This window comes from Melospiza georgiana, chromosome 2 (genome assembly GCF_028018845.1).
Source record: "Melospiza georgiana isolate bMelGeo1 chromosome 2, bMelGeo1.pri, whole genome shotgun sequence".
Classification (NCBI taxonomy): Eukaryota; Metazoa; Chordata; class Aves; order Passeriformes; family Passerellidae; genus Melospiza; species Melospiza georgiana.
The window spans coordinates 73,605,518-73,725,866 of NC_080431.1; the positions used below are offsets into that span (position 1 = coordinate 73,605,518).

At 43.8% G+C, this 120,349-nt stretch overlaps 3 protein-coding genes across 6 annotated transcripts; 1 reads left to right on the plus strand and 2 right to left on the minus strand.

Moving 5' to 3' along the window:
- Positions 1-3,165: 3,165 nt before the first annotated feature.
- PRCP (prolylcarboxypeptidase) lies at positions 3,166-30,459 on the minus strand. 2 transcript variants are annotated; one of them, XM_058018565.1, is made up of 9 exons: positions 30,231-30,459; positions 14,552-14,692; positions 13,343-13,444; positions 12,828-13,009; positions 12,031-12,188; positions 11,617-11,789; positions 10,047-10,211; positions 8,719-8,906; positions 3,166-4,404 (listed from the first exon to the last, which is right to left on the minus strand). In XM_058018565.1, the coding sequence occupies exons 1-9, from the start codon at positions 30,357-30,359 to the stop codon at positions 4,200-4,202; spliced, it is 1,443 nt and encodes a 480-aa protein (XP_057874548.1). In that variant the 5' UTR covers positions 30,360-30,459; the 3' UTR covers positions 3,166-4,199. The 2 variants fall into 2 exon arrangements, with proteins under 2 accessions (XP_057874548.1, XP_057874549.1); XM_058018566.1 differs by lacking the exon at positions 30,231-30,459 and adding an exon at positions 23,602-23,755.
- On the plus strand, positions 30,168-39,838 carry DDIAS (DNA damage induced apoptosis suppressor). 3 transcript variants are annotated; one of them, XM_058018564.1, is made up of 7 exons: positions 30,846-30,883; positions 30,990-31,088; positions 33,075-33,203; positions 33,965-34,126; positions 35,212-35,329; positions 37,105-37,773; positions 38,355-38,499. In XM_058018564.1, exons 3-7 carry the CDS (start codon positions 33,091-33,093, stop codon positions 38,418-38,420), a joined length of 1,128 nt encoding a protein of 375 aa, XP_057874547.1. In that variant the 5' UTR covers positions 30,846-30,883; positions 30,990-31,088; positions 33,075-33,090; the 3' UTR covers positions 38,421-38,499. The 3 variants fall into 3 exon arrangements, with proteins under 3 accessions (XP_057874546.1, XP_057874547.1, XP_057874545.1); XM_058018563.1 differs by lacking the exon at positions 30,846-30,883 and adding an exon at positions 30,168-30,242 and having other exon boundaries at positions 37,105-39,838; XM_058018562.1 differs by having other exon boundaries at positions 30,857-30,883; positions 37,105-39,838.
- Positions 39,839-44,028: 4,190 nt separating this feature from the next.
- On the minus strand, positions 44,029-92,629 carry RAB30 (RAB30, member RAS oncogene family). Its single transcript, XM_058045067.1, has 5 exons — positions 92,215-92,629; positions 61,144-61,244; positions 59,719-59,802; positions 54,816-54,999; positions 44,029-52,553 (listed from the first exon to the last, which is right to left on the minus strand). The coding sequence occupies exons 2-5, from the start codon at positions 61,234-61,236 to the stop codon at positions 52,303-52,305; spliced, it is 612 nt and encodes a 203-aa protein (XP_057901050.1). The 5' UTR covers positions 61,237-61,244; positions 92,215-92,629; the 3' UTR covers positions 44,029-52,302.
- Positions 92,630-120,349: the final 27,720 nt, after the last annotated feature.

The window sequence follows — 120,349 nt, forward strand, 5'->3', positions numbered from 1 at the left end:
TGTTCATTTACTGCAGATATCTTCAGTTCGTATTGTTTGCCACTGCTTCACTGCACATTTTCTGCTAACCTGCACTGCCAAAACAAACTATTTTAGGATTTTTGACAGGGACAGTCTTAAAAAAAGACAGATTTGTAGTCATCTTCATAAGACCAAGGCTTTGGTTTAAAAACACACAGAGAGGTTAGATTATTTAAAAAAAACCCCCAAAACCTAGAGGATACAGTATAAACATCCAGTCAGATGCCAGTTACAGCGTAACAATGATGCTCTGAATCAACAGGGAGAGCTAAAAATGGAGGCTTGGAGTATACAATCCCATGAATTCTTTCATCCCGTGTTTAGTGGCTTCATAGTGTCCTCCTGACTGCCAGAAAGGCACAATGATTCCACCATTAGTCCTGCAAGGAGCTGAAATATCCAAGAGTCTCTGTGCTGTCTTTAACCTACATAAAGCTCTTTAGGTCACTCATTATTCCTTAGAGATTCAATTCACAACAGCTAAATACCCCTTTTAAGAGCAGAGGTAGAAAAAGAAATCCCTTCCTTTAAAGCATAATGACTTTTTTTGCAACATCCTTGGTGGGCAGACAACACGGCGACAAAACTTCTCACTTTTCCTGTGATTTAGAATCCATGCTCCAGGAGGGAGTTTCCTTTCTATACACTCTTTGGATGATGAAATATTTGATCATCTTCAAAATTAAAATTATTGTACAAAAAAAATGAGTTGCAGAACTTACTTAGCTCCTTCCCAAGAGTCTGCAGCGTTAGCTCTGCCCTGTTAACTATTTGGTTAAAATGTTCCCTTGCCAGGTCAGGGGAGGTTACAGATCTGTCCTCACAACCTTCCTCAGTATGGACATGTGGGAAGTGTGTGTTTGCCTGGGAAAACTTTCAAAAGGAAAATGGACTTTTCCCATTATAGGTAGCTTGGCTGCATTCAGTGTGGTCACCTACAGAGAACAGCCAGCTCATACACCTGCTCCTCAGCACAGCCAAAGCTCTGAAGTGAGAAACTCCCAAAGGAGTGCAGACTCACCATCTGCCATCCTGACTGCCATGTGTGTGACTCCAGGATTCCTGTGACCAGCTCTCCCCCCACTCCTCAACAGACAAGTACAAAACAGACAATGTCACTTTCAGAACTTGGAATCTGCCAAAGGATACAAAATTTACGTCCCTGTAAACAAAATCCAGTTTCAGAAACTCATCATTATCTTAATGCATTTTTACTGATACAAACTGCAGACTCACCAGTAAGATTCATGCTTTGGGGAAAACATTAACTCTTTTTCCATCTGCATTTTTCCCAGTGAATGGGAAATTTAAAATTTTAAGTCTTAAATCCCAGTAATTTCTGACACAAGCCAAGAACTTACATAAGCCTGAGATGAAGTATGGCCCATCATCATATGCCTGGAAAGATGCATCAACCATTTGTTATGGCCCAACTTGTTCTCACCTGTATGAAACACACAGGAGAGCTAACATTTAGAAAAGGTAGCCAAACCACAAGGCAGTCCCTTGGTAGCATTCAGAGATGTGTACATGGGTTTTAAGATGAGGTCTGAAGGTTTGAGATAAGTAAGACCTCTTTGAGATGTTTGAGATAAGTAAGACCTACTCAGCTTGATGGGAAAAAAATCAAATCAATTAAAAATACATAAAAACAAGTCACATAATTCATAAACTGGTCCAACCAATAAGAACCTGATCCAAAGTGCACTTGAATCAGTCTCAGAGACAGAAATCATATGGAACATTAAAGACTATTAACATCCTCCCCCAAACAAACAAAAAACACAAAACCCCTCTGAAAAAAAATTTTCTAAGTGTAATTTCACAAAACTTAAAACTGAAAAATTGCATGTTGTCCTAAATGTTGTTGAAGGTAACATTTCGCTTATGAAAGGAGTGAAAAGCAAATGAAAAGCAATGAAATTTTAAATTACTTATGCTGCTTGACACTAAAAAGTGTTTTCCATACAACAAAGCAGCAGCTGTTTCCTGAGACAGTAAGTTCACGAGCAGGAGAGAGAGGAGACACAAGCTGACTAACAATATACAGTAGCTGTTAATTTGGGCTGTTCACATCTTTATCCACACAACATGGAAATGCTTATCCCAACATTTTCACTTGGAGTAGCACCCTGAGCAATCAGTGGATTAGTGGGAGCCTAATTAATTAGAGCCTCCCTAATTAGTGGGGAGTGATTGGACCAAGGATCTTGTTTGCTCAAGTAAATAATTTCTGATCCCCAAATTTATACTAAGTCTTACAGGTTTCATTTCTTACCCCACAGTGAACCAGGGCATTACCACACACCAATTAATGTGTAAGAAGATACTACAGTATTTCTAAAAACTTTACTGTAACATAATTGATTAAAAAGCAATACATTTTGTTTCAAAAAAATCAAGGATATGTTGTTCTAAAGTCCACGAGTAAGAGTCTGGAGTATATTTACAGCAAAACTGGAACTACTGGAAAAGGGGAACACCAACAGCTTTCAGGCAACAGGTTTCAGGCAAATCCTCCACAGCTCATCCTTCAGCCCTGGCCTTGTTCTCTGGAGTCTCTAAATTACCTTGCTCAAAAGCACAGGAATGTTCAGACTGCAGAGTCTGAACATAAATGCCATGTTTAACACTAGATGAGGTGAAAGATAATCTATTATCTTAGATAACCTGCTATCTAGGGAGTATTTGAAAAGATAAAAATTCAGTGTTGGGTTCTCTTTGTTCCCAGAGGACAGGAGGAGACTGGAAACAGAAAAGGCCACCTGGCATCTTAGGAATATACTCCACTGTCAGGCATACCACCAAAGCTGAGAAAACTTTTCAACAGAGATGGAATTTTAAAAGTCTGGGGACATGAAGACTTGCCTGAGTCATTCTAAAACGGAGTTGTCCTTTAAACTGCAAAGAATCCTTTCTGAAGAAGGGCTGCAGTGTGAATGAAGCCAAAGCTGGAAAACAAGGGGACTGCCCCAGCCATTTATTAATGTCAAATATGCTGTCTCATGAATCAGGGCAGTTTGTCTGGTTTGGAAGCCTTACAGAAAGCCAGTGCACCTGGCTTGGTGAGCTCAGCATCAGGCTTTGGGCTGATCCAAGGGAATAGCTGCATTCTGTGTTTTCAATAGTTTGTCCAGCAAACAATTTTTTTAAAAGGCTTTTATTGAAGAGCCATCAGCAAACAGATCATGCAGAATTTGAACAATACACAGAATGGAGGGGAGGGAAGAATCCACACAAGGCACAGCCCCAATTATTTGTCACTTCATAAGATGTAGCCAGCACAAGTGTCCCATTTGCTCTTCAAGAGAATAGCTTCAAAAGCTTCCTGATTTTAAAAAGCTAAGTATTTGTGAGGGATATACACACATACATACACAAAATACACTCATTTTTCTTTGGTAACCATCAGCACAGATAGTGACGTATCTCAGAATTAGGACTCATAGCAAAAGAAGTAGTAAAATCGTGATGCAGATTCTGCATGCTCAGCCAGTTATCAGCAGACTGAGTCTGGGCCCAGCCCTGACCATTCAGTACAGCACAGAATACAAAAATCCACTGATTAATAAGCTGCCGGAAAACTAGGTAGGAAAAAAGTCGTATATTTATTTCTTTTCCAACACTGATTCCAAAGGGTAAGAGCTGGGTAAGGGTTTAATTTCCTTACAAACAGCACAGCCACTTTCCCCAGGCCTTCCCTACATCTCCACCAAACATCACAGTAAGATGTGATTTCTGTTCCCTCATTATCTCCACCAGCAGAGGATGTCTGAAATTCAATCACACTGGAGGCAGCAAGAGTTTCACTCCAACAGCACTCCCATGTAATCCACTGCTGGATACACCAGCAGTTGGAACAATCACTCAGTGCAGTGAGAAGAGCAACAAGCCTAGAACAGAAACCCACTACTGTGCAGTAAAGCACAGCATTTGAGAAGAGCAGAAGAGGAAAGCAAACCAGAGCAGGCAGCTCAATCCATGCACTTTGACTGGAGTTTATCATCTGAGCATGCTCTCCATCCATCTGCTGCCTGCCTCTCTCATGGACACAAGCCACGGTGACCACTGTGCTGCAGGTGAGGAGGGAGATGCTCCAATATCCGTATCACAAGGCCTTGCCCTACTCCCAGCAAAGCCAAGAGAGGGGCAATGGCCACAGATGTTGCAGTAGCTCTTCAGTGGCAGTGCCTGGCCTTTTCAATCCACTCCTTCATGAGGCGGATCTCCATGGCTCGAGCTTGCTGCACAGACTTGGGGTCCAAAGGGTGGCGGCCGCGCAGGTCCAGGTGATGGGCTCCATCCGGGATCACAACTGCCACGAGGGAATCGGTGATGTTCTGGGTCACCCCACCTGCAGACCACGGATCCAGGCCACCATTGCTGGAAGGAAAGACCATTTCATTAGGGGACATGTGCACAGCAGTCAGCAGCAAGGCTGCAGCTCACATCAACATTTCTATTAGTTTTGCACGTGCAGCGACAGAAACAGAGCTCAGCCCTGTCTGAATGTCTTGTGCCCACCCCTCTGCTAAGAAACAACTTTTTGACAGAGGTATGGAGCTATCAGCAGATTAAGCAAGGCTATACTTCTCATTAATTATCTGCTAATTCAGATAATAACGTATAAAAGTTTAAAAACCTGTGAAGAGAAATATGCTGCTACCTGTAATTGTCATTAAAGTCTCAGGTTGCCCTCTACCAAAACATGCCCAAACTCCCAAACCAAAGCACTTTACTTTCCTTCTTCACAGTCTGCCATAAACAAATTACCCACTGGACCCTTTAGAGCTCAATTTTTAGGAAGTTCTACCTTTTGCTGTTTCAGCTGAGGGCCAACCTGCTTTTGCAAAGAAATGCTTGGATGGTTTGTTAGTGCATTGACTTTAATAACAACCCTATGAAAATGAAGATTATATCCCTAAAAAACTGTCTAAACTGACTCTTCCTCTGTAACAGGACAATTTAATAGCATTTACTTCCCCTCCTCCCTCATCCTTGATCAATTTTAACAATTCCTTACACTATACAACTGGCTCCAAAGAATAGTCCATTGAACAGGCCAGTGGCTCAGCTGGGAGAGAGCTTTCCATCTCATTCCTAGCTTTGGACTTGACCCAATAACCCCAACTACATCTCATTTTCCTTTATTGCAATGACCTTCCCACACATGGCCCATCTTTCTGCACAAAGAAAGCAACATCCATATACTTGTGGAACTACACAAACCTAGATCTGTTTCTCACTTTAAACACTGGGCCTGCCCACAAGGAAATGTCAGAGATGGGCTGAGGTATGAGAGGGTAAATTTCTAGAAGAAGCTAAGACATTAAAACATCCTTGACACAGAGATATGCAGTTAGAAAAATACCACAATGGTAGCACCAGAAAATAACAGTAAAATAATGAATGTTTTTAAAAGCCTTTTTAGAAAAAACTAGAAGTAAAAACCTGGAGTCTAAACTAATATTTTACTTGTTTCACCACTGCAAAAAAACCAAAACAACCAAGTATCTTGAGTCTCTGTAGTTCTTTACTTTCAGTGATTCTAAATATGACTTAGGACAAGAGAAACATTTTGTATCTGCAAAACAAAAAGCATTGAGAGCTGCCCAATAAGCCAAAAGCATTGGATTTAAAAGGTCACCTGAATCAGCAGAGCACCTTGGCAACAGGGGAATGAGTTGCTGAGAGACCCATGATGCACATGAACTTGGATCTTTTGGTCCCAGTCATGTGGAAGCTAAGCATGCCACAGGCTTTTCTGTGAGCTTCTGGCTGCATCCTCTGCAGCTCCTTCCAAAGGATGGCACCAGAGGCACTGACGCAGTTTGGGAAGTGAAACTTGAAGGGAGGGGGGGATGGAGGGATCACCACAAAATCATAAATCTCTACAGTTTTTGCAGATTAAGATAATTCCAACTGGAATCAATCATTTATGTGTTAAAACTAAGCAAGCATGTAAGTACTCAGTTGCCCATCTCACAGGGCAGGAATTTCCCAGTATAAACCAAAGAAGAAAAAGAATAAGTCAGACATTTCTTTCTAGCAGTGGCCAGGCAAGCAGGACTTAGAAAAAAATCAGTGCAAAAATCAGCATGCTAGTCCTGTTTTCAATTCATATACTTCCTTGACAGCATCCACAGGGTTCTGCCTATCCCACAGCACACAGTTCCCTTTCCTATTTTCTCTTCAGTCTCCTCAGCCCTCCTGTCCTGCCCAGAAGTTTTACACAATTGTAGCAGCACTGTCTGTGCATCCTTTTTTAACATGACCACCCTCCACAACTGTCATTGTTTCCTGTTAACTTTTTTCTCTAACCTTTTCTCTTCAGCAACACATTGTTCTGTCTTCTCTTCTCTGCCTCCATTCCCTTCTTTAGTGCTAACAATTCTCCCTTCTGCACAGAGCACCAGAATCTCTTAACACAGAGCCTTCTCCTTCTGCCTCTGCCGTACCAGTGCAGGACTGGATATGTGGGTGCCCTGACTCAGAAGCCTACAACTTAGGTGTGATTCACTGAGATTGAAAACACCCATTTTTAGACTGTGCAGACCAAATTTCATACTGTCTGATATAACCTGGGCTGATTCTGACTACACAGTATACCGATGACACTACAACTGCTACAAGCTCTCTGCCACCATGTGTATGAACAATGTTAAAATGTCACTTCCCACCACTGTGCAACACTTCCTCAAGAAGTACACAGCATGTTCCCATAAGAAGAGGGGAAATTGCTGGAAGAGAAAGGGGAAACAGTGTTCTGAAACCACCAATTTCCTCAGGCTAGCTTTAATAAAGGTGTACTGCCTAGAACAGGCAACTACCACCTGCCCACAGCCTACATAACCACTTGCACACTACATTACTCCAGGAAGGTACCAGAATGGCAATGGAATTCCCTGCACTAATCCCACGCAGTACAAACAACAGTGTGACTGTGCAGAGTGATGTACTGCTCACAGAGGGAGAAGCAGCAGCACCAGTTTGAATATCCTGGCCAAATCCCACTGTGTCTGGATAAATCCACCCTACAGTGGTTCTCTTTAGATGGAGTACTTTTCCCTTCCTGCTCTACACTGTTGTGCAAGTTGCCTGTCACTTGAAACACAGTCCTTTTCAGCCCACAGGGAGCCACATCCCCTGGTAAACACTGGGATGTTTTTTGTAAAGCACTCAGCAGTGTTTGAGGATAAAAGGCTCTTATATAAAATGTACAGTGTTGACAATGTATTTGTTTGAAGAGAAACATCCCAGCTTGAGATCCAAAAGCTTTGTGTGTACAGCACTACTTTAACATTCATTTGGTTGCTTTCAGGCTTTTCTCATTTCCAGCTCCTTCAGCTGGCATAAATTCTTAAACACTTATTTAGATTTGTTTGTTTGTCTATCGCTTACAAAGCAGATTTCTACTGTACAGAGCTGTGCAGCCTTGGAAATAAGCAACACTCTGCAGAAACCAACAAATTTTTTTTATTAAAAAGTTTTCCAAAAAAGGGTGGGATTTCTCCCTCCAGAGTAGATATCCTGCTGGGACAGAAACAGCAAGAGGCAAACAAGAGGAAAGCAAAAGGCCTTTGCAGCCAAACAGACCGACACTAACAGCTGTGATCCAGAAAATAATCCCCAATTCAAGTGAGAACTTTCCACTTTTAAAATGCATACCTATCTACCACATCCAAAAGACTAATTCTAACCTTGGTTTGTAAAAGTGGCAAGGTGTTCTATGAAAAGGCCTTGCAAAATTTTAACCAGAGCACAGAGGACTACATATCCAGGAGCTTCCCACAGTGGGCAATGGGTACAGCAACTCATGACTCCTTAGGTCTCAAATGGGTTTGTGGAACACCTCCCACCCACATAAAATGGATAGACAATACTCACCTGGATCACCTCACAGCATAAGTAAAACCACATGAACCTCCCTTCAAAGACAGCAGAGTTTAATCTTAAAAGTCAGGGAAGTGAAGGCTGAATAGAGAGCAAGCCGCATGGACTAGTTTTTTGTGCTAGACTGAAACACTTCTTTCACTTTTTGTCCACATACAAATGTGTTTCAGACAAACTTTTGTTGTATTACCAGTATTCCTTACAAAAATAGAAACATCTCTGTAGCTAGATCTTACACAAGTTTGTTGAAATTTGACTAAATGCCACCAAAAGAAAAAGCTGTTGGCAGTAACAGAAAAACTCCCAATGTTACTTCCCTCTCCTTTCTGTATGAAAGGGAAAAAGGAATGCAATGCCAGCCCCTTCACAAGGCTATCACTCAGAGCAGTAATTGTGGTGACCAAGGTTCTGTGTTACAGTCAGAACTCATTTAGACTTTCCTTTCGTGTGTAAAGCAACAGAGCTTTGGGTTCATAAACGTAGGAATTCACCAGCATGGGAAACCTGGAATTTGGCCACAAGGTAAGAAGGAATCCACATGGAAAGAAGATGTTTGGCAGAATCCCAGCTCAGATGCTTGTTTTAGAGTCACACAGGCAGTAACAGAACAGTTGGCTTCTCTGGCCACTGCAGACTGACCATTTTACTCTCAACAGCAACACAAAGCATGCCCATCATTTATTCAGCTGCAGTGCTGGAGACAGATCCCTTTGCTATCATGCCTTTGCTATTTAGAGCAGATTCTCTACACTGGAAACACAAACAGGTGGAAGACACTACACCATCAGTCGAAACAAGGCTTACCTGAAGATGATGTTGCTGTGTGAACTGATGTTTTTTCCTCCATACATAGAAAGAATCCAAGAGAGGCGAGGCATCACTCCCCACATCCTGTAACACTCTTCTGAAAGTGCATCAAAGTCCCACTTCTGAGGCTCAAACATGTCATGGACACCATCTGTGCACAAGGGCATCACCATCTCAGTGCAAGTCTGAAAGAAAGGGCAGGTCAATAGAGTATATTCTGAGGACAACATCCAATAGCTGTTACTGCAGTATTTAAAAAGGCAGGCTCAAACAGCATTTGATCAGTAATTACTACCTAACTACTACAGAATCATTTAGGTTGGAAAAGACCTTGTAAGACTGAGCTCAACCATAAATCAAAATGTGCCAAGTCCACCTCTAAACCATGTACCTAAGCGCATAGTATCTTTTAAAAAACTCCAGGATGGTGACTCCACCATTTCCCTATGTAGCCTGTTTCAGTGCTTGACATTTTTCCTAATATTCAATCTACATCTCCCCTGGTACAGCTTGAGTCCATTTCTTCTCTTTCTATTGCTTGTTACTTAAGAGACAGAAACCCACCTCCCTACACTCTCCTCTCACAAAGTTGTAGAGAACATTAAGGTCTTTCTTCAGCATCCTCCTTTTCTCCAGGCTAAACACCCCAGTTCCCTCAGAATTGTGCTCCAGACCCTTCCCCAGCTCCATTTCCCTTCTCTGGACACTGTCCAGCCCCTCAATGTCCTTCTTGCAGTGAGGGGCCCAGAACTGGACACAGGATTGGAGGTGAGGCCTCACCAGTGCTGAGTACAGGGGACAGTCCCTGCCCTGCTCCTGCTGGCCACACCAGTGCTGATCCAGACCAGGATGCCATTGCCCTTCTTGGCACCTGGGCACACCCTGGCTCACATTCAGCTGCTGTCAGCCAGCACCCCCAGGCCCTTTTACCCTGGGCAGCTTTCCAGACACTCTGCCCTCAGCCCCTAGCCCTGCCTGGGGTTGCTGTGACCCAAGTGCAGGACCCACCACCTGGCCTTGTTAGACCTCATACAATGACTGCCCTACACAACTTACAACTGTCTGCTGTACATCATTTTCCAGTCAGTGAACAGCTGAAACTCGGCAAGTAGCTAGATAATGAAGATACAATCTAAACCTCCTGGGAAAGCTGCTTCTCTGCCTTGCCTTCCCCACTATAATCACACTTGGTTTGTGACTATGTTTGTCATCAGTACACATCAATACTTCTGGCACAATATATTGACAGCTAAATGACAATTCTCATCAGGTCTAGATTAAAAAACCACCACTGACTTACAATTTATAAAGATTAGTGAGCATACCTGGTAGTACCAACCCATTTCACCCAGACTCTTCGTTGCAGTCTGTGACACATCTAAGCATGAGGTCTCTCCTGTATAATTGTAATATAAATTTACTGCCTGGAAAACATTCTGCAGCAACAATTTGTCAGAGAGACTGGGATCCTTCAAGAACTTGCAGACTTCCTGCAATGAAGAGATAAGAAGTCAACTCAATCTATAGTAATTAAATATTAATACATGACACCTGGTAGGATATTCGTTTATTTTCCACAATCAGACCACTTCCAGAACGTGTCTATGAAGTCATATACCCTGATTATCACAAAATGCAGTATCATATATGTGTAGTGCATGCTACTATGAGGAACCTGAAACTTTGCATTTCCTGACTAAAACTTTTTTTAAAAAACCCAACAGTTCCACCTTAATGTTTCATTCACCAAATTTTCAATCCATTTTCCATACTTTAAAATTGATTATATTTAACAAATAGTATTTAGTACCTCTGTAATTAAAGACAGCACATACAGATATCTAACATAGAAGCTCCAGGTATCAACTGGGGTTCCCTGCAGTTTGATGTAGGCAGATCACAAGAGAGAACAGATTAAACAACATACATACATACATATATATATATACATATATGCATACATATATATGTATAAAAATACAAATCCAGCCACTCATTAACATTGGAAAAGACCTCCAAGATCATCAAGTCCACATTTCCCTCTCCCTTTCTTGCCCTCAGAGTCCTAACAGAGCTACTGTTTCAGAAAATAAAGTATCTTAACAACTTATATAAACCAAATTTCATACATTAGTATTGTCCAATGGGTAGTGGCCTTTTCTGGGTTAGGTTTATAAGCAGAAATAATTTGCAAGGTGTTTATTCTGCTCTTTGAGACAGCCACAGAGGACAGATTCATTTCCCTCCCTCCTCCATCAGGCAGCTCTACACAAGGGAAAGATTTTATTTTATAATTAACTACTGCCTAAAATACTTACATCTTACCTACCTCACACAGTAACCCAAGTCCTGCAGGGAAATTCAGCCAGAGTCTTAAAAGAATAAGAACACTCCAAAGATAAAGAGAACTGCACAAGCAAAGGCTTGCAAGTGTAAAAAGAGGTTCTGCTTTGAGAAGGGACCCTGCAAGGAGTGTGTTTGTGGAGATCCACATTTTCTCTCACTGGTTTTCCCACATCAAAAAGGACATAGGTTCAAAACTTGTTTGTTGCAAGCTCTGTCAGCTGATTCTGACATAAGAAACTCTAATAGTGTGTGCTTTTAGTGCAGCATTTCTGCTACTCAAGAACAGCTCTGCAGGACAGCTGAGGTTTCTCAGTCATCCCTGGCACTTTTTTTCTCCTGGGCTGTTGATATATATGTTGCCCTGTTACACCTACAAGGGGCAGTTAGGCAACAAACCAAGACATGCACAAGATATTATCTTGGGTGTCTTTTCTCAGCACATTGCTTCTATGGAGCCAAGAAAACAAAGGAAAAGGTGCAAGCTAGGAGAGGAGGAGAGAATTAATTGAACCAAATAGTCAATTCCACAAAATACTGATTCTAAATTACCTGTATAGGCCAAGCTGGCAGAGGCTGCAAGAAGTCAGCTTTATAGGGATAATCCACCATAGCCAAGTTTACCCATGTCTCACTCAGCCAATTTTTCAAGACAGCAGCATCCTGAGGAGTTTTTAAGGGGCTGCACAAATGAAATGTGTTGGAAAGCCACTGCAAACCTGCATCTTTAATAAAAATAAATGAATAAAACAATATTTAGTGTATTGTACTGTTAACACATACATCAGTTGTGCTGCTACTAAAAAAACATTTTCACTTAGCCTAACAAATTTAGTGAAACTATTCCACACACATACAAGCACAGCAGATCAAATTTTAGTCAAAAACCCAATACATACAAAGGTGAAAGTCATAACACACTCCTGATCTTTACTATTCTTTGAAAAAGCACTGGTGAGGTCTTACCTGTTGAGGAAAGGTGGTTAATAGCATTCCAGGAGTTCCGGATGCTCTCTGAGCAGCCCTTGCCACTCTTTTTGAAATCATTGGTCACTATGCTGAAAAATGTGCCACATGGAACCAGATCACCAAACTGCCAGACTGGGGCAGAGGCTGCCAGAGCTCTGCAAAAGGACATAAAAAGATCCTGAGTCCCTGCAAAATGGACTTCCATACCCTCCCAATAGCAACTATCTAGACACCATTTATAATTCAGCTGGGACACTGGGCTCTAGATGAACCAACCATAATGCTGCAAAATTACTCCACAGGTCTGTATGCAAAAGGCTGCTGGAGGATATAAGTCTTGGACACTGGTACAACAATATCAGCAAACAAAAGGTAGGAATTCAGACTTGATTACTTTATTGCTTTTTATTCTCACCTATCAATTAGGTCTTTCTCACTAGGCATTGTGTGAACTCAAATGAAAATATACACTCCAGCTTGTTTCCAAGAGGGTAACTAGGGTATTGAAGAGATTAAAGGCCTGCCTAAAGTCTGGAGACCCTAAAAAGTTAGGTACCAAGTCAGTGTTCACGTGTTGTTTTCACAAATCTGACAAAATACACCATCCAGTACCTGCTGACCAACAGTTGCCTTTGTCAGGCAAACAGTGCCTCTTCCCAAAGTAACTTGAATCCTTCTCCCAGTGCTGAAAAATTCACGCCAGCTTGAATTATGGTACTTCTCCCAGAGCAGTAACATTTATAGCACAGCAGTAACAAATGCCTGCTGTGTTTAAGCAGGAGGAGCACACTCACCCAACCACCACATGGGGATACTTCATCCTAAACCAGGCTGCAAGCATTCCTCCATAAGACCCTCCAATAGCTATGACTGGACTGTGCTTGGCTCCTGCAATGGTTGTCTTTAAGTACTCAACAAGTACTGCAAAGTCTGCCAGAGCCTGTTCTGATGTCAGGTAATTGAGGTGCTTGGAATCCTGAGAGAAAGAAGACAGGTTATGGACAGCACAAGTGATTTCCAGCAACAGCCTTTCTATTCCCCACAGCAGCTACAGCTAAAATCAGGTGTACAGCTGAAATCACAAGTCTAAATCTGTGCCTGAGAACAAATGAAATATTCTTTGCAGGTGTCCCTTGAAGCACTAAAAAGAACCTTCTAGTTTGGTTTTATTTTTTTACCCTAGAATTGATAGCTACAAAAGAGTTATATATCACTCAAGTTAACACTCAATGCCCTGGCAAGAATTAAAATATGCAGAATTATATTTGTAGGAAATACATTTATTAGGAAGACAAAAGATGACACTTACACTGAAAGATTCATTCCCAAAGGGCAAAGATTCTCCATAATATCTATGTTCAGCAAATACCAACATGGCATTAAGTTCTTCAGCCACATCCCACATAAAACCCTGGGCGGAGGAAAACAGACACTAAAAATAATTGACTCAACTTGTTTAAAAGTCTCTAGTTTCAATCTAGTGTATTCCAATTCTTTGATTAGAAAGCTATCACTATCAAAATGCCACTAGAAAGACAGAGTGCAATTTGGTTTTAAGGTATCATTTAAGTAAGGAAACACACAAAACAGGTATCAACCCAGGGCAGCTGATATATACAAAGACAGTATGTATAGTTCAATGCTGCAAAATATTAAATATCCTTGTTTTGTGACTACACATAGGAAATTTAACAGAACTCCTATGACACAAGCTTAACACACAGGAAATAAAACAGGCTACAGGAGAAAGCCATGCATTTGACCTAGGACTACATTACAGAAAACACAAAATTTGTTTGGCAATAACCAGTAATCTGGAGCACTGCAATACACTTATTTTCAACTAATAAAAAAGTACAACTTGTCATTACTTGTTGATAAGAGTTTGTTACCACCAGCTATGAGAAGAAGCAGACAGAGATCATCAGCTGGCAGCACAAAGCCTGCAAGCAGTCCTTGGTGGCTTTGAGCTCAGCACATGCCACCTCCTATCATGTTACTTGACTTTGTATGAAATGTCTGAAAAATACCCACACACTCCATTCTGCATTTGTATCAGTCAGGAAAGTAAAAACTTCCACAGGTACTGTAGAGAACAAGAATTATCTGGCTCTGATTTCTAGTTTCTTCACATTTTTCTTAATACAGAAACAAAAATCCAAACACGAAAACCTTCCATTTTACTTGGGGACTCTAAAGTACTAGGATCAGTTTCATTTGGTCCAAAATTCTGAATTAGCTCAGGGCAACTATGGTGTTTCCTCTGGAAATTTTCTTCACTGCCCCAGGAATTTAACAGAAGTGTATCCCCTTATTTGTTTGGGCTTCAAACAGACCCTGAACCCCCTTAAACTTTTTCTATGCTTTTGTTCAGCTCCTCTTCCTCCTATAACAACCACAGCAATCATGACAAACTTATCCTTCAATGACCTCCTGTGACTGTCTTCTTGCTCCCCCTCCCTTTTTCAGGATGCCATGGCTGGCAGGCAGGACTGCAATCCCACTGTTTCCCACCTACCGTGTTGTTGCAGAACCACTCGATGTCTCCTTCATTGCCTGTATAAAACAGAATTGGTCCATTGTCCTTCTTCCAGTGCTGATCTGCTACCAGGTACCTCTGCTGGAATGTGCCATTTTCATCAAATCCAAAGTGATCAATCTGTAGGAACAAGCATCAGCAACATGGTCAGAAAGCTAGAACTGATCCTGGAGCCCACTGGGAGTGCTGACAGTTACTTAACAGGTTAAAAAAAATGTCATTAAATTAATTTATATTCCTAATTCATCAAATTATTTCTGCTTTGTGAAAAAAAAATAGTCAAATTACAGGTGCTTATACTGAAGGAAAAATGCTATCTTCAGGCATTAAGAAAAAAAATCCATGCCCCTTTTATAGCATCCTACTTAACAGATATTCTAAATATATTTAGGAATTTGGACAAATCTGCTGAGAGGTCACAAAGTACCTCATGCAATAAAACTGTATCAACAAGTAAAAAGAGTCATCACAGGATGTTTTGAGTCTCAGGAAAACCTTACTAGCATAGTTACTAAGAAAAACCCAGCAAACTAAACAAAAAAGAACTGAAACTAAAACCAACAAAAATCCCACCTCTTCTTTCTCTCCTCTTTCTGGCATAAGAATTAAATTTAAACAGATTCTTGTTAGAAAGCGAGTTTTTATTGTTTACCACTGCTCTACAAATATTACCAGCCTATATTCATCATAGCCCTTAACCCAAACCCCACAGTGTTAGATTTATTCTCTCATTAGAAATTCAATTCCTAAAATCATTTTTTTCCAGCTTTTACTCACACTGCTTTGTATTTACTATCCACCTCGACTCTTTCCCTAGAATTCATCCACACTGGAAAGTGGTGCTTTTACAAGTAAATTGCTTTTGCAAGTCACTCCCTGCATAGGCATAATCTTATTCTGGAATACCCATACACGCTTTTACTATGAAATTTAAAAAAAATAAATCAAACCAAACCACAGAGTTACTACAGAAGACCTATCTTACTTAACTACCATGTATTCACAGTTCTTCACTATTTTTATTCATCAGCTGAAGATGACCTGTAGCTTCCCAATTTTGACTTCTATCAGTGCATCAATCCACCTTTTCCTGTCATAGTTCCTGCTGGTGGTAACAGCCTGACATCTGCTGGCTTGAGGATCTCTGCTCACCCATCCATCTCCTTCACACCCAAACTGTGCCACACCTCCCAGCTGCTACAGGAAACAAACTTTCACATTCCCTCTTTTGGGGACATCTGCAGGTTAAAGCTGAAGAGCAGCAGACTGCACCCAAACCCAAGCACTTGCTGATATCACAGTGACATACCTGCTAGGTGGATTCCTTTGGGCAGCTCAAAAAAGCCTAATGCTTGAGCTGCAGGATCCAGCTACTCCACACTAGGTACTTATCTTTGCTTTGGGTCAAAGAGAGCACAGGAGCTTATTTCAGATGCACAGTCTGCTGCAAAATGTCTTTTCTGAACTCCCTCAGGGGTTACTCACTCTTGGACTCAGGTGGGAGGGTGTGTGTGCTGCAGCTCACTGCTGCAACAGCAGGAGCACACAGAGGTCTGGGCATGGTGTGGACAGACAAGAGACAAAGCCTTTGCCTTCAGCAAGTAACTCCAGTGACTGCTTCCAGGCCCAAATAAAGCTATTTTATGTACTCTCACAGTTTCCCTCTAGGAGGCCCTTTGCTCCTTACTCTTAAGCACATGGTAATACTATGTCATGTCATGTTTCAGTGCTCTTTCACTGAGCTTCAGTACTGCCAGCACACACTGGGCTTGTTTCACACTGACAACTCACCTGCACAGCTATTAATTTTAGTTTCATCTATTAAGAGTGATTAAATTCAAAAAGGCAGAACAAGGTCAGCAACTGAAAAAGTCTCTGGTCATAAGACCTTGGGACAATTAAAGAGAACAATCTGTTAAGGCACATCTAAAAAGTCACCGTATAGTTTGATAAACTCCAACACCGTTAGAAAGTACAACTAACACATCTTTTGTCCATGTTTGTTTGCAAATGGGAGAAATTCTTTTTCTATTTCAAATTTCTTGTTAGGCTGCTTGCCAGAGATAGGAAAAACAGCCCCATGTGTCCTGCTTGCCTTTTATGGAATCATCTAAATGAAATAAAATTAAATATTTAGATTTAGAACTTGATTCTGCATCCTTCCTGCCTGAAGCCAGAGTGCCAGCTAGAGGACTACACTCCAAAAAGTATTCAACTTTCCTAACTGCAAAAATATATAGCAGTGCAAGCAACCTAATACGCAACAGACAAAAAAGAGTGCAAAGGGAAAACCAAAGCAAACACCAAAAAAACCCCAAGCAAACAAACAAAAAAAACAAAAAAAAAAAACAAAAAAAAACAAAAAAAAAAACACAGAGAGAAAATTTTTGATACCAGGCTGAGCTTATCCAATAGGGTATTGTGCAGAACAGATTCTAAAGCCCATCTTACTCTTCCTATTTCACAGGAGCTAGAAAATTAAGAGAGTGATACTCCAATATGCACATCTTTTCCCAAATTATGGCTAGTTTTCTTTAGAGATGTGATTTACTGGAGTTTTCCTCTGATGTGATCTGCAAATCTACTTCCCCAAAACAAACCACAAAATCACAATGCTCTAGTGAGTCTGTCTTCCAAAACCAAGAGGGAGAAAAACACAGGAGTTTGAGTTCTCTTTTGGTGGTTTTAGTAACCATGTTGATCAAAGAGTCACGATCCTCTGTCTTGACTCTGACACGCTGTACACTCCCTCACTGCCATCAGCCATGCTATTCTTTGCTATTCCTCCCTCAATCTGCAGAAATCTGATACTCCCAAAACAGCTAGACTGCCTCTGCTCCTCACACTCACAGCACATCCAACTGTGGACACATGTAAGATCCCAGGCAGAACACACACAAATCCAGAATTCTCTAGAAGAAAAAAAAAAAATCACAAGTAGCCATTACTTGGCTGAAGAGCAGAAACTCTTTCAATTCTAGATGATGGGGCTTCATCATACCTTGTACTAGCTTGTCATTGCAAGGGTAAGACATACAACATAAGTTTAAAGAAAAGTCCAAACCATAACAAAACCTAATGTTTGTAAGGCAGTCAGAAACGAAAGTGTCACAAATGCTGGTTATTGCCCAGAAATTTAAAGAAATTCTAAATCCAGAACATCAAAACACGGTGTGGAGGTATTCCAAGGAGCATCTTCTCAAAAGAGTAAAAATTGTGTTAAAACTTTTCCAGCCAGAGGGAAGAAGCGCAAGAATCAATACAAGATTGTGAGGTGAGGGGTTTGGACACACAGGAACGCTGCAGGTGAGGAGCAGCAGATGGAGCTGTTGTGCAGCCCAAGGGCGCAGCAGGCGCGGGCAGGGCTGGGCACAGGGGCTGCTGGGTGCCAAACTATTGCTGCATCTCACCATTCTTTATGGAACGGGCATGCAAACGGGTAATAAACCCCAGCGACTGTAGTGATGCCTGCTGTAGTACTCAAATTAACCAGGTATTTTTACAGCTTTTTTTTTTCCTTAAGCAGATGTCATTAAAAAGTTGAACCAGAAAGGTTTTTTCTGCACTCTAACACAAATGAAGTAAGATAAAAGCAATTACTTTCACAACCAGACCACAACAGCAAAAAAGAAAAAAATACCTGTTCAGAACACACTTAAAATACCTTAACTGCTGGTTAAAACAATGGTTATGGTATTCCAGCAGATGTGCTTTTTCCAATTAAAATTTTCATAATTACAACCATGTCCAGGATGTCAGCAGTAAGTACAAGGTCCTGAGCAATCCTAAACAATTTTTAAATTGGCCCTGCTTTGTGCGGGAGGTTTGAAGAGATGATGGCTCAGTTCTAAAGTAAATTGTTTACTTCTAAAAGTAAACAATTCTAGAATTAATGCAAACCAGTTACTCAGCCTAAAATTCTAAGCTTCTGTAAACAGGACTATGTGGCAAGTTTGATAAAAAATAATACCACAATCATCATCAGTGATGCAACAGGAATGTTTTACAGATGAAACTATCATCTACTGACACAAGAACAGTCATTCTGATACTAATAAGAGGAAGGATAAAATTAGAAAAAGCAGCACTGAAACTCATAAGTTATGAATAAGTTTTTAAGAGGAATTCTTGTCAGCTGAGGCAGGCAGGATGGGAGAGTGACCACTTAAATTTTAGTTCCACATACAGAAACCTTTGTGAACACTGCTCAATTAAGAAAGCCTTGTATTTTCCTGCACACCTTTGAGTGCAAAGACTCACAAAGCATTTGGGGAAAATAAAAGCAAACCTACAGCAGGTGGCTTGTGAGGCAAGGCAGCTCTGATGGAAGACTGTGGGTGCTACCCAAGGCAGGGCTGCTGGGAACTGCACTCCCTGAGCTGAGGACAAATGTCAGTGGGCAGCACAAGGCACTGAGCCCATGAGGATGAGGAGAGCACCTGACTGAAGGCTCAAGTCAGCAGCTTTAATCCTTGAGCTCAGAAAAACTTTCTACAGAGAAGTGCAGCTGACCAGCTCAAGGTGAGGCACCTTCCCCAGACTGGTTTACTGAACAAACTCACACTGGGAGGACTGGCCAAACTCCACCTCGGTGCCCTCTGCTTGAACTACACAGCACCTTTCTGTATCTTTATCTTGTAAGTGCACATGTACCATGTGCTTTTGTTAACCTCTCAAAGATTACTTATCTCAAGGTGGTTTTTGCAATGTGCTTTTTTGCTATTTTAAAAGTCCATTTAAAATAAAACAAGCTACTCTGCCACACATCTCCCCTGGGGAGGAGACAAAAAAGGCTCACCAGATGTTAGTTATTGTACAGATGTTAGTCTGCTTAATGTACTTCTGGAAGTACTCAGGAACTCAGGCAATGAGTAGAGTACAAAGACAAAACAGGACATGTGGGCTAAAACCCACTTCCTTCCCAGCAGCACCTTAAGGTCATCAGTGACTACACAGACAGGGCAGCAAAGCCAAGCCTTTACCAGAAAAGACTATAATTCACAGGGCAGTTTTTAACCAAAGGCACCTAATACCATTTGAGGTGGTAAATCAGCACCTGATGGCTTTATGCTTTTGGGTTTCTGGCAAGATTGTGAGCATTTGAAAGCCTTTCTGTGATGCCTTGAATTTCAATCCTCTATGCGATAGCTTTGTTTCCCCAAACTGGATATTCCATGTGAAATCAAGCCAGTTATTTTACTGGTGAGAAGCCAGGGGATTTTAAGTTGTGCCTTACTCTCCACATGTACATGGAGCTGTTTCGAGGGCTCATCCTGTCTGAATTATTTCCTGAGGACAGGAAGATACAGGATAGCCTGAGGATATCCTCCTGTGTGAACAGCAGTGTAGACCTTAGCCTCCATGGGATTTCACTGATGTGTTTCTATTCCTGCTTTTACTCCTGATGGGCTGTGGGGGACTCCAGTTCAGTCAGCTGGCCCTATTAGTTTTGTTTGCTCTTACAACCTTTGTTTCCTCTACTCAAATTTGAAGTTCCTGAGGGCAGGGACTTTCTTGTCATGTCTGTATAAAAAGGAGGAAGGGGTGGGGGGCAGATTTTATTGAGCCTGCCAATAAAATCTGAAGTTTCATCCCACCGGTACCTGCTAAGATTCTCTATTTGTCCCTGCTCTGAGCAGGAAAGGGAGGGGGGAAAAAAGACAAGAAAATCAAGCTTAGCTTTGTTTCATATTTTTCATTTTAAATGCAAGGAATGGGGTGATTCCTAGCTTTCAAGGCTGATAGTTGTGCAAGGAACAGCAGAGATTGAAGATTTGCACCCCTCTGTTGAAATGCATAATCATTTGGTGTTCAGTGGAAGAGCAGGGAGATATAAACTGCACCTTTTTGCATCAGGCTGTGTAACTCGCTAACTGGAAAGTCTTCAATGTAAGTAATACCAGAAATTTAAGAGATAGGATCATAGGTTAGAATAACAGAACTGCTTAGGCTGGAACAACACCTTAAGACTGAGTCCAACCGTTAAACCAGCACTGAGAAGCCCAGCCTAAAACCACATCCGCAAGAACCACATCCACACATCTTTTGAACAGGTCTAGAGATAGCAATTCCACCACTTCCCTGGACATCCTGCTGCAGTGCCTGACAAGCCTTTCAGTGAAGATTTCTACTATCCAATCTAAACCTCCCCTGTTGTAACTCGAGGCCATTTCCTCTCATTCTATTGCGTGTTACTTAAGAGACAGAAACCCACCTCCCTACACTCTCCTCTCACAAGTTGTATAGAGCATTAAGGTCTCTCCTCAGCCTCCCTCTCGCCAGGCTAAACACCCCCAGCTCCCTCAGCTGTGCCTCACCAGTTTTGTGCTCCAGACCCTTCCCCAGCTCCATTTCCCTTCTCTGGACATGCTCCAGCCCCTCAATGCCCTTCTTGCAGTGAGGGGCCCAGAACTGGACACAGGATTGGAGCTGTGGCCTCACCAGTTCCCAGTGCAGGGGACAGTCACTGCCCTGCTCCTGCTGGCCACACCAGTGCTGATCCAGGCCCGGGTGCCATCGGCCTTCTTGGCACCTGGGCACTGCTGGCTCACGTTCAGCTGCTGTCAGCCAGCACCGCCAGATCCTTTTACCCTGGGCAGCTTTCCAGCCATTCTTCCCCCAGCCGGCAGCACTGCCTGGGGTTGTTGTGACCCAAGGGCAGGACTGAGTACTTGGCCTTGCTGAGCCTCATACAACTGGCTTTGGACAATGGATTCAGCCTGTCCAGATCCCTCTGCTGGGCCTTCCTGCCCTCCAGAAGACCAGCAGCTGGATTTAACCCAACTCACCACCACTCTCTGGGCTTAGCTGTCCAGCCAGTTTTCCACCCAGCAAAGAGTATGCTCATCCAAGCCAGGACTGCCTCTGTCATTGTTATTTTCCACAAGATCCATAATTCAGAGGTTTTGCTCACCAGATTTAATTTTAATTGTTAAGCCATCACATTTACCAAACCATATGGATAACAATAGACATGCTTTTTGACTATTTATAGTTTTCGATTTCTATTCAACTATTGAAATAGCCTAGGGCAACTGTTACCAAGATTTCCTTGACTATAATGAGCTTCCAGCCAGCCATGCCCCCAGAGCAAATGCAGGGTTAGGATCAAATCCTTGTAATAGAAAGAATCTATCACTGCAACTGTGTCCATGAGAATGAACTGGCCTTTGATAATTCACACGGGTTAGTGATAAACCTGGCAGTGCTACATTACAGATGGACTTGATGATCTTAAAGGTCTCTTCCAGCCTAAATGTGTTTATAATTCTACACTTCATGTATCTTTCAGAAGCTTCTCTTATGATGCAGAAATCACAGCACCTGCTCTTGATGTTTAAGGAAGTCTGATTTTTAGCACTGATTTATCTCTTCAGTGATTAAAAGACACGAACAAGGAAAACTTCAGACAGGAACTCTACCCCTGCCCTGAGTCACACAGTTTGGACAGGCACTGGAAAAGACCAAAGAAAATTTAAACAGCGACAGGATATGCTGTAGGAAAGCACCAGGGTACTCAGGTCAGCCCTTGTTAGAAACAAACAGTACATGATGAAAGGTTATTTTTATGTCGGAAGCCCAACCAGCTAATGAGAACACAAACAAATTGATTTCAACTTCCCCAAACCATTAATAGGTTTGTGCTGCAACTGAACCTCCAGATTCTGCTTACCATGTAAAAATGAAGTCCATAAACACATTTAGGCTTTAAAATCCTCCAGCAGACAGTGAAGATGCTATTCTCTGTTAAAGCTCCTCCATTTGGAAGGAGAAGTACCACAGGCACTCTCACCATTTCCTGCCCCAGACCTGAGAGCCACAAAGCTCCAGCACAAGGGGGAGAATGGGGTGACCAAGGCAGGAATCTCTTCCTTCAGCTGTCACTCCTTAACCAGTCTCCATCCCCCTGCCACCTGGTTCTTTTCAGAGCAACAAAGAGGCTTCTGCTGCTCAGACTCCACCAGCTACATAACTCTGCAACGAACCACTATGGCAGTAAACACCCCAAATGCGATGCTTCCATTCAAGGGATTATTTTCCTGGGGAAATTCTTCCACAGGACAAGGGATGGGGCAAGGCATGGGGAACAACCAGCTCAGAGCCCTACTTCACAAGGTGTGATTTCTCAAGGCTGAAAAAAGCACAAAGTTGCAATACACCAGCAAGAACAAAGTGACCCTTGTGCAAGGCCTCTCAAACCCCTAACAGGCAAAGGCCACTAATATTTTCCATGTGCCTTCCAGACTGAATTACAAATCCATCACATTCAGAGGATTAACTTCAGAGGAGAGGAAAAAATTGGATGTGAAATGTCAATATGTCACAGATTAAGCAGCATAAAAGCATTCCAGGTTTTTTAAAGAGTGACCTAAAGCTCTGTGTAGGACTAATTGTTTAAGCAAAATAATTTGCAAAGTTTCATCATTTCTGATGAACATGGTTTTCATTTGAAAGACTTCCTCAATAGTTCTTTTTTTGTGTGTGTAAAGACACAGGGGAAAAAGCATTTCAGATCCAAGATAATATTTTTATTTAGTCAAATATTTAAACCAGATCTACCTCTACCACAAAAAGGTCTAGAACTGTCTAATTTGCTAATCATTTTTACAAGGTTTCATCCAGGTTACAACTGTTTTATTTCCCAGGTTTTCACAACTATAAACAAATTTGTTTTATCATTCTCCCAGACGTAGTTCAACCGCTATTATTTGTATTTTCTATTGCTAATCGTAGAAACGAGGATCCATGGAAGTAGAGATGAACAATGACAACAAACAGGAAAACTGTGTTGTCATCTATCCAGATAATCTTCTAATTAGGCAGGGCAGAGACTAAATGACAAGAGCTCAATGCAGGGATGGCAATTTATCAGCACTAAAAGGCTAAGTGTTTTACACGTGCCACTGTGGATCATGCACTCAGTAGCCACCAATTCTGATCAGCACTGAGGTGGGGGGAGAGAAAATTTCACAAAACAAAGCAGGAAAGCAGCAATTACTTCTGCAGCCCTGATGCAATAGCAAAAATACCATGTAGCAACTGCTGCTTGTCAAGCTTGCAACACCAAGGAACAACTGCTTGAAGAGCTGCAAGATGTTGGTAGACAGCATGATGGGGAAACCATTCAGGGAAATATCATCTGTGGCTCCCTGCACCGCCGAGCGTGTCCATACTGGTAATCAGAGGGAAAGGACATCACACAGTATCATGGCTCCACGGTATCCCATGCAGGCAGGCTTTTCAGTGAGCCATCTCCTCTGCAGGAGAGAGACACATCTCAAATTTCCCTCCACAAGCACCTTTTCCAGCTCATCTTCACATATCCACTTTGGCTTCAAGCCTGACACAAGGGTCAACTTGTACATAAGCTCTGTATCTTGGCGGCAGATGTGAAAAATGGAAAAAGCTGTTACATCAATTTAAAGTTAGAAACAACAGCCCACAAGGATCAGAAGTTTTGTTCTTTGCTCACTGTGTGTGTTTAGAGAACAACAACCACGCACAGCACACCTGACAGCAGCACTATAACAGCACCAAATATCAGAATATACTACATGCATGCTAGAGCTGAACAAAAGGACAAGACAAACTAGAAATTTAAAATAAAAAAAATTATCCCATTACACCACAGGCAAAGGGTATCTACTGACTGTGCTTTAAAGAAATGCAATCCCCATTCTTCTTTGTATGTTTAATTCTCTGAATTGACATACCTGGAAAACAAAGAAATTAACCATTTTGTGAATATTAGTAAGATGATCCAGTACAGCCTGGTTTACCCCCACTAAATTTCTTATAAACCTCACAGCTTTAGATATAAAATCCAAATATGACAGGATACATGAAATAAATTAAGCTATTTGTTTTTTGAAAGCTTAAAATTAAATAATCAAGTTTGGCTTGTGGTCTCTCTCTTGGCAAAATGCTACAAATTATCTGCGTGATCTACAACAACTTCTTATGCTGGTCTTGATCTCAAAGTCAGATGAAGAAATAGATACAGAACTCATTAGCATAAAATTTCATTTTGAACTTTTAAGACTCTGCTTCAACTTGTAGAATTTCATGGTACAAGCCAAATTTAATGGAGGCAACAGGAGTTCTCATGCACATCTGGCTTGGGAACGGCTTGCTACTTCAGCCACAAGGCAGTTCTGCTTACTGTTTTGTTCTTTAGACTTTCTTTAATCTAGTCTATCAGAAATATTTTAGTGGCCTATTACAGCTTTGAACGATTAAAGCTAGTGAGATATGCTCATTTTCAGTGAGGCAGTAGTGATCATTGATGTTTTTTGAGTCACTAGTATTAACTGCTCACTTGAAGGAAGAGGCTGCAAGTTGTAAGGAAATTGTTTCCTGATTAATTTGAGAAGCTGATGTCTGCATTGTGACCCCACAGATAAGTAGTGCATAAAAATAAAATTTCACTGACAAGCTTTAACAAGTACTTCCCCGTTTTCCTGTTCACTGAGTAAGAGCTATTGTTCCTGGTTTATAGCTTACAGTTCCCATTTTAAATCATGCTATGAAATCACAGAGAAAGAGCTGCCAAGAACCCCTGTACTACTTGATGAGTAAAACACATATTCCAAGTAATTCACCTCAGAGACAAACATCAACATCACTTCTTCTCTAAACACCGGCATAACTTATAATTGGTACCAAGGGGCTCTGTAAAAAGCACTTTGTTTTTTCCTTCACCAGAAGCCAAAAGTGCTATTGTATTATGGTGCCAGGCATGAAAAACAAACCCATCTTAACTATTCCCGACATCTGTTACTATTCTGAGTCACAATAATATGCTAAATAAGATGCTAACCACAATTAAAAATTATAACCTCAACCCATCTCAGTGTCTTCCTAAGCAAGTTTCAGACCTGTGATAGAAAACTACTTCATTAGGTTTAAAAACCATTTAGATCCATTCTAATGTTCACATTTTCAATCAGGGCTTTTATTTTCTATACCTCAGAATTTCAGTCTGTAATAAAAAATAGGGTGTTAAAAACCCCTAATAAAGCCAGAAAGGATCCAATTGCATTACTTTTTAAACTTCATCACTTTGAAGCTCCAACATATCTTCCTTTTATGTACACACAATATGAAGTGTGCATGCATTTCAGAGCACAAAGACTTCATGTGAATTTATTACAAGATACTGACATAGGTCTGAAACCTAGGAAGTTATGAAATGTAATCGGAATCCTTCTTTTGGAAGGGGTGACACAACTGACATGTATTAGTTCAAAAGACAATCTGATTGAAGGACCAGGCTCAGGAAGTTGCTGAACAAAAATTAATTTGTACTTGTTACATTGGTTCTTAGACAAATTCACGGCAATTCACAAACCGTGATTGAGGTGAGGGTTCCTCAGCACAGAGCCTCACACAGCCATCAATTATCAAACTGAGTGAAGAGACACCAGGTCCACTCTCCTCTCTAAGATGAGTTTATCACTGAGAAGCCTTCAAATATCAGCAATTTTAAGGCATCATGCTCTCAGCAGTGCTGCATATAAAGCACTACAACTCCTCAGGCTGTGGGTTTTGTAACACTGGTATGTCAGTCAAAGACAGACACAAATGTACAAGATAAGGCTCCCCAAAAGCCAGAACTGACTGACTCCAGACCCTCCTCAGTATGCTGTAATGTTATTTCTGCTTGGGTAAAGAGAACTAGATGGATCTTGGATGCCTCACCAAGTCATTCCAATGAATTTGAACTGTGGTCACAGACCCAGCTGCTTACAAAGAAGCCATCCCAGCAGTGGTGATCCTGATACAGCTCTATACATTTTACACATCATTCTCTCTGTAAAGTTCCATTTTGGATGGATTAATTTAACACACAAATCACAACCAACTGCGTAGCAGGCAAACAAATTACCACAGACTTGCCTACAAAGTCACATTATTACTTCAGAAAAGCTATAAAGGAGATAATCATCCCCTAAACACATAAAATTTGTTAAAGATGTGGCTGAATGGCAGTTTCCCCTTCAAGGACCATCGCCTCTTCTAGGTCTGCATGAGGTACCTTTTTACTGGAGTTAAAACTTTGTATTTCACTCATACATAGGAGGAGCAGAGGGCTGAAAGACATCAGTTACTTCTGAAGGGAGAGGGAAAGAAAAAAAAATCACACTTCCAAGACAGAATAATAAAAGTTATTAAATGCATACACAAGTTAGCAAACAAGCTAAGATGCTAGTCACAGTGACACAGGCACTGCTTGATTGATTTCTCAATATTCTAGACTTTAGCCCCATCATCACAGATGTCTGACACTTAAAGTGGTAAACAGGAGGAAGTTTAATGCAATGAGCATTAAGCTTAGCTCTGACCCTGTTATTTCCCCATTTTTATGAAAACAGACTTTATTGTCACTGATTCACAGTAAAAGTTCACATTAGACACTCAAACAATGTTACATGTCTATAGACTGTCATGCCCAGAGGTTCCATAAATTATTCACAGTTACCAAGAACTAACTTTTTAGGCAACAAATCATGTAAGGAATCTATTTACACTTTCAAAGTTTTCTTCTGTAGAAGTATTAAGTATTTGAAGACTCTATTTAAAGGTATGTTTAATATTAATAGGTATAAAAACATTTCCTATGTGACAGCATAGTATTTTGCCATATTATGAAGTATTTTTTTTTATATTGAATGCTTTTAGATAAATTATTTCAACTTGTGATGAAAATCACCAAAGAGAGAAACAAGAATCAAATCAGGAACCTTAGCTAAGAAGAAAGACTTGGCAGGAAGGAACACAAGCAGATAATTCATGTCATAAGAAATATAATGTAAGTAATTAAACTTCAGCAATCCTGAGAGGTGGCAAAGTATCACCCCACCTTATTTACCATGTTAATCACAAACATAATTTTATGTTGCACTACAGAACAATAATGCAATTACAAATTGCCAGACAACAGCACTGAGTGCATGCTTTATCAGGGCTGAATGCCATCAGTTCTACACACTGTGCTACTGACAGTGTGTCCTATGCTCTCTGTGTGATTGGACCTCTCATGCTACCCCTGTATCTTTAAGTGCCATGCAGCAGAATTCAAATCTTTGATGAACAAACCTCTCACACTCTGTTCAACAATATTAGCAAGTCTTTGGACAAGGAAAGCAAGGATTTCCAGGCTGGTGAATGGGCTCCCTCCTTCCTGCAGCAGCCGCTCTCAGCCCACATGGCTGTGCTTGAGGCATGAGAGGAAGAGACAGAAGGGTGAACAAGATGTGGCATCAATATTTACAATAGGTTGTTACTGTGACTCTTCCCTCCCATCTGTCAATACCTATCTATGTCCCAAAATCCACAGGTCTCAACCACATCACAGCTCTGCTGCTTTGCTGGCAGCTGGATGGCAGCTGGGCTGTCAGAGCCAGAGCTGAGGAAACAGCCAGGTGACAGCACGGCCCCGGGAGGAGGTGAGGACACAAGTGTGACAAAGGGTGGCTGAGCTCACAGCACAGAATTAGTATCAGTGATACTATGACAGCAATGTGCAACAGCCAGCGTGCCACAGCAATGAGGGTTAATTACAGCACTGCTGCAGGAGTGGTGTCCTGGCCAGCGCTGGCCACACACTGCCCAAGTATCTGCACTATGCTCACAATACAAGCCCAGGGCTCTTAGAGAAGTTAATGCAGGACACAAACCTCAAATAATTACCTGAGTGGGCATGGCAGAGATGTTGGCAAGACACAGGAATTCTGTGATTTATGCAGAGAGATCCCTGGAACAGGAGCATTCCCAAACCATTAACACTATCTGCAGAAGACTAATCTCAGTGGATGTATTTCTCACTAAAATTATTCCAAATCTATCTTCCACCTCAAATGACAGGGACCTTGACCCTAAAATTATTCCATAGGTATTTAGCATAATCTTACAAAGATTATCTGTTTTCTTTACATGTGTTCTCTCTGTGAGTGTAATCTTCCCATTTTGCTCACTCCACCATAACTTCACCTTGTAGAAAGCTGAGACAGGAGATATCCAATCCACATATCATCCAAGATGCCCAGCCATAAGTTGCACCAAGAGACATTTAGATAAGATACTAAAAAAAAAAAATTTACTGACATGGTTATCAAGCATTGGAACAGGCTTCCCAGAGAAGAGGTTGAATCAATAACCCTGGAGATTTTTAAGAGGTGTAGACATGGCACTTGCTTAGTGGTGCATTTGGCAGTACTGGGTTAATAATGGATTAAGGTCTTCTCCAACCTAAATAATTCTATTCTATAATTCTATTCAACCTAAATTATTCTATCTTTATTATTCTATCCTAAATTAAACATCTCCTTTACACCGCTCTCTGTGCAGACCAGGGCATGAAATTCAGACACATGCTCCAAGCCTGATTCTGAACAGAGTCCTAGGAAAACATCCACCTCCTCCCTTACTGTGCCTCCCAGCAAAACCAACCACTGCTCCCCCCAGGAAACCCAGGTACAGAACAGGGGACGCTGCAGACACTGCTCCACACACCCAAGGACCTGCTGACTGTTTTTATGAAAATCTATGAACAAGATGGATTTAAAGTCTGATTCAATAAAACCACACCAACACTTAAAGACACTGCAGAGCCCTCTCTTCTATCCACATGCCATAGATTTCACCAAGGAATTGCTGGAGGAGACAGGATGACAAAGTCCAAGTTAGCAATAGAAATCTGTTTCATGTTCTGTTTTTGCCTTTTTTTTTCTAATGAAACTCGAGATAATTTTACTAAGGAGGTAACATAAAAGTGGATCTTTATTGAAGGCTTTCAGAGGCAGTTATGAAAACATGTCCACAGAAGCCCAGCCCCACAGGGCTGAGTATATTTTTAGAGGTTTTGAGAAATCAGAATAATTAATAAAAAGCAGCAACTAGGAGGACAAGTGGTGATGCAATTTCCCCCCAGGTCAAGCCCCTTCTCTGGAGTCCCCCCTTTGGCACCAGCTGTACTTTGTCCATGAAATGTATCTCCAAGAGCTGTTCTCAACCTTGGCTCCCTGAAAGAGCCAAGACAGGAGAGGGGCCTTGTGACCCCTGGGGCTGGAGCTCTGGAATTTGTTTTGTCTAGGGAAAGGCCATAGAAAATAACTGGAAAAACCAGCCACTAGTGCAACGGGCTACAGAGCTACAGATACATGCGTGAAGAACACAGAGAACGTATAAAAGGAAAAAAAAAAAAAGGTAAAAACGAAATGGATATCATCATCTAGGGAAAAGCTATTTTCCTATTGTGTTCATCCAGGGAAAAGCTATTTCTCCCTGTCCATGGCTGGGGGGGAAGGTGGAATCAGACGGACCTTTACGGTGCCTCCCAACCCAAACCATTCTGTGATTAAACAAACAAACAAAAACTCCCCACGCTGCGCTGTCCGCAGGTACGAAGTGTGTGCAGCCCCTCGCCATGTGCGGCAATACGGGCACAGAAGAGCGCAGACCGCCGACACTTTAAATACCTGCGCTTAACCGGAACACTCACGGCTTGGAACATTTTACCGAAGAGAAGCGGCACTCAGCACTATTTTAAAAGCCTGCAGCGAACACTCGTGTCCCGCCCGCGGCTCGAGTGAGGCTGATGACAGAGGAAAGCGCCCCCGCTCCCGAAGGAATCTCCCTCCCCGCAGCCGGCTCCCACCTGCTGCCTCAGGTAGCGCGTCTGGTAGGGCCCGGCGGGCAGCGAGGCGCTCCGGCGGCGGCGGAGCAGCGGGGCGGGCAGGGCGCCGGCCGCGCCGAGGAGCGGCAGGAGCAGGAGGAGCCGCAGCATCGCCGCGGGCGGCAGGAGCGGCAGCAGGAGGAGCGGGAAGGGGAGAAGCGGGAGCGGGCTCGGCGCCGCCGCTTTATCCGCGCCCGGCTCCCCCGCCCGGGGCTGCCCCGCTGGGAGCGCCGGGGCCCTGGGGGCGGGGCCAGCCTACACGTGCAGGGGCGGGCCCGGACCAGCGGCGCCTTCCCATTGGCTGTCGGTCGGCCGTTGGCCGGGGAGGCTTCCATAGGTGTTTCGGCCGCGCGGCTTGCCGCAGGGAGGCAGCGATTGGTTGCCCTGAAGCACGTGACCCACCCGTCTCGTCGCTCCGCGCCTTGCTGGGGCGCGTCCGACATTCTCGCTCTGTGATTGGGCGACACGAGCTACTGTCCCCTAGGAGTGCATTGCGATTGGCTGAGCGCCGCCTTGTCCCGCCCCCTCAGCTGCAGCACTTCCGCCCTTCCGCTCTGCCCTCAGCTCCCGGCCCCGCCCGCCGGCCCAGACCCCGCTGCTGGCCCAGACCCCGCTGCCGGCCCGAACCGGCCCGGGTGAGTCGGAGCGGAGCGGCCGCTCGCTCGCTGTCGGCTTTGGGAAGGCCCAGGGGTGCAAACGGGAGCGGGATGTGTTAGCCACCCCTGCTTTGGTTTTCCTTAGGGAGAGAGCGAGGCAGCGGGATCGCCAGAGGGCAGCAGGGACCGCGCTGAACGGCAGCGAGGGCAGCAGCGCGCTGAGATCCCTCGGCCGGGCACCGAGGTTTGCGTTGTTTGGTTTGTTACAAAAAGTTCAAATAAAACAGATCTGTTCGTGCCGGCCTCCGTCAGTCTGCGTCCAGGTAGTGAGTGCTGTATTTGTGCCGAAGGGAAATAGGGCTGGAGACCTCGAGTCCGTTTGTTATTGGCAGGACTTGTGTGAGCACTTCCACGCTGTGCTTTGTCTCCCCTATTTCAGTTTAGCATTTACACGCTGTGCTTTGTCTCCCCTATTCCAGTTTAATACTTGCAGTGTTCTCTGTTTGTTCTCTGTTTTCTGGGGTGTGCGTTTGTGGTTTTGTTGTGTTTTTTTTTTAATGTCTCGAAAAAGTGTACTAACAAAAACTATGTAATAAACTTCGTTTCTGGAGTTCTGAGTTGAACACAGGTGGGGATGAAGCACCTGCTAGTTTCTCCAAGCCCACCTTTTTGGGCAATAAAAAAATCAGACTCAACTTTATTTCTCCTCTTCTATATATTGATGTATTTTCCATGTACTTTTTACTGTTGTCTTGTACTAAAACAAAGTCTTTGTTACTAAAACAAAATAGTTGCCTTTTGGTAAGAGTTGAAGGCATTTACCATTCAATATACTGAGTCAAATTAGTTTCTGTTAATATGTATGTTCTGAAGAGATGGATTTTTTTCTTATTTTGTTTGGCTCCCTATTACAGCTTTTCCCTTTTCCTACCTCAATTTTCCAGATGTAGGAAATAAGGGAATACTGGGATTTTTTTTTTTTTTCTGAACTACTCAGGGGCAATGAGTTTAGTCACTCACATTTTTCTAGTACTCGGTGTTACAGAACTTGTTTTGACCAGGATGCTGAGAAAGGTGTTCCAAGCAAAGGAATAGCCCATAAGTTTAACTTTCTGGTGGCAAAACATGACCAAACATCACTGTTGATTATAGAATGTGGGATTTTTTTTTTACCTGTAAAAACCATAGTTGAGTCTCTTCCGTCTCTTTGGTCCTTTGCCTCTCAAGAGAGTTTTGGAATGAAGATGTGGAATTCCCTTCCTATTCTGCAGTTTATATCAAAGAGAGATTTATCTTTAGCTGTGACTGTGATAAAAGACCTTTTGCACATACAGACTTTTAAGGAGGTGTTTGATTCAGCTGTAGAGAACGTTTTGGCCATTTCAGTGGGAACTCTGTGGTTTGAGGTGTTGGATGAGGCTCCAAGTGGCTTGGTCTAGTGGAAGGTGTCCCTGCCCATGGCCTTGGGGCTGGAATAGGTGATGTTTAAGGTCCCTTCCAACCCAAACCATTCCAGGATCCTGTGATTGTTGCCTACATTTTCCTGACATTTACTGAGAAAAAAAGTTCTCTGTCTAAAATACTGGAAGTTTCCTAAAACTTGACGTTTTTGGGCAGAGTACTGTAATAAAGCCCAAATAAATCTACAGGAAAGTAATACTGAATAAAAATAAATTCACTCCTATTTATTTCTTTAGTTTATCATTTATTTGTCAAATCTGTGCAGCCTCTGTTGACCAGGAGCTGCCCTTTTAGCACAAAGAGCATGATATAGGAGCAAATATAGTTTCTGTTGTGAGCCTTTTTCAGGATTTTCTGAGTAACCTCTCCAAGTCATTGGTCTTGAAACATTTGTAGCATTACAAGTGCAGAATCATTTCAGTTTTTAACCCCATGTTGTGACTTCAATCTAAATTAAGACAAAGAATTAAAAAGCTGTTTCCTGCAGTGCTGTGCCCAAGGATAATTCTGATAAAGATCCCTAAATTCAAGTGTGTGCAATGGTGTGTAAATGGTGTACAAATGCCATGAACAGTTCCTTCATGTTGCATAACTTTATCCTTTTTTAAATTTTATTTTTAAGAGGTAATTAATAGAATTTCTGTTTTCAAAGAGAGATCATAATTTCCTGAAGGCTGCTGTTGAAAAATGTTCAAATAACCCAACTGAAAGCAGTTAATGTTGACATCTCATGAGAACTCTTCAAACCATTTCAACTTTCTCGTTTCAGGTGATGCTGTGAGCACATGAATAGTGTGCAGGGACTCTTGGCTGCCTCAGTGATTTCCATCCAGAATTCCTGCTTCATCTATCCTGCCTGTCAAAACTGCTTTTCTAGGCTGATACTGCATGCCAGGAGGTATGCCCTGTTTTGGGGATCACGTGCTGATTTCCATTAACTTACTGATTTCCATTAACTCTGTTAAACAAGGTGATGAAAATCCAGCCCCTCCAGATCAAATCCTGATTTTATTTTTTCATCTCCTTCTACAAGTGCAGTGCACCTGGTAGTCCTGTATGACTCTTCACTGATGCATGTCCAGAAAGGGATGAGCTTTCTTTTTTAAGTGCAGCAGTGGGTGAAATGTCTGACATACAGAAGAAGAGTAAATCAATGAATGCCAGCACTAAATAGAAGGAGCTGACTTTGTAAAACAAGGGTATCTGTTGTTTCAAATGCTGAAGTACAAAATAACAGTGCTGTTTCCTGGTTATTTTTTAAACCTAGGTATTTATACTCAAGCTGCAGGAGGAAAAATCCCAAACCAAAATGAAATGTGAGAAAAGTGAGCACAGGAAATTCAAAAATTCAACATTGCACCCCAACAGTCTCTGAAAACCCACTGTCCCTTCAATTTCACAACAGGCTAGCATTTAATAAATCAGTGATAGAAACCAGAGACATTCTGTCATAATACACACATCTTGCTCTGAGCCTTTGGTAAGATTAATGCTTCACCTCAAGGAGTAAAGAATAAGCAAAAAATCTTACAGTTTTTGATGAATATTCGATACATTACAGTAGTAATATTTACAGCTGCAGATAAATTCTTACCTCAGCAGTGATTAACAGAACTTCATCTATTCAATCTTTTTTATCCTTTTACTGTCTTTTGTCAGGTTCAGCTGTCTAAAATGTGGCTGCACAGGTGAAGCTAAAGATGCAAGCTACAGATATAGATTGTCCCTAAAGGTTGCTGACACCAATGATTTGTTTGACATCACTGTTTTTGGAAGTTGCTTAGATCCATTCTTTGGGGTCACCGCAGAGAATCTGCAGAGGTAAGGAATAGATTGTCTGACCATGTAGCTGCTGCTGTTTGTTCAGCCTAAAATAACTGCAACGAGCCTAGATGGTGGGAACATGAGTGGGAAGTAACTGCTAAAGTGCTCCCTTCCAGCATTTCCTCGGTACCCATCACCTTGAGAAAGTGGGGAAGTTTGTTTCTTCCTGAAATCTTGATGTTTTGAGATGGATTACTTCTAGGTAGTAAAAGAAATCCTCCCCTTGTCTATTGAAGGCTGCTTCTCCCTGTTAAGTGAGCCTCACTGCTTGGTTGGTCTGGCTTCTTCCTTGTGTCCTTTCTCCTTTTTTTGAGATGATTAAATTTCCTTTGTTTAAGTAAGTTGGCTCTTCCAGATAGAGCCTCTGGCTTTTATCTGGTTTTAAAGGTTTGAATGCACCTTGTGACTAACTGGCAGTATAACCAAATTTTCCTGAAGAAAGAAGGGATTTCTAAGAAAGTCTATTAGTCCTCAGACCCTGACCACCCACATTATAGGCTTCAGATTTTCTGAAATGTGAAACTGCCAGGATGGGATATTCAGATAGATTCCCCGCTTCTTTCTCTAGTCTGTTATTTTCCCAGTGCCTTGGGTCATAGATGAGTTATTTGTAATGGCATATTAGCAGCATTAATGACATGCCCATGACAGGCATTCTGCCCTACACTGCTGTACTGCTGTCAGCTGTGGAAAGCAGTTATTTCCATGTCTTGCATGGATACTGTCATGCTGTAAAGGCTGGGCAGGAGGGATGTGTAAGGAACAGCAGCATCTGACCAGCACTGTACAGTCACTGTGGTGGCAGGAAAATCACAACCACATGGGGAACACCTGAAAATTGTGTGTGTATTGGCCTCGTTCAGAGTGGTTGTTTTGTTTACTGTATCTCACTAACAAGTTAGGTGAACTAAAGAATTGAATTTATAGCTTCATGGTTTTCCTGTTTTCATTCTGAGTTTAGTTGAAGCTAGCACAAAATCTTTTCCTTAACATGTGTCCTCATTAACACTATAGTACAGCTAAAATGCTGTGTAAGTCTTCTTCCTCTGTTGGTCCAATACCTCTGTGTGTTTTTATTCTAGGTACATTCAAGACTTCAATCAGCTGTCAGGAGAAACAAGCACAGAGTCAACTGCAAGAGCATTAGTTCAAGCAGTGGAAACCTGTTTCATTGGAAAAAGGTTTATATTTGGAGTGAAGGTAACTTTTAATCCACATTATGGCCTTTTAGTGAGTTTCTGTAGCCAGTTAGGGGTATAGACTGACTTATCAAAGCTTCATGTATAATTTCTTTTTGAGAAAATGTAAGGCTAGGACATGAGAAGGACTCTGCTTCTTTTGCCCAAAACTCCTGTGGTTTGGTTTTTTGTTTTTTTTTTTGAATGAGTCACATCCAAAAATCATCTTGAATGGCAGTAGTCAGCTTAACAGCTTGTCAGGGTGCTTTTTGGAGAGCCTGAGCAATGCCAGCTCCTGTGCATATCAGTAACAGCTTGCAGCCTGTAAAAAAACCATGTACGGTTGGAGCAAGAAACAGACTCTCCTTCCAAGCACTGCCCTACCTTTCCCATGCTGTTTATTCTCCTTTCCAGTCTGAAATGTAAGGAGAAGCACATCCCCTTGTTTTTTAAATATTTTAATATTTCTGGATTCAAGAGCATTTTCAAAATGTTGTTAAAGTACAGCTGTTCAGCATCTGCATTGGTGGCTCTTTTGTGTGTTTAACACCCTTTGAAATATTAGTTCTTAGCAATATTTCTATAGAAACAGTGTTCAAGGTTCTCTTTGAGTGGTGCTTATGTGAGTCATTCATATTATGAAATCTCTGAACTAAATCCTACCTGGCAGGTGTTTTGCCTCTCCCACAGCTTGTATCTGAACTGAGATTTTTCCTGGTGGACAGCATCTTAAGTAATGGAAGTTGGAGGACTTAATGGATTAACTTTACTTACCTGGAACCCTTGACCTGGTCTCTGGGCCTGATGCCTTGACAAATATAACTAATCCTAGATATCAGCACCTTTGTGGCTGCTCCTGCACACACAAGAGCTGAACACACATTCAAAGACTTTGTTCAGCCCTTGGCTGTAGACATTTCTGTGCAGTTGTGTTCAGCTGTGTGTATGTCCCAGGTAGTTCTCAGAATCAGCATAACATACTTTTTAAAGACTTACCTAGGAGGGTGTTGTCCTTGGCTGACAGCCTTCAGCCTCAAACTGTGCACAGACTCAGGAAGGAGGAGGGTTGTTGGAGATAACTGTATCTGCTTTTTGGCCTCTCTGGCTTTGCCAGACCTGGAGGGGTAGATGAGAAAGGGTTTATCCACTTCTCGAAATATGAGCTGATTGCCTCTCCGTTTAATGTCATTTTTCACCTGTAATTTCAGTGTAGAGAGAAGCAGGTTTTATACAGGATTGCAGTTGAAGCTCCTTTGAAACGCTGCTCTCTAAAAAACTCTGAGCAGATGAAGGTCGCAGCTTATTTCCCCTTCACGGATGCAGTGCACAGAAAGTACCACGCTGGCTTTGGCAGCTGAGCTGCCAAGTCAAGTGCCTGCTCACCAGAGTGCTTTGTTTCAAGTGCTGCCCAGTGCCTCCTGCATGAAAGCGAAGCACTGGCCTTAGGCTGCCAGCCATTCACTCTGAACTGCACTAGAGGAGGCCCGGAAGCATTCAGTGCCCTAAAGGGAGGAAGAAATTTTCTGTGAAGTCCTTTCTCAGAGTTCTTGGTTGTTTTTCCAGCTCCAAAACTCTGTAATTGCAACAAGCAAAGAACTTCTCACTGTGATGCCCTTTACAGCCCTTGCCAGGGTTTATTTCCCAGGGAGGGCCTTGTGTGACAGACTGTTTTGTATTCTCTCCCCTGCAGATCCTGACAAAAAGGGAGATCTAAATTTATGCCTGACTTAGAAGAACATGTGTTAATATTTTTTTCTCTAAGTTGATTGTTTTTTTGTTTTCTTTCCCCTCGCCCAGGTTTGTGCAAGGGAAGATGGAGGGCATTCTGCTGCCAGCAGCATCTTGCAGAAGTGTTCCAGAATTAATAGAAGTACAAAAAGCCTTGTGGCGTGCCAGATCTTCCCGCCGAGCGCTGCTGTTACTGGCTTCACTGTTATCAGCTGCTTAGATCATCTCCTGCAGTCGGCACAGTTCAGGAGCTGCAGGAACAGCTCAGATTTACCTGATGCGTCATCAGCTCCCAAAGATGAACCTCTCAGTGAGCTCAGCAGCTTGTCTAGCCTGAGCAGGAGCTCCTGTTCTGTTCAGTCTAGTGGCAGGGAAAGTTTTTTAGGGTGCTGGCAGCAATCCTTAAGTCTGACTTCATCTGTTGCTTGGGTAACAGCGGAAGACTTTCCCACTCTGGAAGTGGGAAAGCTGGTGAGTGAACAGCATGAACAAGAGGAGAAGCCTGTCTCTGCAGAATTGGGCAGTGTAAGCCTCAACAATCAAACTCTCTGGGACTCACAGTTTCTGATCTCTTCTGTGAAGGAAGGGGATAAAGAGAAGGATAATGAATCAAGTTCACAGCTTAGTCGGACTGATGGTATCTCTGCAACGGATAAATTGGAGAGAGTTTCCTCTTCAAACACCAAATATTCTCATGGAAACAGTTCCAAGTTGTTACAACATCCCTTGGAATATGACGTAAAAAACAATTACCCAAAAACTAATAGTAGAAATTATTCTTATGCAGAAAAATCCCACAACTCCCTTGTTTGCAAGAGAGATGCCTCAGCTCCTAATCACGTAAATGTAGCTGGAGTGTCTCAAATGGACTCCACGCTTTGGGAAGAGCTTCCATTCTCAGAAAGCCTAAATGAATTGTTGGCCAGAATAGAGGATGGCAGGAGTGTTGTAACATCACCCAGCCTTGATGCAGGCAAACTTGTCCATCTTGAGAGCAGCAAGTTGGGTGTAAATGTTAACAAATCGTATTCCAGGCAAGCTGTAGGTGATTTGCCTGCAGCCAGTGTCTCAGGGAGGCTCTTGCCAGCAGTAGGGAATGATAGTTGGGAGACCACAGTGTTTGCTTGTCTTCAGTCAAATGCAAACCCTCCAAGTGATGTCTCACAATATGAGTGTTCCCCTAGTGATTTATCTTCAACCCTCAAGGAAGGTGGAGCGTCCTCACCAGTTACACCAGAGCCTTCTGTTTCTCAGAGCAGATCTGTGCGCTCCAAAGAAGCAAATAATGACCCTACTAATTCATGTTGGTCTTTTATTAGGCTGCATGGAGAAACCTCCTGTTCAAAAAGGAGCAAGACAGCCACCTGTGTGCATTCTGCATGTGAAAGCTGTTTAGCTTCTTGTGAAAATAAGGAAAACTATTCTACACAGAGCCAAAAAACAGATCTTACACTTACAGAGGCCCAGGTCTCTGATCCACCAGCTCCCAACAATGCAAAAAGTATATATAAAAGAGAATTAAAACCATTGACAGAACTGTCAGATAATACCTTCAAAAGTGTTAGTAGGAAAGAGCTGCAGTGGAACAGCATCTTCCCTGAAGGCAGCTACAATGCTTCTGCTGATCTCTTTGATGCAAGTGTAAGAGATGTAGCAAAACCTGTGGAATTCTTAAATAAATCATGTAGTTCTTCAATACAGGAAGATACTTTGACAGAGAAGGTCACAGCTGAATCAGTGCTTTCTCCTGGAGGTGTTCCTTGTAACAATTCAAAACTGAGCTCATCCCTGCCCAGGTCCCCTCATGCTTTCAGCAAGCACAGCACACCTGTAACTTACTCCTTCTGGGATTCAGAATGCAGTTCAGTTTGTGCTCAGGACTTCGTTCCTCATTCACAGTCAACTCCTATGACAAAACCTCAGCAGAGACTATGGCCTGTTGGGGAAAGAAGCTCTTTCACCACCCTCTTCACCCCTAAAGATCCCACTAAAATCCATTCCAAAGGCAAGCGATCCAGGCCTTCCTTTCAGAACACTCTGCTGCAGCAGCTTACCGGCAAGTTAGTGAAACGTGAGAGACCAAGGAGCAGGAAGGACAAAGAAAGTGGTAGCTCTGCTTCCCAGAAGTTCCTGAACAGCCAACTGCCTGCCAGCTTGGAGGAGTGGATCCCTCCATCTTCAGCCAAAGGGCTGAAACCAACTGCATCTTTAAATTTAAAAGCAGATAGCTGGGCTGCTGATTTGCAATCCACCTGTGGGCACACTGGCAGGAACCCTCTTTCTGAAAGCAGAAAGAGCAGTGAAAATGATGAAAATCTCATCCAAAATGAGAGAATAAGCCCTGGGGAAAGAGCAAGGATTCTAACAACTCCTTTATCTACAAGTGTCACCAAGACCTTGTTTTTAAATGATCCTGTCCTGAAAACTTGTTCCCCTTCAGAAGGTGAGAATCACCTCTCAGGTGGAAATTATTCAGGGGTTGTGCTGGAAAGGCCGACTGTCTGGTCCCCTGAGCTGTTCCTCCAAGCATGGACCCCTTTGTCCAAGAAGTCAAAATACTAGGAGAGATACATTTCTATGTTGTGTTCTTTTTAATTTTTTTTAACTTTAGGGAATTATCTGGTGGAAGAAAAGAGCTATTTAAAAGTTAAATTGTTTATACACCTGTCAGCATGTATCTTGCAAAGAGGAATTTGCTTTATTTTCAGACCTTTGTACTACAGAGATGAGGGAAATGAGAATTTGTAGTAACTATATTCTCCTGAAAATTAATGAGGATGTGCAATAAACTCACTTTTGTAAATGTGTGAGTATTGAATAGACCTCACTTCATAAAGTACCAGTAGGTAAAGTGTTTTAATGTTCACTGGTGTCTTTTCATCACGAGAGCAGCACTGGAATCCATGTCCACTCCACATTTTTGCCTGATGACTCTCAGGAGAAGGGCCAAATTTTCATTGAAGATTTGATGGTGCCTTGTATCTCAGCCCATTGAGATCCTGTGACAGCCCTGAGCTGGGTGGAGGGGGCCATCCTGAGAGCTTGGCAGCAGCTCCGTTTTCCTACAGGCTTTTTCAAGGTAAAGACTGCTAGTGGCAGATTCCTGACAGTGTATTCCCTCCCCTTGCTTTAAGGTCTTCTGTATCCCAAATCCAAACCAGCTGCATTTGGGATCATTGAACAGAGAAATCTTGGATCTGCTGCTTGTAAGCTTGTAGGTCAGGTTCTGCAGAAGGATGTGGGATCTGAGCAGCTGACGCTTTGTTGTGAGTGTTTTAAGGTCCTACTGTGGCCCAAGGGGGTGAAGGGGATGCACCACACTTGTAGAACCAGAAACAGATCTAAAAGGACTTGCTGTGACTTTTTCTTTTGAGGTATAAAATGAATATGAACCATTTACATTGTGACTGGTGACAGGGAGGGGTTACTTGGTTCCTTCTCAGCTGCAAGGCAGATGTTTTTATCTTCCTATATTTGAGGCCTCATAATTTCTACAGCATCTACTTAAGCCTCCCTCTTTGTTCATAAAAGTTTTTCAGGAATAAGGGCAGTTACTCTCACTACCTTGTTCCTTATCCATGATTTTTTGCATAGATCACCATCACAGGTAAACATTTTCAGTTTCTCAATCTCTAGCCTAACTTCTGCACCTTCTAATCAAATGCTTTTCCCTTTGAGAGGTGGGAGGGAGGAGGGTATTTGGAATCAAACAAGCTTCTCCTGTGGCTGAGCAGGGTATAAATGAGGCACAGCCTCTCCTGCCAGGGGTGCAGATGTGCTGAGGCTGCAGGCATTCCTTTGGCTGACCCAAGAAAAAGTCACACATGGTTATGCAGCAGGTCTGCACAGGTAAACTCCTTCTACAAAGAAGCTTTTTCAAGCCAGCATTGGTTGGTTTGGGTTTTTTTTCCTCCTTATTTATAGTTGAAATTTAGGCATAGGCTCAAAGACTTGCCTGGCATTGAAAGGACAGGGGAGCACAGCTCTGGAAATCACTGAAAGACCTTATCTCTTCTTGCTGTCCCCAGCAAGAATCTCAAGCACACCCCACAAAAGTTCTGGTATTTAAGGATCCTGCAACAGCAGATGGCAGTGGAAAGAGGCGCAAGATTTCTTCTGACAGGTCCAAGCCTAGAGCTCTACAGTCCCTGAACCCTAGACATAAACAGAAGAAAAAGGAACATCTTGCTATAGCAAAGAGAGAAACAGAAAAAGAGCAGAATTAGGCATCACAATTTTTAACAATGTTTAATTGATAAACTAATGATGTTTTCTAACAGAGGGGAAATTTAGGTTAAATACACAGAAGAAATTTTTCACCATGAGGGTGGTGAGCACTGGCACATGTTGCCCAGAGAAGCTGTGGATGCCCCATCCCTGAAAGCATTCAAGGCCAGGTTGGATGCAGCTCTGAGCAACCCGGTGTAGTGGAAGGTATCCCTGCCCATGGCAGGGGGATTGGAACAAGATCTTTGAAGTCCCTTCCAACACAAAACCATTCTGTGGTTCTGTGACCAAGGTAACCTGTGGGTGTAGTTGCTTGCAAAGTGTGGTGCCAGTGACAGCAGAACATGTTGCAGAACATGGCAGGGCTCTGCTGTAAAGGACACAGAGCTCCCCGCACAAGGCCTCCTGGCACAGACAGGAGAAGAAGGTACAAGGGCTTTGCAAGCCACTGCTGAGATGTCCAGCTGAGCTTTAGCCCAGCAAATCAGCACACCAAAACCACACCAGGGCTGCTTCAGTCAGGGTAGGGCAGGGCTCCAGGATGAGGCCAAGTGAAAAGGCCTGGACTCATGCCTGCATTTACCAAGTGCTGTGCCTAGTGGAAAGATTTTATATATTGCAAATAAAATCCAACTTGATGAACCCTTGGGGCAAGTGGAAAAGGAGTAAGAAATGTTGCCTGCCTGGAGATTATAAATGTGCGTGTATAGCTTATGTAGAAGAAATGAAGTGAAAGGCAACATTACTCATACTCAAATCACTGAGCACAGGGAAGGCAATACAAAAAAGGTTTTAAGACATCATAACACTTGAAACCAGTTGTTTCTACTACAGCACATAATAGGGTTCTGCAGTTATCTTTGGCTCTTTAAGCACTCCCTTGTGATGAACTGGACTGATACCCACTCTATCACCAGGAGTTAGAGCTGATCCAAGTGAGACACCAGAGACTTGACACAGCTGGCTATGAAACCCTGCTAGAGCTTCTACACCATATACCTGACAGCATCTTGACATGAAATGTTGGGTCCAGCATAAATGATTTTTTTTCAGCAGACAATTCATTCACATACCAGGGTAAGTGATAGCTTTGGTGCAGGCTGATGTGATTATAATTATAAGCTTGCATGAAAAGACTAAAGCTCAGCATGTTTAATTCTGAGGGTAATAAAACTCCTGAAAATGCACACTGGGTTTGTGATTGATTCCCTATGCATAGAAATCCATAAATCAAGATTAGATTTTAAATTAGGCAGGACTGTCTGTGCCATACCATTGAAATTAAAGCAGAGCACTCAGATCTCCTGTGCTTTGTGCAAGAGGACTGCACACAGAGTGAGAGCAAAAAGTATTGTTGTGTGACAGGCCCCTGTCAGCAAGATGGCATCTTCTGGGCAGAGCTCCCCTCATGCTCGGTAGGGACACTTTGACCATGAGAGGATGGAAGAGAGGCACAAGAAGCTCTCTTGCTTTTGCTCCTGTAGTCAGTCAGCCTTGCATGTGCTCCCCTGGGCAGCTTGTTCCCTTTTTGCAGGGAGCCTTTGTGTGCTCCCATTCCTTTCACCCCAGCAAAGCCTGGCACAGGCTGTTCCCTTGCTGCTACACCTGCTGAACAAGAAGAGGTTGCACATCACACTGGTTACGTGCTCCTTGTAAGGAAGAGCTGCCACTCTTCACATGCCCCTTACCTTTCCCCAGGAAGAGTTTGGTCTGTTTTCTCCAGCAAAACACATAACACAATTCCCAAAAGCAACACACTCCAGCCCTCCTCTCTTCCAGTAAGTATTCACTTCCCAAGAGGTCTGAGCATCTGAAGGATGTTTCCTTCCCTCCCTTTGCCTTGTACCTACCTGGAAGCATACAGGGACTTTTCCCTATCCAAATACCTTTCTGTTCTCTCACAGACTCAAATTGCCAGCTTCCTGGGGAAGGAAGAGCAGATGGTCCAGCCCTCATGTCAGACATTTACCAAGGAAGGAGCTTCAAGGTCAGCGGAAGAGGCAATAAAAGACACATGGTGTCTTCAAGCTTCACAGCTCGTTTCCCAGTGTTAAGTGTTAGCAGGAATCATCTTTGATGTGGGGCAGAGCACAGGGAAGGAAACCTGAGCCCCAGAAGTCAGAGCATAAACTGAAATGTATTTACCAAAAGACAAAAGGCTTAAAATGGGAGATCTTGTCCAAAAGGATTTTAGGCCTTGAGGAAGGCAGGTCACTGGGGAACTCCAGGGGAGTTCAGTGAGGATGAAAACAGCAAGTTGAAGGCTGAAGGAATGGCATTAAAAAACAAAAAAAATGACTAGGTCAAAGAATAAAAGACAACCAAAGCATCCAAGCATCATCTGGCAGTTATCCTACACAAATCCAGCATCTTGCATGAACAAGAGTTTAACCTGCCATAGGTTTGCAAGGTCAGTGGGTGGACGGTGCCCCTGTCAAAGGCCACCCTCTAGTGCCTGATGCTGGCATTTCTTTGGCATTTCAAATCTCTACAATTTCTCCTACTTTGAGTTTGTTGTTTTGTTTTTTTTCTCTTCTACTGCAAAGGGACCTTGCTCCCATGGGCAGCAGCTCTACATCTGCTCTTCTTGTGAGGTCTCAGTGCTGCAAGAGCCTCGGTATGCTCAGCCCAAGCAGAAAATCCTCAGTAGCTGTTCATTTGCTGGTCTCATGTCAAATCATGTCAATTGAATGCTTTGTATTTAAGGCAACTTTGCTCTGCAGTCCAAATCAAAAACCAAATGAATCCAACACTTTAGACACCAAGTGGAAAGGATTAAACATTTATTTACATACAGATACACATGTAAGCAATTTCTAAGTATAAAAAGGACATTACAAATAAATGTGAAGCATCATACATTCATCATCCTGGTCATCCAAAACACATTCCCTTCTCAAGCCCACTGTACCACATGTGACCACAAGAACATAAAGAAGAGACAAGCCAAATGCTTCTGACAGTGAATGATTCACAGTTTGGTGATTTGCTAACACCTATACCCTCCCCAAAGACAACACTACCCCACCAAGGAGATCAATTGTCTGACCAGCTGTAGTGCATTTTCTCCACTGAAATGGTTGTGCTTGATCAACAAAAACCAAATCCTTTCCTCATCCTTCCGGCCAAATGTTTAGGAATGAGGGTTCTTGCTAAAATTCTGTACACTGTGCTAAATTCACAATTGTTGGGGAAAAGACAGCAGATCTTTGTGGGAAAAACTCCAACACAGAAAATTCCTTTAATGCTGTGATTTTCCTGGCATGGAAATCACAAACAAAATGCTGCTGTTAGTGCTTAAGCAGATTTTTTTAAACTACAATTCAAACTATAGTTGATGGTGTAAAATATACTTTGTTCATGCTGTAAAAGAAATTACGTGTTTCAATGTTGATTTGATAGTAATCAAAGCTGAGGGTAATTCAGGTTTTCTCCTGAGGAAATGAAGATGCCTTTGTAGCATCTCTGAAAATTATCATAGCTTTCAGGAAAGAGGAAATGTTTTAGATTCAGAAGTCTAAAGGTAATGCAGAGCATGACAAACTTGTCAGTTAGATAACATTACAAAGGGAAACAAGCCAGTAAACATAAAATTAAAATGCCTACTCAAAGTATTAATGAATTCAAATGAGAACGGGGTGAGTCTTTCTGTATAGATCAAAAGCAGTTTGAAAAAAATCTCATGATCTGCAAATTCACAGAACAGCCAAATATGAGCAGCAGAACAGAGTGAAGTGGAAATAAAAGAGCAGAAAGAGCCTTGTCCCATATTGACAGCTGAGTGACTACAGCTGCTCCAATCTCAGGGTTTTGGGGATTTTTTTCCTTTTGTAAACAGCTGTGGAAAATAAAATGGATGTGACATATCTGCAGTGCATCTTATTATGCTAAAAACTATGGCATATTTTAAACTACTTCCCTAATATCCAGAGATATACTTGTCACTCCCAATCAGCATAGTAACAAGCACTGGGCTTGCTCCACTCTCATTAGAGGGCCTTTTCTTTACTAAAATGTTGGCTTCAGAAGTTAGTTTTTCCCCCTTCAGTGCTGGCTCTGTGTAGGGGTGAGTGTTAACCCTTTCTTCCCCAAAGGTCTGTAAGAGCTGAGGCAATGGCAATGCCTGAAATCATAGCAGCTCTCCCCACCATAGGCCAAATATTTAATCCTCCCTCTATTAAAATGTGAAACTGGCATTTCCTCTCCTCTGCTTGCCCTTCTGTAAAGACTCAGCAGCTGGGACACTGTGAGACACTGCATTTACTAAAGCTCAGTGGCAATGATGCAATCCCATCCCTCAGAGACATTCCCAGCACTCCCCCTCCCCAGGGACAGCTCCTCCTCCACACCACCCCAGGTCTCACTGGATGGAGAGCAGCACCCACCTACTCACCAGAGAGCAACTCATTTGCACCAAACTCCCATAAATTCTGAATGTCTGAATCTCCTTTATTGGTCCTGTAAGAAGGGAAGTATTCCTTACAGGGTGTCCTGGCTGGAAGGGGCTCATTGAGTTATTAACTTTATGTCCATAGTAAGAAGCTCGAGGTGGCACAGAAAATGAGTCTCTGCTGCTCTTCTTTCTAAGTAAAGCAGGAGTCAGATCTAGTGTTTCATGCCATCAGATCATCCCTCCACAGTGCTTGAGGCATGAGCAGTAATTAGAGAAGAGCAGATTCATTGATGAGGGGTGCTAGAGGAATCAAGATTTGGGAAGTGCCGAGGTTTGCATTCATGTGACACCAGACACTCCAGAGCCCTTGACTGCTGCCCATGAAAGCATAAGAATATTTTAACATCCCCTCTGCCCCAGGGAACTGTGCACAGCTAAAACCATGACTGGCACAGGTTTTGGCCATGTCATTTTTTGCCTGAGGATCAGGGATTCAGGAAATGCTCACCAGGGACACCACCACTGTGTACTCACGAGTGTGCATCTCCTTGAGAATGTTATCCTAAGACAAGTGGAAAAAGCAAAGTTGCAAATGTAAAACTGGCATCTGTTTTTGAGTAATATTGTAGCACTAACCAGAAGTAAAATTATTTTCTGAGCTTACTGGAAAAAGATAACTTGTTCAAAAACTGTGGTCACATCCACCAAGTCCTAATTGCAAGTTACCAGCGTGAAAACAGAGACAATCTCTGGGTCTTGTAAACCCAGCTCCTGTTCATCCAGACAGAGAAGATGAGCTGTTGATCCTGGCTGTGCTCTTAATACCAGTCTAATTTTTCACTGACAACATTTACAGCCTGAATTACACTCATTGCCACCTCATTTTCTGCTCTGAGTTACCTTTCCCCAGTTATCCCATTAACTGTATTTGAAGGAGCAAGCTTTGGAAATGAGGCTTTTTTCTGACTATGTGGCTCCCACTGAGAAAGAAACACACACCTGTAACTCACATGGCACAGCTTTTACTTGTGGTTTAAGTTACAGCTCGTTCACATGAGGGGAAAGGTTGTGATGGCGTCTGTGAGTGACAACAGCTGGTGATCCATCCCAGCTGGGTATGGTGCAGTACAGCAAAGGCAACTTTGGGTCAGGTGAGTGAGGTGGTGATTAGAAGGGTAAGTCAGAGCAAGGCAGCTGCTGTTTGGGAGCCCTGCATCATGGTCAGCATGACTACCCTGCTGTCTCCTTTCCCAGCCACGACAAATCCTCAGCTGAGGCAGATGTGAGGGCAGTAACATTTATGGTACATTTAGCTACTGCTCAAGTGGATGATTGCATTTCAAAGACATCACCAGTTCCAGTTGAGGCTGCTCTGCTTAGGATGCACTGCATGCTTATAAGAAATCAAGCTATTGTTTCCCCACCATTCATCATCATAAGACAAGACTGTCCTTCCAAATGATGATCCTTGAACAACAGCTACAACAATTATTACCCACAACAACAAGAGGATAGAACTGATGCAAGGAAAAAGGGTGAGGTCAAACCCAAAATTGGTTAAGATGACAAAATTTATAAAAAGAGGAAGAAAAGATGTTGATTTAACAGGATTTTCACTACTAGAATGGATTAGAACATTTCCTTTGGCTCCAGAGGGTATTCTGGTGAGCCCTTATGTACAGAGATATTTAAAAAAGGATGGAAAGTTTCCATACTTGCTCACTGGGAATTCCCAAAATATCCTCTAGAAACACCTTTTTCTAACTGAATTAATTCAAAAAAAGACTTTGTTGGTAGAGTTGGTAGGAGCCAATCACATAAGGATATTTGGTGCTTTGACACCAGAAGTAGAGCAATGCAGAATTTCAGACTAAGTTTCAAAGGAAACCTTTATGAAAGCCCAGAGCTTTCATTGAATCCATAGATATAATTTTAAAAGAGGATGAGATGGAGAAATGAGCACATGGAGCCATCTCTTTTACTTGCATTTTCTACTCCAGAGAGTCATCTTTCCATTGCAGAAATGGCTGTAGCATTCATTTCTGCTCCACAGCCAGGAGAGGGTTTCTGTGACACCACATCTGACCCCGATGGCACCCCAGGCTCCCAAAGAGCAGCATATCCTACACGTTTGCTCAGCCTCTTCCAATAGCTGGAGAACTTTACCTATTTTCCAATTGAATTCAGTCTCTGACTGCAGGAATCACGCCAGCTCAACATTTCAGACTGATTTACAGACAGTCCTTCATACTGGAGAGAGAAGACAAGTGGAAAAGCAGCTGAACAAACAGCAGCAGTCCTTAGGGATAACAAACAAGGCAGAACCCAGTGGATTTGGCTCTAACTAATTGCATCCCTTGTCAGCAAAAGCTCTGGAAAGCCTCTTGTCCCTCATGTGTGCACCCACCGTGCTTCTGCATCACTAACTTCGACTTTCCCTCTTTTCAAATCACCGTCTCCCGTGTCAGCCCCAGTCTGCTGCTGGCATTACTGATGCTGCAGGAATTCGATAGCCATTAACTGCTCAGCCTAGACTAGCAGGAGCCAACTGTTACCAACACAGCCATCTTCAAAAAAACACAAACAGCACCAGCAGGCTGACAGATTTTAGGGGCTGTTCCATGTGTTCTACAGCAAAGAACAAAGTATCTGGCCTGATAATTGGTCATGTGTGGTTTTCATTAAATAATGATCATAGAGCCATCGAGCATTCAGCACAAACACGGTCTCTGACTGCACACTCTTACCTGCAGGTCAAATCAAGACTTCAGGGTTCGAGGTAGGAAGAGGCACCCAACATCCCCTTTCTTTACAGAGCTCATAATTTCACTTTTCCCATATTATTTCTTTGACCCGAAGGTGGTTTTTTTTTATTTGGGTTTTTTGTCCCCTAGTGTTTTCATGGGGGAATGCAAATATGGACAGAAGGGAGTCATGGCTTGTCTCAGCAAACTCTGTGTCAACACCCAATGCAAAACTTCACAGCAAGTACTCCACACCCAGCGATCTGAAGCACTGAAAGTTTGGTGGTTTACTCAAGATCAGCCTGACTGAATCAGTGGCTCCCACTGGAAATCAGAGTTTAGGCCATCCGGTTTTTCAGAGATGCTTCTGTTAATCTCTGCTAACAGGCCTGCTAGATTAAGCAAACAGCTGTTGATCATCCAGTCTTGGCTCCTGCTTGGACGTAATCATTGTGCTAAAAATGTCACGACAGGGTCTCATTACAGGACTACTACAAAAATTAACATTCAGCCAGAAATAAGGAAGTCCATGGCTGTGAATATATCACCCTCAAAACACATTCAAATCCAGGAACCACACTAAAAGTTTGGCTCCTCCTAGTAGAGAACATTCCCAATCAAATTTGGCCCCATTATATCACTTCTGCGTGGGTTTTGGATACTTTATCCAGCAAGCATCACAAGGCTTTTACTGACAGTTCTCTCAAAAATCTAGCAAGGTGCTTAGTTGGAGAGCTGATTATCACGTAATTGGGATTTTTTTATTTTTTAAGATTCTGCAGTTGATAAAGTTCCTCTTCCAGTTGGGAAGCCTTTAGCAGTGGATCAGACTGCAGAAGAGAAGACAAGCCCTCAGTGCTACAAGGAAGGTTTGGCTGTTTGCACTACAGAGATATTCAGAGGTGTACAGCAGTAACTCCAGGAAAGGAGTTACTACAATAAAACACCACTTCTTCAACAAGAGGCGTTTCTGCAAACAGCAGAGAGAGGGGTGAGTCTCAAACTACAGCTTTGGTTTATGACCGTGTAAAAAGCGTTGCACATACCATCATTGCTTCCTTTCAACTTTTTAAGTCTACACAGAATAAACACTGAAAGGAATCAGTTCAAATTTGACTGGAGAAGTCAGGTCATTCACTTGAACATCAGCCCAACCACAGCATTCCACCCCAGCACAAAAGCACATCGCTGTCTGGAGCTGGGGTCCTTACACAAAGATTCACTAGCAATAAAAAGAACCAGTGCTTTGAAGTTGCTAGTAGGCAGCTAGTATCCAAAATAGTCACCTACTGATTAGGAAAGCACTGGGAGAAGATTTAGGCATCTAGAAATCACAAAGTAAATATCCAAGAAAATAAAGTTAGCAGTTTCTGCTATTTGACCAGCTCAGTTTGTTCAGTCATGTTCCAGCTCCAGAAGTGATGCAAGGAGCACTTTAAAATGCATTTATAGTGCTATTCAGCAGGGATGAAGAGTACCTGCCCAGCTTTTATCTTTTTGGAAACCAGGCTGAGTTACCCGTGGGTGTTTTATTGGGCAGTCTCCTTCCTCCTTGATTAAGCTGATCAAAGAGCCCTGCCCTATTTGTTATCAATTATATGCTGACAGGTCCAGCTTCAGGGACTAAGACCTACTACAAATTAAATGCACATGGTATTGATTTTTAACTTGAGTTTTACCAGCCATAGAACACCATGAGTCCAGCTCTAAAGAACTACCTAAGAGCTGGGCAGAATCAGCTCTCTTGGAGTTGGGTGCTCTTCAGAAGCTCAAATGAAGCTGCATTTAGTGATTTGGGGATGCTCAAGCAAAAAGATACTGCTCTTCAGCACAGATCACATGGTCCAGTACAGCAGAAGCCACCAAGTCCCACACATTTCCAAATCCTCCGGATTACAACATGAGCAGAGGCTGAAATGGACCAGAGCAGAGCAGCAGATGACGTGTCCCCCAGCATCTCACACTTACAGAAGCTCTTTGCTAAATGTTACCTAAATGACAAACAAGCTTCATACCCCAACTTCTACATCTTCCTTTTACCACTAGTCATAAAAATGACCTAAAAATAACAAGAAAATATTAAAAATGGCCCTATGACAAACCAATCCCCCTCTCTCTGACACAGAGTCAGCTTCCTGTTACATATCAAAGGCACAACATGATACAGGCCAAAAAAAATCTTCCCAGGAAACAAAAAAAGCATTTCGAAATGCCTCCTTTTTTTTTAATTGCTATTTTTTCAATAAGTACTTACTGGCAGCTTTTTACATCAATACAAAAGCTCTGTTATAGTCTTCAGTAAAAGCCAAATAATATTAAATTGATTAACTCTAAATTGCAGCATATCACAGCCATGTAATCATCAGGAGAGATTTATCCAGATTAGCTAAACTGAACTCAAACTCCTAAATATAACTGTTTATGTGCGCATTCACTATCTCCTGGCCTTGTTTCCATGCCAAGGTGTCAAACTGCAATGCACTGTATGGCACTAGAGGTGGAGTAACATCACAAACTCCAGGCTGCTTCCCCTTCAGAGCTTCTGCAGGAAGAAGCTGCCCAAACAGTTACACATACCAGAGTTTGGGATTAAGGGTGCAAAGCATCAGGTAAATAAAATGACTCCACAGCCCTGCCCTAAAAGCCACCCCAGCAGAGAGCCCGGATACCAAGCAGAGACCTCCAAGAGCACCTTGGAGAGCACTGCCACAAGGTGAGAGCTGGATGGAGCAGCATGGAAGGAGCACTTGCAACCCACTGCTACTTCCACTGACCATCAAACCAACCCTCTGCAAATCTGCACACCTGCCTTCCAATGAGAGCTGTATCGCCAGGCTTTGTTTTCCAGCTGCACCATTGCAGAGTGCCAGCTCAGACTGTGCTTCCTTGGAACCCCTGTACGCCATCCATGCACCCACAAGACTCTGGCCATGTCTGGTGCACTTCTGCCAAGTCCACCAAACACCTTTCCCAAGGCTAACTTTTTACATCAGGACATGACTAATTAGAGGAGGAATGGTTAATTTATTTATTTATTTTTATTTCTGGAAAGTCTTTTCATCCTTTGTTGGATATCAAAGAAGCACACAGTCCTTTCCCACTATGTTCAGGCCTAGAAAAAGAGGTAATGAGATTTTTTTTTTAATTTTTATGAACAGTGCTTATTAGTGTTTTTTCCTAACCAGTCTAAGTTACACATTCAGAAGACAGTAATGTGGTAAGACTACATTTGGCCTATGGAATATTTGCTGAACTGCTAGCACCAAAGGGAGCAACTGAGCCGTATCCATGTCTTCTTCAGTCTTGAAAATGCTGCTATATGTAACTTTTTTGTTTATTCCACGTTCACGAAAGTGCCTGTAGATGAGAGACATAACACTATTTCAAACACCAGAGTCCTCCACGGAGACGCAGGGGCAGACGTTATGTACACATCCTACGGGCTCGCTCGCTGACAGCCCAGGAGATTGCCAGGGTAGTCCAAAGTCAGTGCTCATTGTTGCGTTTCTTCTTATTTTGTTTCACTTTAAAAAGGGTCAAACACGTTGTTCTGTGAGAGAGATTTTGATCTCTTCAGTATCTTCAAGAAAGGCTGGTCTACTCTCGCACACAAGGAAACAAAACAGCTCATGCTCTGCGTTACACAAAGCACTTGTGCAACTCTTCCTTTTCTGATCTGCTCCACAGACTGCAAGAAAAATGAAATTTAAACCCTGTTGTATTCTGCTACATTGCCATGCAGCTGAAACCATCAGCCTGCCATGCTTCCAGGACTGTAACCTGACTCTGAGCAAGCCAGATGGGTCTGATTGGCAGGAACTCCTTCAAGTAGATAAATCCCAGCACAGGAAAAAAAAAAATCCACTTGGCCCATGGCAGAAGGGGCAATCACATGCCAGCTCTTTAATTAAAATTACAGCAAGTCAAGTAGCTGATGCTTTTCCCCTCTCCTGGTAAGGGGGATGAGACATTGTTCACAAGGGTGTTCTGTCGTGCCTCGCTGATCAGCCGGCAGGCCAAGTCCAGGAAGAGTTTCTCCACATTATCTGATTCTTTTGCTGACGTTTCCAGATAGTACATGTCCTGTGCTTCAGAAAACTCTGCAGCTCTCTGCTGGGAGACTTCCCTCTTATCAGCTAAATCAATCTTATTACCTGCATTGATAAAATATTTTAGAAAAGGAGTTAATTTCAAAACCAAGAGAAACTGAGGACTATGAAGGATAAATAAGAGTTTGGTTTGATGTACGTATGGACAGTAGCTTGGACATGTAACTCCTAGTGCTTGCTCTTCCCTCCAAGTAATGGGTTCCCTGAAACACTCAAGTCCATTTAATATCAGCTCATGTAATGAAATATGCCCTGTAAACATCCAAGCCAGTATGCTTTAATTTAGCACCAGTGCATCTGTTTGCTGCTATCAACCAACATTAAAGGATTTCCATGCTAACATCTATTGAAAATTCTCCTGTGCTAGCTCTGAGGAGCACTTAAAATGTCAATTATAGCATAGGGGACACTAAATGTGATATTCATCATGTTGTTAGAAGCTTTTAAAAAGCCTGGCATGGAAGGAAGGTTCCCCATTTCAGTATTCCAGTATAGGACTCGGCTGTGGAGGCTGGAAGAGGGATGGGCTGTGGGGCACTTGCAGAGTGAGGTGGGGTGAGAAACCAACCCTTCGGTTCAGAGGGATCTGTCTGGCAGAGAGTTGATTAAAGCCTCAAGCAGCATCTGATATGATTATACACTATTTCTGGCCACTTAACTTCAAACATGACGTTTCTGCCGTAAACCAATCTTACAACAATGGTAACAGACCAGGACCTTCGATAGCAGACTGCTCCGTCCACAGACTCACCAGGCTCAGGAGGAAACCTCTCCTGGCCCCACTCCTACCAGCAATTTTGTGAGAGATCAAAGGAGGAAGAGGTGGTGTTTCCACCAGCAAGCCTTCTCTCATTGCCTTCCCCTCCGAGATCTCCTTTCCCAATACATCAGTGTCTTGGACCCACTACGTGCACTGAAGTTACCCTTCTGAACAGATTATTACTCAACACAAGTGATTTATGGGTGTCACCATCTTCAAAGGGTGTGTTATGACTACAATATGATTTATATGCTGTGCTGTAGATGCTATCAATTAACTTAATGTTCACTGAAAAAAAATTAATGTACATTTGTTAGTAATTTATTAATTATTTCTGCACCATTTGTACCCAGGCCATGCTCATGGAGTATGAGTTTCTTGTATGGAAGCTCTATAAACCCCATAGCTCACTTGAAGTAGCACTGGGGCATGTTAAACTCAAAGATTTTTTCCTCCTTTAAAATACATTTTTAGACACCTCTTACAATGACCTAGATTTTTTCATTTAAATAGCAAACTATTAAAGGTGACACTGTAGCATGAAACTTCTTAGCCTTCCCCAAGTTATTTTTCCACTGTTCTTTATATATTCTTGGACCTTTAAAAGCCAAATCCCAGCTATCAGATGCTGCAAGCAGAGCATGGAAAAGCACTGGTAGGCAAAATAACCTTCCCCTTGCCTGTAGCAGACAGATGGCCTGAGGTCTGTTTTGCCTTGAGTTGAAGATCTACAGATTAATATAACATTCCATTGTTTATTTTTAGTCTCCCTAAAATCCACACAAGAACATCCAGTTTTGCAGCAGCACTGCCCCACCTATGAATGCTGTCACCCACACAACCACCATGTCCTGTTTATTTGATAGCAGATCCTGACCACTTGAGACAGGACTGGTTGTCTCACACCAATGGAGTATAGCATCACTGTTGCATTGCACTAAATAGTTTATTTAGTTGTTGTTTTGCACTGGGCCATTTGAAATTTGCACTGAGTATGTTATGTCACGTAGATTGTTATTTCCCTTCTCCCATCACATGGTCTCTCCCTCATCCACCCCTGTGCCTTATACCCCCTGGTGGTCTGGCCCCTGGTTACCCCTCCTCAATGGTATTGTACCATTAAGGTATCCTGTATTCAATAGGATACCACTGAGGTCCTCTTCCCCTGCCCCCAACAGGACACCTGCAGTCCTCTTCTCCCGCCCCCATTCCCGTGGGTATACAAGTCCCCTGCAAGCAGGGAACACCCTCTTTTCTATGGGATCTTACACATCACCAGCTCGAGCAGGCCCTCACTTCTTTGTGGAGATCTGGGCTTGGAGTCACAAGGGGGACTGCCCCATCCTTAGCTCAGCGGTAGCTGCACCCACCACCTGCATTTCAGTCCCCATGGTGGGAAGCATCCCTCTCCGCACACAACAGCCTTAGACCCAAACCAGGACCACCCTTGGCGGGGTGGCACCCTGAACACCCCTCGGAGCACCCCATTTGCAGCGGGAATGGTGGAGCACAGGCCGCAGAGGCAGCCTGGGGCAGCAGGGGCTTACCCACGAGCACGGTGATGACCTTGTTGCTGGCGTACTGCTCGATCTCGCGCAGCCACTCGGGCAGGCAGCGGAAGGACTCCTCGCAGGTGATGTCGTAGGTCAGGATCAGCGCGTTGGCGCTGCGGTAGTAGCTCTGCGTGATGGACCGGAACCGCTCCTGGCCCGCCGTGTCCCAGATCTGCAGCTTTGGCCACAGCAAGGAAGGGTGGGGAAAAGGAGAAAAAGAAAAAAAAAAAGTTATTTAATTTTTTTTTATTTGATAGCAGCACCATTTTGACCTGAAAAATCCCCTTCAGGGCAAAACCAATGCTGGAAAAGCACTTTGCTCCTCTCCCTTCAGCTTCCCCTCCCCCAGCATTGTTTGTTTGTGTTCCTGCACTCGTGGATTGAAATGCAAGGCACAAAGTCAGCTGGCACTGCGGCCAGCAGCCCTGGAAGCTGTGGGTCTGTCAGCTTCCATGCAACTTCCAGCAACTCCCTCTGCAGTGGGCAGAGCTGCTGGCCTGGGGGGCCAGAGGGAGACAGTAACTTCTCCCACCCCTGAAGTTTAACAACAGCAGCTTCCATTCCCAAGAAGGAATAAGAACGCCTCTCCTCTAGCTCATGGAGGTGGTTGCAGTTATACAGGGACAATGCAGTGGTGGGTGAAAAGCCCAGGATTGAACAAGAAGCTCAGCTGAAAGTTTATCCAAAGTTTGGAACACATTTCCTCTATACAGCTTCAGCCATCTCATCCAGCTGCTCATTGTTTGCCTTCCCAACATGCAGAACTGGCTACATCACAGAATCCCAAAACGGTTTGAGTTGGAAGGGACCACCCAGCTCCAACCCCCCTGCCATGGGCAGGGACACCTTCCATCAGACCAGGTTGCTCAAAGCCCTGTTCAGCCTGGCCTTGAACACTTCCATGGTTGGGGCATCCACAGCTTCTCTGGACAGCCTGTTCCTGTGTCTCACCACCAAACAACTCATGAATGTTTGCCAAACCCTCTGAATCCACAAAGTCTACATTTCCCAATAGAAACTACACTTACACTGATTTTATATTTTGACCATCTGATAGTTTTTAGTGGGTCATCAAAACCTCAATTCTTCAAAAAGGAAGTCTAAGAAAAACATCCATGATTAATATAATTTCAAGATAAAAGAATATTTCTCTGCTTCAGCTTTTATTTTCTTAAAGATCTCTCCCTGGAATTAAATATGTGGAGGGATGATTTCCAGCCAAAATCCTGTGTATTTTGGGAAGAAAAAGGTAAAGTATTTGAGATTTTTTTCCATATATTCAGCAGCCTGTACAGAGAAAACCTTATTCTTACCCAGTTCCAAAGCTGAGCTATGCCAGCCACTCATCATAAATATGTTAGCTTGAAATGAGAGCTCCCAGTAACAGCTTTTAGACGTGGGGTATAATTTTGGAAAAAAAAAACCCCAAACCAACACTTTTTTGCAGAGAAAGTAATGGTGGCTGGCTGACAGCTCCTGGGCACCTTTGTGCTTTTATCTCTAGGCACAGTCGTACTTAAATGGCTGAACCTGGTATCTGTAAAGTAACACACAAAACCAGAAGTGAAATTACTTGCACATGAAAATCAGATAATGAATGAGTCCTTGTTAAAACAAACCAGCCTCCAAACTCTGGCAGATGGAAAGATACAGGTAATTCTGTTGTTATTCAGCTGTTTCCCAGGAAAAACATTTAATCACTGTCTGCTGGCTAACTCCAGCTTATATATATTCTGCCTTTATTGAGAAGATCTCTAAATTGATAAAAATTTGATGTGAATATGTTCTTCCACTGCTTTAATCTAATGAACACTGAAAGCAGAAGAGATTGTGGGATCTGGGGAGAGCAGACACCAGTCTACCTATGAGCTGGGTGCAGAAGGCAGGGAAGAATCCCCAGTCTTACAGCCACTGATAAACTCTTCTTGCACCCAAAATGCACGTCTCACACTTTCCCTCATTGGTCATTTCTGTCAAATAAAATATTTCACAGCAACTATTTTATTTGTACAATTTTTCCCCCCAGAATAACCAAAGGACAATGTCTGACTCTGCCTGCAGAAAACATATATGTTTATTTTCTTGGTGTCAGCTGATGCTTCCTGCACTCCCAACATTAGCACACACATTTAGCTTTCCACCAAGCCCAGACAGCACAGCCCTCTGCTCACAGCACTGAGGATGTTTAGCTTTGACCAGCATGCTAAGTGCTTCAATTTGTGGGCCCTCTTGCTACAAGTGCTGCATGTATTTTTGGAGTCTGTTGGAAGAAGCCAGGCAGATCAAATCCCCCCCACAACTGCACAGTGCTCTCCCAGCTCACTGGGCAGAGAGCTTTGGTAGCTGCTCACATCTGGAAAAGCTTGCACACAGCTTTCATACTAGTGAGTCCCTCTCTACTGACTTTATAACGCTATTTTGAAAGTTGGAAAGTATTTTTCCCCAGAAATCCATAATTTATTTTCAAGTCTCAAAACTGTTTTGGTAAACAGCTCTGCTCCCTCATTCCGGATCCCAGCAGACGTGCAGGGGAGGCTGCCCAGCACAGAGGCAAGAGAGTCATGGCTTGGGCACTGCTAAATGGCTAACAGCCAGAGCAGCTCTGTTCTCTGACTCATTCCTGCTTTCCCCTCTCATTAAATGTTCATTCTCACAAGCACTGCTTACTCAAGAAGTTTCAGATACAACACCACTGAAGGAAATCTGCCTTCCAGACGCCAGAGGGCTCATTCCAATGCCCAAATGTGTCATACTGAGCTCCCACCAAGGCTTGGTCACAGAAACAGCTCCAACAACTCCAACTGCACTGGTGGGGGCAGGACAGAGACCTCAGAACCCAGTATTGGCCATGTGAAATACAGCAGATACCCCAGCTAGCACTGGCTAAGGCCCTGTGACACACAGTCCTGCCCAAGGTGATGCAGTAAGGACACCTGTGCATTCATCAGGCATTTACAGGGCAGCAGAGACTTTTCATTTAGCTTGTAGAGCTGCCCTGAACCATCCTTGCCCCTGAGACAGCTCATACTGGCACAACTGCCTCCAATATTCTCTTAAGAACTTTGCGCCTTCAGTCCAAATTAGTCTTAAAACAGGATTATGTGACAGGAGGAACACTTCAAACACAGACAAATCCTGAGGGTAAGTTCACCAGTACAAATCCAGAGCTCGCATACAAGTGGTGTTCTAAAGCTCCAGCAGAATTCGACAGAGAACCAGGTGCTTGAAAAGGAGAGGTATCTGAAGTGGATGGGATTCATGTCCCCCAGGACTGCTTTTCTCCCTCCAATGACCAGGACAGTCTCGAGGCCACTGATTTAAACTATGTATACAAGACAGATCAAATTCCACCTCCAGTACAGTGATCACACCCTCTAGCAGCTAAGAGCCTCTGAGTTGCTTCACTGGAGCTGCTTTTGGCTGAGAGAAACCTCTCTGCTGTCTGAGAAGCCTGGGACAAGCAGCATTCATGTCCTGCTAATGAGCATCACAAGCAGCCAGATGAGCACCAGCACCACCTGGGCTACACGTGATGCTCTCTGCTTCCCTGCTGCTGCTCTGGCCCTCTTGCAAGCCACATGTTAGTATAAACTTGGTCTTAATCAGGTGAAGGATTTTCCACCCCTTGTCCTTAACCTGCTCAGGTGGGAAGGTCTCCTGGAGAAGCACTACCACTTCCCATAGGTTTGTAAGATCCTCATGCAGCAGTTGCAGCTTGTTGGCATGACCACAGCTCTCAAAATACATCCTAAACTTAACAACACAGCACCTCATTTTCTTCTTAAACCCCTCTGTGGTGCTGTGGTACAGGTTAAAAAAAACCCAGGGCTGAAAATCTGCCCAAGTCCACTGTTTCCATGCCATCACTTACACAAGCTTAAAAACAGGTCTCAGTGTCACACCCAGCCACTGTCACACTGGTGCCACTCTTGGGTTTGCTCACTATTGCATTTGATGAAGACAGCAAGGGGAAAACTACTGGTTTTCACTTTGATGCCCCTGAATTTCCTGCAGGCAGAGTAAATCCAGGAGCAGTTCAGGGACCATGGACACCTTGACCTTAGAAGCTCAAACAATTACTTTTTCCTCAACTCAAATACCATAGCAGCTCAAGTGAAATCTCTACTAGTGAACAATGTGGTAGCAGTCAACATTTCTGGGCTCTGGAACCCAACCATGGACCCCATTAAAGCATGAGATGGGTCTCCAATCCCATGCTTTGTGTGTTTTGGCCCAGGCAAAGTAGCTCTCTGCCAAGTGATGCTCAGGCTCAGTTTGGGAGTCAGCTCAGGACAAGGACAGCTTCCCAGAAGTGGCTTCCATGCTATTTTAGGAGGTGAAAGAGTTAAAAATATGGAGCACTTTGCCCTTTGCAGTCAACCTGTCTGCTGCAACACAAGTACTGTGATTGGCTCAGCTTCTCCCAAATCCATAACTTGGCAGAAGTGGAAGATGAGCCTTTGATGTGCAGAACCACACAAATGCAGATGTCTGTTCTCCCCAGTGGCCATCTTGGGAGCTCACAGGAGAAGACTTTCCTCAAGCACATCCCAGTGGGAATTTCTGCTTGTCAGAAACCCAGTGAGCAGAGGCTGCACTGAAATGCTTCTTTGGGCTTCCTCAAGCTAGGCATGACCTCACTGTCTCCTAAGCAAGGACAGCAGTTTTGCAAGGTCTCCCTGTTCCATTTCTCCCCTCCAGCAGGTTCACTTTTACAATCCTGACAGTAATGGTGGAGAGGGGCACACAGATTGTTAGACCCTGCATTGCCCAAGCCTTGCCAGACAACCCTGACCTTCCTTGAGTGTCTTCCAGCAGAGGAAGGGTGGCAGCAAGAAAGAAACCTCAGCTATGGTACAGCCACATGAATTTACATCTTAAATCATCAGGCTCCTACCTTTACTTTTTCACCGTTTATCTCCACAGTTTTAATCATAAAGTCAACCCCAATCGTGGCTCCTTGCCCTGGTGGGAAAAGCCCCTGGAAGAAAACAAGAGTTTGATTAAACTTATTTCTACAACAAGATAAAAAGTCTCACTAGGTGCCAATCCTCACCTCACCCTTTTCCATCTTCAAAACCCCCATGACATGCCCATCACATTTAGAGTGTGACATTTCCCCAGCATGAAGGTTACCATACATTCAAACTGTTTTCCCTGCCTTATACTTCCTCAATTATGCAGCAAGTCATCAGCTTCAGAAGTAGGAGCACAGGAAAAGAAAAGGAGGAAAAAAGAGAGGAGGAAAGCCCTTCTGTACAGTTGAAAGGAGCAGGGGAAGTGTGAGGACCTTCCACCCTACTTCCCAATGCATTGAAAGATGTGTGAACATCTGTGTGGGATGAGATGCATTTGCAACCTCATGCCTTCCCTCTTCCCTCCACAGCACCCTGTGGCACCAACAGGCATTTCTGGCAGCTCTCAGCAATGGGGTCACATTTCAGGAGCAAAGCACAGCACTGCCAGCCATCACCAGTGCCACAGCAATGGCAAGGGACAGCACAATACTGGTGGTGTTTGATTGCAGCACCATCAGAAAGGAGCAGCAGCAAGCCAAATGAGAGCTTTTTGATTTCTGGTCTACCAAGTCATGTTGGTTTTGGGGCACATCCATCCCCTACAGCAGCTGTGCTGCCAAAGAACAAGCAGCAGAAGTTGCCAAAGATTTTTGCTGTAAACCTTTTGGGTATGACTAGCTTTATTGCCACTGGCTGCCACATGTTTTTGGACAGCATCTAAAATCACTACAGCTTCAGAACTAAAATTAACAGTGAAGGGTAAAATTGCTGACAATTCCTGGTGGAGAGTCCAAAACCCCACAACTTGTGCTTTATTATGCATCATGCAAAGTCTTCCCTTGCCCTGCATCACAGAGGCTATTCTGCCACAAAAAAGGACACTGGACTGCCAGCTCAGGACCCAGATTATTTCTTCAGTAATGATAAATAACAGGGAGCGCTTTGTATGGCAATGGCTGGGGAGGAGACCAGGAAACGTGTTGGTCTTATAACTGGTCCAGAACACCACCAAAACAGGAGGAGCTGTCCCAGTGGCTTTCAGAGGGGACTTTCCACCTTCAGAGAGGAATGAGGTTTCTCCAGCACAAACTCCAGAGCAGGGCCATACGCAGCATTAGATACAGATGCACTGCTTGTGCCAGTATGCCACTGCACATGATGCATGCACCAAGGGTATGAGCAACAAAATGCTCTGGAGCTGTGAGTCTGGCAGAGCCCTCAGTGCAGAGCCCCAGGCTCCATGCTCCCATGCCAGTGCTGTCCCCATCCCAACATTCCACAGTCCGAGAGGCAGCCAGCCTTACCTGAGTGAAGCGACGGACTAAGCAGGTCTTCCCCACGCCGGCGTTGCCGATTAAAACAATTTTGAAGAGGAAATCATAATCTTCCATACTCATTTACGCAGCTGCAAGAGAGACAGAGAGCACAACACTGTGTGAACCAAGCCAGTGGGGACATGCCCTTTTATCCCAGCTGAACTTTATTACTCCAAATATTCAGAACAAAGGTCTCTTGGCACGCACACGGATCCATGATAAGGGAGAAGAGCACATTTCACTCTGAGCCGGGGCATCCACGTAGTCAGAGTCAGCTGCTGTGAAACCTTGGCCCCATTCTGGTTCTCATATGGTCTCACCTGGCTGCCCACAAGTTAGGGATGCTGGTTTCAGCTTTCCAAGCAATGCTCCACAAACCTGAGACACTGATTCCTAGATGTTCCCAAATGTTTGTTTTGCTTTTAACTACACCAGCCCCAAAGGACAGCATGGACTTTATCACATTGTCTGAGGGGATCATGTAACTGACTCCTGTGAGGGAAATATCCGAAACCCCACCATGAGCAACTCCAGCAGCACACTGGGTGCACACAGAGCAGGGCTTGGGCACACATGAGGGCAGAACAGGTAGGGGACTTCATTTTAAAACAAGAGCAGCATTGCTTGCCTTAAAAACAGAAAGAGCTCATGTCCTAAAAGTGTAGTGAAAAGTGGGGTAACAATTTAGCTGAAGTACGAGAGGTTTTTAGAAGAAAATAAATTATAGATGCTATTAGGAATATTACTACTCTGATAATTTTATTTAGTTTTGTGAGCAATCTTCAGATTGCTCAAGTGGGAAGCAACTTGAGCAATTTGAACAGAGAGGAGCTGAGGAATTATCCAGCACACTCCATGCCCCAAATCCAAGCTCCTTGGCAGGATGCAGAGACTGATATTTCAGCAGTGTCACAGGAGATGGGCAGGGTTGCCTGCATGGGGAAGATCCACATGTCTTCCTACACCACTCACAGCATGAGAAGGACCAAAGGGAGAAATGCAGAGCTGAGCTGCTGACAAATGCATTTGCTGCAGCTGAGCAAGTCATGAGGGATGAGCTCCCAAGGGTGCTGCCAGCACAGGGCCCAGAAAAGGGGTCTGTAACCTCCCAGGACGGAAACAACAGCCAGAAGCAATTCAGGTGGAGATTTTAGGCAGAGAGAAAACCCCAGAGACAAGAAAGCAAAGAACAGTGTCCAATTCCAGCTATGTCCAGGAGGATCTAGATATTACAGCATCAAAGACCTGCCCTCAAGATATCAGAAAATAGACAGATTTACACACCATCAGTTCAGATACCATGTAAGGCAAAACATCAGTACCTAACCCACCAGTACCTGTAGATTAGGTAAAGAATGAGGTGATGGAGTCAAGGATGGTAGGTGTAGCAGGAGTATGGGGCAGATGGGTGGGGAACGGGGGGGAGGAAATGAATTACAGAAGTGCTATCCTCAGTAAATCCCCAGATTGCTTAGGGGATTTTTACAGAGCTGACAAAGGGAGGAAATGCAGGCTGGGAGAAACCAGCTTCTCATGCTCCGTCCAAAGTCAGGGTGCTGTCTCCCATTGCCTCCAAAGGTCCCTCCTTTGGAGGGTTCACTGTGACACACACCAGAAGGCTCCAGCTACAGACTCCAGTGCCACCAAACAGCTGTGAGAGGCTTATAGCCAGACAATCAGAGAGCACAAGATAAAGCTGAGACAGCCTGTTTCTGCCTGGCAGAGAACATTGAAACAGCTCTCCAACCACCACCAAGGGTCTGCTGGACCTGAGGGCAAAAGAGGTAGAAGACTGACTCAGCTGCTTCACATCTATGTGGCCCTTGGCCTTTCCAACAGCCTAAAAAAAAGGGTAACCACACCAATTAGTGACTAATGAGCTGCATCACATCAGCAGATGGTTAGTGGGAACACAGCTGAGTCACTGCGCAGACGTGTCACTTCACCCGGGTCAGGGACACAGTGCAGCACAGTGCCACCAAACAGCAGCAGCTGGAGCTGTCCTGAGGATGCTCTGACTTCACCTTGCTCCAACACACAAGTCCTTGCAGATCCTTCCTCTCTCAGTAGAGTGAAAGAGCAGGACCTTAAAAAACAGCCCAAAAAAATGTGCCCCTTTTTATGTTCTGGGGTTCTTACTTTGTTACAATTGTTCTATATCTTCGTGACTGGCTTTCCCAGAGCAAGACTGGATAACAAAAGCAGGATAAAACACACTTTGACAGTGCTCTTAAATGAGGACTAAATGTTAACATAAGGTTTCAAGGTTTCACAGTAGCTTCTGCTATGTAGAAAAACGTGATCATCCACCAAAAGTCTATTTCCAGACTAATGATCCTCACATAGCACTGCATAATTATTCCTGGGATCCTTCATACCTCAGAGGGCATGCTCCACCCAGAGAGATTTCAGTTCCATTACTTGCACCCTAAACAATCCAAAATTCAAATTTATCTTCTTAGGAAACTTAAAAATAAACTTTCTCTGCAGATCTTTGAGGTCAGAGATGCTAAATGGCACAGACATACCCTAGAGTTATGTCTGATCCCCTTCATTAGGCTCTAGGACTAATCATATGTGATAATGACCCCAAAAGGAACTGAAAGACAAGCCAAGACCATAAAACAAATCACGCAATGATGAGATTACACGCCAGAACTGAAGAGATACGAGAAGTCAGGGCATGGGAAGGGAGAAAGCAAGGGAGGCAGCAAGGAAGAGTGAGCAGTGCTTTGCGAGGCACAGTGGGCAGGTGGAGCTGCCCATGTGCCACTGTGACCCAGCTGGTGCTCCTCCCTCTGAGGGCACACGCTGCCAGGGCTGGCCACACAAACACGGCCCTGGCCACACAAACACGGCCCTGGCCACACAAACACGGCCCTGGGCACGTCTGAGATCCTCCCCTCCTGCTGCACACCCAGCCCTCAGCCAAGTGACCTTTGCTGCCGACTCAGGCTCACACACCCTCCCCTCTCCCCAGAGAAGCCGTGCCTCACCCTCTACCCCACTGACCACAGCTGGGGAATGTGCATCTCAGCAAGACAGCACATTGCATTATATGCTTGAAAAAATCCCAAAACAAACGCAGAGCACAACTTCTCTATTTGTTTTTGTTTTCTTGGATTTTTGGTGTGGGTTTGGGTTTTTTCTTCCCCTCTCTTTTCTTGTGTTTGAAGGTACAAGGCTCTGCCTCACATCCCTGCAGTGGTTTCAGGTGTTCAGGGTGCAGCTGCCTGTCCCACCCTCTGAAGGAGACAGGACCCTGCAGTGAGGGCAGGAGATGGGATGCCAGTCCATGCCTCAGCCACCCCTTGCCACACTCATTTAAATCACAAACACTAGAGCCCAGAGACATGTCCCGTCATGAGACAAAGCAGGAGTAGAGTCCAAGGCTGGCAGCAGGGCAGCAAATTTGGTTTCACAGCTGTTTTTCCCCAAGGCAGTTTATGCAGCTGGCATCCCAACCAGCCTCCATGGGCGGTTCCTGCCAGCCCCACATACAGGATCAGTTTTGTGGGGTTTTATTTCATTTGTGTCACTGCTCTGCTTCACCCCATCATGAGATCCCACACATGGTCCCTCTGGACAGAACAAGAGGTCTGGAGGGATAAATTGAAGCAGGGCTTTGATTCCACCTGGAGAGGGGATGCATCAGTGGGAATGCAGCTGAAGGACAGCAGGACTTGTTTTAGACTTAGTTTTCACAGATTCAAAGAATTAAGGTTGGAAAAGACCTCTAAGATCATAGAGTTCAACACTGCCCAGTCTACCACTAAAGCATTTCCCTAACTGACACATCTCCATGTTTTTCAAACACTTCCAGGGGTGGTGACTCCACCACTTCCCTGGGCAGCCCGTTCTAGCACTTCATCACCCTTTTAGTGAAGAAATTTCTCCTCATCCCAACCTAATTCTCCCCTGATGCAACTTGATGCTTCCTCTCATCCTATTGCTTTTCCCATGAGAGAGGAGACTGACCCCTACTTCACTACAGCCTCTTTTCAGGCAGCTGTAGAACGAAAAGGTCCCCCTGAGTCTCCTTTCCTCCAGGCTAAACACCCCCAGCTCCCTCAGCCTATCCTCATCAGACTTGTGCTCCAGACCCCTCATCAGTTCCATTGCCCTTCCCAGGACATGCTCCAGAACCTCAGTGTTTCTCTCTTTGGGCAAGACACTGCAATAAAAGTTTTCAATATTCTTCAGTTATTAATTCCAATTCAACCAGAAGACTGGCAGGATCCACTCAAACCCAAAGCACAGAAACCAGGCACTTTCACCTCTTTTTCTCTCACCACCCTTGTACAAACCAGTTCCTGCTCCCAGGGAGACACCTGAAAAGGGAAGTGGGCTGCCTTTCCCATGCTCATGTCCAGCTGCTGTAGACCAGCATCCCCAGGTCCTTTTCCACTGGGCAGCTTCCCAGCCACTCTGCCCCCAGCCTGCAATGCTGCCTGGGCTGCTGTGATCCAGTGCAGGAACCAACTCTGCCTTGCTGAGCCTCATACAGAGGATCAGATCCAGCCTGTCCAGATCCCTCTGCAGAGCCTTCCTGGCATCCAGCAATGAACATTCCCACTCCACTTGATGCGATCCACCTGACTGAGGGTGCCCTTGATCCCCTCTCCAGATCACTGATAGAGACATTAAACAGGAGTGTCCCCAAAACTGAGCCCCTGGGAACACCACGTGGGACCAGCTGCCAGCTGGATGTAACTGCATTCACCACCTCTCTCTGGGCTCAGCCGTCCAGCCAGTTTTCTACCCAGTAACAAGCTGGATGAAAAACAAATCAGAACAAAAAACCAAACTATCCACAGCTGCAAAGGTTTCACCCCATTTAAGGATTAAGACCAAAACCATATCAAGCCAGGAATGCTGATAATTTACACCTCAGGTCTATCCCCACCTCAAAACCCCATCAGAGCCTAGTGCTGCAATCAGGCACAGAGAAGGATCTGCAGCCTTTTCACCTGCTGGATCTAAGCAGTAGCCCAGGGCAGGTTTTGATGTATTTACACAGTTCTTAATAAACAAGTATTTTCTGTTCTTCATCACCCAACAGCTATAAACAAAAATAAATTTACCCAAACAACTCAAGTTCAAACAGCAGCAGTTATGTATACAGATATTACACTGATTGCATATGCCATATGAGCAACAAAATTCAAAGCTAAGGCTAATATTTCAAGCAGAAAATTATTCCTTGCAGGCCAGAAAATTGCAGGGAATTCAGGTCTGGACATGCTGCTGCATTACGTAACTCAGGATACAACATTTTTGTTCCCAAAGCACCTGCCAAGCCAAGCAGGCTCCTGCACCCAGCAAGCATGAGCCCAGCTCGTGCCCTCTGCAAATGAGCAGGCTGCATTTCCCTCTGCCTCCTTGCCCACCTTCCTCACTCCTCATCTCCACAGAGTTTGATTTCATTTCCATTCACACTAGAAAAATTAAGAAGGACTTAATTCCCAAGAAAGTCTGGATCATGCATGGCTCTGCGCTGAGGGTGGCAAAACCACAAGTACCTGGGATGGTGCAACATTGGCTGATGAGCTGCTGATCATTCAAAAGGCCAGACACATTTTAAAAAGTGCATCTGGGAAAAAACTCCAGATTATAAAAACCTCAGCCCTATCCTAAATGGAGAGATTCATGCTCCTCAATGCTTCACTCAGGGTGTTTCTCCTACACCAACCAAGCAGATTGAGAAGGTACAAGTGGGTCATGTATCGGATGTATGTTTTGTGCCACAGATATACTTCTATAAATAAAAGGCAACTGATGCTGAAAGGTTTGAGATCAATGACCATACAGAGCACACAGGCCTTCCCCTTACCCCCACTTTTGCCACCATGGAAAATTCACAGCTCTCTGAACTACTTTGCTCAGGTCATGGCTCACACATGAGTTGGCCTCCAGGAGCTTGTGCAGGTACTACAGAGGAACCCAGTGACCAGCAATTACAGCTGCTTCCCCACAGAACATGCAGGTAAATCCAGCACCAATATCATCCCAAAGAAGAGCCTGGAGCCAGAGCTCCAGAGAGCAGGATGCTCTGCTGTGGTGCTCCCACCTAACAGAAGACACCCCAGCCTTACCCCAGCCCATGGCTGGACATCAGAGCCTGCAGGCTGCCCTCTGCCTCTGCGGCTTGGCTGAACTCTGGAGGGGACAGATCTCACACCCAGGAACAATCTCTGGATTTTCACACATTCCAGGCATCTCCTGATGGTGAAAAGGCTTTGTGTCCAGGCTTTCTTTCCACTGAGTGAAGTCTTGTGGGGGACTTTGCATTAGCACACATCATGAATCCTTTTTGGTTGGATGGTGGAAAGATGTGTTTGGGTTGGACACCTCCTGGAGGATCTCAGTGCCACCAAAGCCCCTTGGTGAGAGATCAGGCAACTCAGAGCTTGCCTGCTGCAGTGTCCTCATGTAACTTCCTCACCTCCTGGAGAGAAAGTTGTCTCACCCAGAGACACTGGTGTATGTCAGCACTAGCAATGGCCATGGAAGTGCTAAATGCCACATGCAGACAGCAGCCTATACTCCATCACACACATCTGAGGATGGAACTGTTAATAATTCTCCTCACACAGATAAACTAATCAGATCTCTGTGTTATGCAGGAATAATGAGGTACATGCAGTAGTTACAAAATGATAAATAGAAAAATAACTTCTTTAGGATTAAACAAAAAACCTGCTGACATGCACAGCCACAATGCCTCAATGGTGCCTGACCAGACCACATACCAGCACCCCCAGGGCACACACAATCTTCAGAAGCACGAGAGCAGCCTGACACTCCATTTACTGACAGAATCTGGGTTTTCACTGCAAAAAAGTTGGTGCAATATTAACATTTGCTTTTATAAACATCTTTTAAGGCTTGCCTGGGGATGGGGACAATACTGCACGCTCAAAGCAACACTCCCTTGGTCTTGGCTACTTTTTAGCACACCCTGTGACCACCGAGCTGTACACCCTGCAGCAACATGTTTTTGTGTGTAGCAGCATTTAGAGCCAGCACAGCAGACAGGCTGACTTCCAAGTGTGGAAAAAACTCTATTGCCAGAAATCCAGCCCAAAAATGCTGTTTCATCCACTCAAAAACAACAGCCTCTTCACAAAGGGGGGGTGGGGAAAAACCCAACAAAATTATTTTTTAAACTAGAGCCAAGAGGTACATATCTTGCATGGAAAAGGCAGGAAAGCTTAACGTGTCCAGCTCTCTGGGTGAAATAAAGCCCCCACACCAAGACCTGACCCACTAAAATGGGGAAACCCATCAGCAACTTCTGTGAGATTTTGTGTCTTTAGCAGCCAGGTGCGGGATCAGGCTGAACCCCAGGTGTCTCCATGAGGTTTCTGGGGACACTGCAGCTCCCAGCAGTGAAGTGCAGGCTGCCCACCTCACAAGGAGGCAGAGCCAGTGGAGAAAGAAATCCTTGGTGTACAATAAAGGCTTGTGCATGTCAAGCACATGAAAAGCAAAGCAGTCTCCTGATGCATTAGTTTGCTGGGCTGGCAGGGGTTTGAGCAGCATCACGATCATACGTGGAAAAGTTCTGAAACTGGGTGACAAGGTTCTGCTAAAAACCTGGAAGATTAGACAGCTTGACACCATCAATTTTGGGAATATACGAGAAAAGCTATAATAACCAAAGAATTTCAAGAAAGCATTTACAGGAACATCATGACTCAAATGAGGTTGCAAGTGCAGAATTAGCACAAGTGTAACTATGCCATTTAGCAGTGACATAATCATAAATGTATTGAGAAATATGAATATGTGCCTTAGACACACTTTCATAACCTAGACTATCCAAGAAAATTTTCTTGAGTTTTAACTGCAGTGACATGTCTTACTGCTGTTCACCATCTTGTTTTCATTGTGTCAGAGTCTCTGGTATGAACAAAAAAAAAATCCAATAAGGTTTTGTTTAGCAAGAATGCTTTCTAATTGAAAAAATAAGCCATTATTTCCATCTCTTCACTTCTGCTTAAGTAAGCTTGTGATTTACTGGGATTTATATCACTTCCTCATCAAACCTATTAGAAGTAATAAGTAATTAAACCTCAGCTAATTGCACTTTCAGGTGTCTGAGGCTGTGCTTGGTACCTCACAGCTTGGGCTCTGGGCTCCATGCAGCCCTGTGCATGATGCTCCTCTGCCATGCCACTGGTGAAAGCCAGGCTGTGCCAAATCAACAGTGTCCTGGAGTAGCAATCAAAAAGCTAAAAAAAAAAGAAAGAAAGCTTTTGGCTGAGGATAGATATATCATACCTGAAGTCTAAATATAGACTATATAAATATATTCTAAAATACATTTTCTACATATAAAGTAATATGTATTTGAATATATAATATTTATATTCTATATATATTGTAAATATGTAATTTAAATATTGCAATAGTAATAAATTAGCAATACCAGCAGCAGAGGAAGAGAAAGAGAAGAAAGATAAAAATCATAGATCCATACAATAGTTTGGGTTCTAAGGGACCTGTAAAAATCATTCCTGGAAGTGTTTGAGGCCAGGTTGCACGAGACTCTCAGCAATCTGATCTAGAGCAAGGCTCCTGCCCATAACAGGGGAGATGGAACCAGGTGATCTTCCAGGTCCCTTCCAACCCAAGCCACTCTAGGATTCTACAATTACACTTCACTGAGAGGAGCTCAATCCCTAAGCAGCTCCTCTGGTACATTTTGTTACAGCATCACGTGCAGCGAGCAGCCTCCCCAAGACAATTGCTTAGAGGAACTTTATCCAGGAACAAACACAAACTCATCAGGGCATTAATTTGCAAAGTTCAAGCAACCCATCTTCAGTCTGTCATCTGCACTCGGGTTACAGGGACAGCTTCTTCCTGGTGCCTCCAGAAGGTGGCTGCCACTCCCAGGCAAAACTTTCAGGCATGCCCCCTAATTCAAGAGCAACCTAGTACTCCAGAGGTGGATTGTTGAGATAAAATAGTTCTTTGTTGTGGTTATTTTTCAACTTACACGAGGAAATAAAGAAGTGACTCTGTGTTTCAGCTGGAGGCTCCCTCTTCATGAGCACACGTATGACATGGTATGTGAGTCACATGTGAGCTGTGCAACACGCCTGGGCCACCACAATAGGACAGGCAGCACTCTGCCACAGCAGGTTTGCATTTCAGAAGGATTTCTGCCTCTTTTACACCTTGTAAGGAAAGGTTTTTTACCTAAAAGTGACAGCATTTCTGAACACGAAGCTACAGGACAGGAGGAATAAAATACAGTTGAGTGTTACAGGATTTGCCTCCAAAGATGAGCTTGGAATCCCAAACCAGGGGGCTCTCTCTGCCACTAAAGTCAAGTTTGGGGTGGTAAGTTCTGACCTATTCCTAGGCTGATTATTGCCCCAGTGGTGCTCAGCTTACCACCTCCTATTTCCAAATGGAGGTGGCACATTTTACCTGGACCAGGCATGCTCATGCACACAATGCTTCAGCTTCCTAATGGAACTACACCAGCAGCTCGGCATTGTACGTGCCCTCTAAGAAGTTCTCCCCTCTAAAAATGGTCTCATCTGATGGAAACCCCTCAGCTGGGATCAACCATCTCATCTGGCAAGTGACTGATCTGGCAGGGAATATTCTCTGCATTTCTGCAAAGAAACACTGCAGTACAGCTTTAACTGTGGGTATCTGCCAGAGCAGCAGATGTTTCACAAAAACAAATTGTTCAGAGAGGCAAGAAAGTAGAAACAATAGAGATTTGGGTGTAGCTTCAGGACTGGCTTAAGATGTTTCCAAAGGGAAGGCTTCCAATCCTGCCTGCTCCAGACAGCTGCAGGAGGGACCCAATCCAGATAGGAAAAAAAACCCATGAGGGTGGGACAGCAGAATTAGACTTTATAGCCTGGGTTAAAGAATTTAATTTCGTAAAGAAGTATGTTTACTATCTTGAGTATCTCAATAACAGCAACATCATATGATAGCTCCCAAGTAAGATTTTTACAAGGATATGACAGGTGTCTTCAGAAGGTAAGGAACAGCATTCATGTTTTGGTTACATTTTAGCTCACACACTAACACACATCCTATTTTCAGCTCCCCTTATAGTTTCAGGTGGTTACAGTACTTTTTATTTACCCTAAACCACTGCAAATGTACAGTTAGTCTTCTAGGGCAGCTATCTGCTGTTAAAACTTCATCTCAGCTTTGGACCAGCTGCAATTCAAGAAACTGCACAGGGTAAAGTTGGCACTAAAACAAATCCTTAAACACAAAAAAGCAGCTCTTTAGCAGAAGATTTCTGCTCCAGGCTTCGGCTACTGCAGGGACATTAGTCAAACACCTCACCTAGAAGTACAAAATCTGAAAACATTATTTTAAAAATTGTGTCCCAGGGTTGTTGATATTTACGGTTTAGAGCTGATGCAGCAAGCAGTACCTTGAGGACTAAGCAGGCAGACCCCACAAAACCAAGCATTGCCTGTTCATGCACACACGCATTAAAAGATGGCACTGGCCACAGCAGCTCGCCAGCCCAGATAAATCATTTCTCCACCTCTGCACACCTCTGCACCCAGCTCAGCTACTGCCCATCTCCAGACACATGGGTTAATAAATTATTGCAGAGTTCTGCAGAGAGAGATTTGCATTTGGAGAGAAGGTGAAGGCACAGCCGCAGCTCCTGCGGCACCAATATTCACCCTTCCCGATGCCATCAACGGCCAGCAACTCTGGGACAGCCCAGGATCTCCCAAGGAATGCTGCTTTTGTTCAAAAATATCTTCCCATCTCTCAGGACTCCTCCAGTACAGACACTGTTGTATGATAGAAATTAGCACACAAAAATGTTTTTTTTTTTCCTGTACTACTACTATCTCCTGGCAGCAGCCCTCTGAAGATTTTAGCTCTTTGGGACTAAGATTAGGAAACAAAGTGACTTACTAAAGCAAGCAGCAGCCAGTCCTTCGTAGACACTGATGCTAACTAACATGAGGTGTGCAGCCTGGGCAGTGCTGCCACTGGGACAGGGACCTGGCACATGCAGCTGCACGGTCATGGGGACACAGCTTGGCACGTCAGCACCCTGTTTGTGACCATCTATTTTTATTCCTTAGCAACAGAGCAGCTTTTGGGGTTGAGCTTTGAGCTTGTGGGGCTTTTTTTCTTGTGTTGAATCTATATTTGGCACCCTGAGGAAATTCCTAAATAGAAGACAGCAATTTTTAAAAGAGGATAAATGCTGGCACTCAGCTTTGCTGACAGCAACACCAGCACCAGGCTCTTGGTTAGTGTGAGGTGCTCAGACCTAGAGCCAAGGGAAGCTCTCACATGGACCAAGCATCAAGAGTCATATTCCTCACACTTTCTGTCTTTGCAAAACCTTGCCCGGGCATAGGAACAGCTATTGGCTTGTAAAGTCTCTAAGCCATTTGGACCCTGTGTAAACCAACCTCTCCAAGGCTCAGCCTCATCGCTGCTCAGCAGCACTGATGGGTCCCACAATAGTTTTTGTCCTGTGGGAGACAGTGCTGAGTGGTCCTGTCTCAAAGGGGGAGAGGGGCAGAGGGGAGAAAACTTCAGTACAATACAGCGATTCTGAACTAAGATACCATCCTCACCATAAATCATGGAAATATCAATACCTCCCAGCTCTCCACAGCTCTTAAATAAAAACATGCAGATTAAATCCTGACTAATCTACATGAGAAAAGCAAACAACACCTGATGTTTCCCAACTGTTAGCAACATGGCCTTAAAATTTAAAAAAAAGAAAAAGATTTAATCATAGGAAGGATAAAGATATCACATGGCTTGGCAGTTTCATTGGTTGTCATGGCAAATGAAAATCCCTGACTCTCCAACTTGCCTGTTTTAGAGGAAAGGAAACAACAAGAATGCCCTTTTTTATGACTGGAAAGCAATGTTTTCCTAATAATCACTCGTGAACCCACTGCACACTATATATAAACAGCTGCTCCTTCCCAGGGACAATGTTTGCTGTTTCTTACTGAGCAGCTCTTGGGGATGCAGGCAATTCAGCCCCAGCAGACATCCCGGCGCGGGCAATGGAAATCACATGCTCTTGGATGTGGTGACTTCTCGCCTGCCAAGGGGAGCCTGAACTGGCTGCAAGGGGGGGATCTCAGCTCCACGAGGGCTCAGCCACCAGCACAGCAAGGCCAGGAGAAGCTGGCAGCAGTGTGAGCCCCCTCGCCTGCTCCCACACTCAGCATCACCGTGCCGTTTCTCGCCACATGTCCAACAACGGGTGTGTTTTCCCCTGTTCTCAAAGCAAGCCAGAACCATGGATGTTTGTGTGAGTTTTGATCTGCCAGACAGGTTAACAGCATCAAAGACACCCCAGTGTTAGCTCCCACCCAAGCAATCCAAAGTACCTTGCCTGCATGACCAGCACCACACATCTTTCATTACAGTAGATTTTCTAAATATAGGGAAATAATTTGTCTGTAACTTCAAAAGCAGGTCCCCAGAGAGCCTGTTCCTTCCAGTCACACTGCCTTTTGTCTTTGGCTGCATGCTAAAAATCTGGGAAGCTGAGGATATCCCCACAGCAGATTTACATCACTCATTTCATTAGCAGGTTTTAGTTCATTGGTTTATGTCCAGCCCTTCCCCTCCTGCAAATTGCTCTCCACTTCTAGATTTCAGTGCAATACTCTTGCCTAGAAGGACCAAGAGGACCCTAAGGAATAATGTTTATTGCACAGTGTGGCAAGCAGTGCTCCTCTGTGGGTTAGGTTTTTTCTAACACCCCCATCCACTGTGATTGCTGGGGGGGAGCAGAAGCTGCACCACCACAGATGGGTGGCTGGCTGGAAAGCAGCCCCTTCTCTAAGGAAAGCCACAAGTCTTGCCCTTGTCTTCCTGAAAAAGCAGCTGTGTACCAAAGTGCACCACTGCACTCCAACACTGTCCATGTACACTGAGGGCCACGTCCTCCCAAAATCTCCAGCCTCGTTGCACTGCAGAGCCTTCATCGCAACAGCAAACCCATGCTCCTGCACAAACCTCATCCTGCATCAGGATGCCCATGCACATTAGCTAAAGATAATGAGATTACACATGGATAACTAATTTGGATCCTTTATCTTTGGGATATGAGGCAGAAGGAAGGCAAGTCATCGTTCTTCCTTCGCGGCCAGGCTGTGCCCGCAGGACCCCGGGTGAGACACCACCTTCATTTCCAGGTGCCAGGTACCAAATGAGGCCACTTTGTATCAAGTACAAGGTAAATAGATTTCCGCAAAAACTTCAGCTGCAACACTGAATTGTTTTGCAAGGCTCACGCATTAACCCTCACCCACAACAAGGAATGGAACATTCAGGTTACTCAAGTTACCAGGAATGCAATCACAAGCTGAGGGACAGAACTCGGCTCTTTCACCCGTCCAATAAGCCAACTACAGAGAAAACGGGATTGTTCCATGGAGGATTCCAGCCAGACTACCCCCATCACACTGGTCCTGGGACATGCCCTCTCTGCAAGGGTTGCTGGCTGGCACCCTCAGCTCAGGGTGCAGTGTGTTTCTGGATTGCTGTGCACGTACATGGCTGTGGAAGGAACGGGCATGGGCCAAAGGGGAATCTGAAGGCATGTTGCAAAAGAAAGGGAAACTGAGAAAACCAAAACCAAGCAAGAGTAGCTCTCTGGGCACTACAGAAGAACAGGCTGCCAGTTTTGGACAACACACAGTTCTACAGCCTTAGGTTGAAAGGATGTGACAGGGAAATATTTTCCATCCTGTCTAGGAGACCCAGTAGTAGTCTCAAGGCTACAGCCAGTTACACTCAGGTGTTCAAGATCTTGACACACAATACAGGAAGAAAAGTGTTTCAGTCACAAAAAAGACTGCATTTTCAGCTTCTCAAATACATATTTACTCAAACATTTTCCTTTAGGATAGAGCTTGACAAGTGAGATGGTATGAGGCAGACAGACTGTGCCTGTGGGGGTAAGGCACATTTCACATTTGTTCATCCCTTGCATTTTCCCAATTTTGCACAAAACTATTTAGACTAGCACCATTTGTTCTTTAACAAATGGGCAGTCTACCCAAAAATACTGCTTGTAATTCAAAATTCAACATAAGGCATTTTTTATTTAGGGAAATAAAGAATTCCCTCACATTGTGTTTCAGTTTGCCATTTATCCCCTCAAACACGAGCACAGCCTTGCTGCCCTCCAGCACAGCATGCTCCCACCAAGTATAAAGCAATGTACCAACAACAGCTCCTCCTGCACAGCAAATTGTCATGAGTTCTAAAGAGACTGCATGTCTAACAGAGCATGTGTAAAGCAAAGACAAGACTTCTGTAGAAGCACCATATTTATTTCCTTCTGTATGTATTTCTATACTACACATTATGGAAATTAGATATCCAGAGAACAGAATAGGGTTTTTTTCCTATTCTGGTGCAAATTTATCCTTTTAGCAGGTAAAAGAGGTGAAGACCAAAACCACAAGTCACAATATAAGAAGATATTTGGCTCACTGCTTACAGGACAGGTGCTATTTAGCACTTTAGAATTTTTTCTTTCCAAGGCAGCAGTCATCAGCACTGCCCTGAAATGGCACTGCAAGCCCAAATCCACCCATCCTGCAAAGCTCTGTGCAAGGAACTTGAATGACAGCATTATCTTAAGTCTTAATTTTAAAAGCAGATTTCTAAAAAGTCACCCGTTTCCTCTCTGAAAACAGAGGGATTACAATGACTTGCACAATTTTATTGCAGTCGGCTAACTCCAGCAAGAACATAAGAATTTAAACTTTGAACCACCTTTTCAAATTACCCTCTCCTCCAATCTATTTAGCTTCACTCTAAAGGAAAAAAATATCCCTCTTAACATGTGCTGCTGCTCCCTTGTAGCCTAAGCTCCTCAGTGTCTCTGCAATTGTCATGAGCAGAACAACTGAAATTGAGGCTGCTTGAATTACTGGATACATGTATGACAAAAAGCAAAAGGGAAGCTGATGTGGAGGTGAAGAATCCAGGCAGAGTAACAAGGCCTGTAAAACTGGCCTCATCTGGACTGGGATATTTGCTTAGCTGGCAGTACTCTCAATTGCTACAGATGATGGAGAACGGAAACACGTTACAGCTGTAAAATTCTAGGTTTAAAGAAGAAAAAAAAAAGTGTTTTTAAAGAAACCATGAGGCAATCTTAGGTTATGATTATGAAAGGAAGAATTAAGATTTATAGGTTGGAAAGACAGGGGAAACAGGAAGAACAGGGGATGAATCTGGGCTAAGGATGCCTAGGCAGATGCTGCTGGAGCACCAAGGCACGAGCCCAGCCAGCTGCACTGCGGAGAGGAGCATCCCTGCCCAGCACAGCAAAAAAGGGCAGGAAAAACGCTGCCCAGAGGGAAAGATGGGAAAAACAATGGCAAAAAACTATCCCTAACTCTGGAATGACACCTGCCAGCTACCTGCAGAGATAAAAGCCATGAGGTTATTTCTGCCAAAAGTCAGAACACTCTCTGTTTTTAAAATTGCAAAGGAGGTGCATACGTTGGCAAGACTGCGTGTTGGATCTGGGAATCTGAATTCAAGCCCTGAGCATAAATCAGGTTCCAGTGCCAGCCTGAAGAACAGCCACTACAGCCCCAGCTAACACATCCACCTGTACCAGAACATGCCTTTGTAAGTCACAAATAGGCTTTTGGTTCAGTGTCAAAAGCACCAAACAGCTCACAACAATCAGGGAATATTGAGCATTAAAGGTCAGGTGTCCCATTTGTGGTGCAATGCAAGGGGACAGGTTTGAGTATGGTTATGGCACAGCAAAGTAGGTGGGCTTGGGGCAAAGCCAAGTGTTCCACATCCAAAAAAGTCTATGTAGCATTTGGAGTGAAGAACTTCACCTCCGGTGGAGAGATAGAAGTTTTCATCGTGGGCTTGCTAACTCCACGCTTTGGTTCACAGCCCTATTGATGCTACTCAGCAGAAGCCTCACATACTGCTCAAAGCTACAGCCAGCAGTTCCTAGCACACCCTGCAACTCCTTTGGGTCTCCTTTCTTGGCAACTGATAACCTCCTCTCTCCCTTCCCACAAAACTGGGCAAGCACCAAGTGAGAGCTCCCAGGTCCAATACAAGAGTTGCAAATAATGGGGGTCACACAGAAAGCACTGTGCTTGGTTTTTTTGGTTTTTTTTTTCTTTTGTATATTTATTACACTTAAGCAGTCAGTGGATGCTTTTTAAAAAGTCAGTGCATGTTTTTTGGAGCAGGTCTGTGTCCACTCACATCTGCCCCAAAGCAAGCAAAATAAAGTCTCAGCATGGTTACTAATATCATTCCCTTCACCCTCGACACAAATACACTCATGGACAGATCCAGAGCCTGGTAGTGATAAGCACATAGGAATTAGGAAGCCATAATTAAATACGTAATATAGAAGAAAAGTAAATTATTACTTCATTCCAACAGCCAACACTGAACATGAAACAGAGTCACACATTAGCTGAGTTATGTAAGAGCACCAGAGAAGTGTTGCACACCTTATAGGGGTGGTGTCTCTGCTTTACAGACCACTGAACTCTTCTTCTGTTTTGTTATTTTCTCCTTGTTGGTACCTCCATGTGCATGACAAGAGTTTTCTTTATAACAGATTGTACAGAAGGTTGTATGGGCTCCAACAACATATGAGTTGTGCTTTGAGGGAATATATCTCATTTTTTTGGTCTATCACATTGAAAGTAGCCTGTGGCATTTTAAAAATGTTGCACTAAGAAGTCAAAAGGTTCGCTCAACATTTAACTATTGCAAACACACTTTTCACCTCACACCTACGCCCTTGTACATCCTTTAAATTTTAAAGGAGAGCAAGATGGTTGTAAACAGTATGCACATATTCCCCTTTCTTCATCATTAACAGTAACTTCAAGCCTGTATCATGATAAAACTTGAATTTGAGGCTGATGGCCTGACTATACTCTGTGGTATAGAAAAATTACTTACTAAGAATTATTGCCCATCTTTGAGCACTCTGTAAACAGAGGCAAAATGAGGAAAAAAACCAGACCAGGTAACTTGTTCAAAGAGAGAAACTCAGAAATAACCCCATGTAAACCAGACCTATGTCTCATATTATCTTTGTTGAACTATTTTACCTCTCCAGCCTCTTTCACTGCTGATGTCCCAAACTCTGCTTTGCTTTTCTTTACTATCCTTGATGAGTATCTTTTCATTCTGCAGTCCCAATTCCCACCTTCCTCTGCCCTGGTATCATGCTCTCTATATGCATTTTTGTCTTTGTCTGTCAAGGAAGTTGTAATAGGGCTGGTGTTTTTCTATGGGAACTATTTTTATACCACATTCATGAAATTTTCCCTTTTAACTAAGTTTCGTATAAAAGCTATAGCTACCACAATAGAGAAGGTAATACTTTCTTCTACCTTCTCTTCCCACTGACTCCTAGGTGCTGGAAGACAGGCCATCCATGATGGCCAAGCCTTTCCTGGGGTCTTCACCATTTCTCCAGGCAGACAGGCCACATCCCATTGCTCTGCAGCTGCCCAAATTCTCTTCCAGACACTAGTGCCTGTGTCCCCAGACTCAAACAGAAATACTGTCTATCCTGATTTGACATTCTGTGTGCAGCAACTGAACTGGCTGATGCAGCTCTCAAGTAGCAGACACTTACCTAAGAAGATTTCAGATTTCCAGCTTAAAACAGACACCACCCAGCTTCCCTTAAACCCTCTCCTCCCTTTTCTCACAGAACAGCCTTACTCTTCCTAACCAAAGCCTCACCAACCTGCACCTTTGCTGCTCACACAGATCATTGACATGAAGAAATGGTTTACTTCCAGCTGGCAAGAGAGTTATTTCCTGCAGAAGTACAGCAGAGAAGCCTAAAAAAAAAAAAAAAAAAAAAAAAAAGAAGTCCCTTCAGGATTAATCCAACCCAGCATCCTCTCTCACATCTCAGTTATTGCAACTGTACCTCTCTAGCCTCGACAAATCTCATCTTGGATCACTGGCATCTCCACATACACGAAAAAAAGATCCTGTTAAAGCACAATTTGCCCAATTTGTATCTTCAGGGTTTCCGGTTTTTCTTCTTTCTATGGCTCCAACTCCTTGTTATTACTTTTCACATTCATTTTACAGCCTAGCCTACATCCCACTAATTATCCTTAAAGCAAAAGCAGCCCTGTCAACCGTGCTCTCCCTCTCAGCTGGTCAGGTCTCCTAGAAAACACTCACTGAGCTTTCCCCTGCACAAAAATACTGCTGTTATCTGGCCTTTCCCTTCCTCTTACTGATCACAACCTGCAGTCACCCACCAGAAAGCACTGAGCTCTGACAGGTGGAAACTGCATTTTGCTACTGACAGCTACTGTGGATGCAATGATGGACCACAGGATGCTGCAGCAAGATACAGTGGCAGGAGGCAGGAGGAATCTCACTTGAGTGGTCACTCTTAATTTAAAGCAGCAGGTCTTCCCTCTTGAGGCTCATCCAACTGTCTCTAAATGGAAATGTTAAGCTGTTATGCCCATGTTACTCATTTTCCTCCAGGTCTCACCTACAGCAAATGGCAATTTCTCTTGGATCCATCAGGCTGAGAGGTGATGGAGAGAGGAAAGCATGCAGCTTGGGTTTCTCGCAAACAGCAGGAGAGCAGGGAATTATGAAGGATTTGAAATGTGACACAAGATGCATTTTTGATATTTACAGGGATTTCTGTGCCTTCAGAGGGAGCCCTTCCCACACAAAAGCACAAGTGTGATGGAGAGTCTACTTTCCCAGGAACAACGAAAATAGCCTTCATGAGCCTGTTCTTTGCAAGAGGACAAACAACCTCAATCCCACACTGAGGCACTGGGACCCACTTCAGGCTTAGGATAAAAATCACAGATGTTCCTTTTTAAAACTACAAGTTGGAGAGTAAAATGTCAGAGCCTTGGACAAAGCCCTCAAATGCCAAACAAGCTTCACATCTCACACATGAGAAAGCCAGTGAGTTTCAGCACACAGCTTTTCCCAACATATCTCTATGTATCACAACACATATTAAGATTCAATCAATGCAGTCTCCCTTTCAAAAGGGCACACAAGTTATAAGCACTTTCCTCTTTCCTAAGAAGAGACAGATGCTGATTACAGGAAGGAGTTCTCTGTAACAATTCTCTTTCTAAACCATCCCAATTGTCTTGCCCATTTGAAAGATGCATTTGCGGTATCAGAAGAAAAAAGACCCTTATTATTAACAATGTCTGAACCACTAACCATCAAAATTGTTTGCTTACTGGGCACATTACTTTTTCTGTATAGCACTGCTTGAATCCCTGTAGCACCTTCCCAGACAAAGTGCCATTAACATGCAAATGAAAAGTTCACACTCCTCCTTGAGATGGTACACAATTATAGTCATAAGCTAAGGTAATGAAAGGCTCAAAACAAGACAGGTTGGTTACACATGTCACAGCACTGCTTGCAAATCATTCTCTCCTCTAATTACCACAGCATTTCCAGGAGGAATCGATTACACCAATAAGGATGAATGGGATCCTAAAACTGAAAAATGAACTGAATTAAACATTAATGCACTCATTGACTGTTATCATTATATACATATATTTAATGGTATGGCCTAGAAAAATACAGAACTAAACATCTAAAAAGACCAGAATCCTGGACACTGAGGCTTTAAAATAGTCTCAGCAACAGAATACACCAAAAATATAAATTCATCCACCAGGCTATAATTACACTTTGTGTTTTGTTTTTGCTGCAAAGATGGCCGTAAGCCTATAGCCAGGCACAAAGCCAAGCCACAAACTCTGCTCTATTGACTGCTGAGGTCTCCATTAGGTGCTCCAAAAGAAATACTTGTTTACCCACAGCAAGCCTAAACATGATACAGTGCAACCTCTACTCCATGCCAGTCAATCTTCAGATAAGTACTGCCAAGCAAGCATCTGAATTCAACAAGTTCCCTGCTCCTCAAAGCATTATACACACTTTAGCCCTGTTTTCTAAGAAAAACAAGCTTTTACAATCATCTAGCCTGGCCAACAGGCTCAAAATTTACTGAAGGAAGACTGTTTTGGCAAAATTATAAAGAACAATATCATTGCTACAATTCTTTTGATTCCCAGGTGGCTGGGATGAGCCCAAAATCAGCATCCACACTGTCACTGTTGGGCTGACCTCTGCTCTTGCCATTTTTTGTCTGGCTACAGCTGGCTGGTTGTTCAGGACACTGAACAAGAGCAGACTTAGAAGCCATGCATTTCTTCTCTCAACTGTTCCAACCACAGCTTCCAGTTCTAGCTACTCATTTGTGCTATCTGGTTTCTGGACCTCCATCTAATGCTTCTGAGCTCTTGAAGCTGCAGCACTCAGCTACCAGAGTTAAAAGTGCTCAAAACCTTTCTAAAAGAGATGCTCCTGCATGGGGCAGAAAAGCTGGACCACTCCTTTATTAATAAGTGATCTGACACCTGGAGCCCTGTGCCCAGTTCCATTAGAACACTAACTGGTCTGGCAGATTATGTCATACATGGTGGCACTGTTTTATCTCACCCACCTTCAAGGAACTAACCAGAATGACCCACTTCTGACTCTGTTACCTCTCTCCAATGATGGTGTCTGGGACCCAAAATAACAATGTTATTCAGACAATGCAAGTTGGGCACCTATGATTCAGGGGGGAAAGCCAAGGCTATGCCATTCAGTGAACAAACCCAAATGAATGCAATAAATTCTAAGCCAACATCTTTGCAAAGTTATTTACACTTCCTGAAAGGATTTAGAGTTAATGGGACATCAGCTTAATAGTAAAGATGGTATGTGTTCAAGTCTTTTGGATCTCATACAAGGCAAACTCTGTGCCTTTTGCCTCTGCAAGAGGAGGACATCCCAGAGCCAACCACACCAGCCCAAGGAACCACTGCAAGCACATTGCTGCACCCCAGTATTTGAATTAAGACATCCAGCAACACACATGCTCTGCATGAAAAGAAAACCCTGGTTGCTCAGAGGGCTTGTTCTGCTCGACTTCAACTGAACCAGGACCACAGCATCACGAGGCTGTGACAAAAATGCCACCTTTCATGTGAGAGTCACTTGATCCAGAAGAATCAATCATGTCAAAGATAAAAATCAGAATTCAGGTAGTAGCTGCTTGTTTTCTTCCTTCTCTCCTTGCATCACCTCCAACACTTGCAGAACTCCTTTTTTTTCCTTTCTATCCCCTCACATCCAGCTGCACTGCAATATCCATCACACAGCACCTCCCTGATAGCTGGTGGCTGCTAAGGCAATATTTGCACTATGGCTTACATTGCAGTTTATAAAATTCTTTGGAGCTCTTCCAAAGGGAAAGCCCCACATAAATCAAAGTTATTAGTGTCATCTACAGGCTAAGTCCAGTCAAGAATTTGCTAGAGCTCACTGCGGAGACTGCAGATCTTTGAAATACCAATAAATGTGCAGCAGAGGGGCTGAGTAATAAACTTCATTAGCATTGCTGGTAACACTTTTCTTCAGTGGCATACAATAAATCATTGATGAATATTCAGGGCAGCCCTCTGAGGTTATCTCAATTTTATGCATGGAGGCAACCAAGAAACAAAGTTAAACAGGATCTTGCCTATAAACACAAGAGAGCTGCAGAATTCAATTGTCTTGCCTTCAAAGTACAAAAGATGTAATTTCTAGAGGAAACCGTGAATTATATAAATTGATTTGCAATGAAAGCAAGGAGACTGTTTCCCCAAAACTACTAATGGCTATTCCCACCCAAGTCACAGCACTGGTCACTCACATTGCAGTAACACCTACAGACTGTAGAAAACTGGACATTTTTCACTGTAGAAAGTGGGAACTGACAGACAGAAGTCCTATCCCAAAGACCCTATAATGGATAATAAAACTCAATCTATACACAAAATACAGGAACAGCCATGAAGAGATTAATGACTCAAAAACTGCATCAGAGGAAGAACAAGAAATGGATCAACCCTCCGGAGTATCAGGCAGACATCAATAAATTCATTAGCTCAGCATCACCCAGCATTGCCCAGGAGATATTTTTAAAACCTTCCTCTGTATCTCCAAGAACTGATGTCATCAAGCAAAACGAGAAATATTGTGAGAGAAGTGCTAAGAAGACGGAAAGAATTTTTCTGTAGTTTCACACATTTTCCAGCAAGAAGCCTGACATTTAAGCAGGATGACCTGGTTACTAGTGGCTACTCCACAAACTGCTGCACCACGCTCTCCCCCACAATGACTGACAGCTGCAGTAAACAAACAACCATTCACACCAGGTTCTTTCTCCCTGTGGTGACAGCTTTTGCAAAACTGCAGAACTTAATGAGATACTTTATTTAATATTTATTCCAAAATCAGCCTCGTTTATTCTAACATAATTAGCTTCAGCCCATAGTGAATGTTCTCCTTGGTTATTTCATTGTGCAAATCAATACTCAATTTATTTTGAATTTCTTCAGTTGCAAGTTCTTAACTAGGGGGGATTTGTTTTAAACATGCCTTTATTTATTATTATTATTAAACACCAGCTAACCATCCACTTGGCTGCAAAATGAATCAGCCTGAGGATGCTATCCCAAAAAGTTAACCTAGCAAAAGAGATTAATTTTAAGACAGACTTATCCAAGCAGTTTCCCAATCCAGAGACACAATAAATCAGAGACAACACTGATATAAATGTGATGGCCCTTGACAAAAGGCTGCATACTCACAATGAGCAAGGTGAAGTTGCTCGTGATGGAAGCACACATGAAGGCCAGGCAGCAGCTTGAGAAGGAGCTTTACAAATTCCCCATACCACATCCACATCTGCAGTAGAAAATTCAGGAATGGTCCACAATAACCACATATAATGGCACAGGACAGGGCAATCTCCAGCATCTCCAGCACAAGGATGTGACCCAGCAGACACTTCTCACAAGCCATGCTTTTGAAGACATTTTTGTCAGTGCTTTCTAGTGACACATAGGGATCAGTGACCTGCACAGCTAAGTGCAAGTGCACCAATACACAGCTTTCCTGCAGAACTGTGACCACAGAATTGCTACTTAAAAGAAAAGAAAAAAAATATTTCCTAGTAGAGGGAAACACTCTACAGTAGCAAAAGTCATTTACAAACATAATGGAAATACTGATAAGTACCTCAGAATCACAGTATGGATCTATTTAAATTTATTCTCCAAATTTGGGTGATAGGCAAAGAGACAGAATTTGGAGTTAACAACTGCTAAAAGACACTGATTGTTTCTGCACTGAGTATACACTACATCCCTGCACAAGGTGTTCAGGGCATGCCCACCACAGGTCACAACACAAGATGGGACTTCACTCCTACAGATCCCACAAAGCAGTTTCCATCCGAGCCCTATGCTCGTGCTTCCTTCTCCTAAATAGGTCGAGCAGAAATCCTCCAGCCTGGAGTCAAGAGCTCAACTTTAGACTCCTGTTTGCCTGCTGAAACTAAAGAGTTAACAGAAACCTGTGTTTATCTGGGGGTTTTCTAGGTGTGCACACACACATCAATACAAGCAAAAGGCTATTACCACATTTTAGAAATGTGAATACTGCTGACTTGAAGGGAATGGGCACATTTCCCTTTTTAGAAGGAACAAATTGTTCAGAACACGGACAAATGCAATAGAGAAATCAGGCACTGACTCTGCTTCTACAGTTTCAAGCTGCTGGTACATGTAACTCTGACATAGTCTTCACATGTCTGGTTTTTCAATAGACCCAACATTGTTCAAAAATCCCCTCATAAGTACTTAACACTCTCAAGAGTAAATATTTACAGTAAGGATTCTTATATGTGAGAAATTAGAGGGTACCACAATCTTCTGTTGGCTACAGACAGAAGACAGCTACTGCCAACAAGGCTGGAGTAATTGCAATGATGCAGATACTCACTGCACTTGAGTGTATTTTAGACAGAATATATGGAATTAGCTGCAAACTGTGTCAGAACATCCCCTTTAGATAAAAGCACTTTCTGTAATTATGCCACAGAAAAAGGGATTACAGAGAAGAACAGCAGAGCCCAAAGCCACCGTCACACAGGTTGAACTTGCTGCTACATCTCCACTGAACCAGATGCTGACTGTTCTGATGTCCTCAGCAGCCCACAGAAACACAGAAATCCCAAACCTGCCCTTACCTTTTTGTGACAGCTAGAGATTTCACCAGTCTTTGCTGGGGTTTAAATAAACTCATTACCACAGGTTTATCTGAATTTAGACCTTTTCTCCACAGGACATGTTGCACCATGAACTTCAGGGGGGATGCAAGAATAAAAAGGCTCATGTTATTTCTCTTAATCTTCTTCTCAATATGCAAAAATGAAAACTGACACTCCCACAGCAATTTCAGGCTACCTGATTCTCACCTCTAAAGATTACTCGTCTCAGGATGGAATAATCTGATGTTTCTAGAAGAGACTGGGATACCAAATGAGCCAGGAAAGCTTTTTCAAGCCTACATTTACTTTTCAGGTGTTTGTGTTAAAAGCTGTAAGGCAAGAACAACAGAAAAATAATTAAAATAATTATTTTTTTCAAGGGGCAGTTGTCCTCTCTCTCAGTTAATCAAGTTCAATAGGTATTATAATAAAGTCTCGACCTCCAGTGTTGTAGAAGAAGGAATTTGCAACTCCCTACTACCATCAGAAAGCAACAGGACAATAAGACCACACAGTATGGAGATGCTGTAGTGGATTTCTTGATGTCAATTCAGGTTACACAAGGTTGTTTTACCATGTTTTTAAGTAAGGATGTTATTTTCAGTAAATATTCCCATGCGGCCCCCAACTGTCATGAAAACACCACTCTTTAGGCCCTAGAAACACCATGAAGAAATTCTCACTAATTAGACACAAATCTGGCTTTCTTTAAAAACTTGTTAGATGAAAAGCCTTGACTGATCTGTTTTCCATTTCTCCAAGTTCAGGCAATGAAATTTAAATCACAGAGAAGTGCTAATGATTATTTTTCAAGTCCGCTTTTCATTACCGAACGCGTTCTTTGCGACACAGCAAGCCCAAAATCTCTTTTCTAATCCTGGCAGTCCTTTAAGTTTCCTTTGATTGGTTGTAAATCTGAATGCTGGCATTCACATCTCAACTAATGGCCTACATCCCAAGCATGGATCTGGGACTTTTCTGGAGCACAGATTTTTCTGGATCTCTCATCATGCTCATATTTATGGATAAAAGACTATCTGGAGCGAAAGAATGACCACTGAAAAGGCAGGGAGGTTTGACAAGTTCCTGTGCCTTAAGTTTCATGTCTCTTGTAGGGTGATCTACTAACCAGACACAAATTCTTCTATTCAGCACCTCGAATAATCTGTTTCCTATAGGCATCCCATCTTCTTCAGTTAAAGTCTCCATTTATACCTACTCCTCAGATCTATTTGTAGTCTGGGGGTATCCAAGCTGCTGAAGGTGCAGCTGGAGCAGCTGCACTGGAGCAAGAGGCTCAGGCAGATGGAAGACAAGGGAGAAAGCAGGTGGGAACAAGGGCATTAGCAACTCCCCTGGAGCTGGTGCTGTCTCTTAGCAGCACCCCACTAAGCAGTGAAACACCCTGTACAACCCCACACAGCTTTGTCAGGGCTGGAAGAGCACTGTGGAGAGCACTGAAGGCTTTGGGCTTCTCTGGTTTGGAGAAAAGAGGTGACCTCATTGCTCCCTGGAGCTCCCTGAGGAATGGAGGTGGAGAGAGAGGGGCCGATCTCTCTTCCCCCTCATATCCAGTGATAGGATGCATAGAAATGGTTCAAAACTGCACCAAAGAAAGTTCAGTCTGGACACAAGGAAGTGTTTCTTTACCAAGAGCATGGTGAAACACTGCAACAGGCTTCCTAGAGACACAGTTGATGCCCCAGCCTGTCAGTGTTCAAGAGACATTTGGACAATGCCCTTAACATGTTTATGGTCAGCCCTGAACTGTTCAGGCAGCTGGACTAGATAATCCTTGTAGGCTCCTTCCAACTGAAAATACTCTATTCTAACTGCTTGATTACTCTGGAGAGGGGTCCCATCCTTCCAGAGCCAGGTAATGGGGTTATCCCTCCTACCAAAGCAATAAAAGCTCTTTTTTTTTTTTTTTTTTTTTTTTGGGGGGGGGGGGGGGCTGCAAGAATTTTGGTTCAACACACTCAGGAAAGCACATGGAAATGATTGTTCCTGTGGGGGATGCGAGACTCTCACACGCAGTCAGATTCATTTTCTGCACTGTTCCAAAATTATTGGCACCAGGGCTCAGCACCAGCCCACAGGATGGTAGTTCCATGACAATTCTCTTTTACAAACAACAGCCTGGATTTATATCAAGAAATACACCCACTTTAAATGCACACATGCTGCCCTTTGAGAAACTGAGATTTTGCTTAATCAAAAAAAGCAGAGTTGAGGTTTTGGAGCCTTCACTGCAGAGGAGAAGCAGCACAGTGCAGCAGAGGGCTGGGCTGCTGGGGCCCTGCATGAAGTCCCTCTCTCTGCGGAGGGCAGCTTTAGCAGGACACAGTAACCCAAGCACTGCTTGACTTCTGTACTTTGGCATCTCTAACACCTCTTTTTTTTCCTCCCCTTTTAAATTCAGCCTGCAGGACACAGTCTTTTAAGAAACCATGCACAAGCTCATCTTTTTTCATGCCAGCAGAGCCTTTCCTCCCTTTCCTCTTCTCTCTTTCCTTTTCTCATTACTCTTTTCAAGGTCTAAAAGAAAACACTATTCAGATACTTAAAGGTTACAGTTAACTTTTTAGTTCAGCAGTACTCAAAAGACAGTATTTCTGCTAAAAGGAAAGAAAATAAACAGTGTATCCTGTGATGTTTAAAAGGACAGCAGCAGATTTCTGTGAGACCTACTGAAGGTTTTCTCCTCTGTTTGTACAAGTATTCCCAAATTATCTCAGCAAACTAATAGCTAGGTTAAATAGGTTTTAAATAGGTTTAAATTTTGCCTTAAGTCTATTAGGGAACAGTGCACCTCTGCAGTGTAGTGAAAGCAGTAACTCCAGGAGAGGCGAGATGACAAATAGCAAGTGAATCTCAGGCTGTTCACAATCTAAATATCTCTCCTCAGCTCAAAGCAACAAAGCTCTCTAATTATTTTTATCTATTCAAGGTGAAATCAAATGACATTACAACACAAATCTCACTAATACCTTATGCAGGGCCAGTGTTTAATAGCACAGATTAGTTATGAAACTACTGCAACAGCAACACCACTCAGTGTGGTCCTGACTGTTTAAAAGCTGACAATGATTTCAAGGGACAAGTTTTAGCCTTGTTCTGCCCTAATTATTTCAACATATTAGCACCTGAGGAATACTTGACTCAACCCCTTCCCTCTCCCCACTTTAAATTCATGATTTATGCACAGGCCAACCAGGATTATATGACAAACATGACAGACCACTTCTTTCCCACTGAAAGAGAGCCATTAAAAATAAAATGAGAATTTAGTTGGTTATTGACAGAAGCACTGGGAGGGAGCACGAAGCTAAATGACTTGCTGCAAAATGAAATTGTGGAAACTAGGAAGTCAATCAAAGCACTGCCTCAGGTCATCTCATCTGCCCTCCAGCCAAAGCAGAGCTGCTGCTGAGCATCTCTGCCCCAAGACCTTCCCAACTGCCCCAACACCTCTCCAACTGGGCTGATGTTTTTGGTGTCAGAAACCCATCTGTAATACAGGAATTTTTTTACTGTCTCCTAAATCTCCTGTTCCAAAGCTTTGCAACATCCACACGAGCATCAGGATCTAAAGAGCTTCATCACTGCAAGGTATGGGTATGCTCATTTTGTGCTACTTTCTGCACTCCTGCCATGCCAGCCACACAGTAGCAACAAATCTCTCTAATTTTCTCAATGCCTGGGGGGTTATTTGACAAATATGTGCCTATTTGTATATGCACAAACTAGCACCTAGCACATTCCCCACTCCTTCTGTACTCACAGAAAGCAAGGCTTGCACTCAAACTGCTGGTCCTGTCCTTACAAATAGGCAATAAGCCTTAAAATAAGAAATGGAATCTATCTAGATCCAGCTATTATTATTCCTTGTTTGGCTACATTTTATGTAAAAATAAGAAAATGCCAACAAACCTGTGCCTCCCACAAAAAGCCCAGCTGCAAATACACCTCTCTGGGACACACCACAAAACTCAGAGCAAGTGTCTCAATTTGCCAGCTGATGGATGCCAGCTTGGCTCTCCCAGCAAGGACCAAACCAGGGCAGCTCCAGAGCTGGAACCATGTGCTCTCTAGGGCTTGCATTAGAGAGCCCCCACACCCAGCTCAGGCTGTGAGCAGCACCCACCACCTTTCTACCCTTGCTTGGGAAGCGACTCCACAGTTCCTCCCCAAAGAGCCACCTCCAGCCATCCACCTCTGGCTCAGGAACTTCAGCTGTCTCACCAGCTTCCAGCTCCAGGCTGCAGAAATCCCTGTCCTCTCACAGCTCATCTCTGGAGCAAAGTTAAGCTGAAGAGTCAGCAAGGCTGGCCCAGCTCTGGCTCCTCCAGTTCCCCTCACTCACCAGTCTTTGGGTATCCCTGTTCACGAGTTTGGGTGACAACCAAGCATCCCAGGGCAGCAACACTTCTGGGACAGGCAAAGTCCAGGGCACACAGGTGATGCTCATAAAACCCATTTGCAAGGATGATTTCTGGCTTCATCACACTCAATTTCCTGAGGAACAGGACTAAAATACAAGAAAACTCTGGAGAGTATGACCATGAGACCACCTAATCCTAAATTTCCCTTCAGAAACTTGACCTGAGTAAGAAATGGGGAGAGGGTAAAGCAAAAGACCTGAGGAAATGTTTAGTGCTGCCCTCCTGAGTTATTTTCTTTGCTTCCAGCAACTGGCATTTTGGAGAATTCTTGATTCAGTGTAAACATATACACTGCATTTAGGTCTTTGTGGGACAATAGGAAGGGTCCCCTAGCTCTGGGGTTTTTTCATAGCAATCAATTCATTTTCAGCTTTTTGTCCCTTTTCATGTGTCTGTATTTCAGTTTCTGAAAGGCAAAATGTAAGCTGATTGATACAATAATGTATATTTCTGAGGTACATTTTTAATCCACCTCCTGATATAGTATAATATAGCTTGAAAATGCTAACGCATATCTTGTCACAAATCTTTCTAAATCCTAAAAATGAAATATATTTTGAAAAGCATACAAATATGTATTGTTATTTATGCTTGTTTTGTTCAAGATATATACATGTAGAAATTTGAAAATAGAAATTAAAAATATGTGCATCACAAGAGTTGCATTATTTAAATGCAAAATCCCTGGTCATGGATTCTTTGCTTGTTCTCACCAACTTCTATATCAGTATTTCCCAGAACAATTCCCAGGCTACACTTTCAAATTATCACTTCACATCCAGTGCCTTCTATTCCAAGCTAACAAAATCACTGCTATAAAACTTCTCCTTCTACAGCCAAGATGGGAAACACTCTATTAGATTGTCTGCTCCCTCCCTTGTAGAATAAAGAGGAAAACGCCATTCCAGGAAACAAAAATGTTAAAAAAAGACCAAGCAAAGGCAACGCCTGCATGCACTGTTGTTCTTCCCCTTTGAGTCAGTAGCAAAGAGGAAGGAAGGAAAAAACCCAGTTAAAATAAAGGCAAGGAGGTGTGCATGCAGCATGTTTATCCCACTGGAAGAGGGGCAGCTGCGGAGCACCATCCCTTGCACAGGGACACCCCAACACCGCCTGGGTGTTTACAAACACTTTGAGCAAACCAAACAGGGAGTTTCATTGTCCCCACAGCACTCATGTCACCCTCTCCCCAGCACTGCAATTCCAGGGAGAGCCCTGCCAGAGGACACACAGTGCCAGTTACACAAGAGAAGCGCAGAAGCAAATATGCAGCGGAGGGGAGGAAAAAAATTAAAAATATCAGCTCAGCTGCACACTCTCCTGCTGCTCTCAGAACGGCCTCCGAGTGGGGCTTTGGTGAAGATCAACTTTCAAAGGCACTGAAAGAGACTGACAGACTTGAAGGGAGCAGGACCCCTCTGTGTGCACACATTTCATTGCACCAGCACAAAATGAGGTGTTTGGGGTACACTAGCAATTGCAGAAGCAATTTAGTTACAGAAGGGGATAAAACCTTCTGATGTCACATAATAACAAACAAACAAACAAAAAATCCTACATTGTACTAATATCTTGGCACTATTCAAGCAAGGATCCAAATTGCATCTCACAAACAGCAAGGAACAGGGAAACAAATAAAAAGGCACACTAAAATGAAACTCTGCTGAAGTTTTTACAAAGTTTAAAATAGAGGCACTACTTGTATTTACGACAAAACTGAAAAAAATCAGAAGAATGGTATGGAAGTTGAAATAAAACATCAGACTGTCCAGCCGAGAATTTTTAAGATACTAACTCATTATGGGACTTGGAAAAGAAACCCGGACCAACTGCACACAGCCAGGACCGAAAGCCAGCTGGATTCAAATCCCCCATTTCCCTGAAAGAGGGGAGGAATAGCGGTGTCAAAGCCAGGAAGCCGCACGACAGCACACCAACGCCCCCAAAACCACCCTAGAGCACACCTCGGCTTCACCCTGCCCTCAGGAGCCCGGCTCTCAGGCTCCGCAGCGCTTAACGACACCAATCCCCAATCCATCTGATTCTCCACTCTCACCCAGCGAGGGAGACAGACGGGCCAGGGCTCCCCGCGGGCAGGGACCGCGCAGCGCCCGGAGCATCCCGGAGTTGCGGGACTTTCCCGGGGGCTGCGGGACGCGCAGCCCGGGCCACAGGAGCAGCGACAGGGCTCATCTCCGCGGGATGACACCATGTAGCGGGTTTTTTCCCCCCCTTCCCCGTCCCTCCGCCCCTCCTTTTTCAGCAGGACCAGGGAACGACGGCGCGGTCCCGCCCGGCAGCGCTGCTCCCGCTGAGGAGCACACGGCGCGGGGAAGGGCATCGGGAGACGGGGGCCTGGGAGGGAGGACGTAGCAGGACAAGGAAAAGCACGCCAAAAGAGAAGAGCAGCGCAGAACTCACCTGGTTTGGGATTTGTCCTCCCTCTCCACGACCATAAAACGAGGCGGGAGCCAGGAGCCGGCCGGCGGCGCTGGGAAGGAGCGGCAGCCCCGGGCCGCCGCCGCACGCCGGGCACAGCGGGGCTGGGCGCTGCAGCCCCCGCACGCCGGCCGAGCTGCGCGCCCCGGAGACGAGCGGGAGGCAGCCCACTTCCACCGGGATGGGTGCTGGCCACCCTCCCGGCGCAGGGCAGCTCCCCGGGATGGGTGCAGCGGGCTGGGCGCAAGAGGCAATCCCGCTCGGGGATGCGTGTTCGGTCCCCACCACCCGTGCAGCGCAGCGCAGCCCTCCGGAACGCTGCCGAGCTACCCTGGGGCCAGGACACCCGGGACAGGAGCCGCAGGGCTGGGCGCAGGGCAGCGGTGTGCGGGATGCGAGCGGGGCCGCCCGCCGCAGGCAGCGCAGCAGCAGCGGGAGCGCGGCCCCCCCGCCGGCCCCGGACGCGGCACCGGCCGAGCACAATGAGCGGCAGCGCGCGGCGCGCCCCCGCGGCCCCCGCTGGGCAATGACATCACCCCTCTCGCCCGCCGGGGCGGGGCCACTGCCCGCGCCGCCGCCTCGCCATTGGCTGGCTCCCCTCGGCACCGGGGACTTCTGGGGTTTGTAGTTTTTTACGGCCGTCACAGCGCGGCAGTGTGCTGGGAGTGGACTCCCTTTCCCGGCAGATCCTGCGCCGCGCGGCCGCGTTAGGGAGCGGGGTAGGGAAGGAGGCGGTGGCCGCCGCCATGTTGATGGCGTGGGACGCTTAGCTGTGGAGGAGCGGTCGGGGAGCCGGGTTAAGATGTCGGAAAAAGGGGAAGGGTGGGAGTCCTGTCTTGCTCTAAGGGGCAAGGAAGAGCTCGTGCGAGCGGCTGACAAAGAAGGGGGAGGCTGAGGAATAGCCGGCGGGGCGCGGCGGGGTGGGGTGCCCTGAAGGACACGGCCGATTGTCACTCGGTGACTGCGGGCTCTGGCTGAGGCAGCGCCTCTCTGTGCTGGGAGCGGGGCCGTGGGGCCGGAGTCTGTCCCGGGGCTCGGAGGGGCTGTGGCAGGAGCGGCGGCGCGGCGGTGGGTGCGTGGCGGTCACGGCTGCCGGGGCGTGCGGGCGCGGACGGGGAGGCCGCGCTGTGGCGCAGGGGCCTCGGCGGGCACGGTGCCGCTTGGGGCTGTGCCCCCGCCGTGCGGGGAGAGGGCCCGGGCGGGGCTGTGCCGGCACGGTGCTTGGCCTTGGACCGAGCACGGAATGTGGGTTAAAGAGCAGGGCTGGCATTGGTGGGGCGGCTGTCCGCAGGGAGCGGATTAGAACGTGCCCTTGTCGCACGGCAGGTGACAGCCTGCGCTTCCCTGGTTTGAGGGGGTTTGTTAAGGGTTCTGGCTCTGCCCGATGCTTGATAATTGCACTAATGGTGTCTGGTTGTCAGAGACGTACGGCTTGGTGTGACCAGCAGGAGGAGCTTTGCTTCCTTTTAAAGTCCTTAGTAGGTCTGGAAGTGGGTAGATTGAGATAAGGTATGCGGGAAAAATTCTTTACTGTGAGGGTGGGGAGGCACCATCACAGGGTGCCCGGAGAAGCTGTGATACCCTGTCCCTGGAAGTGCTCAAGGCCAGGCTGGATGGGGCACTGGGCAGCCTGATCTACTGGAAGGTGTCCCTGCCCATGGCAGGAGAGGGTTGCTACCAGATGGTCTTTGAGGTCACTTCCAACCCAAATGTATAATCCAATATCCATAGAACATAAATCAAGTTTAAAAAGCTGAGAGGGCAGATGAGATGGTGTAAGACATCTCAGCATGGTATGGGAGCATCCAAGCTGACTTGCTAGTTCATTGTTTGCCTGTGCTTGCTGTCTCACATTGGCATGCCTTTGCCAGCTGACTAGGTGCTGTCTTAGTTTCAGCCCTCTGGCTGGCATGCAGGAGGTAGGCTGGAATTTTGAGCAGTGCTTTTTGACTTTCTTGTAGTGAACATTGTCCCTCCTTGTGCTACTCTTTTGTGCTGGGGAATGGGAAACACATGTTCACCAAATAAGAGAGTAATCAAAGCTCTGTGAGCCTTAAGGGGACTGGAGTTCCCTGAAACCCTGTGTGGAAGACCTATGCTCAAAACTGGAAGGGAAGATGGTCAAAGTGTTGCATGGCTTGTGAAATAATACCATTTCTAGTTACAGCTGATTCCTGTGAAATAAAGCACTTCATTATTCCAAGAGGATACTTAATTGGAAAGAGTCCTGAAGAGTCCTGCAAGCTTGCTTGAAGTCTTGGCTAAAGTCCAGTGGTGGTGAAGCTCAGGTGAAATGGAGTCACAAGGATTTATTTCATCCTTTGGCCCCTCCTGGAGGCAAGTACAAGGCATTTGCTCAGGGTATTGCTGCCAAGTAACTACACAGGTGGTGTGTTTGCCACAGGGTGCACGAGTGCTGGAGGAAGGATGTTGTGAGATGTTCTGTGGTGCAGATACTTCACCTGAACATTGCAGCCTTTCAAGATTTGCTGGTACTACAGCAATGTATGCTATGCTTTTATCACTTCAGGTGCAGCTCCCTCGAGTTCAGGAAGCTGAACCAGTTGCATGCCATTGTGCAAAAAGTCCAGTGTTCCAAGAGTGCTTCTCCTCACAGGCAGGTTCTCCAGTTTTATCATACTCCTCACTGAAGAAAAGGAGTGGTGGGAGTGTAATGCTCTTTTAATAAAATTTGTAGCATCACTAGTTCCACATATGTGGAGAATTCTGAATTACAAGTACAGCCCTTTGTATTTCTTTCCTTATTCTGTTTCTCCTCAATGCAGATACCTTTCCATTAGGTGAGCTGTGGGTGAAATAAAGGGCACTGGCACTTTGATGACTTCTGTCACAGCTGTTGCCCACTGTAGACTTTAGGCCTGTGATTTTATCTCTGCATAAAGATACCTGGTAAGGATGGTAAATATTGCAGTGGAGTGGTTGGGTCAAGCTTGGTTATCTTTTCCATAACTGTCAGAAAAAGTGCATGTGAAATCCTCATCCAGGATGGTCTGCTGGCTGAATTACAGTATGTTTTGTTAAACTGGTTTAGAAACTGTTGCTTTTACCTGCAGTGGTTCCCTTCACTCCCTCCCCATCCCCCTGCAGTCAGTGCTGCTCTGAGGAGGATGCTGTGCACCCCACTTTACGGATAATTGTATTTTGTTATTTATTTTTTATTTCTTTATCTGTAGATGCAGGTGCCACTGATGTCTCAGCTAAGGTAGGAAAAAGGAAATTACTTCAGAAACTACCCAAATGAACAGCTGATGCAAGAGAGAAGTAAAACAAGTTTTCTCTGTGTGTGTTGTTCACTTTGATCTGTTTTGGAGGATTTGATACTTGCCAGTGCATGGATATTACTTGTTGGTCACAGCTTGTCAGAGATGTTAATGATGGAACCTGTGTTACATGTCTCAGACTTGGATAATGTGTTCACCTGAAAGTGCCAATGTCCAAATCTGTCCTGACCCAGCAGGCCTCAATTGCAATGTCTGTAAGAAGCTTGCAGTCTTGTTGCAGAACTAGGTGCTGTGGCTGCATCCCATAGGAAAAGGTAGAAGGTGACAGCAGAACTGAAAACCCGCCTGTGGCATTTCCTAAACATCAGTATGCTCTGCTTTAATGCTGTTAATGAGCACCTGGTGCAGTGTCTGTGCTCCTCAGCCTGTGCAGATGAGAGGTTTGTGTGTGCTTTGCTGTGCTGACATCCTGCACTGCAGTACCTATGGGTTGTCCTTGTTACTGAAGTGATTGTGGGCACTGTGAACTCTGGTAAGCAACTGCCCTGTTTCCTGACCTGGGGAATCAGTTGGGAGATCCTGAAGGAGAGATGAGGAAGTTAAGTAGAAATGTGTGATGACTTTGCTCAAAGAAGAAAATGCTCAGTCTAAGTCTAATCCAAGTTCATACGTAGAAACCTGTCTTTGTGTCTCAATGCTCATTCTGACAAACGTGCTCTTCAAGAAACCAAGCATTTGGATGCTTAAATTGGGTATTTACTGGGTAGTATACAAAGCCAGGCTGCATAAGAAACACAGATTTCAAGATTAAATGTATTAAATACATCATATCATAATTTTTTTAGGTGTGTGGTGGTCTAGGTCTACTGTCACTGTCACATCCATGTCAGTACAGCACAGAGAACTGTTAGGGTTCATGGAAATGATGGTCAGGCATAATGTCATTCCTGGTATACAAATTAACTGGACAAAAAGATTTACATGTGCACTGAAACAAAGTGGAATATGGTTTCTAAAAGTGATACCATCTATGCTCATCTTGGCACATAAATTTTGTTTTAAGATCCTCTTTTCTTAATTATCTTGGCTGTAAGTCCCTTTGGGGGAAGGAGTGGAAGTGTTACTGACCAGCTGCTTATTTCAAAGCCTGTGGGAGAAGAGTGTAAACTCTTGCAAATTAAAGTTACTGTTCAGATGATAGTGGATGAAGAAGCTGTGATGAAGGTTGGTTTATTTTAATTGTTTCCTATGGAGCTGTTTGCCAAAAAGTTTCTGGAGCTGCAAGGGGAAAGGTGAGAGGATGAGTTCAGCTGGGAAGAATAGGTAAGTACTTCTATATCGTGTTACTGTTTCCAAGTATCTTAAATGATAATGCCAAGAATACATTGTGAGCTTGGAAAATAGAAGAAGAGTGGAAGGCTTCTGTGCCTTTTTAAAGTGTTCTAAATGAAATTGTGGGGAGGCAACTGTTAAACCAGTATCTGGAAGAACCTAGTGTTTGTGCATAGCCAAATGAGTGTAAAGCAACTCTGGAAATTATTCTAATGACTAATATAAAGTGTTCTCCTTTTTTTTTTTTTTTTGTCTTTCAGCACAAAGAAGAGTGCTCTAAGAGCAGTCAAGAGCCAAAATAGGATGGACATGTTCTTCAGCTGAAACATGGCAGCAGTTCAATAGCAGTTACACAATAGGAAAGGGTGTGCAGGCTGCTGCAAGTCCCTGTGTTCTTTAGATCTGGTATCTGCAAGAACTCAGTAGAGGGAAAAAGGTGGTTGCTTACACAGCTTCAAACTCACTCAGTTCACTCAAGCAAACTCATTTGAAAAGAGAGCTCCTCTAATACTGAAACAGGAAATTGATTTTATTTTAGATAGTGGGAAAGATAATCACAATATGCAGAATTTAAAAATGCTAGTCAGGACACTGAAAAACTGCAAGTAGCAAAGGACAGGAGGCTCCAAGACTCCAGCTGGGGGAAGCTCCCTTTTGGAAGGCACACTAGCAGTGGGGAGAACTTGCTAAACACAAGGAGACCCAAAAGTTCTGCAGCTGTTAGCTACACGTGGATATGTCTCTTAAGGTGGGATGGCCTGACATGACCACTAAAGAGCCTAAGGCTGTCAGCAGACTGCATTTCTCTTAAAAGGATATATGCCACTACCCAGTTCAGAACCACCCAAAGAGCTTCAGTTTTTGTCAGATACTGTTAGTTCCTGGAACAATAGCTTTTCTTGGCCCCCTAACTCCTGCAGAGCCAGCTGGCTGATTGTAGCTGTGCACTGAAGATAAGCCTTCCTCACCCCTGGATTGCTGGATAATGGCGCACAAACATGGCTCAGGTGGACTCAGGGCTGAGCATGAATACTTTGGCTGCCACTGTTCTGCCTTTAATATGTACAATGGATGCCCTGAGCACTTCCATGTGGAACAAGAAACACTTGGAGTGCAGGTTTATATGTACTTTCTGTAAGCACTGCCCTCTTCAGCACAAAGTTTGATAAAATCCTGTATTGCATAAAGCAGGTAGAGGTATCCCAGAGGTTATGGTTGGTGTGGGCCTGACTCAGTTGCCACTAGGAAGGTCTATTTTTGATGTGTGGTAAACCTGAGTTGGTAACTGATTCTGTTTAACTGATGGGCTTGTCTGTGCTAGGAGAGCAGTCCATGAGCTGACAAACATTCAAGCATGGTACTAGCTTTTACATCTTTCAACATTAAAAAAAAAAAAAATAGGTGGGAGGGGAGAGAGCAGAGGATTTTTAAGGGCCAGATAAATTCTACTGAAATGAAAAGCTCACTAAGAATATCTTCATTGAAAGAATGCATTTTGGGAAATTACCTCCTTTGTCAAGGACAATATGAGCCTTTGGTTATGGCAGGTGTCCAGCACTGTTCCTTGGCCCTTTCTTTCATGCAGTTATAGGGGAAGAGTGTTGGATGAAGGAAAAGTGAAAGCCATAACCAGAGGTTAACATTTAATTTTAGCAACAATGTTTATGTGAAGCGATGCACCATTATTAATTTCCAAAGCAAGTCCCGCACCTAAACTGATGGAATCCCTGATCGTGCATGCAAGTGTCTTTGGGTTCTGTGTGAGTGCAATGGTGCAAAATTACATATTGCATTCCTGTATGATTCAGCTTAAAATACAAGCTTCGGCAGTGAGTACCTGAACAACAGTGTTGTAGTCAGAGCATTCCTCAGTGCACAGAAACATTTCCTTTTGGGTAAGTAATGCTGCACTGTGAAAAAGCATGCAGCTCCTAGGACAGCACCATTTGATTGAGTTCCCTGTGCTAAAATTCCCTGGATTTGCTCTCTTCCTTGCCCTGGACTCTACCCAAACTTCCAGTATTTCTGTATGTTACCACTGGTTTACTCTTCCATTTTTGGGTGGGGTTTTTTTGCTGTTTATTTGCAAATATCTCTTCCTGGAAAACTGGCAGCGACGGTAAGTATCTCAGGTTCCTGGCCAAGTTTCCACTCACATGGTTTCACTTGCTCCATTCTGTCAAGTTATTTACATGTGGTGTCCTAAGGACGTAATTTAGTGGATTGCTAGTGAGGAGCTAACCTACATGTATTGGCTGCAGTCCACATAAGTTACACAAACCTGCTTCCTCATGAATTCAGTGGCTACTCTGGAAGCTACTTTATGAAAAAGATAATGTTACACTGCTCTTGCAGAGATTTAAAGTTGGTCATATTGGCGTTGCTCACTTTACCTGCTGAGTTGCAGGACGCAGAATGATTTCTGAACCTTGTTCTGCATGCACAGCACCCAGGGCTCACAAGGTGAGAAGGATACATTCTTCAGGTCTGGTGTGCCACAATACAGGAAAGATAGCTTAGAGATGTGTAGTTGATCACTTAAGCAACCTTGCTCTAGGTAACCCTTAACCCTCATGTTCTGGTTTCATGTTTATCAGCATTGTTTTGTTTCTAGTAGAGCATCTTTAAGCATGCATCCCCAGGAAGTGTAATTACTTGAATTACCTGCTTTTGAGTTCTTGAAAAATGCAGTTGCATGAAGCAGAGGCAGCAGTGACATTGGTAGTTTGAGGAATTTGGTGTTACCTTCTGCCCTTGCCTTCCCATGGTGCAGTACACCATTCCCTTTCATGCCAATGCAACTACCTGGAGCGGCTTACGGAGCTACCAGTGTCTTAATCAGGGTGGTAACACACACTCCCTGCTCTGGGTATGTTTTTCTGTGGGTCACTGCTGATGTCTGGAGGAAGAAGTTAGTAGTTCTGTGGCTTTCTAGAACTTGAATTAGATTTGTGAACTGGTTTAGAGCGTTTTCACCATGGCACAAAAAACAGGTGATTGGGTGCATGCCAGAAGTCCAAAATTGTTGTCTTGTTGCTGAAGTCTCTGACTCATTAAATTATGCATCTAAGGATGCTGCTAATTTTGTGGGGGAGGAGCAGTAGTGTCCCTTGTGCACATGGCTGCTTTTTTAACCATGTTTTTCTGTGTTAGGTCTCATGACACAGCCTTGTGGTTTTGCTGTGTGTAGCCTTCTGACCAGGCAACTCAAGTGATCCTGATGTCTGTAAGCAGCACTAGAGATTGTTCAATGTACTCCAGACAAATCCTTGTGCAGACAGAGCTGGAGTAAGATATGGAACACTTTTCTCCTGAGTTTGGGGTTTTTTAAGTCACTGAGACTACCAATATATTTTCCTTTGATTGAACTAATTCTTACATATAGGGAGTTGTATATTACCCCTGCACACATAGCCGAATACAATTATATATTCAATGGCAGAGTAGATCAGCAAAAGAGAATTGGGTACTAAAATGTTGCACATATGATAGGTAAAAAGCTAATCCCTATTGTCATTTTTGCAATGCTCCTGCTTCCAGTGAAAGCTGCTCTGCTGTGACCTCTTGCTATGCAATTATCATTTCCTTTCCCCGTTCTGATAATGGTGAATGTTGCCCTCTGATGAGGACAATGAGGTGACAGTTGTTTCAGAGAGACCTGCAGTGGCTTCACTGTACATGCTCTGCCTCAGTAGATGTCAGCTAAGAGTAATTGCATCCCCCAAGAGTTAGCCTTGCTGCTGTTGACCTTTCTGGAGAAACAAACATGAAGTAGAGGCACGTGCAATCCTCACATGAGCTGGCAGCCAGGTGGGTGCTGTGTGTCACCAGGGAAGACAGGCAGTCACACTTTACTAACAGCAGTGAGGTGCATTTGGTATCTTGAAAATTCTTGCCCACTGAAAGCTCTCATCTCCAGGTAGATTGTGACTGGAGGAACTGCTGTCCCATGCTACCTCCTGGAAACAAGGGGGTGATGAAATGGAATTTATTTTAGCAGGTCCAAAGATAATAAATTAATGTTATTCATTATAAATATTCATACAATAATTCATAAGTATTTTTATAGTGTAAATTGTTCCTAAGTACATATCTGGAAATCTAGGCATATATGTATATAAAACGTATGTATTTAAATACATTGGTATACATTGTTTTATAATTCATAATCTAACACTTATTAAAATACAAATTAGTAAGCTGGGAGAATCATGGAAAAGGAGAGGAGCTTTGTGTTGACAAACTCGTGGGATGGAGAAGCTATTCCTTCTTGAGAACAAATAGAACACAATGTCTGGTCCACAGCATGAATGATCCACAGTTGGTGTGAAATATTTTGTTAAAACTGCTCACTGGTTAAACTCTTAACCTTGGGAGGGTGGATTAACCTTGTCATGAGCACTGAGGCATGTGACATGCTTGGCCATGAAAGCAAGGATGTGAGGGGTCTCACAAGTTTCTGTCAACACTTCAGTGATGATGTGGCTCCCTGGGATGGGTGGCATTGCTGCCATTCATTCTGAGTGACACTGCAGCCTCATCCACATGGGTTTGATTGTACCTCAAATATCCCAGCCTTTTGCTATATTCGGTTCTCTGTTACCTGAAGTTAAATTTAGGTACAGATCACATCAGCCAAGATCTTGCTTTTGGAATATGTCTGCCTCACTGGTATGAGTGACTCTGCTTCTTGGGTAGTATTGATTTACCATCTTATTTCTCCCAAAGGAAACATGCGCTCTGAACTTTCCTTGTGCTCTGGCAGTGCTTTATGTGTGCAACCTCCAGGTAATGTTCACCTCCATGGATGTAAGGGAACAGCTATCCCAGTCTTTCCTGAATTTACTGCTCAGCACTCAGTGACATTGTGGGAAAAACAAAGCATTATTTTGCTCATGTCCACCATCCACAAATGGCATTTGGTTTTCATCACCATTTTGTTTCTAGCTTACGTGTCTGCCAACACACAGGTTTTCAAACTCCCTTTTTTTTTTCTTTTTCTACTATTTCCTTGTCACCCATAAGTAGTACATTGCACTCAGTGTTTAGTGTGTGAGAAACCCTAGGATGATTCCCTGTAGTAATAAATTTTAGCTGTGGGGAGATGGTGATTCTGGTGGCTGCAGAATTCCACCTATAGCATCCCATCATTATAAAGAAAAAAGTTAAGTTTGGAGGAAAGAGCCCTCTTTGAATCTGGGTAGGGAAAGAGATGTATTAACACTTAAAAAGTAGACAAAATTTGCTCTTCGTGTGCCAAGTTTCGTATCTTAACCTTTGCATTTTAAAGTTTTAAAGTTGTGCATTCTGTTTCCTAAACTGATGACACTTGAGGAAAACCAGATCTCTGTAGCCAGTTGCTTCAAATACGTCCAACACAGAAGTGGTGTTTTGCAGATGCCCGGGGAAGATGCAGACCCACAGCATTGCTGGGAACCAGCCTGTCACAGCTAAAATACAGTAGTGCAAAAACCTGTCAGCAGGCTGAGCAAACCCAGCCCTTCATACACGTTATGTCTGCAGTGTTCTGTGTGAAAGCTATTATCCCTTGGAGAACTTGCTGACACATTTTAACAAGGAGAATTAAAGACTTAGAAGTACCTCTGTAGGGTTCCCCTAATTTGTACTGCATTCATAATCATAGTCAACTACTGCCCTCTCTTTAGTAAAGATTATATTGGAAGCCATCCATAGATAAATAACTTCTTGATACAGTTTTAACTATTCATCCTTTTGCATATGGCCTGGTTTTGACATCAGCAGGTATGTTCACATTTCTGAGTCCAAAATGCAAGGTTGCTTTATGTTATTTCTTTAGAAACAGTAGAAGTCATAAAAGAAGGCCTAATTTTCAAAACAGAAACATTACATTTGTATTTTATTTAAAATAAAATCACGCAGATGGTGGTGCAAGTCAGTACAGGGTTTGTTCAGGCAGGGTTTGTGGTTTCCTAGCCCACCTGTTCTGCCTGCAGAGCAGCAGAGAGAGCACGGTTTGTGCAATCATAAATCCTCTTCATACCTTCTCTCCTGGCAAACTCCTAGGGACATGGCTGTAAGGTGAAACCTGGGCTGGATGCAGCTGCAAGGGGAGGAAGGGAATAGCAGCTTCCCTTTGCAGGACCCAGGGCACCCTGAAACGCAAAAGGACACGGAGAGGGGCATAACTCGCTCCTGCCCTCGGGTGACACTGCTCACGTCTTTGGGGTAGCTGAATGCCACGTGGTGCTGCAAAATGCGCGTCAGGGGCGTTGATCTCTGCTGGCTCTGGAACTGGAGAGGCTGCTGGAGCTGCCTGAGCTGCCGGCCCCCTGTACCGGTGGGTGTTCACCAGTAGAGGGTGGCTCTAAGACCGTTCATGTATTCCTGTAATGTTTAAACACACTACAGCGTTAAACTGAGCGTGATGGCCTCAGTGCTTCCTTTAGTGCCTAATACTTAATCTTTAGTTAGTAATTACAAGAAAGAAGTATCTGGCAAAGGTTTTTGTTTCAGCTTCCCCTCGCTGATTTGTTTTTGTTTTTTTCTCCTCTGGTATTATTCTTCCAGGTAAGAATAACCAAATATAGTTAAGGATCAAGGGATTTGAGATAAATAATTGCATAAGTCGTCAGTGCTCTAGCATTTATTAGGGATTGAAACATGAGACTCTAATATTGAAGGGAAGTAATTTCGCTGAACTTCAGACACCTACCAGATGCCCAGTGTGTGCTTGGGCTTTCCTTGCACTCTCTGGAGAGCACTGCACACATCCCAAGATTGATTTCAGCTCCTCTTACCCTAATTCAAGATCTCAGTGTAGAGAACACAAGGTAGCAGGAGCCTGAGCCCAACCAGCACTTGTGTGTGTATAATTATTCTCACATGGAGCCCCACTATGTGCGACAGTTAATGACTAGATGGTTATTTATGTGAGTAGTTTATGTAGGAATGGGTTCAATTCTTGTGTCTGTGTTGCAGGGAGACTAATTTGTGTCTTGAGATGTTTGTTTATTGACCACAGAGGAAGCAGAGGTTAGCCTAGCTCAAAGTGAGCTATCTGACCTCCACATCTAGCTGAGATACAGCTCAGCCGCTGTGCCTGCAGGCTGCTGCTGCTGCTAACATTGGTCATACTCTGCTTCATCTTTGAAGGCCTGCACACACTTGGTAGGTTTTATAGATCTGATTTCACATCGAAGGGACTAAAGTGTAACAGTTCATGTAATTAGTAGACAGTCATTAACTTCTCTGAAATCAGTGGAATTCCACATGGGACCATGTGTGCATGAATATGTAGTTCAGGCTGTTGCTGACTGGAGACCTGTTGAGAAGCTCTACAAAATAAAAGGTAGTAGTAAATGATGATGGAAAATTTTTCATGTTCTAATATATAGTGATTTATATTCTTAATTAGATACTCTGTTCAGAATTATCCTACATATATTTAAGTAGTTTTAAAAGGTCTGAACTACAATTCAGACATTCCTGTTCTTGATTTCAGTTTATTTACTGCTCAGAAATTATTTTCAAAATGGAATTCCTATCTAAAGTTCTTCAATTAAAAAACCCAAACACCTGAGTACCAGCAGTTTTGAACTATTGCAGAAGTATAGCACAGATGCAGCCTCAGTATTTACTAGAGTAGATAAAATTCCTCTCTGTTTGCAGAAATAGAGCAACTTAGGGACCAACTCAAGCAAAAAATTGAAGAGGCATCTTCACAAAGGCTACAAACAGCAGATGACCTCTGGCTTTCTCTTCCACAGAAGACAGGCAATACCAAATGTGAAGAGGATTCACTTCCTCCTTCCTGCCTGATCGGCAGGTATCAAGCCTTTGGGCCTGCTTCCAAAACCATATCCATAATGCAAGAAGTGTTTGATGTATGTAAACATAGAGACATGCCACAACAATGATTAAGGGATTAGAGGAAAAGGATCAGGAGGACAAGAGAAGATTATTGCAGACACAAGGGTGTATCAATGACACCAGCATACACTGTGGTTCTTCTGGAAGTTTCCAGTCCACACCAGACTAAGCAGAGCTTTCTGCAGCATGTAAGTGTGCCCAGCACTTGTGCACTGCTTGAGGTTAAGATGGAAAATCCTGTGTGTGATTCCCTGCTCTAATGACCTGTTTGTATACAGATGGGCTTTCCAGTTATGGAAATGACCCATGACTTATGAAATAGCCTCTTCCTGTTTGCAATGATGCAGTGAAATATTGAGTCATCTCTAACCCTTGAGCCTTCCCTGCACAAGCTCTTTGTTGTTTGCAGCCTGTCCCCCGAGATTTGGATTGATGATACTGGACAACTGTTTTCACTTGAACTGGTCCCAGTTTTACCAGTTTTGGATTAATTACTGCTCTTTCCTAAGGGAAAAGGTTTGATCCACATCACTGCTGATTTGAATTATAATAACTTACTGGAAAATTACATGTGTATAGTTTGGTTTATATTAATGAATTCTTGATTTGGGGGATTAATTACTTGTATTTACTGTATGTACCTAACTCTCCTCCCACAGCGTAATGAGTCCAGGGGTCCACAAAGTTCTGGATTCAGATGGAAAGTACATACTGTAATGCTCCACAAGATTATATTTCACTGCCTTTTGGAGAGAGGCCCTAATGCCAGTGAAATCTCAGCAATATGACATCTGACCCTTCAAGGGATGAAATAGATTAGGTGCCTGACAACATAACAAAAAATCTTTTGTGAAGTATTTAGTTGAGTATTTTTATCCTTTCTCTACAGAATATAGCAAAGGCTTAGGTAGAGCAGGTTGGATGGCCCTAACTTAGAGCGGTTAAGTTTAGTTTAACTTTGAATTAACGTCTTGGCTGAAGAGCTGCATTTCCAGTGGCTGTGCAGACTGCTGGGTGTGCTGCCAAATAGCTGGAGATTGCAGAGTGATGTTGTTGTTAATTTGTTTCTGCCAGAGAGACATTCCTCTTCATCTCTGGGACAGTGTCGTAAGTCACTGTCTTGGTTTGAAAAGACAGGTGCTGCTAAGGAAGGCAGGAGCCTCCCTTGAAATGGAAAATGTAAACCCCCTCTCTCTGGATTATTATAATTTTGAAATTAAGGGGCTCTCAGGCAAAGATATGGGAATAGGAATAACAGTTCTTTACTAGGAAAATTAAAATAAAAATGCAGTAGTACAAAAAAGAAAAAAAGTACTGACAGAGTCAGAATATAACCTGACACCCTGTGGGTCAGGGTGTTGGTAGCAGTCTGAGTGGTGGCTGCAGTCCTCCTGGGGTGACAGATGTGGTTTGTTGAAGCAGTGATCCTGCAGAAGGGTACAGTTCTCCTCTGAAGGTCCAAAAGGGCTGCAGACAGGTCTGGTCTTCCTCTGGGAATCCAGTGGGAAAAGGTTAAACCACCTGGTTTTAACAGCTGGACCATTAACAGAAAATAACTGCCCCAGCTGCTCTAAACAGCTGGTAACAGAATAAATACTTGCAGTTACATCTCGCATTGCAACCTAACACAGTCACTTATTGATCCTGCCCATCCCTGGACCCGGTGGGAACTCAAGCATAATGTATGTGCCAGTTAAAAGCCACTGTGCCTTCCTAGAAACAGCTCATTTTAGCTGTTATCCTACAAAGAAGGAGGAAAGAAGGTGGAACAAACCAAGTTACTTTGGTGACGTAAAAGAGCCAGCAGTTTCCCAGGTTTGAAATGCAATGCCATTAGACATTGACAACTGAGTTGCTTCATCAAGGCACAGAATTTTGCAAAGCCTTTGACAAATTAAATGCAGATGCAACATAAGGCATTTTCTTGTGGAACATTTCAATGGCTATTCTTGGTTTTCCCAGTGGGATCTTACTTTCTTATAGCAGAGATTTGTCACCAGTTAATTAATTTGTGTGAACTCTCTGCCAAAATCAACAAGGAAGGAATTGACATGACAGACTCTGGAAACAGGGGAGTTGTGACATGTTTGAAGAGAATGCATGCTCAGAGGAGGGTCTGCTGCTCTTTCAAAAAGCAGTTTCCTATCAGCAAAACAAGCTCCACTCTTTCCTGCTTGTATCTTGTCCCTGCCTTGCAGCAGTGCTACAGGGGTGCTTCATCTTGTGGGAAGCCAAGCGAAAGAGATTTACTAAAGAACAACCTTGCACATGCTATTGCAACTCCAGCCATACTATTGAGTGGAGCTAAGGCAAGCATTAAAGAAAGCTGTAACTCCAAGGATTAGAAGTCTTCACAGTAATTACGGAGTCTGTTTTTCTACTGACATGCTGCAGCTTCCATGACAAATGAAAGAAGTACATATTGGTACAACAGTACAGAAAAATATCACCCTGCTGCCGGGTCATGGGTGATGTGGGGCAGGCATGTCAATTCCTGAGAAAAAACAACAGTGCAAAATTTAGGTGGTTGCAAACTGCCATTTTTTAATACTGAAAGATCAAACTCCAAGCAGCGGAAAATGTGAGGCAGTGCCCAGAGCAGTTCTATCTTTAAGAAATGTAAGTAAACACAAGTAGCCAGGAGTTCAAGAACTAACTTAAAACAGAAATTATGCTACTTCTCTCTCCATTCTTCTCACCCTTCCCTGAAACACTGCAACCAAAACCAACAGCATACCATGTCATCCCAAGCCTCAATATTTATTCACATATGCAAAGCTTTTTAAAATCCCCTGACAACTTGTACAAGAAAACTATTTAGCTATGAGTGGAATGTCCTCTTACAAAATGCCAAACAGCCTTGTGCTTTTTAGGCCAAAAGCTAACAAGATGAACTGTGAGCTCTTATTACTTTTTCTGTTCCTCCACAGTAAGAATCTGGAGTGCTTTAAAAATGCTGAGAGCATGACAGTGATTGACAAGAAAAGAAGGAATGTAAGGACATACTGTACTTTTAAAAATTTTGATTATTTTTGTAAAACAAAATTGATAGTGATAGAGGTCCTGCATTTGCAGTTTGAACCAGGAGCCAGGGCTGTTTTCTCAACCATGCTCCTTACACACTGCCTTGCACCCTTATGTAGGAACACCAAATTTGGTATAATCCCGGAGTAACTTCAAGGAGAGAGATCCTAAGAAATTAAACAGTAGCTTGAACCATTCATGTTTTAACTTTTTCTCAGTGAAAGCGTGTCTTAATTTTAGTGTGTGCAGTGCATGTGTGAGGCTCTTTCCATAATTTTTACTGGATGTGTGCAGTGATGGATCTCCAAGGTTTGGTTCCAGTTCGGTGTGGGCACATGACCACGTTGTCATTGAATTAAGTATGTCTGGTATGGAGTTGATATGAGTTTTTAACAGTTGGTAGCTGATATCTAATCTGACATGAAGTGACAATGGCACAGAGAGAGCGGTAGTTTTAATCACATTAAGTGTGTCAGTAAGAAATCAGCAAAATTTGAGAGCAATTTTAACTGACAGTGTGAGTGAAAGCTGGATCTGCACTTTGGGTAGCAGGTTATGGTATATCTGGTCTGATGCCAAGAGCCCTAATGTTGGATTTATTGTGTCATTAAGCCATGGCCAGAGAGGAGGAGGCTGAACTGTGTCTCTTACAGTTGCTGAAAAAGGAAAACACTGCCACTGGTGTGTTCTTCTCAGTGAAAAAGCCAGTGCTATGGGAAAACTGCTGTTGGAGATGATTCAACCATCATCTGTCTGCATGTTAAATCTTCAAAATACTCTGTAACTGCATAGAGATGGTAAAAACAATTTGAAAGTGCTAACATGCAAAAGCAGGGAGATTTAAGGATGTGTTGCAAGCATTTGTATAACTACACTTCTTGAACTGAGCTCAGGTATAGTTCTTGTCTGCTTGGATCATTTAACTGGCCAAAGACCAAAATATACCCTTAATATTCCACAGACACCTATGCCCAGTAATGACAGGGTCCTCCAGTGACATGTTAACTGTGTCAATAAAACGTTAGCTAAATAGTAGCTGGGTTTTTCTGGTTAAAAGAAAACTTGACCTTCATTATATTCCAAGATAAGCTTTTAAAAACTTACTTTTTCATTATGGGGTTTATTTATTTCATTTGGTTAGCCTCTGTGGTAACTTGGTGACTGGCAAATTTGGATCTGCTAATTTATTGACTTGACTGAAAACACAGCCTAAATCATCTAAAATATAGATCATTGCTTTGTTTGTCATCAGTCTGCTGGAATTTTAAGTAAACTAGGTAAATGTGCTTTGTCAGATTCATGCATACATGGGATGTGAGATGTATTTACTCCATCAGTTCACAAGCTGGGTCACAGTCTGAGGGCATTCAGCTCTGGGGTGAAATCACCAGCCTCTTGCACCCATTTCCACAGTGACTACCTGCATGCCTTCCATTACACAGGCTCTACATCCCCAATAAAGTGACTACAAGAGATTGCTATGTTGCACTACTGACAATGTAGCTGTTTATATAGAGTGTAAACATGCATGTGCACTGTGCATGCACTAACATGCCTTCATTTAGCCACATAAGTCAACACAAGGCACAAAATTGCCAGATGTCTTTGCCTCTAATGAGCACCTACCCAGACACGCAGCTGGTTTGGAACAGGACAAAGCAGGCAGTTCCAGGGCATCTAACCCAACTGCTGCGGGGCAAGGCAGCCACAGCCTGGGCCCTCCTGCAGCTTGCAGGGGGAGTTCCTGCTCTCTGCATGTTCACTGGCTATTGTGTGCCCTGGAACACGGTGTGTAACAAAACATACAGACTGATGTTTTGGCACCAGGGAAGATGCTGCCTCGGTCTTGGATGCTGCAGCTGTGGTTGGAACCCTGGAAAAGGGGCAAGATGCTTTTCTTTGGTGCTGTAAAGTATGATCTGTTGAGTGAACCACTTTAGGACGGGATGGACAGAGAAAAGTGTTTGCAAGAAAGAACCTAAACTATCAAGGGTTTAATTTAGAAACTTTCTCTTTCTGTTCTGCCTAACTTGAAGACTTCTCTGTTGTTGTTGGGGTTTTGTAAAAAGTATTCCTTTATGTTTAACAAAATCTGTTTTCTGAACTCAAGAGCTTTGTGTTTTGGGATGTATCTTTCAAGGGAAAACTGGAGGTCAGTCCACCTCAAAGATGTGCTGACTCCACCAGAGTGCTTATATAATTATAAATGTTTATTACCTCCAGAATAAGGAGGTGCCTGCTTTAAGGTGTCTTGCAGGATTATAATGTGAATTCCTTAGTTCACTGTCCCTCTGCCCCATGCTTAGTGGATTTGCACTTAGTAGATTTGTGCACGTGTACATGACAAGAGCCAACTGCCAAACATAAAGATTTGAAAGTAAACTCATTGCTAAACTTTGGCCTGGAAGCATCAAGTTGTTCTTCTGAACATTTGCACGTACAAAAGGTGAGTACAGAGGTAAAGAGCAATAAAAGGGCAAGGCAAAAGAGGAGGACTCATAAAGTACCTCGGCAGAGCTACCCTGTTGGCCTGTATCAGAGTCTGAGTTTTGCCCTTTTAAATGCTTGTGCCTTTGCACACTTTGCACCATGAGGTCCTTTATAACACATGCAGAACCTGAACAAAGCATATTTGCAGCTCCTCTACCTATTTAGGAGCTGCTGTGTGCACTTTGCAATGTTTCACGTAGTGTGAGTAAAACAAATAGGTACCTTTATTCTTCCTTATTCCTGATGGAAGCAGCAAGGGGGAAAGGGCAAAAGGAGAAGCCAGAATTTCTGCTATCAGGAGGAAAATTGAGATAGAGAAAACCTAAGATTTTATTTGGGCAACCTAGAAATGTGTCTGCTTGCTAATGAGTTCTGCTGTAAATCACTAGCTCATTATTATGTATATATTCTGCTTATTTGCTGTATTTACTTAATGACTCGATAATTCAAATCTGCAAATTTATTGACTTAACTGAAATTGCAGCCTAAATCTTATAAAATGTGGGGTAAATACATGTATGGATTATTGTGGGATGGTTTTGTTACGGGGCTAGAGTGTCCCCAAACAGAAGCACATAACTTTTACCTTTGTTTACATATGTTTAAAAATATGCCAAGATACCCAAGCACAGTACTGTCACATATAAACACAGCTCAAAGCAATAACTGGCTGTGACAAGGCCAGAAACCCATCCCAGTTCTATCTCACGTGGCACATCTCCAAATGCTGATTCTCATGGTATATCCCAATATACCAACTGCTCCCAGCACAAAGGCAACAGTTTTAGTTCATTATGGATTGTTTATGATTGACAATATTTACTGTATGTACATTTTGAACAAACACAGTGCTGTAAACAAATAGGGATATTAGGCAGCTGTATGTTCCTATACCATGCAAATAAACTGTAGCTGGAGCTTTTAACCGGCTAGCAACTCAGGCAAACAGATTGTAAAAGCAGTTGGGAATTAGCCCAGGACTTTTAGGATGGTTGTGAAGAAGTACATTGTAAGTACTTCTGTAATTATTCCATCTAGGTCAGCCAGTGAATTGTTTTACTGTACAGTCCTCAAAATGGCTGCACTTAGTCTGGCATTTCTGAGGGACAGGCAAGGGCTTTAGGCCTTGTATGGCCAGTATGGCAAGAAGTCATCGTGCTCATATCACTTTTGTCTTGCAGTCCTGGGGAATGGGCTGGCGGGCACAGCTCTGCTGCAGGGTTCCTCCTTCAAGACCAAAATTTCTGTCCTCTCCCTGTCCCCCACACCAACGTGCCACCATTGCACTGATGCGATTGATGAGCAGGGTCTACTCACACCTTTGATGAGGGAAGTGCTGATTCATGTGGGCCTTGTGTGGGACCCCCTGGGCAGGGTCTGCAGGGATGCTGTGACTTCAGCCCCATCCCACCCATTGCCAACCACTTTGCACCTCCTCAAAACCTGTGCAGCACAGGCAAGGGAGCTTTCCTTTTCAGCATACTGAAGTGATTACTCTGCTCACTCAGGATGGTTTTTCCAAGAACTGTGGCTGCTGGCATCTGTATGCAACTACAAAGCTCCGGGGATCCTCTGGAGATGGATGCAGGCAGGGTATTCCAGCTTAGAAGTCCTCAAGAGCAGCATAAAATATGTATAATCATTATGTCCTTCTGTTTATTCTGACCCTGTACAAGATGAAGCTATGTGTCATATGCTTAATATTAAATGGACTGAACAGGTTTCTCTTTAATTCTTTTAATCTTCTTACAAGATACAAAATAGGCTTAAGTCAAAAACTGTTCCTTAGTGTAAAGGGTTGAGGGGGCTGGCTGCTCCTTGGCTGTATTGTGACGATGACAGCCAGAACGATTTGGTTTGTCGAGCACTGAGACTGCTCTCCCGAGCAGGTTTATGCCTCCTTGCATAAAGGTTTCCGCAAAGATTTCTGGGAGACAATTGCAGGCCTAGCAAAGGAAGAGTCAGAATGTAGTAAAACCTCCCAGCCCACACGCAGTAACAGGAAAATCCTGTTTGAAGAATCAGAGAAGAGCCTTTTCTGGATAACAAGAGATAACGTGCTGATAACGCTGCATCTCCCCACCCTCTATGTGGTTATCCCGCTAGCGGAGTCCAGCCCCCTGTGGCTTGGTATTTTTCAGGGTCTGTCCAGGGTGGGAGAAGGAGAGAAGAGGTTCTAGGAAGTGTTTCTGCAGTTGAGCTAGCAACAATTGTATTTTAATGAACACACGAGGCTTGGGGGCACTGCAAGGATGATTTGTTTTCTGATCCATGCATGGGGTTTTTTTTGTCCAGGCTGAAAATTAGAGAGGGAAGAGATGTGTTAATAGGGAGATGCGTTACAAGCCGTCCAGCATGGGAGCGGGAAAAGAGAGGGAGGGTGCCGGCTTTGTCTCCTACTCAGTGGGTGTTAATGTTCCTGGAACATTACACCCTGCTCCTGGCTGTTAACGTGTCCTACTCCCACTCGTGGGAATTAATGTTGCTGGGACCACAGCTGAGTTAAGTAAGAGTTAAAGCACCATCCCAAGACCACATTTGCTCTTCTCAAGAGAAATGCTGGAAACTTCCTGCAACACACAAAAAGATTTCTCACCGCTATACAAAGCTATCGTTGGGCTAGTAGTGTAAGCAGAACCCCAAAAATGGACACCTTCAGGCAAATGGGAGGTTTTGAGCCTAGAATCACAACAGTTCTTCCCAGAACTATGGCCCGGGGAGCAGTACAAAATTCAATTCAATTAGAAGGTGCTTCCTTCTAATCTAAAAAGAAAGACACCACCTACCTTATGTATTGATTTTGAGAAAACTACTTTGCGCCTCGCTGCAAAACTGAGCATCTTTCTGATGGACAGGGTTCTTTTGTTAAAAGAGAAATGGGAGCTTTGCTTTTATTTAGAAAATACCAATCAAACAAAAACCCCACAAATATACATTTTAAAAAATGCCTTGCAAATCTTTGCCAATATTTAAATTCCTTTTTTTTTTTTTTTTTTTTTTTTTACAATAGATAACAATGACATTAGTCATTGACAACATCGATTTAGATGAAAAAATATTTTCAAACCAATAGTAAACCTTGCATGGGTAAACATATTCCTGGAAAGGAAAAAAAGCACTGAAAACGTCTACTTGAGCAGGGCTTTTGTCTCACATAACAGTCCCATAAGCAAAGCAGCTACAACTTCTAAGGGGGTGCAAAACTGGTTGTGTAACTGTTCTGAGAACATATTTATCAGTGATTCACTGTCAGAGCAGAGTGATGTGCACCTGCAGGCATTCATCTCAGGTCTGCTTCCATAAAGACATAAGGGAATAGCTCTTTCTCTTCAGAGCTTGATGTTTACACTGTCTTTTTTATTCCCAATTGATTTTCACAGTGTTAGTGCAAAGATCAGGTGCTCCTCTGTTAGTCAAGTCCTCACTCACTGTGAGCACACAGAGGTGCAGGCTGTAAATTCATTATATAAATCAATTCTAGCATTTCTAGTGGGTTACTGTAAGGTGTGCAACTTCAATGCCATCAATAAGTAGTAGGATCTGATGGCTTTGGTCTTTGAAACTAGCAAATTAAGGCCAGCCACTTTCAGTTCCTTCAATTTAGTGTAGATAAACAGTTACTTGTAAGAATTTGGAAAATAACTAGGAAAGGAGTAGCAGCTACCAGGGATTCATCAGGTATAAATGATATCTAGTAGATATTGCAATCAAATTTCTTTCTGTGATAGATTAGCAAGACTCATAAATAAGCAATAAGTTGTAGATATCATCAGATACATGAGATTTTTGTCATTGTGCGTGTTCATAAACAAACTAACTGAAACCCATCCAGGCCCAGTACAAATTTGGTTTCATGCATTTTCAGCACAGAAATGTGGCTACATGGCTCTAGCCAAGTTGTTTCAATGTTTCACTAACAATGCAGATGATGGAATAAAAAATACATGTCTGAAGTTTACCAGTAGTGCAAAACTAAGAAGGCCATAATTATAATGAAGGATGGGATTCAATTTCAAAACAAACCTGACAACCAGAGCAACTTTTTCATGACTGCAAGTTAATGGGGACCAGGACACTAAGGCATGAACAATCAGACACACACGCTGAGTAGGAGCTGGTGAGCAGCTGGTTTTCCCAACAGAATCTGTGAAGTAAAAAGAAACACAACACAGCTTCCATCACCTGCCATACTTTGCAACTGGCAGAAATATCAGTTGCATGAATAAGATGGGATTAGGTCTTCTCTCTTAGGTCTTTTTCTCTTTTCTCTTGTGGATCTGTGTGCTGTCGCTCTTTGGAGTTAAAATCACAACCAGAAGTCTATAGCTTTCCAGTCTCCTTATTCCTCAGAGTTGGAAGACTAGGAATATTTCTAAAACGGGACCTAGGAAAATCAAATGCATTCTCCCATATCAACTTCAAATATTTATTAAGCTGGTGCAATGCCCAGAAGCCTCAAAACGCCCCCACAGCCAGAATATCCCACAGCCAGAAGCAGCTGTGGTGAGAAGAACAGGGGAGGCAGGAGGGGCTGTAATTCATGTGGCAGCTCCCAGCACAATGATCTGGCACCTACAGCCTCCAGCAGATGCAGGTGACCACCAAAGACACGTGATGTTGTTGTGGTTTGACCTCAGATGGCAACTAAGCCCTGTGCAGCCCCTCGCTCACGCTCCTGCACCAGTGGGAAGGGGGAGAGAATCACAGGGTGAGAAATCTTTTGGGTGGGGATACAGACAGTTTAATGAGTGAAGTAAAAGCTGCACACACAGGCAAAGCAAAACTAGTAATTCATTCCCCCCTCCCCAAGGGCAGGCAGGTGTTCAGCCATCCCCAGGACAGCAGGGCTCCATCACAGGTAACGGTGACTTGGGAAGACAAATGTCATGACTGCAAACATCCGCCCTTCCTTCCTTGTTCTCCCAGCCCCATATGCTGAGCGTGACACCTTATGGCCTGGAGTGTCCCTTGGGTCAGCTGTCCTGACTGTGTCCCATCCCCATGCACTCCCAGCCCCCTTGCTGGCGGGGCAGGGTGAGGAGCAGAAAAGGCCTTGGCTCTGTGTAACCACCACTAAGGGATAACAAAACCAACCCTGTGTTACTAGCACTGTTTCCAGCACAAATCCAAACACAGCCCCATACCAGCCACTGTGAGAAAAATCAACTCTACTCCTACCAAAACCAGCACACACTTAAGTGTTAAAGGATTCTATTTTATACCAGACCACACTGTAACACAAAAAAGAAAAAAAGATAGTTCATGTCTTGAGCAGAGGCTGGGCTAGCTGCAGCCACATGAAACACTAAAAAAACCCAGATACTGCTTAACTAGGTGGAATTTACTCACAAAATTCTTGGGTGAATCTTCTTGCTAAAGATGGACAAGACTTTGGCCCATCCAAACACTGCTGTAGATTCCATCTATCCAATATTCAGTGATATTTATCCCATACTCCTTAACATCTACGCTGTATTTGTTTACATTCATCCCACATTCATTGAAAATAGTTGTAAAAGGGGATGTTATTGTAGAAGGAGGAAGAGTCGAACTCTCAGAACTGAACAGCAGAAGTGTGGCCAAGAAGGGGATGGATTAAATACTGGACAGATAGTCTGCATAGATGGAAGAAGTCGGAGTGACAAGGGTTTACAACTTGTACAGAGGGAGCTCTCTTGAATTTGTGTGTAGAAACAGCATTTCAGTTCTCCAGCATAATGCCAACTTTTAATGAGCACTTGCAGTGCCCTGTGTGAACACACCCTTAGCACTGTGAGTCCCTCACTGCTGTGGGTACCCAGAGCTGTCTGTGCCAATGGCTGCTCGTAGGCAGAGAGAGCCAGGCAGGTTTGAAACACCAGGGAATCCTTTCCATGTCCATTCCATGGTGTTACGCTGCTCTATCCATGAGAAAGCCAGCTGCCTCCTTGGCAGGGGAGGGATAGAGGGGGGGAGTGTGATCCCATGTGATAGGAGCAGGTTTAGTTAAACCAGCTCATTATCTTTCCAAAAAACAGTAGACAAAGAGGCCTGCTGGAGTTGCCCTTCTCAAAAAAAAAAAAAAAAAAAAAAAAAAAAAAAAAAAAAATTAGTCTCTAAAGCAAAATGTTTCCAAAATACAGTCTACTTTAGTAAACATGCCTTTAAATCTCTAGATATTAGTTCCAGCTAATTACAGCTGCTTTCCTTTCCTTGGAGCTCCCAGCCTGTTTGTATGGAAGGCATGGAGAGCTGGCCAGCAAAAATGTGAATTATTTATGTTCTTGCTGAAAGCATGAGTCTTGTCACTAGAGCCTTGCTTGATTGAATGGATCTGCAGAGACAGTTTCTGTAGCAACCCAGAACCTTGCCCAGCAAAATGTCACCCAGCTAACACACAACGGTAATAAATCTCTCTCTGGGTAGCTGAAGATGACACAGATGTGCCAGAGTAAAATATATCTGGGTTTTGAGTCCTCCAATCTCCCAAGACCATTGAAGATGTCATTTCAGAAGGTGAGCTGGTGGCATGTCAACTTGGGTACCAGTAAGAATCTAGCTGTGACAGCGCAGGGTTTCCAAAGATTACAGAAATCTTCCTGGGGAAGCAGCAAGTCTTTAGCCCCAGGAACACAAGGAAAAAAGGTGCTGTGGTCAGGCTTTTAGTGGCAGCCCAGAGAGTTAAAGTCAGTGTAAATAAAGATGTGCTTCACAAGACTTACTGTCACATCTTTGGGTGCTATGTCCACATACCAAATACTGAGTTTGATAATACTGTCCAAAATATTTCAGAGATCTTTTAATTGCCATGGTATTTAGTACAGATTGACAAAGACAGGAATACGCAGATTCAAAAGTTTCTTTTCTATCTCTCCTTAGTCTTTGATCTTGGCTTGTTGCTGTTTGAGGTCTGTCTGCCTTCCTGTAAAGATGAACCCATCACATTGAAAATCTTACAGAGATTACAAGCTGCCAGGACTATCTTGCAGACCTTTGAAAGGCAATTCAGGGTGGTACATTTGTCTAGACATACTAAACATATTTTTCACTATGTCTGCATTTGAATTTTTCCTAATTATCAGCCCAGCAAAGGATCTTTTACTAAATGTAAACTTCCTGAGGCTAACATATTAGAAAAGTTACAATACCCAGAATTTTGAAAGTAAAGAAAGGTCGTTCCTTCACCATGCATCTCCAACTCAGCTGTACTCACCAGAAAAGTAAACTGCAACTTTTTGTGCTTCCACAGGTGTGTCATTCCAGCATTTCCCACATTTTGACCTTATGAACAAAACTAGGTTCTCTGCATTCAGAACAACCCAGGTGCTTAGCTTTAAACAGGAGATAATCCAGTTAGAAACAGCTTGTGGTTATTCAGACAGAGGTCATCAAGGTACAACTCTAAAGGTGAATAAAAGTGAGGGAGGCTGCCTGACACCTATGTAACCTGGACAAGGGGAATCTGGCTGGCAGATGACAGGGATTTGGTTTATATTTAAAACTTTTGCTGATTTAGCAATAGCAGGATGTAACAACGCTCACCAATCAATACAGCTTGGCCAGCAAAAACCCACAGGTGTGGTTTCAACAGCAAAACATCCTTTGCAGCTCTGGTATAAGCAAGAGCTAATTATCAAAGCAATTTAAATTGGATCCTGTCCCTAGGGTTTACCAGGTCTTCTACTGCAGCTACACCGGCAAACTTTCTAGTCAAGGCTGTTGCAGGAATCAGCTGCAGGAGAGTGAGAGGCTGATGACAGCAGAGCTGCTCTGGAAGCTGCTCTGAGGAGAGTGTAAAGCTTTGCACCCCCAGGCTCTGGGAAGCCCACCGAGAAACACGAGAGACAGGCCTGCTTCCTTAAGAGAATCTCGGCTGGAGAACAAAGGACTTCAGCTCACACACCGAGGGGTAATTTGCATCTCATTAAACCCATATTTAAAAATCGACACTGTTTGTTCCTCTAGTGTCTGTTTTCCTCTTCCAGACATGTCAAAAAGGATGCATTTTCAATTAGTTGGTTTTTATTTTCACTTTTCCAGAATGAAAAGCAGCAAGAACATTTCTGGATGCCTAGAGATCCTTCCCCCCCCCACCCCCAATCCCTGCATAGCTATAAAACACTTTAAAGGAATTTTGTAAAACTTCCTAAGAAAATTTATCTCATAACCAAAACACATAAACACAAGCATTACTATTCTCAACTATTAATGTTTTGGAATGTAATAAATTCTTGGAAGGTGTTTTACCTTGATTTTTTTTAATGTATTACAATAATTTCACGGCTATCCAGCAAAACTTCCTTACTCACCAACTGCTGGTGATTCTCAAGTCATGTGTGCTACATGTGGGTCTAGTTTAGAGGCTTTTTAGCAGGTTTTATGCCAGCAAAATCCATAGCTGCATCTATAAAAAAACCTCAAATGACCCAAATATCCAAACTTTATCTGACAGCTATGTCGACTGTGATAAGAAGCAGTGGAATACAGCTGCACCAGAGGCATTTCTAGGTGATGCTTTCAGCAAAGCTCTGCTTTTGATAGGAGGTTCAAGAACACATGTATGAAGGTGCTTTTGTAGGCACAAAGAAACCCACACTCTGCACACACTGCTGGTACAACATAATTCCTGTAATTAGCAGCACAAATAACACAAATAATAAACAATTCCATAACAATGATCAACTTTTTTTAATTAAAGAGCCCGGGGATAGACTCAATGGGTATTCCTGTGCCACCCTTAATGAGCTGTTTCAGAAATTGCTTAGAGCACGGAGTGTTCCCACGATTCCTCGGCACACGGGGGCCTCACGGGCTCCTCTCACCACCGACCTGGGGAGGGAGAAGTGGCTTCACGTGGAGACCGGGAAAGGCAACCTTTGCAATTACAAAAGGCAAACCAATGTTACACTGAAGCATGAGATCTGCTCAGGCACGTTGGGTGTGCTCGCTCTCAGGAAGGCTCTGAGTTCTGGAGGCAGCGAACTGCTCCGCCTCACATCAGGCTCGGTCCTCTCCTCATCAGTGAGCAGCAAACCTGGTTTTCAGGGTGGCCTTGGACCACACGGTATCCTCATCAAGGCTGCTTTGTTTCTATTATTGGTTTGCTCCGGTAATTAACAGGAGCGAGCATTCTAACTCACAAACACGGGCTTTGGAGGAGGAGCTAGATTTCCCCACCCCCACTTTTCCCCGAGCAGCAGAACAGCGTGTTCTGGTTTTGCCAAATAAACTGGGTACACATTATGGCTTGATTCCTGGTACATAATTAATATTCTTCATAGACAAGTGTGTCTTCAAACAGCTGGCTAATATTTACTCTGAGAAAAAGGTCTTGTGATCCCCGCTTTGGTCAGCCAGGGACGGAAACTTCAGTTTTATTCTCTTATCTTGTGGTGACACACTGTAAAGGCAAAGTGGCGTGTTCAAAGTACAGCGTTTTGGGGCTTCCAGGAACAAACATGAACATGCAATTCAACAGGCAAATAGAAGATGCCGTTGCATTTCCCGTTCCCGCCTTCTCTGGTTTTCATAAAGGGCATACAAACATCCTGAACACACAAACTGAATTTTTTAGCCATATAAAACAACAAGCAGCAGTTCTTGTCAGAAATGTACCAGGCTTATGTTTTTACTATCTTTCTACTATATTTGCAGAATATATTTATGTTTGTATGTATAAACATATACGCAATTTGCACTTTAAACACGATCTCGCATGATGTGTTTTATGCAGTGTATTTTAATGAAGCATTCACCCCTTGCCTGGTTTCACACGCTGACAGCTCTCCAGTTACCAAGGAATAGCAAGTGTGGGGGGAAGGAATGGCTACACCTGAAAATGCTTGGCAAGCAACTTCACTTCCAAGAGGTAGCTTTGGGCAAACCTAATGACCAAGGAAAGGCAGGTTTTGTTACTCTTCTCTCGCTCCCCTTATTCCCAGCTCTCTCCTGCGGCTCCCGGCTCTGTGCAGACCTGGGAACACTGGTGCCAGCGGTGACTGCTTAAAGGGATGGCATCGAGAAACACGGCGGGCAGGGCCCTTGCCGAGGCGAACGAGCCACAGAACCACGGGATTTCCAGGGCTGGAAGGGAGCTCTGGAGATCGCCTATTCCAATCCCCGCACCCAGGCTGGGCCATTGGGAGCAGGTGACACAGGAACGCGTCCAGGTGGGTTTGGAATGTCTCCAGAGAAGGAGA

Excerpts from the sequence above, each read along its gene's own strand:
- PRCP (XM_058018565.1), bottom strand. The coding sequence starts at position 30,359 with ATGCTGCGGCTCCTCCTGCTCCTGCCGCTCCTCGGCGCGGCCGGCGCC. Across the intron at positions 13,010-13,342 it reads TTGGGAATGAATCTTTCAGT|GATTCCAAGCACCTCAATTA; the intron begins GTAAGTGTCATC and ends TCTTTCTCTCAG. Across the intron at positions 11,790-12,030 it reads TAACCACCTTTCCTCAACAG|ATGCAGGTTTGCAGTGGCTT; the intron begins GTAAGACCTCAC and ends TTTTTATTAAAG.
- DDIAS (XM_058018563.1), top strand. The coding sequence starts at position 33,091 with ATGAATAGTGTGCAGGGACTCTTGGCTGCCTCAGTGATTTCCATCCAG. Across the intron at positions 33,204-33,964 it reads CTGATACTGCATGCCAGGAG|GTTCAGCTGTCTAAAATGTG; the intron begins GTATGCCCTGTT and ends GTCTTTTGTCAG. Across the intron at positions 35,330-37,104 it reads GGTTTATATTTGGAGTGAAG|GTTTGTGCAAGGGAAGATGG; the intron begins GTAACTTTTAAT and ends CCCCTCGCCCAG.
- RAB30 (XM_058045067.1), bottom strand. The coding sequence starts at position 61,236 with ATGAGTATGGAAGATTATGATTTCCTCTTCAAAATTGTTTTAATCGGC. Across the intron at positions 55,000-59,718 it reads TAAACGGTGAAAAAGTAAAG|CTGCAGATCTGGGACACGGC; the intron begins GTAGGAGCCTGA and ends CTGTGGCCAAAG. Across the intron at positions 52,554-54,815 it reads GGTCATCACCGTGCTCGTGG|GTAATAAGATTGATTTAGCT; the intron begins GTAAGCCCCTGC and ends TTATCAATGCAG.